Source organism: Ostrea edulis, chromosome 8 (genome assembly GCF_947568905.1).
Source record: "Ostrea edulis chromosome 8, xbOstEdul1.1, whole genome shotgun sequence".
Taxonomy (NCBI): Eukaryota; Metazoa; Mollusca; class Bivalvia; order Ostreida; family Ostreidae; genus Ostrea; species Ostrea edulis.
The window spans coordinates 41,501,587-41,624,654 of NC_079171.1; the positions used below are offsets into that span (position 1 = coordinate 41,501,587).

At 35.1% G+C, this 123,068-nt stretch overlaps 2 protein-coding genes and 3 long non-coding RNA genes across 7 annotated transcripts; 3 read left to right on the plus strand and 2 right to left on the minus strand.

Moving 5' to 3' along the window:
• The first annotated feature begins 855 nt into the window (after window positions 1–855).
• On the plus strand, window positions 856–51,560 carry LOC125663233 (receptor-type tyrosine-protein phosphatase epsilon-like). Its single transcript, XM_056146118.1, has 24 exons — window positions 856–987; window positions 1,395–1,523; window positions 1,677–1,814; window positions 2,011–2,154; window positions 21,205–21,342; window positions 21,464–21,570; window positions 21,955–22,070; window positions 23,712–23,758; window positions 24,614–24,903; window positions 25,914–26,001; window positions 26,875–26,936; window positions 29,142–29,178; window positions 29,401–29,498; window positions 32,475–32,603; window positions 40,875–41,023; window positions 41,440–41,575; window positions 42,410–42,556; window positions 44,146–44,239; window positions 45,153–45,226; window positions 46,039–46,173; window positions 46,452–46,565; window positions 48,370–48,518; window positions 49,406–49,541; window positions 49,748–51,560. The coding sequence occupies exons 1-24, from the start codon at window positions 882–884 to the stop codon at window positions 49,823–49,825; spliced, it is 2,841 nt and encodes a 946-aa protein (XP_056002093.1). The 5' UTR covers window positions 856–881; the 3' UTR covers window positions 49,826–51,560.
• A 9,826-nt stretch (window positions 51,561–61,386) lies between these two features.
• LOC125661697 (multiple epidermal growth factor-like domains protein 11) lies at window positions 61,387–117,272 on the plus strand. Of its 3 annotated transcripts, XM_056146131.1 has the most exons (12): window positions 61,387–61,481; window positions 67,629–67,862; window positions 107,833–108,087; window positions 110,215–110,346; window positions 110,445–110,582; window positions 112,581–112,709; window positions 112,856–112,993; window positions 113,705–113,845; window positions 114,618–114,755; window positions 114,846–114,986; window positions 115,070–115,196; window positions 115,282–117,272. In XM_056146131.1, the coding sequence occupies exons 1-12, from the start codon at window positions 61,430–61,432 to the stop codon at window positions 115,445–115,447; spliced, it is 1,791 nt and encodes a 596-aa protein (XP_056002106.1). In that variant the 5' UTR covers window positions 61,387–61,429; the 3' UTR covers window positions 115,448–117,272. The 3 variants fall into 3 exon arrangements, with proteins under 3 accessions (XP_056002106.1, XP_056002107.1, XP_048749764.2); XM_056146132.1 differs by lacking the exon at window positions 114,846–114,986; XM_048893807.2 differs by lacking the exons at window positions 112,581–112,709; window positions 112,856–112,993.
• LOC130049077 (uncharacterized) lies at window positions 74,423–81,354 on the minus strand. Its single transcript, XR_008797602.1, has 2 exons — window positions 75,904–81,354; window positions 74,423–74,872 (listed from the first exon to the last, which is right to left on the minus strand). It is a non-coding gene; the product is annotated as an uncharacterized LOC130049077 (long non-coding RNA).
• On the minus strand, window positions 87,381–99,274 carry LOC130049073 (uncharacterized). The gene is made up of 4 exons (XR_008797590.1): window positions 99,200–99,274; window positions 92,414–92,609; window positions 89,813–89,929; window positions 87,381–89,273 (listed from the first exon to the last, which is right to left on the minus strand). It is a non-coding gene; the product is annotated as an uncharacterized LOC130049073 (long non-coding RNA).
• On the plus strand, window positions 89,268–100,760 carry LOC125661779 (uncharacterized). The gene is made up of 2 exons (XR_008797592.1): window positions 89,268–90,196; window positions 99,067–100,760. It is a non-coding gene; the product is annotated as an uncharacterized LOC125661779 (long non-coding RNA).
• Window positions 117,273–123,068: the final 5,796 nt, after the last annotated feature.

Here is a 123,068-nt window from a genome sequence, read left to right on the forward strand (position 1 = left end):
GATCAAGAATGATATTTTTCCATACGCCTGAGTAATATAAAAACAAAGAAAATCAAACAAAGTTTGAAAAATAAAATCTAATTTAATTACTAGGGTGTCTGCAGATTTGTTTAATTGTTTTCGCATATTCAAAGTCAGTAACTCAAAAATACATTTCTAGCGTTATAGAATTTGATCACTTGACCAACTTCATGTCATATCCCAATTACATTCAAAAATGATATCTTATTTCTTAAATAATTTCAATTCGAGTGATATACATTTATTGTTAGTGGATTTGAACATAGGGCACTCTGCTAACAGAAAAAAGTACATTATCCACCGTGACTTGTTGATACATGTGTATACATTATATGTATTTGTTTGTTAAGCTACAAGGTAGACAAGGTAAACCAACCTGATCATTGTTTGGATGATTACAAATATTGCACAAAATCTTAACCAGGTATTATATAATGCAATATGTAATCACCTTTATCTCATCCATTCGATTCTCCAGTTCAGTTTAAAAAAAAATATATTTCAAGGTTTATTCAAACAGTTTACAATGTTCGTGTTTTTTTCTAAATCTACCCTGTACGTTGTTTGGTTGCGTATTATATACTTGCTTCCTAATTCTGCTAAGGTTGTCCTGCACCCGGTAACTACGGACCTGACTGTTCTCTACCGTGCCCTGATACCAACTGTCGATACTGTCATATAGAGAATGGAGCCTGCCAGGGATGTAAACCTGGATACCAGGGACATCAGTGTGAACTACGTATGTCTGTTTCAGTGATACGTCCATGGTACTTGCATCTTTATATAGGTTTATTTTATGTTGTTCAGGATGGTTCCTTTTATTTGTAGCTTGCAGTCATCAGTACTATGGAGAACTATGTATGGAGACCTGTGGTAACTGTAGTGACGGGGTGACATGTAACAATGTGAATGGATCGTGTACAAACGGATGTAACGTTGGTGTCTACGGAGACAAATGTAAAATGCGTATGTGTTGGCAATGTTGCATGTAGATATATTAGTAGATATTGTTTATACATGATGTGTCGCAATCATTAACTGTACAATATTTCGGAAAATACAATTCTAAATCATGATAGGTCTTATCGAAATACATCGCTATTCAATAAGCAGGACTACAAAAGATGTGTCATACAGATTTCAGTTGTCAAAGTCCATTGATATTTGCATGAGGCGTACATGTATATGATGGAAATTGTAAAACACAAATATCACATGCATTTTGAACATTGTATACAAGTCTAGATCCAAGTACTTTTAGAGAGAATATATCGTTGTGTCACTATCAAATCGAACACTGGATGGTACTTCAGAAATGAATCAAAGAAAATATATCATCAATGGCCTGTGATTCATGTATTCCTTTTTTTAAGCGTGTCCTAGTAGTCGACATGGGAAGAACTGTTCTCGAACGTGCACTAATTGTGACACGTGTGACAGATTTACAGGACAGTGTACACCCCCCTGTTATTCGGGATGGAAGGGAACACATTGTACTGATAGTAAGTTGATTAACTGTATTTGTGATTCTCATTGACGAAATTCTACGATATAATTCCTGAATATTTGCACTATCTTTATTATTTTTGGTACTAGCCAGGTAATATTAGAATTACCTTGAAAAATTGTCTTATTTCTTGCACTATGATTGATAGAATGTGACGGACTAAAATACGGGAATGGCTGTAATAAAGACTGTGGAACCTGCCTAGATTATACACAATGCCACCATATAAACGGGACATGCTTTGATGGATGTGATTCTGGATATGAAGGAGAACTCTGTAAAACTGGTAACGTCTAATATTGAAAGAGTATTATTTTAAAGGAAAGGAAAACACTAAACTATTAATGGTGAACATATAAGTATTAATACATTATATACAAATTTAAACATGTTTTAGGGTTGCAAGGTGCAAAACTACCCAAAGAACCCAAGCATATGATAATAGTTTTGAATTCTAATTTTGTTTTCGCATTTACTTTCAGCCTGTTCCCGTGGGACATTTGGAAAGAATTGTGATCAAATATGTTCTGAGAATTGTGATGAAAATCCCACAACATGTAACGGAAGAACGGGAGAGTGCACCGGTGGATGTCGCCCGGGCTGGGAAGGACTGCAATGTGACATGGGTAAATAAATAGTGCACTATGTTAAGTGCAGTGCGGCGTACATATCACGCGAAATCATTTATTGGGTAAGTTCCATAGTTGATTGATAGGGTTTAGCGCCGTTTTGGCAATGTTTCAGCTATTTTATGGCGGTTAAATTTATGAAATATGTTCGATATTGAAAGATTTTGAAGTTTCGCAGTAAGCCAACTCTTTTTCGAAAATCAGAAATTTTCTTTTACGTGTGAATGGGCTTATGATCCTTGATGCGGGCAACTCTTCAACATCTCATTCGACAGACATGAATAAGTCCACTTTTGAGAAATGAAATCAAATTCAATATGCATAGTCAGCATGTCAATTATATTAAACGGAGTTGGTGATTTGGATGCATTCCGTTCTGTTTCGGTTATATAATCAACTGTTTAAATAGTTACACATGACTCAAGTTTACAAGTTTTAAAATACATGGTGTCTAGAGACGCTGAAATTTTAGACATCCAAATCTTTTATCAAAACTTATAAAGCATGATAGAAATAAACACTAATTGTGCCATTATATTTTGTCCTAAAGATATTGCATGTATTAATTAATAAAATATTTAGCAATTGGTGAATGGCTGAGAGATTTCCACAAATAATGTGTTTTCAGTGATGTTCAAGCCGACATTTTGAAAATTCGAAATAGCAATAACCTTGTCAGAGTTAAAAGGAAAAACTGAGTGCCAAAGACTGTAGCCAAATTCTTCTAAGGATCAGAGCTATGCATGAGGGAGATAATCATTGGTTTTGAAATTAATTTCTAAATCTTATAACAGCAATTAAATATACATCCGTATTTCCAAGCTAGTAACGAAGTGCTTAGCTACTGGACTGTAGGTACACTCTATAGGACTAACAGTCCACCACCAGAGGCCACGACCCAGGGGTCGTATTGTAAAACTGATATGGTACCAATTTCGATGCACCAGATGCGCATTTTGACAAAAAATGTCTCTTTAGTGATGCTCAAGCCGAAAATCTAAATCTAATCATTATACTACGCAGCTTACTGCCAAGCTATCGTTTCGAGTGTCGAAATATGACATAGTACGTTATATTCTATGTATAGATAGCATGCAAATTAAATGTCGTGACATCGCCCACACCAGTTTCAATGACCTTTTGATTTCAGTTTCATTATCAATTGCTGTGCCGTATCAAATCGTTTGGCCAAACGGATGAAATAAGAAGTGATATTCAATGTGTTTTTTCTTGTCCCCCCCCCCTTTTTATGCCTTCTACCCCTCCTGGGACATAGTCAGCCGACAAGAGATCTCCAAGCGTCTCTATTCTAGCCATTTTACTTAATCTGTCTCCAGTTTCATTCCATTTTCTTGATGTCTTTGTCTTTCCTTGAGAATTCCAGGTCAGCACTCGCCTCTTGATATTTGACGCTGGTTTACGGAGTGTGTAGCTTATTCACTTACAGCGTCGTCCCAGAATCTCGTCTTCTGTTGGGAGTTGATTGGTTACCTGCCAAAGGTCTTTATTTGTTGGGCCATATTAAAAATGGAAATACTATAGGCGTGGGTACGTTAAAGAAATCCCACTGCTGTGGCAGTAAACGCCATATAGAAGTCAGTTTCACCTAAACTATGTTGAGTTCTTTACACAAGTGGCAAATGCTCAAATGGGACCTTGGAAAGCTCAAATGGGACTTCAAAAATGCATACAACAAATGCAAGAACGTAAACTCCAAATTTACTCACAAAATGGAACGGGATAGCATTTCTGTTTTAATAATTTGTTCCTACAATGAAAAGTAAGTAATAAAAACATTTTACGGACATATTTTGAAAGAAAAGATGTTCGAGCCTAAAATTCGCCATGCTCAGCGAAATAAAAGGCAAGTTTAAAGTCGGGGAATTCCGGACAAGCATCGCGTAAATCCGAACACCAGTGGTGTGACATGTAAAAATACTTCTCTCTTACCTTAAAAGCCTGAAGATGAAGGTGTCGGATGGTTAAAACCCTTTTTTTCTAATCATTTATGAACTATTATTTCTAATTTCCTATGTGATGGGTTACCGGTCCTGTCATCCTCTTGTATAACATCAGTTATGCAATTATCATTGGAATTGGACTTAACTTTATTAAGCTGTTATCATTATAGTTCTTTTTCCTGAAAATGATTTATTCTTTTATCTTTTCTACAGGATTAATCAAGAGCTAAGTCGAAATTGATTTTTGTCCGCGTTTTGACAGTTTCTATTTTAAATATGCATGTGTATGTTGAATTAATACGTATGTGGATGAATAGCTTGACGTACAATTAATATAGTGTTTACATTTTTGAGATGCATTTCAGCTGACATTTTAGAACTCTCAGCCGAAAATGTAAATAATGCCTAAAGCACAGTGCATAGTGGCGTAAAAGACAACTTGGCATCGATTCAAATCACAATCTAGCCAGACTTGTGATGTTATTTTTAAAACGATTTTATAGCGATCAAGTTCCCATCTTGCGACTGTTGATAACAGTTTTTATTAGTACAAGTACCCCTTGTTATTAAAACTTTGAAATAAGATAAGATAAAATTGATTTGAAAACAGAAAAAAATGATTGTATTGATATATGTAAATACAAATCAGATGGAAAAGCATTCTTTACTTTTACACGTATTTGTTAAATCTTATTAAGAAAGTATCAATTTTATTAGGCCTATGTAGAATTTTAGTAGCATACATGTGTACATGTATGCTATATTAGCGAGCGAAGCTCCCGTCGCGAAGCGACGCGACGAGCTCACTCCAATGATTACGCAATTGAGTCACTTGGTTTGCTCTTCATCAGCTGAAAAATGATGGGGACTACCCATAATGCCTCCGGAAAAATGTCGTTGTCACTGCGGTATACTTCATTGACAACCCCGAAGATAAAACAAATAAATAGTTTGGAAAGTACCACAAATGATTTTAAATTCCAAACAAGATTTCCCATACTTTCGTACGTTCTGTTGTGGATTGGTTTGAAAGAAAAAAAATATATCGCAGCTAATGATGACGTCACAATGCACTGTTTACATCAACCGCGTTATATTTCCCACGTTAAATGAACTGCCTAAAGTCGTGTTGTAAGAGGTCATGGGTCTTTGCTCGTCTCAATGATTACACTGTATACATATTACAGTTTTGAATATTTTAAGATGTATATAAGTTTGAAAGATAGGGATTGTTTTTTTTTAAATTTATTACAGTACGATATGTGTATACCTTTTCCCAGTATATATCCCCTTCCGTAACGTAAACGATCATGTGGTCATATAAACATTAGTATGAAAATACACCAAAACAATGCTGCTCATATTAATTTATTAAACTTCATTTTAGGATTATCTATTGAAATATGATCGATTTCTATTGGTTCCAATTAAGTCCTTTACTCGATTCATCCCAGCCTGTCTAGGACCGCAATCGATTGAACTGCCATTCCACACACTGTATATGTCATTGAGACTGTTTACTTTTACGTGTTATTGATATGAATATAACCTTTGTTGGTCGAGAATTATTATCCTTGTCGTATCACAAACAATTTCAAATTTCATGTAACAAACGATAATTTTTACAGCCGACTATGTCACTACCGTTTTAGATAAAAACACCGAATGAAATTGAAAATCCGTATTACATGTATAATGAGCACATAAATTAATTAAAAAAAATGTCATTATATTTCTTTATATCATATCTGCACTACACAGAGAGGAAACACACACCTTAATAGAACATTTTCGAGTTACTGCCGGAACACCGTTTTACCCGAATTTTACACTCGCCATCAGATTTGGTTAGCCCTAGGCATGTCCGGTTTTAAAACGTCAAGTTTCAAAATGATAGAGATAACTTTTTAAATCGATTTCTTAATGGAAAGTGACAGATCGTAGGCTCTTGTTTTTAGGATCGAGGGGTATCTTGTTTCTTTTGTAGAAAAATTAATTTAGTTAGTTCAGAGTTGTGCGAGATTGCAGTGGAACTGAGAGGTAATACCACTTGAACATTGTCGTGAGTAAAATTATATTAAATACAGTGTTTTACTTTGTCTGTAGAATTTCGGTCTTGTAAAATATAATCGGTCGAGTAATATTGAACAATTGTCCAGTCAGTACCAGAAGAATTTTTGATGCACTGGGCCAGTGGCGGATTTAGAGGGGGGGGGGGGGTCCAACACTCCTCCCACCTTTCGCCAGAAATTCAAAAATAATGCAAGTAAAAACTCACGATTTCTCACCCAAAATAACTGAGTATTTTAGCTTAAACTTTACTTTCAACCCACCCACCCCCCCGGTCGAAAATCCTAAATCCGTCTCATGATTTAACATCGAAGAAAACGCGAACGGGATTAATTAAAGTCATTTCATCACATGAAACAAGTGTCTGAATTTTCAGCCAATTTCAGACATTCAAACTTGCGATATTTTACAACATCCACACAGAGTTCTGTGTACAATCTTACAAGAACGAAAATGGGTTCAGATTAATCACTTCAAACCATATTGAAAGTGTACAAATGTCAAAAATGCTCAGAACAGTTGCCATTAAATCGGACTGCATTCCAGTAACGAGGCAGACGTCAAATCCTTACAATGTTTGGGTGCTGGTGCACCAGTCAGGACAAATTGTGTCTGGGGGTTGTATCTGTGTTGCGCAAGTTTTTGTGTTGTTTCAACTTTTGTCATATATTAGAAATAGATTATATTACTGCTAAGCAAAAATATATGGTAAAAGTATCACACCATGTCGGATACCATTCCCATTGTGGTATCATGGCATTCAATTATCAACATATATTTGATTTTTCCTGTTTTTGTATATCGTAATTTCTCATTTCCCAACAGCTGTTTAGTTCCTTTCGTTTTTGTAGTAACTGTTGTTGATCATTTTTGCAAATTGTCTTGATATTTCAAGGCTAGCATTTTTGTACTCTGATTGGTGGCTATGTTTTATTATCATCATGAACATTTGAACATCACCACTGTCATTTTTATGTTACGAATTGATCATGGATTGGTAATACTATCCAAGCAACTGATATTAAAGTATTCCAAGAGGTTAAATATAATCACTCTAAGAAATATTCAAAACAAATTAGAAGATAGATAATAAAGTTTATTTGAAATTACAGTAGCACTAGTCTGCATTTGAAACTTGAAACACGTTCAATTTTTCAGTGCATAACGGTTCATTAGAACATAAATGACAACATTCTATCATTAAATTATAATACACTTTATAAAAAATGCTGCCACAGTTTCATGAATATTCTCTAATCGTTTGTAGCGATCTAGAATATATTGTTGCGATAATGGAAAGTGCAAATATTCAATGACACTCCAGTATACTGTTTCACGCTCCCGTCATTGGATGTACACGCGACTCTCTGGACAAACAACATCAGGGTTCTAGGATTTCGACTTCAAATCCAGGAGCTCTGTCATTTCTTCCATTTTTATATCTGTCTGTACTTCCATTTCAGCTGTTTCGAGGTGACGAGAAACCAATATAATTGCGATTAGTGGACTAATTATCATCACTAAAACAAAGTTTCCGATATCTGGAAAAAGAATAATGAAAATAATTTTTGTGGCTGTACTGCATATTTTCAAACATAATGCCAGTATTTTAATGTGCAACCAAAGGGGGCGGCACCTCGACACTGCATTTGTCTCTACTTCAATTGAAAAAAAGGGGGGGGGGTTCCGATTTCAAAAACGTTTTTATACCAAACGAAACATTACTGAAGGATATAGGTTAAATAAAGCTTTAAATGAAAGCAGTTATATTACACTCAATTAGGTTGCTACCCAAATATAATATCTAATGAGTCTATTTCCCGCATATAAAATTGAGACCCCCCCCCCTCCTAGCATCACCAACACTGTTTTTCGAAGTGTTCCACTATGTCCAATGCAATTTTTTTTATAATATGTTGACAAACTTTATATATATTATCAGAAGGTATGTATATATATATATATATATATATATATATATATATATGACAACCCAATTCATGCTACTGAGAGATGGATGGCTCGACGTCCGGCCTGTCGAAAGAACTCGTACTTTTCAACTTCAAAAGCTGTTTATAGTTGTTGTTGGCAAACAGTCAGGTAGGGGTTTTCCTTTGTAGTCGTTCAATCTACGAAGTGTTTGGAGTATAGTCTATAACTAGTACGAGTCCATGATGTTTCCAAGGGTCGTAATCTATTTGTTTCATCAACTTTAATCACGCATTTCGGATATTTTGTCTGTGCCAGAAAGGGGTAGAATGTAATGTTCTTCGTCTAACCATACTTTCCCATCTTCCACGAGTCGTCACCCTGAGCAGTAGTCTCTTGCTTTTGATATCTTCGTTTCTTCCCAACAAATGTCATTTTACCGGAAGTATCAAAGGCTAACCAAATCTTGAAATCATGTGATCACATTATATAAAATCTAGAATAAACAAGCGTTCCGGCACTAACTCGAAAATGTGCTATTTTCGATTTGTCGCCCATATATGTAATCTTATTATCATTTTTTTTTCCGGAAATGTCAGATTTTATAATATCACCATGACCACAGGGAAGGCTATCAATGAAAGACTCTTATTATTAGCTCACCTGAACCGAAGGTTCAAGTGAGCTTTTCTGATCACATTTTGTCCGTCGTCCGTCCGTCTGTCCGTCTGTCCATCTGTCCGTCTGTCTGTCTGTAAACTTTTAACACTTTCGACTTCTCCAGAACCATGGGGCCAATTTAAATTAAACTTGGCCAAACGCATTCTTGGGTGATGGGCTTTCAAGTTTGTTCAAATAAAGGGCCTTGTCCTTTCAAAGGGGAGATACTCACAAAAATGCAAAAATAGAATGGGATCATTTAAAAATCTTCTTCTCAAGAACCACTGGACCAGAAGAGTTGAAATTTACCTGAAAGCTTCCTGACATATTGCAGATTCAAGTTTGTTCAAAAAATGGCCACCTGGGGTAGGATGGTACCACAAGGGGGTCAAATATATAGGAAAACACTTTAAAAATCTTCTTCTCAAGAAACATTGAGCCAGAAAAGCTGATTTTCACATGAAAACTTTCTGACATAGTGCAGATTCGAGGTTGCTCAAATCATGGCCCACGGGTGTAGGATGGGGCCACAAGGGGGATCAAAGTTTTACATACAAATATATAGGGAAAAACTTTAAAAATCTTCTTATCAAGAATCACTTAGCCAGAAAAGCTGATATTTACATGAAAGCTTCCTCACATAATACAGATTTAAGTTTGTTCAAATTATGGGCCCCGGGGGTTGGATGGGGCCACAATAGGGGATCAAAATTTAACAAATATATAGAAAATATCTTTAAAAATCTTCTTCTCAAGCATCACGGAGCCAGAAAACCTGATTTTTACATGAAAACTTTCTGACATAATGCAGATTCAAGTTTCTTCAAATCATGGCCCCCGGGGGTAGGATGGGGTCAAAAGGGAGGGGGGGGGACAAAGCTTTAACTACAAATATACCGGGAAAATCTTCTTCTCAAGAACCACTGATCCAGAAAAGCTGAGATTTACATGAAAGCGTCCTCACATAATGCAGATTCAAGTTTGTTCAAATCATGGCCAACGGGGGTTGAATGAGTCCACAATAGCGGATCAAAATTTCACGTACAAATATATAGGAAAAATCTTTTAAAATCTTCTTCTCAAGAACCACGGAGCCAAAAAAGCTGAAATTTAGATGAAAACTTTCTGACATAGTGCAGATTCAAGTTTGTTCAAATCATGGCCCCCGGGAGAAGGATAGGACCACAACGGGGGTCAATGTTTAACATACGAATATATAGGGAAAATTATTAAAAATCTTCTTCTCAAGATCCACTAAGCCACAAAAGCTGAGATTTACATGAAAGCTTCCTGATATAATCCAGATTTAAGTTTGTTCAAATCATGTGCCCCGGGGTTGAATGGGGCCACAATAGGGAATCAAAGTTTTACATACAAATACATAGGAAATATCTTCTAAAATCTTCGTCTTCAGAACCACTGAGCCAGAAAAGCTGGATTTTACATGAAACTTTTTTGACATGGTGCAGATTCAAGTTTGTTCAAAGCCAAAAAAGCCCAGATTTACATGAAAGCTTCCTGACATAATGCAGTTTTAAGTTTGCTCAAACTATGGGCCCCAGGGGTTGGATGGGGCCACAAGAGGGGATCAAAATGTTACATACAAATATATATAGGAATGATTTTTAAAAATCTTCTTCTCAAGCACCACGGAGAAAGAAGACCTGATTTTTACATGAAAATTTTCTGACACAATGCAGATTCAAGTTTGTTCAAATCATGGCCCCCGGGGGTAGGATGGGGTCACAAGGGGGGTCAAAGTTTTACATACAAATATACATGGAAAATCTTCTTCTCAAGAACCACTGAGCCAGAAAAGCTAAGATTTACATGATAGCTTCCTGACATAATGCAGATTCAAGTTTGTTCAAATCTTGGGCAACAAGGGGTTGGATGAGTCCACAATAGCGGATCCAAATTTCACATACAAATACATAGGAAAAATCTTTAAAAATCTTCTTCTCAAGAACCACGGAGCCAGAAATGTTAAAATTTAGATGAAAACATTCTGACATATTGCAGATTCAAGTTTGTTCAAATCATGGCCATCGGGAGTAGGATAGGGCCACAAGGGGGGTCAAAGTTTTACATTAGAATATATAGGGACAATTATTAAAAATCTTCTTCTCAAGAACCACTAAGCCACAAAAGCTGAGAATTACAAGAAAGCTTCCTGATATAATCCAGATTTAAGTTTGTTCAAATCATGTGACCCGGGGTTGGATGGGGCACAATAGGGGATCAAAGCTTTACATACACATAAATAGGACATATCTTTAAAAATCTTCGTCTTAAGAACCACTGAGCCAGAAAAGCTGGATTTTACATGAAAACTTTCTGACAAGGTACAGATTCAAGTTTGTTCAAATCTTGGGCAACAAGAGTTTGGATGAGTCCACAATAGCGGATCAAAATTTCACATACAAATATATAGGAAAAATCTTTAAAAATCTTCTCAAGAACCATGGAGCCAGAAATGTTAAAATTTAGATGAAAACTTTCTGACATGGTGCAGATTCAAGTTTGTTCAAATCATGGCCCCCGGGTGTAGGATAGGGCCACACATGGGTCAAAGTTCTAAATTCTAATATATAGGGACACTTATTAAAAATATTCTTCTCAAGAACCACTAAGCCACAAAAGTTGAGATTTACATGAAAGCTTCCTGATATAATCCTAATTTAAGTTTGTTCAAATCATGTGTCCCGGGGTTGAATGGCGCACAATAGGGGATCAAAGTTTTACATACAAATGAATAGGAAATGTCTTCAAAATCTTCGTCTTAAGAACTACTGAGCCAGAAAAGCTGGATTTTACATGAAAACTTTCTGACATAGTGCAAATTCTAGTTTGTTCAAATCATGACCCCCTGGAGTAATATAGGGCCACACGGGGGGTCAAAGTTTTACATTCGAATATATAGGGAAAATTATTAAAAATATTCTTCTCAAGAACCACTAAGCCACAAAAGTTGAGATTTACATGAAAGCTTCCTGATATAATCCTAATTTAAGTTTGTTCAAATCATGTGTCCCGGGGTTGAATGGCGCACAATAGGGGATCAAAGTTTTACATACAAATGAATAGGAAATGTCTTCAAAATCTTCGTCTTAAGAACTACTGAGCCAGAAAAGCTGGATTTTACATGAAAACTTTCTGACATAGTGCAGATTCTAGTTTGTTCAAATCATGACCCCCTGGAGTAATATAGGGCCACAAGGGGGGTCAAAGTTTTACATTCGAATATATAGGGGAAATTATTAAAAATATTCTTCCCAAGAACCACTAAGCCAAAAAAAAAGAGATTTACAAGAAAGCTTTCTGATATAATGCAGATTTAAGTTTGTTCAAATCATGTGATCCGGGGTTGAATGGGGCCACAATAAGGGATCAAAGTTTTACACACAAATAAATAGGAAATATCTCTAAAAATCTTCGTTTTAAGAACCACTGAGCCAGAAAAGCTGGATTTTACATCAAAACTTTCTGACATAGTGCAGATTCAAGTTTGTTGAAATCATGTCCACCGGGGATAGGATAGGGCCACAAGGGGGATCAAAGTTCTACATACAAATATATAGGGAAAATTATTAAAAATCTTCTTCTGAAGAACCACTAAGCCACACAAGCTGATATTTACATGAAAGCTTCCTGATATAATCCACATTTAAGTTTGTTCAAATCATGTGCCCCGGAGTTGAATGGTGCAAAGTAGGGGATCAAAGTTTTACATACAAATGAATAGGAAATGTCTTTAAAGATCTTCGTCTTAAGAACCACTGAGCCAGAAATGCTGGATTTTACATAAAAACTTTCTGACATAGTGCAGATTCAAGTTTGTTTAAATCATGGCCACCGAGGGTAGGATGGGGTCACAAGGGGGGGGGGGGGATGGATCAAAGTTTTACATACAAATATACATGGAAAATCTTTTTCTCAAGAACCACTGAGACAGAAAAGCTGAGATTTATATGATAGCTTCCTGACATAATGCAGATTCAAGTTTGTTCAAATCATGGGCAACGGGGGTTGGATGAGTCCACAATAGCGGATCAAAATTTCACATACAAATATATAGGAAATACCTTTAAAAATCTCTTCTCAAGAACCACGGAGCCAGAAATGTTAAAATTTAGATGAAAACTTTCTGACATAGTGCAGATTCAAGTTTGTTCAAATAATGACCCCCGGGTGTAGGATATGGCCACAAAGGGGGTTCAAAGTTTTACATTCGAATATATTGGGAAAATTATTAAAAATATCCTTCTCAAAAACCACTTAGCCAGAAAAGCTGATATTTACAAGAAAGCTTCCTGATATAATCCAGATTTAAGTTTGTTCAAATCATGTGCCCCGGAGTTGGATGGGGCACAATAGGGGATCAAAGTATTACATACAAATAACTAGGAAATATCGTTAAAAATATTCTTCTCAAGAACCACTAAGCCAGAAAAGCTGAGATTTACATGAAAGCTTCCTGATATAATCCAGATTTAAGTTTGTTCAAATCATGTGCCCCGGGGTTGAATGGGACACACTAGGGTATCAACGTTTTACATACAAATGAATAGGAAATGTCTTCAAAATCTTCGTCTTAAGAACCACTGAGCCAGAAAGGCTGGATTTTACATGAAAACTTTCTGACATGGTGCAGATTCAAGTTTGTTCAAATCATGGCCCCCGGGGATAGGATAGGGGCCACAACAGGTATCAAATTTATAGATACAAATATATAGGGAAAAACTTTAAAAATCTTCTTCTCATGAACCACTAAGCCAGAAAAGCTGAGATTTGCATGAAAGCTTCCTGATATAATCCAGATTTAAGTTTGTTCAAATCATGTGCCCGGAGTTGAATGGGGCACAGTAGGGGATCAAAGTTTTACATACAAATGAATAGGAAATGTCTTTAAAGATCTTCGTCTTAAGAACCACGGAGCCAGAAATGCTGGATTTTACATCAAAACTTTCTGACATAGTGCAGATTCAAGTTTGTTCAAATCATGACCCCGGGGGTAGGATGGGGTCACGAAGTGGGGGTCAAAGTTTTACATACAAATATACAAGGAAAAGCTTCTTCTCAAGAACCATTAAGCCACAAAAGCTGAGATTTACATGAAAGCTTCCTGACATAATGCAGATTCAAAAATTTTTAAATCATGGGTAACGGGTGTTGGATGAGTCCACGATAACGGATCAAAATTTCACATACAAATATATAGGAAAAATCGTTAAAAATCTTCTTCTCAAGAACTACGGAGCCAGAAATGTTAAAATTTAGATGAAAACTTTCTGACATAGTGCAGATTCAAGTTTGTTCAAATCATGACCCCCGGATGTAGGATAGGGCCACAAGGGGGGTTCAATGTTTTACATTCGAATATATAGGGAAAATTATTAAAAATATTCTTCTCAAAAACCACTTAGCCAGAAAAGCTGATATTTACAAGAAAGCTTCCTGATATAATCCAGATTTAAGTTTGTTCAAATCATGTGCCCCGGGGTTGAATGGGACACACTAGGGTATCAAAGTTTTACATACAAATGAATAAGAAATGTCTTCAAAATCTTCGTCTTAAGAACCACTGAGCCAGAAAGGCTGGATTTTACATGAAAACTTTCTGACATGGTGCAGATTCAAGTTTGTTCAAATCATGGCCCCCGGGGATAGGTTTGGGGCCACAACAGGTATCAAATTTATAGATACAAATATATAGGGAAAAACTTTAAAAATCTTCTTCTCATGAACCACTAAGCCAGAAAAGCTGAGATTTGCATGAAAGCTTCCTGATATAATCCAGATTTAAGTTTGTTCAAATCATGTGACCCGGGGTTGAATTGGGCCACAATAGAGAATCAAAGTTTTACATACAAATAAATAGGAAATATCTCTAAAACTCTTCGTCTTAACAACCACTGAGCCAGAAAAGCTGGATTTTACATGAAAACTTTCTGACATGGTGTAGATTCAAGTTTGTTCAAATCATGGCCCCCTGGTAGAGGATAGGGCCACAGGGGGGTCAAAGTTTTGCATACAAATATATCGGGAAAAACTTTAAAAATCTTCTTCTCAAGAACCACTAAGCCAGAAAAGCTAAGATTTACATGAAAGCTTCCTGTCATAATGCAGATTTAAGTTTGTTCAAATCATGGACCCGGGGGTTAGATGGGGCCACAATAGGGGATCAAAATTTACATACAAATATATAGGGACACACTTTAAAAATCTTCTTCTCAAGCACCACGGAGCCAGAAAAGCTGATTTTTACATGAAAACTTTCTGACATAATGCAGATTCAAGTTTGTTCAAATCATGGCCCCCGGGGGTAGGATGGGGTCACAAAGGGGGGGGGGATGGGTCAAAGTTTTACATACAAATATACATGGAAAATCTTCTTCTCAAGAACCACTGAGACAGAAAAGCTGAGATTTACATGATAGCTTGATCTTTAAAAATCTTCTTCTCAAGAACCATGGAGCCAGAAATGTTAAAATTTAGATGAAAACTTTCTGACATGGTGCAGATTCAAGTTTGTTCAAATCATGGCCCCCGGGGATAGGATAGGGTCACAAGGGGGATCAAAGTTTTACATACAAATATATTGGGAAAACTTTTAAAATCTTCTTCGCAAGAACCACAAAGCCACAAAAGCTGGATTTTACATGAAAACTTTCTGACATAGTGCAGATTCAAGTTTGTTCAAATCATGGCCAACGGGGGTTGGATGAGTCCACAATAGCGGATCAAAATTTCACATACAAATATATAGGAAAAATCTTTAAAAATCTTCTTCTCAAGAACCACGGAACCAGAAATGTTAAAATTTACATGAACACTTTCTGACAAAGTGCAGATTCAAGTTTGTTCAAATCATGGCACACGAGTGTAGTATAGAGCCACAAAGGGGGTTCAAATTTTACATTCGAATATATAGGGATAATTATTAAAAAATCTTCTTCTCAAGAACCACAGAGCCAGAAAAGCTGATATTTACAAGATAGCTTCCTGATATAATCCAGTTTTAAGTTTGTTCAAATCATGTGCACAATAGGGGATCAAAGTATTACATACAACTCAATAGGAAATATCTTTAAAAATCTTCTTCTCAAGAACCACTAAGACACAAAACCTGTGATTTACATGAAAGCTTCCTGATATAATCCAGATTTAAGTTTGTTCAAATCATGTGCCCCGGGGTTGAATGGGGCACAATAGGGGACCAAAGTTTTACATACAAATGAGTACGAAATATCTTCAAAATCTTCGTCTTAAGAACCATTGAGCCAGAAAAGCTGATATTTACAAGAAAGCTTCCTGATATAATCCAGATTTAAGTTTGTTCAAATCATGTGCCCTGGAGTTCGATGGGGCACAATAAGGGATCAAATAACTAGGAAATATCGTTAAAAATCTTCTTCTCAAGAACCACTTAGCCAGAAAAGCTGAGATTTACATGAAAGCTTCCTGATATAATCCAGATTTAAGTTTGTTGAAATCATGTGCCCCGGGGTTGAATGGGACACACTAGGGTATCAACGTTTTACATACAAATGAATAGGAAATGTCTTCAAAATCTTCGTCTTAAGAACCACTGAGCCAGAAAGGCTGGATTTTACATGAAAACTTTCTGACATGGTGCAGATTCAAGTTTGTTCAAATCATGGCCCCCGGGGATAGGTTTGGGGCCACAACAGGTATCAAATTTATAGATACAAATATATAGGGAAAAACTTTAAAAATCTTCTTCTCATGAACCACTAAGCCAGAAAAGCTGAGATTTGCATGAAAGCTTCCTGATATAATCCAGATTTAAGTTTGTTCAAATCATGTGACCCGGGGTTGAATTGGGCCACAATAGAGGATCAAAGTTTTACATACAAATAAATAGGAAATATCTCTAAAACTCTTCGTCTTAACAACCACTGAGGCAGAAAAGCTGGATTTTACATGAAAACTTTCTGACATGGTGTAGATTCAAGTTTGTTCAAATCATGGCCCCCTGGTAGAGGAGGGGGCCACAAGGGGGTCAAAGTTTTGCATACAAATATATCGAGAAAAACTTTAAAAATCTTCTTCTCAAGAACCACTAAGCCAGAAAAGCTAAGATTTACATGAAAGCTTCCTGTCATAATGCAGATTTAAGTTTGTTCAAATCATGGACCCGGGGGTTAGATGGGGCCACAATAGGGGATCAAAACTTTACATACAAATATATAGGGACCCACTTTAAAAATCTTCTTCTCAAGCACCACGGAGCCAGAAAAGCTTATTTTAACATGAAAACTTTCTGACATAATGCAGATTCAAGTTTGTTCAAATCATGGCCCCCGGGGGTAGGATGGGGTCACAAAGGGGGGGGGGGTGGGTCAAAGTTTTACATACAAATATACATGGAAAATCTTCTTCTCAAGAACCACTGAGACAGAAAAGCTGAGATTTGCATGATAGCTTGATCTTTAAAAATCTTCTTCTCAAGAACCATGGAGCCAGAAATGTTAAAATTTAGATGAAAACTTTCTGACATGGTGCAGATTCAAGTTTGTTCAAATCATGGCCCCCGGGGATAGGATAGGGTCACAAGGGGGATCAAAGTTTTACATACAAATATATTGGGAAAACTTTTAAAATCTTCTTCGCAAGAACCACTAAGCCACAAAAGCTGGATTTTACATGAAAACTTTCTGACATAGTGCAGATTCAAGTTTGTTCAAATCATGGCCAACGGGGGTTGGATGAGTCCACAATAGCGGATCAAAATTTCACATACAAATATATAGGAAAAATCTTTAAAAATCTTCTTCTCAAGAACCACGGAACCAGAAATGTTAAAATTTACATGAACACTTTCTGACAAAGTGCAGATTCAAGTTTGTTCAAATCATGGCACACGGGTGTAGAATAGGGCCACAAAGGGGGTTCAAATTTTACATTCGAATATATAGGGATAATTATTAAAAAATCTTCTTCTCAAGAACCACAGAGCCAGAAAAGCTGATATTTACAAGATAGCTTCCTGATATAATCCAGTTTTAAGTTTGTTCAAATCATGTGCACAATAGGGGATCAAAGTATTACATACAACTCAATAGGAAATATCTTTAAAAATCTTCTTCTCAAGAACCACTAAGACACAAAACCTGTGATTTACATGAAAGCTTTCTGATATAATCCAGATTTAAGTTTGTTCAAATCATGTGCCCCGGGGTTGAATGGGGCACAATAGGGGACCAAAGTTTTACATACAAATGAGTACGAAATGTCTTCAAAATCTTCGTCTTAAGAACCACTGAGCCAGAAAAGCTGGATTTTATATGAAAACTTTATGACATGGTGCAGATTCAAGTTTGTTCAAATCATGCCCCCCGGGGATAGGATGGGGCCAGAACAAGTATCAAGGTTATAGAGACAAATATATAGGGAAACACATTAAAAATCTTTTTCTCATGAACCACTAAGCCAGAAAAGCTGATATTTACAAGAAAGCTTCCTGATATAATCCAGATTTAAGTTTGTTCAAATCATGTGCCCCGTGGTTGGATGGGGCGCAATAGGGGATCAAAGTTTTACATACAGATAAATTGGAAATATCTTTAAAAATCTTTGTCTTAAGAACCACCGAGCCAGAAAAGCTGGATTTTACATGAAAACTTTCAGATATGGTGCTGATTCAAGTTTGTTCAAATCATGGACACCGGGAATAGGATGGGGCCACAAGGGGATGAAAGTTTCGGGACACACTTTAAAAATCTTCTCAAGAACCACTTAGTCAGAAAAGCTGAGATTTACGTGAAACCTTCCTAAGATAATTCAGATTCAAGTTTTTTCAAATTATGGGCCCCGGTGGTCGGATTGGGCCAAAATAGGGGAGTTTTACATACAGACAAATAGGAAAAATCTTTTAAAGTATTTTTCTCAAGATCCAGGGAGCCAGAAAAGCTGATTTTGAAAAGAAATCTTTCTGTTATAGTGCAGATTCAAGTTTGTGGAAACCATGGTCCCTGAGGATAAGATGGGGACACAAAGGTGGATCAAAATTTTACATGCAAATATATTGGGGGAAACTTTAAAAATATTCTTCTCAAGAACCACTAGGCTAGAAATGCTGAGATTTACATGAAAGCTTCCTGACATAACGTAGATTTAAGTTTGTACACATCATGGGCCCCAGGGCTTGTTTGGGACCACAATACGGGTTCAAATTTTACATACAAAAACATAGGAACAATCTGGAAAAATCTTCTTTTCAAGAACCACTGAGCCAGAAAAGCTGATTTTTACACGAAAACTCTCTGATATAGTGCAGATTCAAGTTTGTTCAAATCATGGCGCCTGGGGTAAGGACGGGGTCACAAGGGTTGATCAAAGCTTCACAAGCAAATACATAGGAAAAAAATTTAAAAATCTTCTTCTCAAGAACCACTAAGCCAGAAAAGTTGAGATTTACATGAAAGCTCCCTGACATAATGCAGATTCAAGTTTGTTGAAATCCTGGACCCCGGGGTTAGGATAGGGCCATAATATGGGATCAAAATTTTACATACAGACATACACGAAAAAATCTTTAAAAATCTTCTCAAGAACCACTGAGCCAGAAAAGCTGATTATTACATGAAAACTTTCTGACATAGTGCAGATTCAAGGTTGTTCAAACTATGGCCCCCAGGGGTAGGATGGGGCCACAAGGGGGGGAGGCAAAGTTTTACATACAAATATATAGGGGAACACTTTAAAAATCTTCTTCTCAAGAATCACTAAGCCAGAAAAGCTGAGATTTACATGAAAACTTCCTGACATAATGCAGATTCAAGTTTATTTAAATCATGGGCCCCGGGGGATGGATGGGGCACAATAGGGGATCAAAGTTTTACATATAAATATATAGAAAAAATATTCTTCTCAAGAACCACAAGATAGAACAGCTGAGATTTACATAAAAGCTTCCTGACATAATTCTTATTCAAGTTTGTTCAAATCATTGGGCCCTGGGGGTAGGATGGGGCCTCAATGGGGATCAAAACTTAACATTTAACTTTATCTGAAAAATGCTTTAAAATCTTCTTCTCAAGAACCGCTGTGCCAGAAAAGCTGATTTTTACAAGAGAACCCTCTGACATAGTGCAGATTCAAGTTTGTTCAAATCATGGCCCCCAGGGGTATGATGGAGTCACAAGGGGGATAACAGTTTTACATACAAATATATAGGGGAAAACTTTAAAAAAAATCTTCTTCTCAAGAACCACTCAGCCAGAAAAGCTGAGGTTTACATGAAAGCTTCCTGACATAATGCAGATTCAAGTTTGTGTTAATCATGGCCCCCAGGGGTCGTATGGGGCCAAAAGGGGATCAAAGTTTTACATAAAAATATATAGTTAAAATATTCTTCTCAATAACTACTGAGTCAGAAAAGCTGATATTTACAAGAAAAGTTTCTGACAAAGTGCAGATTCAAGTTTGTTCAAATTATGGCTCCCGGGGGATAGGATGGGGCCACAAGTGGGAGGGGGGTCAACGTTTTACATACAAATATAGGGAAAATCTTTAAAAATATTGTTCTCAAGAACCATTGAGCCAAAAATGCTGACATTTACATGGTAGCTTTCTGATGCAGAGTGTATTCAAGTTTGCAAAACTCGTGGCCTCCAGGGCTAAGTGGGGTCATAATAGGGTCTAAGGTTTTAAATGCAAATATATATGGAACGTCTTCAGATATGGGGCAAGGTGACTAAGGTGAGTGATGTGGCCCATGGGCCTCTTGTCATTAATCGAAGTATTTCGTTTAACACACGCATATATCGTCCATCGCCTTGAATGTACTCATATCAAAATATTAACAAATGTAAATAAAGTTTTGGCTAATAAATAGCGATCCAGGTAAATTCGGGAGCGTATTATTCTACTATGCAACGATCTGGCGCCATTTCGTTTGTATATTTGAAGAGAGGGTGTTACCCCCAAATGACTTTGATAGGTAAAAGTGTGGCATATTCTACTATATTATTTTTTTTATTTTACTAGGCCACATATGCTAAGCGCACCTTCTCCGTTAAAAAGGTATCCCAGTATTAGTTTCTAGAAAATGTCTTTTCGGAGTACTTATTTTACTCTTAATTGTCAATGATTTATCTAGCGGGTTATCAGAAAGAAATTGGCGATTTATAGGTTACGTGCTGTGGTCACCCTTCAATTCCATACGGGTGAATATTATCGAGAGGGACATTAAACAATATATACTTCCTTAATCTCTGTCACCAGCCAATTATTAATATCCCTTTCATTGTCACTCGAACAATAGTTACATTACGGAATGATACTGCCAGACGCTAAATAATCAATATGCAGAGTTCCAATAATCAATTCGCTGACACGAGATTGCATTTTTATATTGATATGTATTGTGTAATAATTTGCTTTTACCGTTGATTTATAGTATGCTCCGGGAACAAGTATGGTGAAAATTGCATCCAGACATGTGGTAATTGTTACAACAATGAGATATGTGATCACGTGAATGGCACTTGCTTCAAAGGATGTGACGAAGGGTTTAAAGAACAATTATGCCAAGAAGGTAAAACAAAGTGATGAACATTCATCACTATATCTTGCAAAATGGAAAGTGTTATTCTCTTAGAAATGTGGTACGTCTTTTTATAAATCAGATATTAAAACAATGTTACAAAATATTTCAGAATGTGAACCACAGTACTATGGATATAACTGCGAGAAGAACTGCAGTACAGAATGTGTCAATCAAACCTGCAATTCCTTTAACGGAGAGTGTTTTGAAAAGCAGACGGTGAGAAATTGCGAGTAATATCAAAACATCAAATAAACGAGACAATGGCGATAAAATCAAAATTTACATTTGAAAACGTTTGTTAATCCTGCTAGATATTCGTGACATTTACCAAATCTCAAAATGCGATTCAAATGATAAATTGAAAGTTGTTCTAAGAATTGACACTGCCTCTAATCCTGTTATGAACCTTTTAGCTGTTCAACTAATATTCTGACTGGTAATCTGTGTATAAACTGATCAATTTTGGATTGGAGCAAAAATAAACTGTTGAAAACGTAATTCAGTCCCGGGATCAATGTCATTATTCATAATTCTAAATATATTGAAAATAGTATTGTTTTTTGTTGAGAGTATGTTCAACATTTAAGATTTGTTTTTCAGACGCAAGAACAGAAAGGTACACATGAAGATAACAATCTAGGGCCTATCATAGGTGGTGTTGTCGGCGTGCTATCAGCTTGTCTACTGGTTGTTATTATATTTTGGGTGCTGAGAAGGTAATCACTGTTCCTCGTGTCTACATTACAGCTGGTGTATAAAACAATATACAAATTTTGCTGCAAGTAGAATATATGTATACAATAGAGAGATGTATCTTTAGAAATGGTAAGCATTCTGTTGAAAATCCAATATTCCTTAGCAGATAGATAATATCCACTCGTAATAATAAGAGTATCAAACTTTTTATCATGGTAAATCAATATATCAAGTTTTCTACTGTAGTAAAATGATGTATCAAATATTTCATAGTATTACTTTCATAGTAATTATTTAATTTTTACCAATGTAGTAAATGAATATATCAAAGTTTTTATCGTAGGATATTAATGTATCGGAATTTCTGCCATACATAGGCAAGGTATAAAAACTTCCTTGACCTACATGTATCTTTGAAATGCAATAAATTAAAACATATGTTAAACAAAGAGTACCATAATGCAAAATATATCCCAAAACCCCGTATCATATTACCCCTCCCCCATTGATTTTAATATGCTATACAATGGGGCGGTCATTCGGATGAGATTGTTAAAACCGAGGCCATGTGTACCACAGCAGGTGTTGCACGATAAAGAACACCCAATCTGCTTAAAGGTCGTAAGCGCTAGCATAGGCCTATGTTTTGTAGCTCTTCATCGGCAATGGTGACGTATCCATATGAGTGCAAATATTATCGATAGGGACAATATACAATTGATAAATCATGTCTAGTTTTCAAACAACCCTCAATTTCTTGCGAGGTTATCCTTGGTTGTATTTTATACGTCATGTGGCCTGCGGTTTCAGGGTGCATGGAATATAGCCCGTGGTAAATCCCTCTACATCCTCATTTTAGGATTCGGCTAGGTGCATCTCACGGGGGATCCGGGTAAAATAGGACCTCAGTTGTTTGTCGTAAGAGACGACTAAATGGGGTGGTCCTTCGGATGATACCGCAGAATACGAGGTCCCGTATCACATTAGGTTCAAAGGCCGTAAGCGCTGAACAAAAGCCTACACTTTACAACCCTTCATTGGCAATGATTTCCTTTCGTATGAATGAAATATTAAGCAAATCAAGCAATCATATATATGCGAAACAGTTTATAAAATATTGTAAACTGATCTAATTTACTCTATATGGTATACAATGCGTGTTGCTTTCATACAGTTTAAATTTACTTAGTAAATTGAGTTTGATATTTTCTGAAGAATATAGGATTTCACATGTCGCTAGCCCAAGGAAAGATATGTAAACAGAACAGTTTATCGTATTATGGCGCCCTTCCTAGGTCGTCATAAAGCGGAACTGAACTGTAACTTTGTTTATATCGTATAAAGAACGTTGGTAATGACAAAAGGACCAATGAAAGGAGAAACAAGACTCTGAACATGATATCTGAAATTATTGCAATATGAGGAAATTCGAATCAAGCGGTTTACTTTTTCATATAATGTCAATTGTGAGTGTAATCATTTACTCATTCCACTTCCCATGAAATATGGATACAAATATATTTAAAACTTAATGTGTCTTCTACTAAAGGAATGGGGTATCATATAGATCATGCATGATGGGAATGTTAAATATTTCATAGACACCTACAGTTATTAAATTCCTATCTTCAGTTATATCCTCTTCGTTCGTATTATTTCAGATATAGATCACGGGAACAAGGAAGGAAGACACAAAGCGCCGCACAGTGTAAGTGAAAAACTGATACTGTCAATCGTTTTTAGGTTATCTGTAAAAGCTGGTTGGCTGTATATTGTTTAACGTCCCACTTGAGAATATTTCATTCCTATTAAGACGTCAGCACTGCCGGTGGAAAGCCGAAAAATTAGGCCTGTGTTTGGCACTTACAGCCTTTGGGCAAAGATTTATCTTTATCGTGCCTCACTTGCTGTAACACGGGGCCTCGGCTTTTGCGATCTCATCCAAAGGACCACCCCATTTGTTCGTCTCTTACGACAAGCAAGTAGTACTGAAAACCTATTCTAACACGGATCCACACGAGAAAAAGACCCTTCGATTTCTTAACACTGCTAAAGATATATCCTGCTAGTATTTGTGATTGTGTAATGATGCATGTTTGGTATCTTATGCTCCACATGTTGGAGAAGTCTAACAATTTTGGCCCATACATGGCTTTGAAGGTGATAGCAATGGTGGTTCTTTATCCCACCAATGCTAACAAAACACAAAGATATCCGATTTTGAAAAGTCATGCTGAGATATCTGTGACTTTCACTTCCACTCTCGAACGCTTGGCGAGGGGAATTCATATCCTTGCTAAACATCTTAGAATGTAACCATTGACATCCCAGTTGAGAATTCACAAACCTGACCACTAGGCATTTATATTTATACTTAGTTATTAAAAAAGTACAGGGATGTAAATGATAGGAATAATTATATGTGCAACTTGAAAAAAATGTTTTTTTCTACACACTTTAAACCGGAATTGTTTTCAAGATATCCTTTTTAGAGTAAATAATGTACAAAACATTATATTAAAACATACAAAAAATGAACACGACTTTTTATTTGTAATTGCAGCCAAGAAAGATAACTTCCGAGAAGACTTTAGTAGTCTTGACGAAAAACGTCCATCTTCGAAAGACCGAGAAATCGTATATATGAATTCAGAGAACAAGAAACCACTCATTGGTCCAAAGAAAAGCTACGAGGCTGAGGTTGATGAGGACGAGTTGATTCACTCAGAAAATCCTTACGGAGACGCGTATTTAAATGAGATGATCATACCAGATATACCCTTGGATCAACTGGAGTCAAAAATTGCTGAGAAAAGAAAGAACAATGATGATGGATTTCAACGAGAGTACGCAGTAAGTCTACAAAAGAATTTCAAGATTTTGAAGATGATGTAACATGAGATTTTTGCTATTACAAATTCAAATCGAAAAAGTATCCCTCTGAAATATTTCAAAACATATATTTCAAAAGAAATTATACCTATCACATATTTGGATGATTTTGATTTAACTATTTTGAACCGACGCTTATTTTTTCACCCCTGCAAGGTTAATCGATATATGTATGATAATGGTATTCGCTTTGTGAGAAACGTAACAATGATATAGTTTAGCAAGACAAAATATAATTGGTTAAAGTGCTGTCTGACGTGTTTCATACCGTAGTTGGACCGTTCTTGACACACTGATTTGACTACGGATTACTCCGTTTACCTTATCAAGACATAGGGCTCTCGATGGGTGTGAACGGTCGGCAGGGGATACTTACGCCTCCTAAGCACATGCTCCAACCTCTTCTATGTAAAGAGGTCCGTGTTTTTCCCAATTTTATTTTCTATTCGTTCACTATATAAGGTCAACATAACGAACTGCGATCAATCTCATAACTCCTAATACAAAATAAATAGTTGGGCAAACACAGACCCCTTGGACACAACAGTGGTGTGAGCAGGTGTCTAGTAGGAGTACGCATCCCCTGTCGACCGGTCACATACGCCAAGAACCCTATATTCTGATCAGGTAAACTGATTTATCCATAGTAAAAATCAGTGTGCCAAGAACGATCTAACAATCGGCATGAAACACGTCAGACCCAAATGATAGGTTGTATTTGCGAACTAGATCGTTACAATGATCATAAAATATGAGAAATGCTGACTTTAATTGAGACTGTTGAAACCCCTATGCCATCAAGTTGTTTGTCACTAGTTTGTCTTGATAAATATGTCCCATCAGAGATGGTACTTCATGGTAATGGTTGAAATATGAATAAGCTTTCCTGTATAAGCGCCTAGACACGCTAAGATATGGACCTTGCTAAGATATCAATAACGTTGCGGTAAACGCTTTTTTTTTTTTTACAGACTTTACCCTATGGAGAGCAGTATCCATGTGAAGCTGGAAAGAAGGGAGAGAATATCGTTAAGAACAGGTTTAAAACGACCTTTCCATGTAAGTGATGGGTTTCGATACCTTCTAGTCACCTGTCATTTCTGTCCAGCAATCGTGATTTTTAATCTCTCATATTTTGTACATAACCTGGACGCAGTTGCAAGAGGGTTAGTCAACTTTAACTGACGCCTAACTAGCCTTCAGCTTAAACATTCATATAGCATTCACTTGAATGTAACTGTCACTTAAACTTGACAAACGTTTGAGCAACTAACCCTTGCTCATTAAATGTAGCTTTAATAATAAAGCGCTCATTGTTTGAAGCTTATGTAATGGAAGCTGTTTCGTTTTGGACTGTGTCTATGTAAGGTGAAGATAACGAACAGTGATCAATATCACATTATATAGTTACTAGATTTTGTAAATCATTCCTGCGCCACCAATGTAACTTCATCACTCACCCGTACAAAATCAATGACGGTATATGAAACAAACCTGTTCCATTTCATCTCTACAACGTGCGCGCAAAATCTGACTCGGTTACCCACTAAAATAGATCAATTGCAGTATTTAATACACGTCAGATGTTATGCATAATTTCATTCATAATATTTCTATCATAGTATTTGCATGTAGAAATAATCCAGGAACAGCATGATTGTTTTAAACCAAACACTAGCTAAATTTCATGGTTGTTCAATCTTTAAACCCTATGGGGATTGTAGAATAATTACATGGTTTTACTCTTCTTTTATGGAACCTACTTTATGGAACCTACCTGAAGTCACTTTCATCAGGTTCATGGTGTTGATAGGGGTTAAACTTTCTTGTAGTTATTTTTTTTTCCAGCTCAGTGCAGCTCTTGTATGGTAACGTTAACACTCTTTTGATAATACATATATGTCTATAACGAAGTGTTGTTACTGATAACAGATGACCATTCAAGGATAATTCTGAAAACGAGAGCGGATTACATTAATGCCAATTACATTGAGGTAAGAAAACGGGATCACAAGTTGAGTTATCTGTTTGTATCTCTGTATGTGATGATAAATAACTATTGAAATGTTGCTGATTTTAACGAACGATTGTACTACATTTTGAATCATGAGCAGGGGTACATCTATTACATGTAGTGTACATATTTGAAAGAAAAAATATAACAAAATACTAACTTTCGGTAGTCGAACAATAAATCCGAACCGAATCTGCACACACAAGAATAGGCTAGTAATTCCAAAATCCTAGTTCCCAGTATAACAAAAATTCACAAGCATATAATTTTGTCTGACCAAATATTTTTTTCTAAATATAAGAAATTCAGTGCATTTATAATAGGAATGAATTTCCTAATATAATCTTGAAAAACAATGATGCAACCATTGCGGCATTTTTCTGCTGAAATGATATAAGGTTTAGAACAATCAAGATCACATGTATCTCAATCATTTACACAAAGGTATCTAAAACAATATAGGTCAATTTAGTGCAAATATGCTACTCAAAATTTGATAAGGATCATAGATATTTTTCTGTTTAAAAAATTAATAACTGCATAACTGGCAATATTGTGTCCAAGTGAAATCAAAAACGTCTTCAACAAACTTGCATGTGCATTTCATGCCATGGGAAAGGCGTTTCTCATCACAGTTTATGCTTTTACTACCATTGCACGATTTTCACTCAGGCATCGGTGTCCGATTCTTTCTAAAATTTCAAACTCACTTGAGTGTTTACACTACGTTTATCAACACAATGCCTCCTCAACGTGTAAGGCGTCGCCTGACGACAGAACAACTGGGCAGATGTATTGGAATGCTTGACGCTGGCTATTCACAATGTGACGTTGCAAATGCACTAAACATCAGCCAGAGCGTTGTAAACAGGGCCTGAAACCGTCAACACACTTTTGGTACAGCAGCACACTGACATGGGGTGGTCGTCAGAGGTCGACAACCCAACGTCAAGACCATTTTGTTGCTCTTCAGGCATGACGCTATCCCTTCGGGACAGAAACCAGCCTACGTAACGACCTCATGAAGGCCTCGAGGGTGAATGTTTCCACTCAGACGATACGGAATCGGCTTCACAATGCAGGTCTCAATTGGAGAAGGGCATGTGTTCGAGTCCCTGTGACTTTTCGACACCGATGGGAGCGATTGGACTGGGCTGAAGGTCATGTCACTTGGACACAGAACGATTGGATTCAAGTTCTGTTCACCGATGAGTCCAGATATTGTTTGGACTTTACAGACAGGAGGCACCGAGTGTGGCGACGACAACGTAAACGTTTCCATGATGCCAACATCAGTGAACATGACCGTTATGGTGGTGGTTCCATCATGGTCTGGGGTGGAATCAGCAGGGATGGAAGAACATATCTTCATGTCCTGGAGAGAGGAACAATGACGGGGGTGCCGGGATGAGATCCTCGATGTTTACGTCAGACCCTACGCTGGTGCTGTTGGCCCTGAGTTCATACTGATGGATGATAACGCCCGTCCTCATCGCGCTAGGGTGGTGGAGCAGTACTTTCAGCAGGAGACAATTGTCCGTACGGACTGGCCAGCGCGCTTGCCGGACTTGAACCCGATTGAGCATGTATGGAACATGCTGCAGGTGCCCTTTCACGCCGTGGAGCACAACCCATGTCTTTGGCAGAGCTCGGAAACGCCATCGTGGAAGAGTGGAACAACCTTCCCATTGGAAACTTCCAGGTGCTTATTGACAGGGTGGCTCGACATTGTCAAGCCGTCATTGATGGAAGGGGAGGCTATACCCGGTATTGACACTTCATCGACTAAGTGTAATGATGGACTATCCCCAAAAGCTGTGTAATTCTTTCTCTGGTTTGCTGTTAACTTTTTGTAATGAAATGCCTTTTGGTGTTGTTATCAGATTTCAAGCATTCCGTATTGACAAAAGTTTATGCCGTTCATGAATTTTCATTCATAACCTGAGTAAACACGTTTCTGAGTCAAATTTATGTCTTTTGTTATGTTAGTGGTAAATTATACACATATAACCTAGTGACCCTTATCAAATCTTGAGTAGTACATAAGCAGTAAAAAACTAAGTAATATACACAACACATTGCATTGAAATTCATTTCACTTCAGTCTCATAAATGATGTGAATATACAAATGTCGGTTTTATGAATTTGGATCTAAATCAATTATCGTGAAATCTTACACTTTAGGGAGCTGAAAGAAATAAAGAATATATCGCAGCTCAAGGTAAATCATAACTACATGTAGATCTTTGTGAAAAATATATCAAATCTCATAAATATCTAGAGGTGTACCATCCCTCAACTACAATTTCTTTTATTTAAAAAAATGTTACTATTCTATATCGAAAGTTGCTATCTGGTTGGTTTATGTACATGTACGTATAAATCATAATGAATATTTAAGAAGTGATTATTTTCCTATAACGATTATATTCTTGTTTTCTAGGACCTAAAGAACACACCATCGGTGATTTCTGGACCATGGTTTGGCAGGAAAATGTCTCTGTTATTGTAATGGTAACAAATCTTAAGGAAGGAAATAAGGTGCACAACATATAAATAAGTTTCGATTAATAAACTTTAGAAAGCCTCAGTAAGTTTTCCAGTGGGAGGTATCTGCAGTGCTTCAATGAGCTTTATTTCTCGATAAAACATTTTCTCTTGTCATACAACCCCCTTTTTATCAATGCCTATGTTCTTTGCATTATGATACACATAAAAACACCTGCTACCTCCACAACACATGTATTCTCGACACTTTCATCTCTCCTGAAGTTTAACAATGAGATGCTTCATTGTAACGATGCCAACACATCTAAAACTTCATAGTTATTTCGGATTTCAAACATTTCGGTTGAGCATCACTGAAGAGACATTATTTGTCAAAATGCGCATCTGGTGCATCAAAATTGGTGCCGTATAAGTTTTACATCTTCTTAAAACGAATAATTTGGACACATATGAGAACAATGTCGAAGTCAAAGGACATCGTGTGGTCAGTTTAGTTTATCTCTTCGAACGCCAATTTCCACTTCTACATTCATCAAGGTTTTGTTTGCCTCAGACGTTTGACTACGTCCTTGAACATACCGTAACATACACAAAAGCAGGTATGACACTCAACTTACCTACTCTCACAAGGTTTAACTAATTTCAACCGAGAAAATTCTACAGAATAATAATTGTCCTTGACAGTCTCTGTAGACCCATTTCGTTTAGATAGATTGTAAAAAATTAAACACCAAATTAGGGAAATCTATCATGTTTCTCACAAAGGGTAATTTGCATACTGAATCTATCATCAGATTTAATACTCGACTCTGACAGTGAGTGTCAAAGTTTTACCTGTAATGTGATCCCCTCCGATTTCGGTTACCTCATTTTGATTGGGTTTTTCTTTGTATATAAGACATCTGTGTCGTCAGTAGACGGGGACATAGCTGCTCGTCATGTTTTACCAACGACTTTGGGATTGCCAGGAAATTACGTTTAATTGAGGAATCATTGGTGGCATCATCTTTGTGTCTCTTTGGAGACGACTATTATTTTTTTTCAACAGCGAATGACTGCACATACTATTTTAAACGAACCTTCTGTTGCAATGATAATGTACCTCATATTGTTTGTTGGGTGTATATGGAAAATACGAAGATTGCACTTCGGATAATATTTTGGTTTGGTGATAAATTTGATATTCTTCCAATGTTCCAAATTCTGATGCTTTGAAAAGACGCCGATGTTTTCCCAATGCCTTCCTTAGAAGCAGTTAAATCCTGAGGAAACATTACACAGACTTACATAGACAACTGCTCGCCACTTTGCTGAAGCTCAATCGTTAAGGCTGAATCATCCGATAAGGCTGAATGATAAAGTATTTTTTTTAGTACAGCCGCATCTCCTGTCTGAACATGACTTGTTGCCAACTTGACGACGAAGTCTGGTTGGAGCTGATTTGGAATATAACTTTTTGTCGGCTGGGGATATTTGTTCAGCTTATTGCTTCCACGTCTGGGCACATTATTCAACCCATGACGCATTCTGAGGTTCCTGTTTGCCTAACTTTTAGATTTATATACTTTGTAGGAGTTATAAAATTGATCATTGTTCGTTATCCTCGGGTGTTACAATTTTACCAAGATCAAATCATTGTCAGAAGATTTTTCATCTTTATATGTATTGTGTTGTCTTTTTTAATTCATTATCACCCGACTGACTACCTGTCTTTTCATTCCGCAAATTCATCGGAATCTCAGTAAATAAAACTTATTGACTTTTAATGGACATACTCCTTTTTTTTTTTTTATCAAATTGAGAAGATGAAATAAAGAAAGAAACCACACAATTATTGGGTATCAAATTGTTTAGATTGCTGTTTTGAGTGTGTGATCACGTGGACACATTTGCATCTTGATGTGGTTTTATATCTTATTAGAGAACGTTTTCGTTCACAGCAACTTTTTGTATTGTTGTGTTAATGCAATGTATTGGATAGTTCAGTACATTTCTTGCTGAACAAAAAGTAACAACAAACAACATTCCCCAGAAGCTCATTCTGAACCGACGTAAGAAATCCCTGGTACAAGTGAGCTCTCCGACATTGATGACCCCACAACATTATGTATAATTGTGGGATGGTAACACATATTGCCTTAAACTGGCTGTGATGTATTATTTTACAAATTCTGGTAGTCATGACGCGAGGTTCAATATATCTAAAATGTTTAGCAGAGCCATGTAGAGGCACTTTCTATCTCCATACACTTTTTAATATATCAAACTGTATGCACTCAGATAAATATAGTCTCTTGGAACTCACGTACCTTAACAATACATCGAACAGTAAAGCTTGCCAGACTTTCGTCTGCTGCTTTCATTAAGGACACATATATGAGATGATTTTACCCGTGATACATATTGCATATATCACAAATGTTAAACAGGCAAGGAAATCGGATTACAATGAGCGAAAATCCCTTAATACTTACTTTAAAATGATAAATAAAGACAGGGCAGCCGTAAGTATAAATTCCACTAATGGCAATGACAATGGAGTAGCATAATGATAACGTTATAAAGTACTTCACTAGTGATATGATATTAGACAAATCGTTCCAGTATATATTGAGTTGAAACCCCTTCAATATAATATATTTCGTTATAGTGTTATGGTTTGGTTCTGCTCTTATCCCTATGCCAGTGCAAAACTGTAAACTCATTGATTGTCATCAATTGTCATTTTTGTGATGTTCTACCTGTATATTGTGCAAATTCAAGGGGGATCCTGACCCTCTCTGATCCGCTCATACAAATATCTGGCGTTTGCGTCGATAACTTTTATTATTTATTTAATAAATCAAATCACCGTAGTACCGATGAATTTGATTTATACGCGAAATAACTTTGTAAGATAAATACAATCTTATCAAAACGAGCAGATGATCTTCCGAATTTCGTCTACACATGAACATGAAATGCCATACAGAATGAAAGAAAGAACTAAGATACTTTTTTTATTTGCAGAATAAATGTGCAAAGTACTGGCCAGACACAGACAAACACATTGGATATGGAACTGTTTCCGTAAAAATGGTTGACGAAAAACATTATGCATTCTACACTGTACGTAAACTGACCGTGATTCACAGAGAGGTGAGTTATTTAAATTTTATATGTGATAAATTTGAAAACTTAAATCTTATTGAAACAATTTATCTTACAATGATTGCCTACTCTTTAGTTTTGATATTCTTCCCAATCATTTCATTGTTCTTCATAGATGAAGACTAGGACAAATCTCATATCTCGCGAATGTTGATGTCTGCACTATCTATGTATCTACCTATTTATCAATATATATCTATTTATCTATCTACATCTTTCTATTTATCTGTCTATCTACATCTATTTATCTATATCTATATATCTATCAATCTACAGACATCTATCTATTAACATGAATCTACCTATCTACATGTATTCATATATTTATCTACATATATATATCATTTATCTATCTATGTGTATCTGTGTATGCTTCGAAAGTCTATAACGGGAAACGTAAAGTAAGCACATCGCGCTGGTGAATGAGAGCGTCGCTTTCTAAACGTAGGTAAATATATTTAGAGATAAAAAGAAATTTTTACTTTTTTCTTCGACAAAAAAGAGAATTCTTGTCAAATGATAACATTGGGATATCGACACGATTGCGTAAAACACACCACTGTAATACCGCAACATAGAACAGGATAATTCAAACATTACTGATAACTCCTAATCTTGAAAGGATCTCATTCACATGCCGTAGAATGTAATAGTTTCTTTACTTTTAATGGATGGTACATGCGTTAATGAGCCCTCTATCTAGAAATGAACCATAATATTGAGTATCATTAACGGTTCTGACAATAACGAAACATTTAAACAAAAATAGATTAGAGGTTGTGTTTCAAAAGGGGATATCATGTATTTGAGGGTTGGTAAACATTATAAGGGAAAATAATGATCTGATGAATTACTGTAAAGGAGGTTAACATGAAAATGTGACAAAGGATTTTAGTTTGTCAATTTCATGTATATAATGAATTCTGAAAATCATCAAGATTTAGTTTTGTTCAATATGGAGATATATCATAACGATTAACTAATCTTTCCTATCCTTGGTAACTGCCATATTGAGGAAAACAATCATTACCTCCCGGCTGGTTTATCTATTAGCATCTAAAAGATGGCAACACTAATGTTGACGTCAGTATGACACTCTATTAGCATCCGATAGACGGTAGCACTAATGCTGACGTCAGTAGGACACATTGTGCGTTAAATTGTCATCGACAAAAAGTGAATTAAAAGTGGGATATCAGTTTGAACCTGACGTTACAGATGAAGAAATTGTTTCTCATAATAATACTTCTTCATTAGCAGTTGCTTTTAACGAGAGAATAGTTTCCCTTGTTTGGTGTGCTTTTGAAAATTGTACTTATGTACATTCAAGGAGGGTCTTTGTTAAAGAGTTTGAACATTCTGTATCAGATTACATAGATGTAAACTTAGAGTGCATTCTCTAAACCCATATTTTGCGTACGTCCTAATATAATCGATAAAGCTTACATCTATCCCCTTAGTTTATGTATCCAGAGAGGAAGAGCCTCAGAGGACTTCAATGGCACTTGTTAAACAAGAAAGAAAACATGAAAATGAAATATACTCTCTGTATTCACATGTATTAACATCCAAACATAACATGACATGTGTGTGTAAACATTTCCAATTAAACACACATGTGATAGAATACAGCAACAATTCTGTTGCAGACTTTCTATAAAGATTTATGTCCTACAGACAGTTCAACATCTAGGTCAGACGCGGTCAGCACCATGGGGAAAATTAGAGCAGGTTTAACCTCATTTGCTGTGACATAAATTAAGGGAGCATTTCTTAAAGAACTTTGCGATTATGAAGGGTTTCTTGAAACCGCAGACTGTGATACAGATTCTGAAAAAGGGTCTTTTAAAAAAAAAAATGTTAATATATATTATAATTGTAAATAGCATCTCCGAAATATATATGTTGTCCATGTACATCAATTAATATAGAATATATAAATTATATGCGCATATGTCAGTACTTTTATATGATACATCACCTTAATTATCTCCAAATAGTTTAAGATCTAATAATATTAATTGATTTGGAATCTAGAAATTTACAGTTCTTCTAAGTAAGTTCAGAAGTTGGAGGAGCTGGAGAAATTTTGTGGGAGTGTTTTCGTCTTTTTCTTACTTGCATTATAATCTCCCCTTCAAAGAAGAGGTGCATATTGCATTGCACCTGTCCGTCGATCGCTTGGTATGTCTGTCGGTCGGTAAACTACATGTGCGCTCTTTAGAACCATTCACTTGATCGAATGGTATTTTATATGTGGGTTGGTTATGAGTAGAAAAGGACCCCTATTGTTTTTCAGGTCAAAGTGTACATAGGAAGACACTGTCCACTCAATATTTTTAGAACCGTTTGCTTGACAGACATCAAACTTGTTACATCTGCAGTAGAAGATGACCCCGGTTGATTTTGAAGCTACATAGTCAAAGGCCAGGAAACAAACTGGACATACGAATATACATCTGTTCAATATCTTGAGAACCCTTTGCTTGACAGACATCAAACTTGGTACACTCGTACATATTCAAGAACAGATGACCCATATTGATTTTGAGGTCACATGGTCAAGGATCAAACTGAACATAGAAATATACTCTCCGCTCAATATCTTGAGAACCATTTCCTTGACAGACATTAAACTTGGTGCACTGGTACATCTTTAAGAAAATATGACCCCTATTCGTTTGAGGTCACATGGTCAAAGATCAAGGGTTAAACCTACCTACCTACCTATCCTCTTCGTGCCCGGTGTCACATAAGGTTTATACCAGATCCCTCCATTTGTTTCTATCCATAACCATCTTTTCTACTTCCTTCGAGGTTTTTCCCATCTTCTTTATATCACTTTCTATAGTCCTTCTCCATGTCTCTCTAGGTCTTCCTCTGCTTCTCTTTCCTTCTGCTGGAGTCCATTTAAGTGCTGTTTTTGTGATGGATTCGTTTCCTTTTCTGATGACATGGCCAATCCATCTAAACTGTCTTTGTTTAATCATTGTGATTAGATCTTTCTGCCCTGTTCTTTTATATAGATCTTTATTTGATATTTTCCTGGGCCAGTAGATCTTGCATATTTTCCTTAGACATTTTGTGTGGAATCCGAACAGCCTTTTATTATCTTTTTGCGTTAGTCTCCAACATTTTGCACCATACAGCAAGACTGATAGGACATTGCTCTGGTATAGTCTGATCTTTGTCTTTTCGCTGATGTTACCAGTCCTCCATATTTTATTAAGTTGGTGAAAGGAAGCTTTTGCCTTCTGTAATCTGCTGGTGATGTCTTTTTCTGTTGCGTTGTTTTTCCTAATTGTGCTTCCAAGGTATGTAAACTCATTTACTTCTTCCAAGTTCTCATTTTCTAATTTTATTTGTGGTGGTGCAGGAACAAACTGCATGGTCTTTGTTTTCTTCTTGTTTATTTTAAGGCCGATCTTGTTAGCATTTATATTCAATTCGTTTGTTTTCTTTTGAAGATGGTTAGCAGTAGATGATATTAATGCGATGTCGTCAGCAAAATCTATGTCTTCTAGCATAGATGTCAGTGTCCATCTAATTCCTCTGCGTTTGTTCCCAACAGTTCTTCTCATAACCCAATCGATTGCAATTAAGAAAAGCATAGGTGACATAATGCATCCCTGGCGTACTCCACTTGTTATGTTAAACCAGTTTGTCAGTGTGTTGTTATGTATGACACTGCATGAAAAGTTGTTGTAAAAACTTTTGATGATGTTAATGAATTTTTCTGGGCATCCATACGTTTTGAGTATCTTCCAAAGGCTCTCTCTGTGTATGCTGTCAAAAGCCTTTTCAAAGTCAATGAAATGTATGTGTACTTTGCTGTTCCACTCAATACACTGTTCTATGATATTTCTTAATGTAAATATATGGTCGATACAGCCTACACCTTGTCGAAATCCAGCCTGTTCTTTCCTGATGATATCATTTATGGCATCACTGAGTCTCATATAGATGATTTTGCAGAATATTTTGCTTGGCACAGACAACAGGGTAACACCACGCCAGTTTGTACATTCCGTTTTATCCCCTTTCTTTGGAAGCTTTACAATAAGACCCGTTAACCAGTCCGCAGGTAGTACTTCGTTGGCCCATATCTTATTAAAAAGTTCGTAAAGTTTATCAGCTATTGGTTTCGGATTTGCTTTTAGCATTTCTGCGCTGATGTTGTCGATACCTGATGCCTTGTTGTTCTTCAGACTTTTTATTGCTTTTAATATTTCATCTTTGGTTGGTGGTTCAAGATTTGCTTCGAATGTTTCGAATGGTTCGAATATTTCTAATGTATCACCAATAGCTTCGTCTGGGAAGGCTGAGGGCATTGGTCTATTGAGAACCTCGCTAAAATGTTCTGCCCATCTCTCTAGTTGTTTTTCATCTAAGGTTATCTTATTTCCATTTTTATCTTTTATGATGGAGCTTCCGCTGTTATATTTCCCAGACAATTCTCTTGTGATTTTGAAAATTTCTCCTTGTTGACCTTTTTTTGCTGCCTCTTCTGCCTCGCTTGCTTTTGCTTCAAAATATTCCCTTTTATCTTTCCTTAACTTTCTTTTGGTCTCTTTATTGCATTCAGAGTATTCTTTACTGTATTTAGCTGTTACTCGTTCTGATCTTACATTCTGCTTTTTCTGTTTAAGAAGTCTTCTCTTGTCAATCAGCTTCCATGCATCCAGTTGTATCCAGTCTTTGTCTGATCTTGTCTTAGTGCCAAGCACATCTGCACTGGTCCGTATGATACTGTCTCGAAACGCATTCCAGTTGTTTTCCAAACCCTCTCCTATATCTCCAAGTGCCTGAAATCTATTTCTCAGTGTCAAAGAGAACTTTTTCTGTATACCTGGATCTCTCAGTCTTGTTGTATGGTACTTTATTCTTGTTGTCTCTGATCTTTTCACGGTTTTTCTCAGGTGGATTCTGATTTTTGCTAACAATAAGTGATGGTCACTGCCTACATCTGCACCCCGTCGAACGATGGCATTTTCTAACGAGTGCCTCCATTTTCCGTTTATTATGATGTGGTCAATTTGGTTACTGTCCCTACCATTTGGAGATATCCATGTTTTCTTATGTATTTCTTTGTGTGGGAATATAGTGCCACCTATCACACAGTTGTTCAACTCACAGATATCAACCAATCTTTCACCATTGTCGTTTATAGTCCCACATCCATGTTTTCCCATTGATTTCTCACGTCCTTCGTTTGAACTTCCAACTTTGGCATTCAGGTCTCCGATTATCAGGAGTACGACATGTGTTGGTACTTTATCTATTGCCTTCTGTAGTTGTTGGTAGAAGGTGTCTTTCTGTTCTTCATCTGCATCATTTGTTGGAGCATAGCAGACTATAATTGATGTTTTGACGTAATTACCATTAAATCTTGCTGTCATTAACCGTTCATTAATTGGTTCCCATTCTATCATGCTTTTCTTTGCTGTTGGTGTCATGATGATGGCTACCCCTTCTCTGTGGTTCTTATCCTCTCTTCCTGAGTATATGATGGTATTACGAGAGTTAGTTGTTATTATTCCGTTTCCTGTCCATCTGCTTTCACTAACTCCCAGAATTTGAATGTTATATCTATTCATCTCTCTTTCTATCTGTGCAGCTTTGCCCGTCTCGTACATTGTCCGCACGTTCCATGCCCCAATGTAACAAGATTGCTTTGGATGCAATAATGATGGTCTAGTCGTGCTGTGAGCATTCATTTGTCCAGTCTGGTTTCCAGATGGGAGGTCACCATTATTGTCCTGATGTTGAGTTTGGTTTTGGTTCTGGTTTTCAGTTTCCGTAACAAGAACGTTTTTACAGGGTGGAGCAGTTAACACCACGCCAAACCTCCGCACTGTTGGACCGGGTTTACTTTAAGGGTTGTCCTTCCCATAGACGATTGCAGTTCCCACTACTTTCGAGCTCTATCTACCCGGATTTTCTGTCTGGATTTACTTCCATAGCCTTTGACTTTCCCAAGCCACCTACAAGGCAGTTGGGCTATTTTACCCATAGCTGGGGCAAGGTTGGTGAGTGCTAGGGCATATCCATACGCCGGTGGGCCTACACACTGCACCTCTAGGGTCCTTGCTACTCCGAGATCCTTTACAATTTAGCCTAGGATGCTAGACCCTAGTGTACCGTGTGCTGCCGCTTGGAGGCACTGTAAAAGTCTTGGACTGGTAGAGGCTTTGTACTGGCAAGAAAGACTGACGCACTCGGCTTTCCTTTCACCTACAAGTAGGTTAGCCAGCGGCAGAAGCAGAGTCTTCGACTCCCCCTGTACTAGACGCATATCCAGCCCCTGTGGCATTTGCAGTATCCTTGTATATATGTATTACATGTCTACCACTACCACTAGCACACAAGGGTTAAACAGGAGATAGTAATATATTACCTCATATGTTTTAAGAATCATTTGCTTGAATGACACCAGATTTGGTACACTGCTACAGCTAAAGGAGTAGATTACTCTTATTGAATTCTAGCTCACATGGTCAATCCACTCTTGATATAGGAAGATCATGTCTGCTTAATATTTTGAGTTGGTGATACTAATATCAATTAAATGATGAATGTGTTAAACCCTTTTCAATTTTGCACCCCCCCCCCGGGGGGGGGGGGGCTACATGTATCACAAACATATCCTGTTAGATATTTGATTTCAATTCATTTTGGTCCAACACCTTATCCATCAATTCTAATATGAACCCACAGATTCCTGTTGTATACCAGTATATCTCATCTATGTTAGACCAAAGATGCGTGCTGAGAAATAATGGATGACCTCTATAAACCTTTGACTTGAGTGTTTAATTGATCAATTCGCATAATAGAAACACGCAAACTCGACTCAGGTCAAACTATTTGGTTACTTTTAAATTTATTATGCAACAATAATTGCTTCATGTTCAAGTCATTTAAGCTGGAATGATATCACAATAACTTTAGGAATTATGCCTTTGTTCAACTATTTATCCTCAATACACATTTGTAAGAAATCCGATGTTCAACGTAAAACGATTTGTTTGAAAATACACAGGGTGAAATAAGGCATGTCTCGTTTGAAATTTCTGCTTTTCAATTTGCGTTTGTGAGATATTTGATGAAATAAATCAAAATCATTGCTACGTTCAAATCATTACGATTATTCTCCAAGATGTTTTAGGCTTGCTTTTAATAACTTTTTATTCATATATGCAGATTAACTGTTTTAATGACTCTCTATAAACAATTAGAAATTACATTTTTGGGCTACCAGGGCAATATATCATTCAAAGTCGTTTACAAATGTTTCGCCAATATCGTATTAACAAATGTTGCAGGTAAAATTTTCTAAAATTTCGATTACATTGTTGGAAAAACGTGCTTCTGAAAATTCCATTTTCCGAGCAGCAAACTGTACTCACCAACAGTGTATGACATGACAAGGTGATATCAGCATTAACAACAATTAGCAAATAAATGTTACATCGAAAATTTCTCTTTTAAATAAAGGCTCTCTCTTATTCTGCATACACTTTATATACAGGACCTGACTGAGTAACTAATTGAACACGAAACAATATGTGCTAGATATTGGAAACTGTCGAGCCCAGAGACTGCCAATCACTGCTAAATTAACCTTTTGATTACACTGCTAATGTCTGGATTTTTCATGGCCAATAATTCTTACCTCCATCCCCTGGGACTCAGGCGATAACCGTCGGTTACAATAAAATACACACATCACTGTCGTCTGCAAATACAACACTACTACATAATTAGGATAATATAAACCTATTATTAACTATTATTATTATTATTATTATTACTATTATTATTATTATTATTATCATTATTATTATTTAGTGTGAGATTAATAGAAATTCTTTTGCTTATTTCTCGCTTTATTATAATACATTGTGTGTAAACATTCATATCAATTTATTTCGGAATAGAAATATCCACAATAATTATCCATGCAAACAACTTCACACACACTTTCACTTTACAATGCTATTCAAGGACACATCACTTTAGGTACATAAACTACACAAACGATGTTTCATCTACTAAGTTCATGGCGCTCTTCTGCATCTTTTGATGTCCTACGAATGAATACGTACATTTAACTGTCTTAATATCTAGTAAATTTCAGTAAAGTGCGATAATTTATAAATGCTCTTGATATTTAACTCATCAATGTGTAAAAGTTCTTTCAGTTATGTAAATCTAGCACATGCATACTGATAAAAATCCCATAAAACGCCTTTACAGACGAAGAAGACGCGCTTGCTGACGCAATACCAATATACGGCCTGGCCTGATCATGGAACTCCCGATCCCCTTTGTCTCGTGGTATTCCATAATCACGTGACCAGATTAAAGACCAATCAGATTAACTCTCCAGTCGTCGTACACTGCAGGTAGATTTTCAGTTTTGTGGCAAGAAAGTATATGCTATACTATTGCAATAAATGCGATCCCAAAACGTAGTGATAGCGTTGCCTGCATAATTCAGATTGTCTAATCATAACTCCTTTTTGTTCTTGTTAAATAACCCCTCCTCAGAAAACAAAGAACAAAGATTGCAACCTGTTATATCAGGCAGGCAGATTATCAGATACACAAACCTTTGCTGTACTTTTGTTTTCGTTTTTGCTAGTCTTAATTGCATTGAAAGCTCTGGTAAACATTGAATAAAATGAGAGAATGTTAAATCTGACATTGACAAATTTCCTGTAGATTTTCATTTGCGCTTTTTATCAACTGAGTATGCTCCGCCCAGTGAATTGCAAAACTAGTCACATTTAATATTATCATCATTATATGAATATTACAGCGCCGGCATAGGCCGAACTGGAACATACATTGCGTTAGACATCCTGGATAGGTTGGGAAGAAAGAGGGGGAAGGTGAACGTCGCGGAATGTGTCAAAAGGATGAGAGAAAACAGAATGAATATGGTCCAAACCTACGTATGTATCTCAAAGGAATGATAACTCTAACAATGAAGAATTACTATATGATCATTGCCTATTCTAAGTGAAAAACTACGATGGTTTTAGAGTTATTTACTTAGGATATCTCACTGAATCCTTTCTCTTATATTTCTCTTACAATTGACATTGCGTTCTTCATTGACAATGGATTCATGTTTGCTGCAAACTAGATATATTCGGTTCTAGTACCATTTTCCCGCATAATCATTACTAGATATGGAGCGTCGTTAAGGTCAACAGTTGCAATGACTGTTCCAATTAAAGTATAGATATGTCGAAAAAAACCATAGTTTTCTAACAGATATGAGGTATATACTTATATTAAATAATAAATTATTTTAGCATGAAAGGACTCAAATGATAATTCGCCGTCTATGTATTACATATCAACATTAAAAAAAACAACCAAATAACATGTGAATGATAAAAACAGTTAGCATAGACATCCTTATTTTTTCTGGTGTGCTTTGGTTGATTGGATGTATATTGTTTAACGGGCTCGGGAGTCTTTTTATTTTACTCATAAGAAGACATTACAGTTGGCAGTAAAGGACTAGAACATTTAGGCCTTTGCCAGCCGCTTATATCCTTTAAGCAAGGAAGAGTCTTTAGTTTTTCACAGCTGCTGTGGCACGTAATGGGGTGCCATCCGATAAAAAAAAAATCCTGAATATAAACTAACTGTTTAAATTACATAACTATCGTTTTTACATAGCATGAAAACAAAGTTCAATAATCTAAAACATGTTTCACCGTTCAATCTGAATACAATGCGTTCTTGTTTAAGTAATAATCATTGTTGTTTTTCAGGAGCAGTACATTACAATATTCCTTGCGTTAACTGAAATATTCAAATCTCCAATTGAAATCAGCACAGTGGCGGAGTTCACTACTCGGGCCCAAACATTGACTACTGATAAACCGGCCAATCAGAGTTTGCTACGTAAGGAATTTCAGGTAAGTAAACGACAGAGTGTTATCTGAGTTTAGTTTATTCAAATCTTGAGAAACATCTAATTGGTATGGTACAGTTATATAACAATCTAGTTACAATATATGCTAGTGAGTATAATTATGTGAAAAGAATCATTGACCAAATATGGAGGATGGTAACATAGGTTGTAAGGTGGTAGTACAATTTTCTGTGTCTCAAAGTCAAATCAAATATTTCGGAATTCGTTGCTTTCCCACAATATATAAAAGCAGTCTGTCCAATTCGGATAATGCAATAAACTTTCGTGTACTTTTTAATATTCTTAATTTTCTTACAAAATTCTAAAAGTATTTTTAAACACCCTTGTCAATACAAAAACACCAGTCTTCCCTGCAGTAATTCACAACACAACTTACATATGTATTAAATCCATGTAATTCACTTTCGATATTCAGTTTATGTTCATTGCATATTTTTATCATACTAAATAGATGGTTTTCCTTTCCTGTAATTATAAAATGTTTTAGTTCTAAAAATTATTCCATTATAAAAAAGATTAACTCCCAAATAACTAAAACGACCCACTATATCAATTTGAATGTCATTATAAGACCATCGATGCTATGTGCTTGTTAAAATTGTTTCTAAACACTACAAATTTTCGTTGTCTCTATATTATCAAGCATGGTCACTTTGTTCCTATGCCCATGTAATTCATCCAGCATATTCTGCAATATGTTTCTACTTCCAGCAAACATCACAGTATCTTCAGCAAAGAGGAACAAATATAATGATAATTCTTTGAAGTCTATGGTTTCTAATGTGTTATGTGTTTTCAATCAAATATTTAAAAAAATAATTTGTGTGTAGAGAATGAAAATGAAGACCATTTTACACATCAAAGAAATGTAAAATATCACAATTATACTTTGCATATGTTTTGTATTAGTATAAATATATTTGATCACTGAATACACTTTGAATTTATTTAAGAAATGACTTTGTCAAAAGGCTTCCGATAATCTACAAAGCAGCAATATGAGTTTTTATCACTGATTGTTTTTTAATCATGTCATGCAAATAAAATATTCGTGCCATAACCTGGTTGAAAACCGAGTCAAACATCGAGTGTAAATTCTGTAAATGGGTGTTTTTGAGGTACGTTTCTTATTTGCATGGACAATGTAAGTGCGTGATTGCCGTATTGATTGCGTGAGTGATTGAATGCGGGAGTCAGTTAATAGGTGCCACTTTTTTATTGTGTTATGGAGTGAGGTATTATATACATGAGTAAATTTGTGAATAAATGGGCGAGTGAGCTAGAATGCATGTAAGTGTGTGAGCTATTGGGTTGTGTTGTGAGATATGCTGTGCATGTAAGTGCCGATCCTTCGGGGAGTAAATTAGTAAATAAAACTCAGGAACTATAAGACTTGCCGGGGGGGGGGGGTATTCTTTGTAAACGTAGTTGAAATTGTAAATACAAGTGCACATCTTTATTACTAGAATAATGTCCATGGAATTATATCACAACATTGTTGATTGTTGATTATGCATACACGTGTGTATGAAGGTCGCCACCAATTTGAGTTGATTTATATTCTTTATGTAGCGTTTACAGAAAATTCGACCTAAATACACCCCCCTTGACTACAAACTAGCCAGAGAAAGCCGAGGAGACATCTCCATCCATGACATTCTTCCATGTGAGTAAACAATGATACGGTTTTGGGTAGAGCTTAAAACAACGCAATGCAATTCATTTTACATCAATTCTCGGTATTTGACAGCAATACATGTTCTGAACTACAAAATGTCCATATCCTTGAGATAATCTTTAAATGAAAGCAAAGGAATCTTTTACTTTAACATCGTTTAAATCAACTCATATTATAATGAATGACAAAAACTGTATTTTCATATAGTTACATTTCAACATGATATTATTTCTGTTTGCATATAACACATCTCTGGACGTTAGACAAACACATTATGAAATAAAATCGTCGCTGTTCTTTTTTACTAAATGTTTGAAAATTTGCAATCTCTAACAAAGACTTGAGGACGGACATAATGGAATAAACCGAACAGTTATTTGTATCGTGGTATATGAATTAGTAGTAAGTATTTCATTTTGCGATGTGGGACGATATACATTGGCACCCCTATGATATCCACAGCTTCAATCAGTCAAAATGCAGTTCATGAAGTAGTTTCTGACAACGTTTGTATAAAGAATAATTACGATTCAGAGCAATTCTTTACGGGATTTACCATTACAATCACAATTTAGTAATATATATAACCCTGAGTTATTACGGCCAAAGACGATAATTGAATATTGCTTTCTATTTTAGATTCACTTAACGATAGTATTGATGCTATGGGGTAATGAATATAGATCCCACTTTTGAATTCGCCCAAGTAGGATATGGACGAATTGGACGAAAATAAAATAGTACAGACAATTTATCTACATTAAATCATCACTTCAGCAAATGTTGATTTGTTTATCAAATGATTACTTTGGTAAATGTCCATTGATTGATAGATATAATTTGTAATTCAATTCATTGATTTGATTGCCATATTTGCAAATGGATTTTTTTTCAAAAACAGTGGATAGATACAGCGTTTTTCTCTCGTCTGCTGTACCCCACCGTGGAAGTTTCATCAACGCCATTTCTGTACCAGTAAGTGACGTTCTATACATTTTTGTAGCGTAGTAAATGTTTCAATTATAAGTTATACAGTTACTGACATTTTGAGGTCAGCACGATGTTTTACATTGTATCTACATGAAAGGTACACTATTCACCGATGTCTGGAAAGGAGATGAATTCTTGAGATGAATTGAGGGAAGCTAATATGTCTTTTTTGACTGTGGGGATATATGCATTGCTTTATTGTGATTGAATAATATAGAACATTGAAACTGGTATTTAGAGCTTTCGAAACAAGACTTGATTGTAAATATCTATGTAAAGTTAGATTTTAAAACTTAAGTGGAAAGGATTAGAGATCGGGTTTTCATTGTGCAACCAAATGGTATGATAATTGATATCAATTTTTAAGTTTGTATTTTATATTGGTTTGGTATTGGAAAACAATGACATGGTACACTTACCTTGAAGAAATATGGAAGTACATATATTGTTCTTCAAGTCTGTTGAGTCTCAGCATGTACTGATACAAGTTTATGATTATTCGACTGTGGCATGTGCAAAGCAAAAAAAAGGGGGGGGGTAAATGTCACTTACCACCACTTCCTGTCATCTCACATGGGAGATCATTCAATTCATTAGGTGGTTAAAATCCAGTTTGGATATTTATTTGTGTTTAGGAGACAGAGTAACTACATTTTATTATTACAAATTACATTCAATATCACCTTTATTATCTAAGTATCCTTTTGTCAATTTGATTTTGGCCAAGTGCGGCAATGATTTCATAGGAAATTTGGCGGTAAATAATTAATGAAAACACATTGTTTTATTTGCTACAGTCGTATACAAACAGTAAAGCGTTCATAGTGACGGAGTTCCCGCAGACAGAGGATGCTGTGGACTTCCTGCGTCTCCTGGTAGACCACGAATCGGACACTGTAATATGTATGAATATACTGAAAGACGTTGGATCGGTAAGTTGTAATCTAGTAATGGATTTATATGAGACGAAATTCAGCATACCTTATTGGACTTTACAATACTGAGAAGAAAAAAAATATGTTGACAACCTCAAATTTTCTTTTGTTTATAACTAAACATCCCTTCATGTATCATAATGTTAGTTGGTGTGTAGATATTTCCTCACTATTCATGTAATACATGCAATATCTCCAGTATATCAAAACCATTTAAACTATGTCTGTATTCTGATAAACATTGAATGAATTGTTTAAACTTAATTGCTTTTCAGACTACCGCTTGGTTACCACGCCCCTCCTCTTCAAAGTCCCTCTCCCTGTACACGGTTCACTATAAATCGAAGTCCCAATCTGACGTTATCAACACTTCCATCGACATCCTTCATGTATGTAAATATTTTTAGTTTATAATGGCACCTCGCTCCCTATATGTTACTCACAAACATATGACACAGTTGATAATAAAGGTTGCACTAGTCAATCTTTTTAAAATTCCACCTTGTTTTGTCTGGTCGATTGTTATCAACTCTACTCTAACACAATTAGCCCTAGTAGCATCCGGTGCTTTAAAAGATTAACATACCAATGGTTATTATCTCATTAGAAATGTCATGTTTTTTCCTTCATGAAAAATGATCCGCATCATTCAATTAAAAACCGAAAGACAGGGAGAAGCGCCCTACATACATGTATTTGCCGTCATAAAACATCAAGCATTTGGAGCGAGGTATCGTTTTCTTTGTGTAAACTACCACACATGTAAACATATGCCTAGCGCTCAGGGCCCTAATAGAAAAGTTATCTTGCTTTCTGAAAGACCAGATATTCTTACTCCCAAATGCTGCGAGTTCGACGAGGGAGATATCTTTGTGTTTACATCTTCGGTTTGAACCGGCCATGCCACGAACGACGTATGGTATCACGGTATACCACTTAGATACAAGAATCGAGGAAGCAATTTTGGAAATTTGGGAGAAGATAGGCTCTTGAAATGTCAATTTCAGTAGAATGTGCAGTGTATAAAATACATTTTATTGATTTCAAGATGAATTTTTGTATATCATATAGAATTTATTCAAAAACTTCCACGTGACAAGAAAAAATCTCTCGCTGTGACCTTCAATTCGACTTTTAGATATATCGATGACGTTTTGTCTATTAACAATGATAGCTTTCATTCATATGTCGATTTGATATATCCCTGTGAGCTCGAAAAAAAAGGACACCACAGAGTCGTCCACTTCTGCTTCATACTTAGATATTTTATTGAAAGTAGACATTAACGGCAAACTTACAACTCAACTGTATGACAAACGGGATGATTTCAGCTTCTCCATTGTCAACTTTCCACATTTATGTAGCAATATTCCATTATCACCTGCATATGGTGTTTATATATCTCAACTGATTCGATATGCAAGAGCTTGTTCTGGGTATAGTCAGTTTTTAAATCGAGGTAAGCTACTGACAAACAAGTTGATGGTACAGGGATTTCAACAGTCTCGATTGATGTCAGCATTTCGCAAATTCTATGGTCGTTTTAACGATCTAGTTCGTCAATACAACCTCGCATCGGGTCAAATGCTGTCTGACGTGTTTCATACCGATTGTTAAGCCGTTCTTGGCACACTGATTTGACTGCGGATAACTCCGTTTACCTGATCAGGATATGGGGATCACGGCGGGTGTGACCGGTCAACAGGGATGCTTACTCCTCCTAGGCACCTGATCCCAACTCTAGTGTGTCCAGGGCTCCGTGTTTGCCCAACTATCTATTTTGTATTGCTTGTAGGAGCTATGAGATTGATCACTGTTCATTATCTTCACCTTTCATGATATATATAGTAAAATGTAGAGAGCATTATATAGTAGGAAGTTTTTGTCATATAACTGCTACTTTCTTTTTTCGCTGTAAGATAACTCATAGAATTATTGCTGCTGTAAACAAAAAACACAAAATCACGGCTTGTACATTACATTGAACAAATCTCATGGGAAAGTAGAAAGAACAGAATAAAAAATACCATTTAGCCAACGTGAACCTAATCGGGGTAATTGTCAAGAATTATCCAGCTCATCTATCATTGTTATTTGTAATTCATATCGGTTAAATATTTGTCCAGACGGACGCCAAGATAAACGGAAAGTCGTAAATTTTCTCTAGAAATTAAACTGAAATATGTTTTTTAGAGTGAAGATGAGGTTCACGAAGTTACAATAATCGAACCTAAGATCCAAATCAAGACACCCAGCTCTTCTACAGATACATCCCAACTCCGCAGTCTGGTGACCGCTGCTCTGGGTGCGAATACACAGCATCCTATCACGATCGTTAGCAGGTGTCTAATTCAATCATTCTTGTTTATTTTGCTATGCGTTCATATTGTATCTATCGATAATTTTAGTAATCTGTTGAAGAGTAGGTGAATAGTAGATATACGATTTAAATTCGAATATTTGTTTCCTCCATTTCTGCTTCTTTTTTGGTGTTTCTGTCATGTAGTGTTTAGTACCTTAGTTGAAAATCTAACTGATTCTATCGTTGTTAGCTGTGTGTTAGTTAGATTGAGTACATATTTCTCTACAAACTCTGCATTAAAACCATTTCAAGGATAGGGGTTATTCCGTTTTGGTCAAATAGGGGATTTGTGTCACTGAAATGGAAATAAGTTGGAAATACAACAATATTTTTTTATGTAAATATAAGGAACCTTAACACAACAGTAAATGATTTCTTGAACATATTCTTGAATTATCAACCAAAATCATATTCCTCGATGCACAGATTGAACATAGGGCTACAGTATATGTCTGCATGAATGACTATGCAACACTATACGATGTATTACACATTGCTAGAGTAATGGATGATCATTTACAAGTATCATTCATGAATTATTTTTAAAAATGCATCAATTGGTTTGTTAGTTTAGGTCTTTGAATTCGAAGGATACAAAAGATAATTTGATGTCCTCATGTTTTGACGCTGGACGATACGTTTGTCAATTCAACTGGGTCACTATATCAAATATATAATATTTCCCCATGAACGATACAGCTGAATATACAAATTCAATTCAGATTCATTCGTCCTTTCTCTAGTCTGGAATCCATCATAAATCACATTGCGATATGTTGGACGAAAGTCACACAGAACTATCATTTCCTTCCTTTTTAAAGCAGTAATGATTCTTCAATTTATTTTCATCGTTTTCTTTCGCTGCAGCGATGGCGCTTCCATGTGCGGAGTTTTCTGCGCCGTCCACAACGTGATTCAGCAGATCACCCTGGATGATACTGTCGATGTGTTTACAGCCGTACGTCAGCTTCACACCCGAAGGCCACAGTTTTGTGCAAACCTCGTAAGTCCGTTGTTATCTATTGCTTTTTTTATTATTATTTCTGCCATCGTGTGACACAACATCACTAACAAATGCATTGGGAAATATAAATACTTGTGTAAAATGTTTTCCTTTAAAATGCCAGTTTACTTACACCTTTTCGAAATCTATTTTACTTTTTATATTCCAAAATAGGATACATAACCACGTACATTGTATTCTTTCAGGATGAGTACAGCTTGGTCGTGAAAGCAGTTTCTGATCACATTCAAAGCTCCACCGAAAACATATACTTTAATCAGTAGACCGTTAATCATTAGTGACAGGTGTGCTTTAAAGCCGAGTGGATTACGAAATTGTCAAATTTGCGATAAACCGAAATTTACTTCATTAGAAACGCTTGTGCATATTCGATTTTGTCGTTGTATAATATCAATATTTTCGTACATTTTACAGTTCAATATTGTACAATTATGGACTGTTTAGCAGGGAGACATCACAAATGATCAGGTCTTAGTAGGGTTATCACCCGAAGGTGTCTATGCAGTCGACGTTAGTTTTATTATCCTGAAGAATCTGGATGTTAAAAAAAATATCACACATTTTTTTGACTTGTACCATGTAGCTTTTTGTTTTATTTAAAACATCAACACATTCGTAATAACTTTCTCTGCAGAAAATTCTGATAACTTTTCAATAGTTTTCGAAGGGTGAAATCAATGTTACCCTCAACTGCATACATTATTTTGTTTTACACTCAATGTCATACAGTTATTAGATATTCATATGTTAACCAAAACAAATCATTGAGGTTTGAGAAAGTTAAACGAGAGAAAGCTTTCAATTGTGATGCCACAGTAGAATGACGCAAAAACATATCGTCAAACATAAATATTTCGTAACGCATTTCATGACAAAAACCGTAAACATAAAGTGAAATGCGAAATTGCATTAGAATGGAAATATTTTTCTGATGGATTATTATTTGTGACAGCTAATGTTCACGCTGAAGTTTATGATTAACAATCCCGCATATTTTCAATTATTTTTTTAATAGAGCTCCCTTGCTTGTGCCACCAGAGGTTATCCTCTAAAGGAAGACAACACAGTTGTCACCCTGCGTGTGAGGGATACATCACGAATTGTCTCCTTCCATGTGACCAGTCCTCTACCAGTGAAATTGACTGTATTATTCTGAAAGATAATAATAGATTTTGTCTGCGAGTCAAGCAGTCACCATTGTACAAATACCATAGACGATAATAAACGTAATCAAAGTAAAGAAAAGCAATCCGCTTAATAACATTATAATATTCCTTATTATATACTTTCAATTTCATCTCTTCTTTTTTCTTTAAAAGTTTGCGGGCATATATCACTCGATATATGCCCGGAAACATTCCGGACCGCAAACATTACGTAACAATTAAAATTTCTACGCCGTAAACTTTGAAATGTTTCATGTTTTTCATCTTTTACTCAGTTGAACCGATAAAGTTATTGTTAAAAATAAAAGTATTGTTAGTTTCTAAATGAAATTTAATCGCAATCTCGGTCCGTCTACGCGCCAAAAAACTCGGTCGTCATATTTTCCCATACAAAGTCTATAACCTATAAATATTTAAACTAGCATTGTCACAAAATTATTTTTGTATTTTGAAATATATACCAAAGATGTATATTGCTACTACAAATCCACCATTTGTATACGCATAGACCGTGTGCCTGTTGCCATCATTTTATCTTTTGTATTTCAGGTTTTTGGCAGTGCTTTTTGTGTTTAATTTATGATTTTGAAATATTATCTTGCCTTATATACATGTGCATATCGAAGGATTTTGTTTTTGCTGTTTAGTAATTTGGTTGTGGATCTTTAACATACTACTGCTTTATTTGTTTTACATGTTTATTCAAGGAACTGATGTGTATGGTATATTTACATTTTACGCTTACTTGTTTAAAAACAATATACAAAACGGCCATTTTATTATCTTGTGTTTTATATATCATATTTGTAATAAAAGACGATAAACGGTGAAACATTTTGTTTTCAAAAATGTGAGAATATTACATGAACATTTCGTATGATGCATAAAAAAGGTGCGCCAGCCAGTTAAATCATAAATAAGATTTCCATATTTATGATAGCAGAACCTTTATTTACAGACTATGTTGGCGACCTAGTAAAGTTTGACATTCATCATTAATACACTATGAAATAAGACATATAAAGCAATAAGTCTCATCACAGGGTAATATATACATTGTTAGTAGACTGTCTCCATTTAAAACAAAAAACGCATCGTACGCAGAAAATGTTCATGCGTATTGAATCAGTTGAGAGACAATTAAACTCCTGAGTTAAACTATCATGTTTATACTACTGCATACGTTCTAAATGTAGATTCTGTCGTAAACTGCAGTGGATTATTGAAGTCAATAAACCAAAATACCATAACAATAATGCCTAACACAATGTGTCGTACGTATATATGATATCACAAGGCGTACATAAGATATGATTTTTGAAATACATGCGAATGGACAGTTTACATCAGTCACGACACTGACTAGGACATTTTGTTTGTTAAAGAATTATATACTCTTATTGAGGATTCCATCATCCAATAAAAAATTAACACATGCTTAATATGAGAAAATGGATAGAATATGAACATTTCGTAATGCTGTATTTTTATTCTAATAAGTATTTACAGAGCAGGGTACATGCCCTGCACCTTTAGTATTAGCTATACATCATCATAATCGACTAAAAGAAAAAAGAGAATGACCACACAGTCTCACAGTCAAACTCTAAATCTTTCCACAAATTTGTTGCTTAACGTTTGTTGAGCAATTATTCTGTGCTTAATGTGCCTTAAAAATAGGAAATGCGATGTATTGTGGCTACTTGAAGGCACTTGCTACAGAAAATCGTACTTCAATTTTTTCCCAAAAATATCCTTAAAAAATGTAAATAGCTGTACAAAACATGAAAAAATATAGTAACACTACAAACTGAAGTAAGTAAAGTTGACTGCATGATATTTGCTGTTATAGTTTTCTTACATAGAGATACTATGTTGCCTACTCTCTCTTCACACATTGGTGCTCTAGGTGTATCGTGTTAGTTGATGAATATGAATAAATATTCTACAAAACAAATGCCTAGATTTTGTCGAAAACTGTAGAAATGTAAAACTTGGAACTCTTGAAACTGAGGTATATTTATTTTTCATTGAGGACATCTGCAAAAAAATGCAATGCATACGTTACATCTGATGACTCCTTTCAGAATACAAAATTCAGAGTAGGGTAAATACGGACCTCTTTACATATCAGGTGTGGGATTAGGTTCCTAGAGTAAGTATCCCCTATCCCGTCGTAATTCCAGTATTTCTTTGCGTACAAATATCAAATTTCTAAATTCAAGGAACTTGCAAATTTTCTTCTTTTTATAAGTTTACGATTTGTTTATTCACTGTATTGCCCAACTATCTATTTTGTATTGCTTGTAGGAGTTATGAGATTGATCACTGTTCGTTATCTTCACCTTGCATTAGAAATAATTGAGATATAAAACACTAAAATAAGATCCCATTTGGTGAAATATATTTATTTTACTTTTACTAAACGTATATTTAGTGTCCATATTTGAAAACAAAATAGTTTGTATCAAACAGTGTTTCCACACACACAAGTACTCTGAAGTTGAAATAAAAAATACGATGCAGTTCTTCATCTTCGTAGTCTTTACTGATCATGCCTTCCAACAGTCTAGGAATTTCCATGGCCACAACTGTGCTCCTTTGTTAGCTGACCTTTTTTATTCTTATGAAGGATGATATTATTTAAAAAAACTGTTACGTTAAACGAAAAAAAAATATCTTACTATGGCCTTCAATGCGATATTTAGATATATCGACGACGCTTTATCTAATAGCAATACTAATTTTCATCCACATGTCGATTCGATACATCCATGTGAACTCAAAATAAAAGACACCACTGGGTCGTGTACTTCTGCGTCGTACTTGAATATTTTATTGGAAGTAGACCTTAACAGCAAACCGACAACTCGGTTGTATGACAAACGGGACCGAATCTCCATGGGATCACACACTTGAAATTCACATGCAAGGCAGTAGGATGGTCGACACCCCCGTACTCACCACGCATGCGCTACATTTGACAGTCGGGTTTCACATATTTGTCTGATTCATAACAGCCATACCATACCCTGACTAAGCTACATGTACTGTTACGGTTGAGCCTGTTGCAGGTTTTATTACTCAAAATGCGGGTTTGTTGGTTTGATGAGGCGTACAGATACTTTATCCTGAAAGCATGGATCATTTATCATTTGTGTAATGCTTTTTACAAATGTCTCATAGAAACTGTAAATCAAATTGAAAGATCATTTTCCCCGGAAGTTCTGTTCATCCACTTCATTTTAATATCATACGGTAATTTGGTAACAACAGAATTTACTCCAATGGAAGTCTCGAAATGCGAGAGTAATGAAGCATACGTGGGGTTATCCTTTATGGGTGCTATTTCAGGTAATACGTTTGAAAGTTCACATAGCTTTATGTGATCTTTACTAGATAATCTGGTAAAATTCTCAAATATTTAATTTACAGCAGTTTCTGTCAAGTATAAGTCTCCATATATTTCATCTAGACACCCCCATAATACTCTTGTCAAGACTTCTGCTGGGTCAATTGCATTTGCAATCTTTATACTATGTGCATTCGTAGAAGATCCTGACCCTAACTATTTTATTATCGAATCTAATTCTTCACGTGGGCTGATACCATGGCCCTGTGAAATGTTCACAAGTGATGCTCTCCAGACATGAAAGGATTCAGTTTGGTCGTTAAACACAGTGAAACGAGAGAGAAGTAAATCCTTTTTCATACAAAATCGTGTCAGTTTGTCACAACTTGGTTGTTGTTATCGTTACTTATTGGTGTGTTTATGGTAGTCTTCGCAAAGAATAACTCTCCTTTGGAATTTAAAATTGATACCGGAAGTAGGGACTCATGTGGACTATAGTCCAGAATCTGAATTGGGAAGGTGTATCGTAGGTGCACATCTTAATGAAGGTATGACCCATAAACCAGTTATAGATGTTCATCTGAACATACTGACGATAAATCGTGAATGTCTATAATGTTCGATTAAAGCTCTTCTTTCGTGTGTGTACTACAGGATATATGTTGTTCCACATATTGTTTGACACATCATTTTTTCTGAGACTTCTCCTGGTGTATTGCGACTCTAAAGATTCACTGTACTCGCTCGTTAATTTAAGATCAACTTCTAGTTCACTGTTCTGACGTTCCGCCTTTGCTAACTGCACCTTTCGTGTTTTGTGATGATAGCGTGTTGCTTCCTTATCAAGTAAACGTCAGCTTCATACGTTAAACCACTTCATGAGCACGCTTCCGAGCTAATAGTACCGATATTGATACATATATGTCAGCAGAATTCATCGAAGTTGTTTCCTGTTTCACAACTGTGTCAGAGTTGTAGATTTTACCTAGCCCCATAATACACAACCCTGGATATTTAACTGTACTTCCAACATACGGTCAGGGTAAACCACCTATTTAAGTACGGTTAAACTTTATTGTACACTGTATAGTACGTTGCGTAATTGTCATGGTAACAAACTCAAACAATACAGAAGACCCGTTTTACAATATAATTAACTATGATGTACGTGTGATCGGTCAACAGGGGATGTTTACTCCTTCAAGTCACCTGATCCCACCTCCGGTGTGTCCAGGGGTCCGTGCTTGCCCAACTATCTATTTTGTATTGCTTATAGGAGTTATGAGATTGATCACCGTTCGCTATCGTCACCTTGTATACACCCAACATAAATACAATCAAATATACTTGAGGTCATTTCGAAATAATGAGGTTCAAACTATAAAAAAAAATATACAAAACAGATTGTATGATTACATAAACTGCATATGACTTGCATGAATTGTCGAGAAAATTCGAATGAACGTGGAATTGATGATTTGCTTTCAAACAAGTAGCGATTATCTAATGAATTGTCTAGAATAACCACAAATTGGGTATATGTTTCCATGAGATTAATAGTGATTTACATGTCAGTACTTACCCTGTGACTGGATGTACGAAGTTAGCAAATTGGAACTACAGCATGGCTGACGAACGTACTACATATTTAGTCTAAATATCAGAAAGCGGATAATTGACATCGCATAGCATGTCACTAGAAATTAGTCAGCGTATGCTATGAAGTCCTGCGAAGAAACATTTCAAGGGACGAAGACAAATTAGTTTGTTGGTTTTTTTTTTTTTTTCATTTAGAGTTTGTTGAAAAACTTGCTTTTATCCCGTTTTGTTAGTTTAAATTTTGCCGTCATTTGTTCGTTGTGGAACATTGGATAAAGTTTCTCAGTAAAATATATGTGTTGCAGTCATTAATTAATATTGTACATTGATAAAGCATCAATAATGGGTTATATCTATATACTTTTATTATAGTTTACATACAATTATCGACACAATAAATTCGTTATGTCGACACTTAGACGGGTAATGCGGAAATATATGGCTCCTTGAGAAAAGAAACGAATTGAGAAAGGCAAAAACTCCATTTGCTTTTAAAAAAGCATATATTTCCGCATTATTACCTATCCACTTTTGACCAAAATATTGACATAAGACAATGTTTTTAGAATTATCAATAATTTATGTTTCAATATCCCTACTCATGTGGTACAGTTCATTCATGCACACTTTTTTTGCGGACGTAAACAACAAAAAATGAACTTGATATAATCTTCCAATTTTTAAACGAAATGCTTTTGAAGGATTTTAAAAACCCCATACAATACCTTTAGATTTTGAAAAAGACTATTGTTCCTACATATAGTTGATTTGAATTTCATCTTGGGTATCAAGCGGTCTTGGTATAATTAGCATCAATTCCATACATTAGATGCATTTGATATCTGCCAACAAATATCTTTCATGGTATTGCAATGTTACTATTGAAATGATCTTGCCATTCATAGAAATGAATCCAAGCTATCGGTAGATAGAAAGATAGATAGATAGATACAGCAAATGAATATAAAGTATTTGAGCAGAAGCGGACTTTTCTTCATTGTGATGAATTAAATAATTATCGAATCTCTTCCATAACCTTTTACTGTGTAATGTCTGCCTAAAATATGTTTGCATAATACTTCCCGTATCATGGTTCTTCACAGTGTGAAAGGGGTGTAGATTTTAGAGTTACACTTTTCCTTTCGTGTCTTATTATTGAAGATATCTGTATCACATCCTTTGTTTCACTAGCCTAGATCACATATGATTGTCTACATAGATATCAAAATAGAAAGTACAAAACTGACATAACATGATCCTTCCTTAGACAAAACAGTAATTTTGCCTGTAGTAGAAAACGAATTACTATATAAAGGGCATGTACCAAAACAACTCGACATTCCAATCCTTTAGATTATATTAAAGATTTGAAAAAGAGACAGTAAACTGGTAATATTAGAACAAATATTTAAATTAAAGTCCACTGCGAGTGAAGCGACACGACGAGTTCGCTCCAATCATTGCACATTTGAATCACCTGCTTTGTCATTCGTCAGCTGAAAAGTGATGTCGGGATTACCCAGTGCTCTCTAAATTAACCCAGCCGTCATTGGAGCGCTTTATCAAAATCAAAAATCCCGTAAATGAATAGTTTGTGAAGCACCAACTTTCCTTTCATCATATATATCTTTGTTTTGTTGTCGTCAGTGATTGATGGGTTTCAAACAAGAAGAAAAACATCTAAGTAATTAAAAATCAACCGTGTTAAAAGCCTTATCATACATATGCTTTAAGCAATATGTTTTCATATTTAAATAGAATGTAAATGTATCATTGCTTTAAAATCCATTTTATTCCTGTAAAACAATGCTGGAAACATTCAGGTTGTGGTTACTATAGCTATGCATGTAATTACTTTTGTGGAAATAATTGGGTATGATTCATACATTCATTTCATCTGAACATTGAATATTTCTAAAATCACTTACTTTTTACAAAATTCACTCTACAGACACAGTATGTAATATATCAGTTTGATAATTTTCATAGCAACCATAATGCCTTAATTAAATCCTAATACATCTGTTATATTTACTTTCATAATCTACACCCTGTACGTCATACAAATGGATTTCTATTATTAGATCGACGCTGCTTAAGCGCATACTTTATTGTTGTTTATTCTTTCAAATAGAGTGAAGCTAGACTGGTGATATCGAGACAGTTTACAATGCCGATCTGAATGTCACTTATTTCCAGAGTTACGCCATCTTCGATTATTTCAGGCGATCGACAAAATCAAAATAGATCATTAAAAATTGGGAATACTAAAATATTGTATTAAACACATAAAAACAAAAATGTGTAAGACATATCTTTCTATGTTTTATAAACCAGAACTGATGAATTGATTAGATATAGATTAGAAATGCATCAATTCCCGCCGACAAAGTTTGTGATACTAAACTCTCCATGTGTAAGGTTCTCATGGTTATGTCTTACACTGATACGGTGTAAAATTTCAGAATTAGTAATTCTACTTATACTCCATTTGTTTTTCTTTCAAAACACAACAAATCCCATCATATCTCTCTCTCTCTCTCTCTCTCTCTCTCTCTCTCTCTCTCATGTAAAATAATCCATAGAAATATTACTGTTGTAAACAAAGAAGAAATATTCACGGCTTGTACATTATATTGAACAAAACCCATGAGAAAGTTGAGCGAAGAGAAAACAAAATACCATTTGGTCAACGTGAACCTAATCAAGGAATGCAAATAACTCCCAGGATATCTATCCTTGTTATTTCTAATTCATAACAGCTAAATATTTGTCCAGAAGGACGCCAGGATAAACATGTAATGGTAAAATGATACAACATATCACAGTGTTTAAAGCGGTACGAAAGCTTCCCATCAGAAGACCGGAAGTTTGTACAAACCTCGTAAGTCCGTTCTTTTTATTGTAAACTAACTTCGCGGGGATTCATTGATGTCGTCTTACGACACAACCTTGCAGATAATCTATAGAGAAATATAAATACCTGTGTAAATGTTTTCAATTGAAATACTAGTTTACTTACTACTTTTCTACATACGTGTATATTGCAAAATTGTACTGTTCTGATTTCCTGAATTCGATTTCCATCTACTACATGTACATTCCATGATATTGAAATAAATTAGAAATGTACATTATATTCTTTCAGGATGAGTACAGCCTGGTCATTAAAGCAGTGTCTGATCGCATGCAAAGCTCCACCGAAAAAAATACTACAATCAGTAGACCGTTGATCGGTAGTGGCGGGTGTGCTTTTAAGCCGAGTGGACTATGGACTTGTCGAATTTGCAATTGGCCGAAATGTGCTTTAATAGAAACGCTTGTGTATATTTGATTTTGTCTTTGTGTCATACTAATATTTGCGTACATTTTACTTTTCAAAATTATATATTGATTGCCAGCCAAGCAGTCACCATTATACAACTACCAAAGACGATACATAATCAAAGTAAAGACAGCATACCGCTTAATAACATTAAACAGATGTACATTACATGCACTAATATTTTATATACAAACTAGCATTATAAAATATTCATTTTTTAACATTTCGAAATTTAAAATATGTTTATTGCATCTACTAATCCAAAATTTGTATACGCACGTACCGCATGACTGTTGCTATCATTTTATTTTTTGTTTTTCAGGTTTTTTGGCAGTGCTTTTTGTGTTCAATTTATCATTTTGAAATGTTGCATTGCCTTATATGTGTGTATGCTGTTCCTTTTTTTAGCATTTACATTCGAACATATTGAGTATAGCAGGATTTTGTTTTCAATATTTGGTCATTTGTTTATGGCTCTTCAACGTACCTATCTAAACAAATGTACGACTATGCCATACTGTCTTTTATATTGTAATAAAAGACGATAAACGTTGAACAATTGATTTTTAAAAAAGGCGAACATTACATATTATGCATAACAGAGATGTACCAGTTCGTTATATCACAAACTATTCACATACATAGCTAGCAGTGCTTTTATTTATAGACTAACTTCAAGACCTAGTAAAGTGTGATCCGTAACATTGTTACACATAGAAATAGGACAACGTGTTAACATCCACAGTAATGAGTCCCATCACAGTATACGGTGACCAATCTCAGTAGACTGTCTCCATCAAAAACGTATCGTGCACAGAACATGCATGTGTGTATCGAATCAGTTGAAAGACAGTTGAACCAAAGCAATGAGTTCAATGACAGCTGACTATGAAAATCAAACTTCAGGAAAAAATCATCGCAGTAAAAATAACCTGTGTTCAACTACAATGCTTATACCACTGCAAACTTTTTAAATGTAGATATTGTTATATACTACAGCAGGATAATGAAGCAAATACACCATAAATAGATACTATAAATGTACTCTTACATATAACACAGTGTGTCGTCTGTATGCTATTATAAGTCGTCCTATGATATGATTTTTTAATTGCATGGGAATGGAGAGTGTACATACTGATTAGGGAATCTGAATCATTAGTTTTATACATTTTATATATCTATTGAAGATACCATTATCCAAACCAAAAATGAACATAAGCAAACTATGACAAAATAAATATAATTTGAAAGTTTCATCATGCTATATTTTTATTCTAATGGTTAAAGTATTTACAGGGCGGGGTACAGGATATGCACTTTCAGTATCAGATTTATCAGAATCAGCTCAAAGGAAAAGAATGACCACACAGTCTCACTGTCAAACTAAATCTTTCTACGGATTTGTTGTTTAATGTTTGTTGTGCAATTGTTTAGTGTTAAATTTGCTTTACAAAAAAATAATACAATGGCTTGTGGCTACTTGAGGGCATTTGCAAAAAACAAATCGGAATCGCACTTGTCCGCTTTCAATTATCTCCATAAGATATGTGAATAGGTATACAAAACAAGAAAAAAATAATAACAACAATACAAACTGAATTAAGTCAAATTTATCTAAGAGTTGGTGTTTACTGCAGGGTATTTGCTTTTATGATTTTCTAGAATAGATACACTGTATTGCTCTCTTTTCACACATTGATGTACGATGTTCCTAAATATGAAAATATATTCTACAAATCACATATACCAATTTACCCATATTCTGTTAAAACGTAAAATGTGATACTCTTCAAAAGGTGGTATAACAAACTTACGTACATGCATTGGATATAAATAGATGAAGATAACGGACAATGGGTGATAAATGTCATAACAATCAAGAATACAAAATTAAGGGTAGAGCAAACACAGACCTCTGGACATACCAAAGTTAGGATGAGGTACCTAAAGTAAGCATATCTAGTCAATCGATCACATCCGCCGTAATTCCTGTATTTCTTTGCATATTTTGTACAAATATCAAATTTCTATAATTCAAGGAACTCAAGGAATTCATTTTAACATTATTGTGAAGTGACTGCATTACATGAAAATTTACTTAGCATAATAAACCAATTATTTTCTAACATACTTCACATTTCCCCATATGTACCATATTACAAAGGTAATTGTCCATACAAACATGTTATTTGAAACTCCTCTTGCATGACAACTTGCCATGATGCAAGTAACATCTATATCATACAAAAAATGCATTTCAAATCTCCCAACAGATATGTTTCATAGTACTGCATGGTTAGCATTTAAACCCCTCTTACCATTCAATGAAATCCACCAAACCTATTGGGTTACTATAAATTCTTTTTTTAGACTTGAATATTTCAATTTTACTTCCTGGTTTAGATTTTAGCGCATCGCCATCATGTTGCAGACGTGTTTGATTTTATTGGCTTTACGACTGTCCACAGCCTATGGTATGACCTTCTCATATAATTCACATATTTTTTTAATGTATGTCATATCTTTTCAGTTTATTTCTAATGAAGAATTTAATTTAAATCGTGGGTGTAGAACTTGTAAACACTGTTAAATACACATTTACATTAACTGCAATTGCATACATATGTTTTCAGCCTCTTCCACTGTACTTGCTTGAATAATTATCATCACCTTTTTGTCTAAAACTATTTACAGTTTAATGTACCCTGCCTTCATCTAAACGCATAACGATAACGAACAATATTTGTGTAATAATTCCCATGCGCTCTGAGGTATCACGTTTCATTACCGAGTTAACACGCAGTAGGTTTTAAAGTTAGCTTTACGTTTTATGTCTTTTTATTTGAAGTGTTCCAATAACACCCTTTGATTCAATAGACACGATCATACTTCATTGTGTGTATATATGTTAAAATACAAACCTGAAATTATACGGCACTTTCGTAGACAGAGCAGTTGTTTGTTGTTGTGTTTTTTTTTTATTTGGTTGGTTTTTTGCCTATAGAAGATACTATATTAATGTCTTAATGATGTGTACCAAACGAAATATATATTTAAACCTTCTTAATTATGTCAAAGAATTCAACAATTCAATTCAATTTGCGACTAAACAGTGAATTGGGTAGTGGCAAACGGCACATCTAAATTTGAATTACTCGATTTCGTTCCAATGATTACAAATGTGAGTGACATGGTTATCTATCCATCAGCTGGAAAAATGACGGGGATTACCCAGTGTTCTTAAACTCCAGACAAAAATTCTCATACATTAGTTCATTTTGTAATTGTCGTTGATTGATTGCTTTGAAAGAAGAAAATAAAATATCTAGCTAAATATAACGCCACAATGCATTACTTACATAGACTGTGTTTAAATTATTTAAAGCATAACAAATTACGATTGGCATGAACCGTTTCTCATATCAAAAGGAAATGTAAATGTATCATGACTTTACAAATCGTCCAATGCCAAAAATTACATTCATTTTCATTGTAAAGCAATGTTAGAAACAAGCGGTGCTTTGTTTACTAATACTATACAATCTATTTTGTGTAAGCAAAAGGGTATACATCATAAATGCTTAAGACCTTTCACAATTTTACTTTTCAAAATCCATCCTACACACACAATAAATATTATACTAATGAAAGGCGATTGCAACGAACACTGATCATTCTCATAACCCCTATAAGCAATATAAAATATATTTGGGCAAACATGGACCCTTGGTATACCAGATGTGGGATCAGGTGCCTAGGAAAAGTAAACATCCTATGTAGATCGGTCACAAGCTCTTTCGCATCGAATCAGTTGAGAGATATAAACACCATATGCAGGTGATAATGGAATTTTCCTCCATAAATATGGGAAGTTAACGATGGAGAAGTTGAAATCATCCCGTTTGTCATAAAATGGATACCTACTTTCAATAGAATATCTAAGTATGAAGCAGAAGTGGACGACTCTATGGTGTCTTTTATTTCGAGTTCACTGGGATATGTCAACATATGAATGAAAATTATCATTGTCAATAGATACCTGCATATGGTGTTTTTATCTCTCATCCTGTTCGATAGGCAAGAGCTTGTTCTGAGTATGGTCAGTTTTCTTAAATCGAAAAGGCTACTGACAAACAAGTTGATGGTGCATGGGGATCCAACATTATCGTTTAGAATTAGCATTCCGCAAGTTCGTTTGTCGTTATAACGATCTAGTTTGCCAATTCAATCTATCATTGGGTCAAATGCTGTCTGACGTGTTTCATGCCAATTCTTAGGCCGTTCTTGGCACACTGTTTCACTACGGATAACCCCGTATGTCTCATCAAGAGATACAGCTGCGGCGGGTGTCACCGGTTGAGAGGGGATGCTTACTCTTCCTAGGGACCTGATACCACCTCCGGTGTGTCAAGGGGTCCATGTTTGCGCAACTATCTATTTTGTATTGCTTAAGGGATTTATGAGATTGATCACTGTTTGTTAAACTCACCTTTCTCAACTGAATCGATATGCAAGAACTTGTTCTGTTTATGGTCTGCTTTTAATCGAGGCAGGCTACTTACAAACACGTTGATAGTGCAGGGGTTTCAACAGTCTCGGTTAAATTCTTTGGTCGCTAAACGATTTAGTTTGCCAATATAACGTACCATTTAGTCAAATGCTTTTTGACTTGTTTCATACCGATTGGTATGCTGTTCTTGGCACAATGATTTTGACCACGGGTAACTCCGCTTACCTGATCAAGATATCGCGCTCACGGCGGGTGTGGCCGATGGACAGGGGGTGCTTACTCCTCCAAGCCACCTGATCCCGCCTCCGGTATATCCAGGGGTTCGTGTTTGCTTAACTCTATTTTGTATTGCTGATATAGAAAATAATCACTGTTCGCCATTGTCACCTTTCATCACAAACAGTTGTTCCTTCAACAAAAATGTATAAAGGAATTATCCCTTTCTTGTGATTAGTGATCCAACACAATGCTTTGTTAATTTCCACTCTCGTTACACGCAGAAGTACTCTGAAGTTGAAATAACAATATGCTGAAATTCCTTATTGACAATATCTTCGTGGTCTTAGGTGATTATGTCTTCCAACAATTTTTTGAAATCATCATGGGCATGAAATATTCTCCTTTGTTAGCTGACCAGTTTTTATAATCCTATGAAGCAGTATTTATCCAAAACTTCTACATTACAAGAATGTATCTTGCTGTGGCCTTCTACTCGACATTCAGATATATCGACGACATATTCTATTTTAACAATGATAATATTCATTCGTATGTCGATTCGATATATCCCAGTGAACTTGAAATAAAAGTCACCATAGAGTCATTCACTCCTACTAGACTTTTGATAGTAAACGTTTACTACTGTATTAAGCTTTTGGACAGTCTACCTATACTGATGTATTTACCTCTGGTTCTAAAGTTCTTGTAAGTGATGTTATCCTCCCTGAAGTCCAAATGCATATATTTAAATATGCTTGCACCCATAACAAAAAGTCATAATGGCATATTCAGTAGAACAGAGAAATAACGTCACAAAGAGTTGACGTTACGTAGCGCCGCGCTGTAAATATTCGTGCACCAATAATTCAGAGATCCACGTGTTAAAATTAGTAATGTATGTATGCATATACTATAACTACACTTTAAACCAACCGAGAAATAGCATTTGAAAAAAATATATTTGAATGAAACAGTTATATATTTAATTATTCTTATGATAAACATATTCTTTCGGTTATTTTTAAAGTCGGAATGTTCCGTGTCGGTTTCTTTTTCTACACATGCAGCATACCGAAATAAACGTTTAGCAAATAGGTTTAACAACTCCACGAAGATTCATCAAAGATTATGTCATTTCTTTGAACAACTAATCATGGATGAGTTTGAGGTAAAACCAATTGATAAGTATCAATATACAAATGTTGAACCCACCTTCTAAATATGCACGATCCGTCTCGTTATTTGCAATGTTTACAGTTGTCAACGGGATCGACGCAACATCAAACAGACGATTGCTGTACACCCTTATATATTATTAAAAGTCATTATATAGTGGACATAAAATTTACAAGGTAGGAAAAAGTCATGAAATAATTGGATATATTTGGGGTTAGTAGAGATCTACACTTTGTATAAAAAGTATGTGTGTCTGGTAGTCCTATTTATAAATCCAACAGAGATAACTCTTTGACAATAACTTAATTTTTGGGGTACACCAAAAGAAAATTTTATGTGTGAATTTAACCAAATTACGAGTTCATGCATAGTCGATAGACATTAATATACTGGTGTTGATAAACCGGAGAAACTTTAAAAAAAATATCTTCATGACAAAAAATTATTTAATAAAACTTTATCCTCCTCATTAACAAAATATATAGTATATAGGCTAAATGATGTAAAACAATATTTTGACATTCGAAAATTCTCCCGAGAAATAACTTGGATAGTATACATGTAAGTGCAGCGGCGTAGCTTGGGAAGATAAATATGGAAGCATACAGGGCAGGGGGTTTGGAGGACGCCCTATGGTCCTAAATGGGTCCAGGTAAAAGCCCTGTTGGGACCAAGGGGGCGAAGCCCAACGAAAGCTGGTGCATTTTAGACAATTAAAATGTATTGTCAAAGTCTCCAATACACATTTTCTTTAATTTCAAACACAAGCACATGGGGTAAGGACATCGTAACTGCCTTCAATTTTGAAAAAAAAGATTATCCATTCATTCAATCTCTGAGCACTGTGGAACTCTAGAGATTATCAGCTCCTGTTGATCGCATTCCGAACCTTCATCCTCACTACATCTAAATGCGATAAGCAAGAGCTGATAATGTGTAGAGTTCCACAGTGCTCAGAGATTGAGATTAGTATTGTACATGACAGTAATGACAAAATGCTGAAGTGGAAGATGAATTGATGTGCAATTGTTCTAGTAACTGCTTGGATATTTTTTTTTTAAATCAGAAATTACAGAATACATTTACAGATTGAGGGAAATTATAAGAGAAGAAAAAGAAATGTATATTATGGATTCGATACAAAGAGTTGGAAACAAGAAAGTAACATCAAAACGAAAGGAACGCAAATGTGCTAGATATGAGTATAGTTTTGAAAGTCAAACATTATGTAGAAAAGCATTTCTGATCGTATATGATACAACAGAAACAGTTTTCAAAAATATTGCAAAACATCTTGATGATCATAGAGCTGTTCCACGAGAGCACGGAGATAAAGGAAACAGCAGGCCCATGCTCTACAATTCGAGGAAATACAACGTGTCATAATGTTTATAACTAATTATGCTGCTGAAGTGGGGCCGTCACGACCAGAAGCCCCCAGAGGAAGTGACGGCATTCCTTCTATTTATCTACCCTCTTCTGACACCCAAAAAAGCCATTTACCACCGATACAGCACTTCGTGTCAAGAGACAGGAGTTCGTGCTCTGCGAATATCATCTTTCGAGGATGCATGGTTGAAATGTGTTCCACACATAAAGGAGCGTGTAGACTCTCAAGAGAAAATGGTTTTCTTGAAAAAGAATGGATCACCTTCATTTGATGCTGCAGCTCTACCAGAAATTTTCCTTACTGTCGGACTGACGAGAGAAAGGCAGCAATATTTATACAGAAATGTACGGCCTTATGTACGACCTGCATACCAAGATAGTCTGTGCACTACATCGTCGAAAAAATAGTCACTTGAAACATGATCTGCATCAATCGGCAGTCATATTGTATTTTTATTTGAAATTGACTGTCTTATGTTCGACTAAAAATGTGAAAATCTAATGTTCCCTTAATTTAAGCCATGAATATAAAATTTAAGTGATTTAATTTATTTGTATTGAAAAACAAATTAACTGCCTAACATGTGAGTGTCTTTTTTTCTCTCAAATAATACACACACAAGTATTTAAAGAAATGAAATTAAACATAAAAGCTATATCCAGCACATTGTCACTTTCAGATTAATTAAATTGTTGTTCTCCTGAATGACACCAATAACGTCATGACGTTGTGCTGATGTTATAGAATATATCAGTGCATCAAACGCAAAAAAAATACGTCTTATAAGTGAAGGACGACCATAAAATGACGTATTTTTAATCATCTACCTATTATCTATCTAAATCTGCTAAAAAGTGAAAATGGGTAAAAATTGCCATAAGGGCCCTTTTGTCATGGGCACAGTCATATATGTGTTTTAGTTAAAGTGTTAGCATTCGTTATGGGAAACCAAAACAATTACAGTTTTACTTCAACAAATTATTAATATTTTCATTTCATTTATAACACATTCGTATCATTTACAGGGTGTCAAAGAGTGTTAAAGTTTGTTGAAATTAAGAATAAAATAAAACGTTAATTACAAAGTGCTGGGGACAACGCATTTTGATTCCCTATACACGTTCCTCTATCTTGGTCGATAAGTTTATAATGTATATTTAAACTATAAGATATAAATAATTATTTCGCTCTTAGTGTGAATCATTGTAAGGGTGTTCTATATAACCGTATTTACTGTAGCGTGACTAAAAGGAAATCGAATATCTGCAGAATAAATGTATGCTTTTGCACGTTTGATAATTGTATATTTGTTTTAATTTTCTACAGAAAATATTGCCTTCAACAAACCGGCATGGCAAGGTAGTCAATACAACTCAGGTAACGATATATTCGATGCAAGTAATGCAGTGGATGGACTCAAATCTAACCTCAGCGCCTGGGGAGGACAGTGTGTTCAATCAAATGTTAATCAACAGACAGCCACATGGAGAGTGGATCTAGAGGACATCCTCAGTATACATCACATCTCCATTTATTACAGGACGGAAAATGCTGTATGGGGTAAATTATTTAAAAATAAGCTTTTAGGTTTTAATAACATGTTACTGTTTTGCTTATGTACACGCATCAACAAATTGATTAATACAATTTTATTTGGAAGTTTTTTTTTATAAGTATATACCTCTTTGATAGATATTTTTTCTTAATTTAAATTCAGAATGGTGTCCATTGACATTACTATGATTGCAAAGTTTCAACTAGCTTTTATATTCACATCAGATGATTCAATTGTCTAATTTAGGTATTTAAGTGTATGTAAACCGACAGGTTGCACTCCTTATTCATTTAAGTTCACTTTAGTTCGGCTTGGCAAGATATGTGTTTTCACGTTCACTAATTCAAAGTCGGGTTTCTCCATTTATGCTTGAGAGATCTGGCCGCTGGTATCGAAATATAGGTTTACGCTTGTTGTATTTGGGATAATTAGAGTACTGCAAAGGCTACACCATACGTTCCTCGGATAGTGATGACAAAAGTTTAGTGCAATAGCTGTATGCATAATGGGAAAATTGCAGGAAATTAGTTGACCTAATTCTAACCCTAACTATCTGTATCCGCAATGGAAGAAGTCCGAAAAGTGTTTGACCTACTTTTAAATAGGTCGTGGAGCACCAATCCAGCTGAAATGCAAATTCACTCTTACGCTTCTTAAGGGATAAATTGTGGTCAGTGTGCTATGCATGCATCTGTTATTGAAAATTATTTGGAAAGCATTACATCTGGTGGACAGACGGACGGATAGCGTCATAACACATACACACACACACACACACACACACACACACACACACACACACACATACATGTAACGCGTGTCAAATGAACACCTTAACTTCCCACCTGCAACTGAACACTTCTACAGTTATTGGTATTTTAGTACGAAAATTTACTATTTGGTACTAAAAACAACATAGAAGACATTGCTGCGGTCGAAATTTGTGAAATATCGTTTTATTCACTCCTTGAATTTTTGCTTATCAAGTGAACACTTTCCTTTACACACGGTCAATTGAACACTTTCCTTTACACACGGGCAATTGAACACTTTCCTTTACACACGGGCAATTGAACACTTTCCTTTACACACAGGCAATTGAACACTTTCCTTTACACACGGTCAATTGAACACTTTCCTTTACACACAGGCAATTGAACACTCTGACACACACGGGCAAATGAACACTCTGACACACACGTGTAATTGAACAATCTGACGCACATGGCCAATTAAATACTCTGATACACGCAGCCAGTTAAACACTCTGATACACACAGGCAATCAAACACTCTGAAACATCCAAACAATCATTCTCACCACGCTAAATAAATAAGGCAAAATCTCTAAAGCTTACAAAAAAGCGTGAAACGATGATATAAATCGAAATTGGGATGGGATAGACAGGGAATCCACACATTTCGTTGAAATTATCGCCGCAAGAAAATTAAAAAAAAGGGGGGGGGGGTAGTATTGATTGGATGATTGATTATATATTTTACGTCCCGTCGAGAATATTTTATTCATATTGAGACGTAACCAGCTTTAAGCGGAGTACCACGAATTTAGACCTATCCAATGTATCCATAGGGTTCAGGGTCGTAGCAGTGAGGGTTCTTTGAAATATCGTGCCAACACCTACTACATGTACGACAAGGGATATACGTTTATAAGGTCACATCCAAAAGATCCGTGATTCTCACTTCTAAACGTCGAGCGTTTGGCGAAGGAGCAATTAACACTAGGTTTGACGCATGAACGATGCTTGAACTCACGACCTCCCGGTTACGAAGCGAACGCTCTACCATTGAGCTACCGCGACCGGTCGGGGGGAGGGGTAGTAGTGTCCATAATGATGACTTTTAATGTAATAATAACTTATGATAATCATCATTATTATAAATATATATATACTTCTATGATTATAGACTCCCTCGTTTGCCAATGCATGCTGTACGGGCCAGACTCTGTAGTAATTCGACCAAAAAGTATGATAAATAAAATCAAAATTCTGTAATACAGTGCCTAAAGGATCTAAAACAAGTATTCATAATTATATACATTTTTTGTATCACTTTAAGTTTTTTGTTGACTTTTGACATGAATAAAAATTAGATATATCTTTGTAAAGAAATGTTACGCGATATCTTAATTCCACTCTAAAAGGGAACATTTTCATGAACATTCTGTTTAAATATGTAACTACATAGATGTGACCTTACAGAAAACTTTAATCAAACGTTGCAAAAACCATAAATTCTTTGAAAATCCGGTTTATAACACCAGTTCATATAACATAACTTCAGAATCAGGATTTGTTCCCGGTTCCTTTATATACTGTTACAAAAATATCTACATGTTTATGATATGTACATGCACATTATGTCAATTTTGACTATCATCTCACCTTGAAATATGAGGACAAAATTGTAATAGAGAACCCCCAAAAATCACGATTTTGATTCATCTTAGATATTTTTGTTTAGAGATTTCGTGCCTTTGGCACTCATTACGCCCTTCTCTAAACGTGTTACGTGTTGGACACCACCACCCCCCCACCCCCCCCCCCCTCATTAACTACGTCTGAAACACACCGACAATTGAACCTGGTACATTGCGCATAAATTGAACTATTATAACGAAAGGTAAAATTCAAGTTACATATTTGTAAGTTTTATTGATGAACTTAGTCCAGTCTCGAAAGGCAAGTAGAGATTTAAAACATTTCCTGAACATCGGCAATTCGCGCCTTCGAATGAGAAATAATCTCCCTCATAAAAGTGATTTGGACCCCCACTCCTTTCCCTGCCGATCTGAGGACAGAGATGACCAATTGCAAATTCAAGGGAATATATTACCTTCTGTTTTTGTTCAAAAACTGGACGTGTCCTCTCATGACCTTTATAATACAAATTCACCAGGTTGATTTTTAAAATCTTTTTAATGTTTTACATAAGCTCAAATTAAAGTCCAATAATATACGCACATCAAATCAATTATCGCTCTCATTAATTCAATTGATGCGCACATCCATGGGGTGGAAATATTGCTCGCAAAAATTAATTTAGAGCTCTGTATGAATGACTTGATTATCTCTTTTAATTCAATGGAGGATCTTTTTAATTATATATATAAGGCTATTTCATAAGCAATTAATGCGCGCATCATTTTTTTTTAAAAGAGCAACAATTCAATTAAAGAAATCATTCAATTGTGGATATCTTGAATTGAAGATTATATCTCAATTAGATAATCTCTCTAAAATAATTATTCCACGCATCAATTTAATTAATGATATCATTAATTCAATAGAAGAGAGCAATAATTCAATTATTGTGCACATTAAGTGATGTTAGCATTAATGAATTATTGCTCTCTTCAATTGAATTGTAGCCTGCATTAATTCTATTGTTGGTATCATTAAATTATAATTCATTTGAGGAGAGCAACAATTAAATTATTGCCTGCATCAATTCAGCAGAATAAATAATGTTATCAATAATTCAATTCATGCTCGCAATATATATATAATGCAGAATTGAAGATATTAATTATTTGAAGAGATCTTTGATTGCAATGTTGGTGCATGAAATGAATTGATAATATCTTCAAATAATTAAAGATATCTTCAAATATTTGAGTTTGTTAATTTGGCGCTCCATAGATCTAAAACTATTCCTAGTGGATTCTGGTGCTTTCTGACTCAGACATCATAACAGCTCTTGCCACAAATGAATCTCACCATACAAGTGATAAAAACACACTTGAATATGTTGCAGAAAAATAAAGATCAGGTGGGTCGCATATACCTATAGCCACCTCTCTCTTAATTTCTTCATAGGATTCATATACTTAAAGGGATTTTTCTCCTTGAAAAGGTGATATTTAAAAATATGTCACTTTTCAAGGAATTTTATAATCCCCCAATAGTATGTACCGGGGTAATTTCTAAACTGTTTGGTGAAAATGTTGACAATTAAGAATCAGTCACTGGTTATCCATGTGGAATTTAGCTATCTCATATGAATAAACTTTTGATTATTTTACTACAATGTACCATATTAACCAATTTCGGAAATAATTCCTTATTTGTCTTAAATTTTGATTTGATATAAAGAGCAAACTGAAATGATAAACCAAAGTTCACATTCAACACCAGTGAGGCAATTGTATACAAATATCAAATTCATATATTACAGAATTCATTAAGATATTTGAATTATTCTAATCTTTTAATGTTCCATGGTAGCAATGAAAACAGCAGGTCTTTTATTCTCAGTCATATATTTTATTATATTACAGGAGATGTTATATGTACAATTAGTATATATATATATATACATTATATATGTAATTGCATGTGCCAAAAAAATGTATACATACATGAGTAATTCAACCACAGACATATCAATAAATTTGCATTTAATACATTGAATGTAGTCCTTTGATTAAATAATCAACACAGATGGATCCATATGATAATACATGTATTTGTAAAAGAAAAAAAAAAAGAGTTCCATTTCTCATACAAATGATATCTGTACAAATATCAAAATCAACAAGAGGCCCAGGGGCCACATCGCTCACCTGAGTCACCTTGGCCCTGCTGTTTTGATTTTTAAATGCTATTTTATCAATCTTTATTCTCATGAATAATGTGACCCAAACCTACCTCTAAAGAACACAACATTACTAAAATGAAATCATATAACACAAAGATATGACAAGCATGATATTGCTGTTCTGGATAAGACCAAGGTATGAAGTCATAGGTATTGGTATGATATGAAAGACTTTGCCATAAGTAATCTATATACAATACATGAAAGCCCTATCTAAAATAGTCCTGGATATACTTAATAAGTTATACTTTCTTAAAAGTAGGTCAAACTCAGAGTTCAGGGTCACAAGGTCAAAGAACATAATATGATTGATTGTTTTAGCTGTTTTCCGCCACACTCAACAATTTTTCAGTTATCTGGTGGTGCCCAGTTTTTATTGGTGGAAGAGAGAACCCAGATACAATGTACCTGGGAAGAGACCACTGACCTTCCGAGAGTAAACTGGGAAACTTTCTCACTTACCGGTGCAAGCAAGATTCGAACCCACGCCAACCACTGAAGAGACATTATTTGTCGAAATGCGCATCTGGTGCATCAAAATTGGTACCATATAAGTTTTACCTTAAACACAATGTAGTTCAGGACACACTGAATAGGTCAGATTTGTTTTGCCATAAAAATTGTATATACAAGATATGAAAGCTCTAGCTTAAATAGTTCAAGAGATATCTTTAAAGATTTTGCCTTTAAATATACATGTATCAGCATATAAAACTTTGATCCCCTATTGTTACCACACCATACCTCCCGGGAAATGATTTTAACAAACTTGAATATGCACTATGTCAGGAAGGTTTAATGTAAATTTGTGTGCTTCATACTAAATTTGAAAAGAATTCTGTTATTCGAATCGTAGATTGATCGCTGTTCGTTATCTTCACCTTTCAGTTATAGAATTTAGTTAAAAATATTCAATTGTTAACATCGACGGACTACAACGGACGCAGACCAATAGCAATATGTCATCTGAGTTTACTCAAGTGACCTAAAATTGTATAATTTTTCTAAAGCTTTTGAAAATTGATAATGCTATTAAAGCCTAGTCTGATCCCTTACACTCCATTTCAATAGTTAAGCGTAAAAACAGATTGGAGTGGATGGGGACCAAACTTAAGAAAGCTGTGAGATTAGTTCAATATTCAAACCTACAGTTTTTGAATAATAAGTATTTAACCCAACTAGGATGATTTCATCCAAAATATTTCACTAAAAATATTTGTGGGGATATTAGTTCACACAGACATTATGTTTCAAAATGAGTACGAGTATGGAAATGAACTGGGGTTCAAATTGACTGGCTACGTATACCTAACATGGCTACATCAACAAAGAAAATCACTTGAAGCTGTGAGTTTTTAGGTTATATGTGGGTTTAAGGAATATTTGAAAGTATGCTTGGAAACAAGTATAGTGGGAAAATATGTTAGGAATTATTTAATATTAAATTCATGAGACAGCGATGCAGGAATGCAGTGATAGAGGGACTTAACCATGCACTTTTTTTCTGTGCCGTAAATTGAAGATTTTTAATAAGGGGCTCATCTGAAGCTCTAGCACTCTGACTTGCCCCAATATCTTCTGAAAGAGCTACAATTTTGGGTTTAGTTCTGCATCTAGTTTTTTAGGAGAAGATTTTAAAAGATTTTCCTTGTATATATTTCACATATAAAACTTAGATCCCCTATTGTGACCCCACTCTACCCCTGTGAGCCAAGACCTTTAACAAACTTGAATCTGTACTATATATGAATGTAAAACTTTGATCCTCGATTGTGACCTCACCCTACCCCCGGATACCATGATTTGCACAAAACAGGAACCTTTTATGTGAATTCAACTTTCCTGGTCCAGTGGTTCTTGAAAAGGTTTTTTAAATGACCCCACCCTATTTTTGTATACCCCTTATCTATTGATGATGCATACCAAGTTTGATTGAAACTGGCCCAGTGGTTCACTCTGGAGAAGAAAATGAAAATGTGAAAAGTTTACAGAGAGACAGACGACAGGCAAAGGTGATCAGAAAAGCTCATTTGAGCCTTTGGCTCAGGTGAGCTAAAAAAGTATATAAACATGTTCAATGTTAAACCTGTTTGTTGTATTGCTTAACAGCTCCATTGCCAGCATCTACCCTTACTGAGCTTACAGTGTCAGACCTTGATATCATCATCATCACTCATTTTGACTATCCAGGCCAAATTAATAGTTTTGCAAGGGTGAGGCCTGGCTGTCCTGTCGAGGTTGAAGTTTGTACTTCTACACTTGGCGACCCAGTGGATTGATCCTATCCAATCCTCTAAACTCTAGGTCTCGTTTTAGGATCTCATCCCATGTCAGCTTTGGTCTACCTGTGAAGTTCTTTTCTGTTGATCATGATGCATAACATTCTGACAAATCTGCAAAAATATTTAGAGAAGTGATTAGTAAAAGGTCTTCGTAAAAGGTAGCAAGAAATGTACAATTAGATAAAATCATAATTTCTATTTCTACAAAGTAAGTGTTTATCAAATGATCAGCTGTAAATATTAATTCACACATCAATTATCATTTTTAAAGATTCAAAGTGATACAGATATCATAAACATTTTATGACAAATATATCATAACTTCAGATTGTTTATATGAAAAACAAATGTATCCCCAGCTCCCCAAATTGGAAGTGCTCCAAATGAAACCTCCAACCCCTTAATGTACTGCATAGTATGGAAGATAAAGCATGAGCAGGAACAGATACATTATGAACTCCAATAATTAAGCCACATAGGAGAAGGGTTCACAAACTATTTTACACCCTCCACCCCTACAATCCACTATATTAGGGACAACATTTGGATCTTTGATCTGTCCCTGCAATATGCACATCGCAAATGGCATTGAAGTATTCTACAAAATTTCAAGTCTATCGGATAAGCCGTATAGGAGAAGTATTCACAAGCTATTTTAACATCCTCGACACCTCTTAGATCTACTATTAACTTTTAGAAAAATAATTGGACCCTCCTGTCCCGACAATATGCACATCTACAAATGGCAATGAAGCATTGTACAAAGTTTCAAGTCTATCCAATAAGCCATATAGGAGGAGAAGTGTTAACAAGGTATTTTACATCCTCCACCCCTCTTAGATCTACTATTAACTTTTAGGAAAATAATTGGATCCTTCCATCCCACCAATATACACATCTACAAATGGCAATGAAGCATTGTACAAAGTTTCAAGTCTATCTGATAAGCCATATAGGAGAAGTGTTCACAAGATTTTGTGGCAGACGGACAGAAAGTACAAAAACAATATGTCTCCCCTGAAAGAGGGGAGACATAATTACAGTACTTCAGCAATATTTTCACTGTATTTCAGTTGGAGGCTGTCAAAATACGAATTATCAATATACTCTTAAGGTGCAAATCAAAACTTGTATATATATACCTTTTCTCAATACATTTTAATGTGTTTTATTTCATCTCTAGTGGACTCTCTTTAGGACTGGCTCATTTTGCTGGGAATATGGGCATCTAGCTATCCTGGTGCCATGCTCTTTTTAATGAATATTGTATTTTCTAGGTTATGTCAAAGCCACTTTTTCTCTTTGATGCAAAATTATGTTTGACTGAAATTAAAGTGAAGGTTATTTAACAAGAAATCTAGTAGACACATTCAAGCAATACCTGTTCCCTACCACTACTAACTATATATGTATTCAACATATGTTCAAATTCAATGGAACCATTGGACTTCATATACTATTTTGTCAAAATGCACAGTATTAATGAAGAGGGTGTTACAACTTACATATACCAGATAAGACGTATCATCAATGTTCTACCTATTAATATCTGCTCTAGAACCTGATTTTCATGCACCCATGTTATGATGGACTGTATTATGGTATTTATCAAGCTCTTTCATCTGTCTGTTAGCTTTTATAAAAATTCAAAATCTTAGTTTATCAATCCTTATACCCACTCAGGTGATCTAATCAGTAATTAAAAAAACTGATTAATCTTTTTGAACATCATATCTAGCAAAGATACTTACGTACATATGTAACTTTAAAATGATACTTATGCCTTGTTCAAACAGCGGTTTTAATGCATATTTTGAATTAAAATTTTCAAACTTTAATGCGCATCAAATATACTTCGTAGAATAGATATAGGCCCCTGCATAATGACAAATTTGAGTCACATGCATCATACCCCTGGTTAGCTATAGATTTATATTTATGCTAATTTTGACTGAAAAACTAATTTTAAAAAACTTAATTGATCGCTAAAAATAGTGAACATTAAGTAATTAGAAAATGCCAGATGTAGATCTGTGCTCTGCAGAGACATACTGGGTCATATATGCATAAAGAAGAAAAAAACTATAAAACAATTCTCTTTGATCCACTGTAAATTGTAGGAAAATATTCGATCCCTGGGTCAGAAGAACGTGAACAACATTAAATGATAATGAAGTATTGTACACAATGGCCTTCATTTTTGCAGTTACTGCCATTACACCAGAAGTAGGGGGCGTGCTTACTGATGGGGTCCCCCCCCCCAATTGTGGCCCCATCCTACCCCCGGGGGCCATGATTTGAACAAACTTGAATCTGCACTATGTCAGAAAGTTTTCATGTAAAAATCAGTTTTTCTGGCTCAGTGGTTCTTGAGAAGAAGATATTTAAAGATTTTTCATATATATTTGTATGTAAAACTTTGATCCCCTATTGTGGCCCCATCCAACCCCCGGGGCCCATGATTTGAACAAACTTGAATCTGCATTATGTCAGGTAGCTTTCATGTAAATCTCAGGCCATCATTAAAAATATTTTTGTTTGATATACTCTGACTCACATTTTTCAAGGTGGGTCGGTAGGTAGGTTTTTTTTTTTTGGGGGGGGGGGTTTAACGTCATGAAAATTTGTAATATTTTCTTTTAGAATAAGGAGAATTTTCTATTTTTCAAGGGACCCCCCCCCCCAAAAAAAAGTTTTAAATTGCTGGAAAAAATGGTCGGGTAGGAGCAAATTTGATTGGTCGGTCGGAGTACATCAAACAAATCAATGTTTATTTTTGACCTCAGCTTTTCTGGCTTAGTGGTTCTTGAGAAGAAGATTTTTAAAGTTTTTCCCTATATATTTGTATGTAAAACTTTGATCCCCCCTTGTGGCCCCATCCTACCCCCGGGGGTCATGATTTGAACAAACTTGAATCTGCAATATGTCAGGAAGCTTTCAGGTAAATTTCAGCTCTTCTGGCCCAGTGGTTCTTGAGAAGAAGATTTTTAAATGACCCCAACCTATTTTTGTGATTATCTCCCCCTTGAAAGGGACATGGCCCTTCATTTGAACAAACTTGAAAGCCCTTCACCCAAGGATGTTTTTGGCCAAGTTTGGTTGAAATTGGCCCAGTGGTTCTGGAGAAGAAGTCGAAAATGTGAAAAGTTTACAGACGGACAGACAGACGACAGACAAAATGTGATCAGAAAAGCTCACTTGAACGTTTGGTTCAGGTGAGCTAAAAATAAATTAAAATATGCAAATTCATTTTTGTGTTGAATGTATTAATTGTTACACAAATTTACTACATGTATATGTATCTATAGTTTACAAATCATTACATTTTGCTAAATGATATAATTATTCTACACATATCATCTAAGATTTTAATTATACAAAATAAGATCATATAAAATCTGTAAATAAATTATGGATCAACAAAATTGTTAAATACTAAGATCTGCTTTCATATTTACTGTACTTAAGGCCACATAGAATTTCATAGTTACAGATTATCATCCACGCCCACCCCTCTCAAAATTATCCACCCCATTGTTTTTTATTCTACCTTTTTTTTTAAAAAAAGAAGTTGAGAACAAATATTTGGCTTGTATATCAAACATTTAGAGCATTTCAATGACTGACCCTAACATTTTGGCTTGTTGTGGTTATATTTGACATGTTTCTATTATAAGGGTACCCAAAGATGTGGTAGTTGTGAAGGACTGTTGCAGTGTGATATGCATTTGGTCAAGTGACTGCACATGTATGCCTTGTTAAAATTGATTAATGGAGATGCTATTGAATGTGAAAGTATGCGATACCATGCCATTTCCCAATTCTGTGTTTGGAACTTTTATTATTGAGTGTGCGTGTCTTAGACTAGAAGAAGATGATGGCAAACTGAATTGAATAATGTTAAGCAAAAGAACTACAGTACAGTGACTGTTGCTTTGTGGTACAATGATGGTAATTATGACTCATTAATTAGCGGATACGGCAATGGCATATCCTGATCCTGCATAAACTGTATATTCAAACAAGAGGCCCATGGGCCACATCGCTCACCTGATTCACCTTGGCCCATATTTAAAGATTTGTTCTACATATTCGCTTCTAAAACTTTGATCCCTATTTAAGTATTGTGGCCCAACCTACTCACGGGGCCATGATTTCTCCTACCTAAAATCTAACTCCAAAAAACCCCACACAAACATAGCTTGTAAAGGGGATAGGAGGACGTGCCTGGTGTTTAATAATTCAATGTGTACAGGCATTAGAAAAATGTGTATATGCAAAAACATACTTTAAATTGTATGCAAACAGTCTATACGAAAGTTTTTTGGACCACACAGGACATTCGGTCCTGTGTAATCAATGAACACACCGGACCGAACCAAATTTTGTCAGACCGAAAAACCTAATGTAAAAAAGAGAAACATGTGAAAATGTAAAACCAAGGAAATCTTATTTATTATACTAGTAATACTATACCAGGGATCCCTCCCGCATAATACTTTAGACGGTCCATGCGGTTTAATCACATTCATTTACGTATTTGGATTTGTGTGATATTTTTTACTTACAACAAACATTTAATTGACTCCGCGTCAAAATAATAAAGCTTAAAACCGAATACTGAGACATCGGACATTCCGGTCCGGTGTAAAAAATGACACATCGGACCTGAGGCACTGCACATCGGTCAGGTCCGACGGTCCGATGTCTTTCGCATAGACTGTGCAAAATGATACCCATGTCTAGTCCTATTATAACATTGGAATGAAAATTTGATCTGGCCACCATTGCTACACGACATTTTAAGTTACGAAAAATAAAAAATTTACATATGAACACCTAGGCTGTGTCAAGCTGAGTGAGCAAGTTTGTGCAGAACGAACAAAAATTACACCAAACACAGCGACACCTTTTCGAAATTTTATTTTTACAAACTTGAATCTGCACTACAGAGCTGTATGTCAGGAAGCTTTCATGTAAATTATGTAAACTGCTCTGGCCTAATGGTTCTTGAGAAGAAGATTTTTATGGCCCCATTCTACCCCAGGGGGTCATGATTTTAACAAACCTGAATCTGCACTATGTCAGGAAGTTTTTATGTAAATTTGTACTTTCCTAGCCCAGTGTTTCTTGAGAAGATGATTTTTAAAGATTTTACCTTTATATTTGTATGTAAAATATTTGATCCCCTATTGTGGCCCCATCCTACCTATGGGGGTCATGATTTGAACAAACTTCAATCTACACTATGTCAGGAAGCTTTCATGTAAATTTCAGCTCTTCTGGCCCAGTGGTTCTTTAGGGGAAAATTTTTAAATGACCCAACCCTATTTTTGCAATTTTGTAATTCTATATTCCCTTTGAAAGGGGGTGTGGCCCTTTATTTGAACAAACTTGAAAGCCCTTCACAAAGGATGCTTTTTGTCAAGTTTGGTTGAAATTGGCCCAGTGGTTCTTGAGAAGAAGTCAGAAATGTGAAAGTTTACAGACAGACGGACAACAGGGGATTGGAAAAGCTCATTTAAACTTTCAGCTCAGGTGAGCTAAAAATTACTATTATTCAAAAAAAGCGCAAAAGAATGTTCAACTTCAGTGTTACATGAAAATGTACTTCAAAATCACTTAAAAACAATTATAATATTGCTGTATGAAAATTTTCTGTCCAAAGAAAACAATGTAAAAAAATATATGAAGTAATCTACACTCTTCAGCAACATGCGAGTATAATGAACGGGAAATATATATTCTGAAAAATAAAAAATACACCACCTGCCCCATTTTTTTCCAAGCAAGGATGGAAATCTAAAAAATAATTTTATGACTATGTGGCCTAAAATATTTTGTATACTTACTAATTTCAAAAGTCGAAAAGGAAATGTTATCCATGTGAAGCACTCTGTTCATCCTCTGGGGAAGACAATCTTTGATTTGCAGTTTGTGTCATGACTACACCATGATATCTTCTAATCTCGTCATACTATCAGAAAGTAGTTTTGGCAGTTGGCAAGTGTATCAATGGTGTAACTTCTTCATGATCAGATCTTCTATACTGTGTCATATTCAGCATAAAGTAACAAGGGCTATCATCTAGTTCTGATGTACTGAGGAAGGGCTGTTTTTCTCAACACAGCCTTTCTTCTGGTATTCTTATGGATACTTTATTCATCTTTTAATTACATTTCCTTCTTAGAGATTAAAAGTTGAAGACCACTGAAAGAAAAAGAAGTGATTTAATGAGTTCCATGTACAACTGTAGTTTATCGAATGTGCTGACCAGAATATTATCTAACTGTAGCCCCCCTCCCCGATCAAGCATGCAATGTCATACATGTATCTGAAATCAATACTTATAAAAATTAATTAAAATTAAAATGTTCAAATCTACAATCTTGTTACACATCTCCTATATTTTTTACTTATCATAACTTTGAATTTTTAATAAGTGTGTCCTTTTGTCCACAAACTTTAACAACCCCTCATAAACAATTTACAAATATGATATCAGAAATAATAATCTAAAAACATTATCCTGTTGTTCATAGATACCATCAACACTAAGAGTATAACAAATAACAAAAGCTCTCCTGACATTGTCCCATTCTGAAAGCCCAAAGGCAGGGGGTTACCCAGAATTGTGTCTAAAGAGAGGAATAATATTTATGGAATTAACCAAAAAATTAGTTATAAATTTTTAAAATTTTTAGCTATGAATTCATGTTAAAAAATTGGTAGCTCAGTGGTAACAGAGCATTTGCTTCATGATGAAGAAATCATGGTTTCGAACCATGCTAATGTACTTTATTTAGGGTGTAAAAGGTAGTGAGGTGAATGCTCCATCGTCATATTTAGCATTCAAAAGAGAAAGTTGCTGGTCTTTCAGATGAGACCTTCAAACACCACATGCATGCGTCTAAATGTGTCGCACTTCATATTACTGAAATATTCTCTACAGGTATTATACTAAAATCAAACAAACACATATAATCATATACATGTTAAAAATCTTAATTTTAGAAATTTCTTCTTCTGACAAAATGATGCGCAAGCATATAAATGGAAGCTATGCCACTATATGTCATGACACTGTACAGCTTGATCAGTTTATACATCACATAAACAATCACAGATGTAAACAATCAAGAAAAACTCAGTACACAACATCATCCCTTAATTTTGTATTGTAGCTGAAGATCATTCTTCCAAGATCGAAATGCAGCTTGGAAATGATTAGCGAGGGTTGAATTATTCTTAAAAAGTAGATTGAAAGCAAAGGGTAACTGCCAAAGTTACCAGGAGACAATAATCCATACATCGTTCGAATTTCCTCCACTGCCACCTAAAGTGCACGTGTAAACCACGCGTGTGACACCACAGCCCGACAGGCTACATTGTAAACAAGTAAAATGCATTCAGAGTAATAGTTTTACATATCATATTCTGTTTGGTTTATAGTCTTAGTAGTTACATACCTATGCGGTACGCCTGTACCATGTACGTACTGCAAACAGTGCGGCGTAATGTACATTTGCATCCTCAGGGATTTCAACCCGGACAAAGTGGAACATGCCAATCCGAATACATATACATCTTTCTTTTTTATTTTTGCATTTTTATTTATTTATCTATTTATTATTTATGTCATGGCGTTGGAAAAAACTTCAAAGTAGGGAGACAGATGTAAAGGGGTATACGTTCCAATCATCCAAAAAATGTGCCGTGTGGGGGGTGGGGTAGGGGGGTTGATTCCTAAGGACCTGGCGCATTTCTTTTTGTGAAATTCTATCCAAAATCAATATGAATTCTTAGTATACAGAGTACATTAACTGCAAAGATTATATTTCAAAAAGAAAAGAAAAACCAAACAGTTCACGCAGATTTATCACTTTTATCATCGAAATTTTCAGTAACTCGGGTACTCTGTCGCTTGTACATAACACGATCGGTATGAAACACCATTTAATCAGTCTATGTAATAAAAAACCCATTGATAACATGCAAAAAAATTCTTTCAACCGTGTTTACTTACCTCAGATGGGCCAACTTCTTTCCCTGGAAAACTCCATTATGATGATATCACAAATGACGTCATTTAAAACAGAGCATGCGCACTTCGAAAGTGTGTAAGCCATGCTCGCAAGGAAAAAAGATGGACGAGTGCTAAATCTTTACACACCTGTTACACACATCTCATAAATCCTGTTAAGTAAACACTTCAGGATTTTGATGGTAGGTGACCTATTTAATGATTTTATGCTGATTTTTATAAAAATCCAACTGAACACCACCATTTCCGTGTTCCTTTGGCCGACCCCGTGTTGATTTACACGTGTGCCTTCTTATTCACTGGTTCAATTGACAGGGCTTACAAACACACACACACACACACACACACACACACACACACACACACACACACACACACACACACACACACACATACGTGTATCGAGTCCGATCTGGGGACCCTGTCATAAGATCTTAAAATGGGGACTCAGAGATTTCATGACATATTTGGTATTGTTCAACTCATTTTACTCTGTAGGTATCCTGATTTAAGTAAACAGAGTGAGTCTTTGAGCTGGGCTGATATTTCCATGAATTTAGAAAACGGGGACCCGGAAGTGCCAATCTGGGGACTTCTGTGTAAAGTTAGGGGACCCAATTCCTCATAAGCAAACAGAATTGAGGACCTAACCTCAGTTGTTCATACACAGAGACAAATGGGGACCTATTCATGAATTAAAAATTTTGGGGTAGCATGGACATATGGATCATACATGTCATTAATTTTATTGACTGGGTTCTAGGGCAACATGTGGTTTGTCGGACCCATGAACCAAACTGTTTGCTTGGGGTCGTTAAGCCGAAGGCAAACAGTTTTGTTCGAAGGACAAAACACGTTTTGTCCGAGAACATAGTCAAACAATGTGTTGTCATACCTTTTTACTTTTTATTTTATCATATCTTGTGATGGTTTCCATGTTTGCGATCGTTGATTAGATAATAACTTATCCCGCCTACAGTGTGTCGGGGAAAAAGTCACAGCTCTCCAATATCTCATCGACTGAGGTACAATATCTCAATGAGCTGTTCAACAATTACGATTTCATCAGAAATGTTAGACTATTTTAGTTCAGATTTATTTGAGAAATAATTTTTATAGGTATGACAAAAGATTTTGCTAGGGGTCCGATGAATTTAACATCAAAAACAAAAATGGCGAGACTCCTGATCATGACTTGGATGTGTATATATGGTAGCCAAAGCCGAATCTGTTTAAAACTCCGAGAAGCTTCCATTTGGTTTTGACGTTGAGATTCGAAAACAGACTGAGAGTAAAAAAAAGAAGCAGCTAAACAAGTTTGCCATTTTGCTTATTCAGAACAGCTACACTTTTAGTTGTACTTCATCGTACACAGGTACATGGTCTGTGCATGGCGATCTAGGTCTTTTTCTTCTCTATGTGTATTGTAAATTGATTTCATTCAGGGCAAAGCTTTTTTATGTCCACGAAACGAAATCGTAAATTTATGCTACAAACATGTTTAAACTGTATTATGATGAAAAATTAACAAGCCAATGGTCAGATTGTATACAGAAAATCTGACTATAAATGTGGATCCAGCAGGAATTTACGTTGGAACGGTGGGAGGGGGTAGAAGTGGCACTGCTATATGTCACAGTTCCTGAGAATCAGCGATGATTTTATTTTGACACAAAAAATGACAGTTGACAGTTAAAACTGAATGTTTCAAGAATAATGAACCCTGATTTTTATTTTAAATGAATACTCTGTGTATTCCTAGAAATGTCGTCAGTTAAAAAAAGGGTCACATAAAAGTAAAACAAAATTTCTATTATGTACCAAATTGTGCGATACTATTCATACACACACTGTTTTCTGACGTATTCCCTTTAAATAATTATAAGACTGTGATATTGTTACGTTTTTTTTTCAATCAGACTTATCCATGCAAAATAGTTAGGTATGGCTCTATTTTTCCGGTATAAGACCTGCTTCAAACATTTAACAATTTCACTCATCACAAAATTATGGGTACCGTACAGAATCAGAAGCATGGTCTGGTATTTTTATCCCATGAAACATCAGCCATGCAACTGAGTTTGATTCAGGTAGGGCCTATACAATTATATATTGGGAATGAGACACACATGTAATCCCGGAACTTTAATCTGCTCATACATTTAGAAAATATTTTGACACTTGACTGGTACAGTTAAACCCGAGAGGTATCATCCATGCATCTAGGGCAGAGAGTTACTTGGAAATAAACTGTTTAAAAATCTTTAACCTGCGAGATACAGACGATACATAAGCTGTCCCCACTTCGTTGAGGTGAGCTAAACATGTCCTTGATTTCACTCAGCCATTATGAGTACCATAATTTTTGAAGGGTCAAAATGTTAAAATAGTATTAGAAAGCAGGTAGCTTAATAGTGTATATATATCACAGGGCATTCGCATGATCGTTGAAAAATAAATAAACATTCAAGTCAAATATTTCATGTAAATATTAAACAAAACCTTCATATATTATCAAAACATATTTGACAGGCCCGTAGGAAGCAGGTGGGGATTTTTTTTTTGGGGGGGGGGGGGGGGGGGGCAACCAAATATTTTTAGAAACTACCAAGCAAAAATTTCTTGACGAGAAACATCGAAAAGAAAAAAGGTAATCAGACACTATTATTGTGGGGGCACAAGCATCAAGGAGCTAATTTTTTCTCTAGTATACTATATATCGGCAAAATTATGGGGGCACGGCCCCTTGGGTTTCTACGGCCATGTTTGTAGCACCCGGTACCGTAATTAATGTTGTGTACTTGAATAAGAAAAACGTACTTTAACCTGAGGACCTTATACACATTGTACACTTACACAAAATAAGAGGCTCAGAAACTTGGACCTTCTACACGCGGCTAAAGTTTAAGAGAAATTACACAAGATAAAGATATAGAAACTGAAGAATATATATAGCCAATGAAAGTTTGAAGACTTACACAAGACAAGGGTATATATAGAAAACTGAGGACCTTTTACACAAGGTAAAAGTTTGGGGACTTACACATGATAAGGGTACCTACAGAAACTGAGGACTTTATACACAAGGTAAAAATTTGGGGACTTACACATGGTAAGGGTACCTACAGAAACTGAGGACTTTATACACAAGGTAAAAGTTTGGGGACATACACATGATAAGGGTACCTACAGAAACTGAGGACTTTATACACAAGGTAAAAGTTTGGGGACTTACACAAGAGAAGGGAGATAGAAACGGGGGACCTTATACGCACGGTAAACGTTTGGGGACTTACATATTGTAAGGGTACCTACAGAAACTGAGGACTTTATACACAAATAAAAGTTTGGGGACTTACACAAAATAAGGGTATAGAAACTGAGGACCTTATACAAACGGTAAAAGTTTGGGGACTTACACAAGATAAAAATAAAAATAGAAATTGAGGACTTACACAAGATAAGGGTATATGTAGAAACTGAGGACCTTATACACATGGTAAAAGTTTGGGGACTTACACATGGTAAGGGTGCCTACATAAACTGAGGACTTCATACACAAAGTAAAAGTTTGGGGACCTACACAAGGGTAGAGAAACTGAGGACCTTATACACACGGTAAAAGTTTGAGGACTTACACAAGATAAGGGTATAAATAGAAATTGAGGACTTACACAAGATAAGGGTATATTTAAAAAAAAATGAGGACCTTATACACATGGTAAAAGTTTGGGGACTTACACAAGATAAGGGTATAAATAGAAATTGATGACTTACACAAGATAAGGGTATATTTAGAAAATGAGGACCTTATACACACGGTAAAAGTTTGGGGACTTACACAAGATAAGGGTTTATATAGAAACTGAGGACCTTATACAGGATACAAGTTTGGGGACTTGCATCAAATAATATGGTTTAAACAGAAACCGCGGACCTTATTTACAATGAAAAATTTGGGTACTTGAAGATAATAAACTTATATTCAATTTAGGACATATTACAGTACATGCACTTGATAAAAGTACAGTAACATGAGGATCTCATACAAGGGTATGGCTATTAATTAAAATTGGAGACTTAATCAAACTTAATTGCACCTTTTTTACTTTAAGAAAAGTATGTGATACTTTGGAATTTTTTCATGTAAAATCAAATCATAGTAAAACTTCCTACAACACCTTCAATGTTTGCTACACACGTCATGCAAGGCTTGTGAAGCACTGTTCAATCATGCGAGTTCCTTCTATGCAAAGTATGTATTTACATAGTGATAGATCTGCTGCAAAAACTTCACCCTGGGACAGTGCTAACTATGACTCAAATACAGACCGTATATCATATTTATTCCTCCTTTAGATCAATGAGCTACAAATTGACTGCATGTCCCTTATTCACACCAGACACCATTCTCCTGGACCTGCTCACATACTGAGGTATTAAATTATTGACTGACAAAAAAGTACTGAACCATTCAGTCAATACAAACAGTTTACGTAAAATGGCCTATGGGTATCATGTTTAAATCTTCTGATTTAAATGTTGTCTGATCTACTAAGCAACAAAATGTTTAAATTTAGGTAAAAAATCAAAATTTATTATCAAATTAATTTCACAAATTCAATTGATAAAATTCTATTACAGTTTCAGTTGTAAATACATAATCTAATGCTTCTGATGTTCATTCAAATCAGTTGTGTTCATAGATACTTGACCTTCAACATAGCATGAAAACAAACATTTATTACAATACTATAAAAAGTAAATTTCCAAAATACCTCCAGACAATTTTTTTCTTGAAAATACATGTGTTAAAGAATCTGACTTTAAACTCATCATCATTCATACAATTGTCATCATTTCATTTCAGATATAAAATTATATCACATGACCAACTGATCAATATTACATGTACCTGTAATATGCAAATTAACATATTCTCTGCATTTTGATTAAACAATGTTAACAATGTGCCCATGGGACAAAATGCTCACCTGAGTAACTATGACCATTCTTGTTTTTAATCAGATTTTTTTCCCTACACATTCCTATGAAAAACTTTTATTTGATTACCCATTGAAGCCCAGGAGGTAGTGGGGGGGGATTAATGACTAGAGCAATCTTGAATCTATGCTTACCATAGGATGCTTCTATATACATATGACTAATCATTACTTTTTTATTCATGGGGGAAATAGTTTTAGAGAATTTTGCTATGTATTCCTGTGTAAAAATTTGACCGCCCATAGTTGTCCCACCCTACCTCAGGGCCGCAATTGGACCAAACTTGATTCTACACTACCTGAGGATACCTCCATATAAAATGAATTATCATAGCTATGCTGTTCTTGAGAAATAGATTTTAAGGATTTTTCCTATGTATTCCTATGTAAAGCTTTGATTGCCCATAATGGCTCCACCAGTACCCCGGGGGTCATGATTTGAATAAATTGAATTTACAATTTGTCAGAAAGCTTTCATTTAAGTTTCATCTTTACTGACTCAAAGGTTCTTGAGAAGAAGATTTTTGAATGACAACACCCACTTTTACTTTTTCTTAATTATTTTCCCTTGAAAGACGGTGTGGCCCTTCATATGCACAAACTTGAATTCCTAATTTGTTCCAAGTTTGGTTGAAACTGGTCCAGTGGTTCTGGAGAAGATTATATTGTAAAAAGTTGACAATGATTGATTGATAGATTGATTGTATGTTGTTTTACATCCCGTTTGAGATTTTTCAGTCATATAGAGACCTCACCATATACCAGTGAAGGGCTTCAAATTTAGACCTTTACTCGGAACTTAGGGCCATCAAGCAGTGAGGGATCTTTATCATGCCAACACCTACCATGACACGGAACCTCAGTTTTTAAGGTCTCATCTGAAAGACCTGAAACTTTTATTTCAATGTGCTGAGCGCTTGGCCATGGAACAGTTGCTACCTATTTCTTATTGACTCAGGTCAAGTCGCAGCAGGGATTCGAACATCCGACCTTCCGGTCACAACAACGACAGACAACAGACAAATTTTGATCAGAAAGGGTCACTAAAAAGCTGAAATTTGTCAAAATCTATTTTGATAATGATTCAACAAATTCTATTATGTACAATTTATGTAAATTGTAAGAACTGTAAACAAAAATATCATTTTTCATACAGATACCATCAATTGTAGTGAACAATCAAAGTAGTATCGAAATCAACATTTTCTCTGTTTTTTAATTAGATTGTAGACTTGGTCTCTTACATTTCTCCAAGTTCTTTTTGAAAGGTTTTTATCTTTTTTCAAAACATTTGTTACATCATTTTTCCCAGGTACCTTCAAAATGATAATAAAGTGTGAAAAATGTTTGTGAATGGAGTTCATTTCAGATGAAGTCCATGGCTTTTTCTGTAACTTCTGTCGCTTGGATGAAGACTCATCCATTTCTCTGGAACATCCGCTATCAGATACTGCCTCCCTCTTCCCTAAAATCAAGTTTTCAGATTATAATTTTGGTTGGTAGTATGGTATGTGTATAGATAATGCAAATTGCTCAGAAAGTGGTACATCATGACTGGCTAAATATTTTGAGAAGAGTGAAGTGATTTTTATCATGTGAATGCGATTTAGGAGAGTGGTTGTTTACATATTGATGTGTACTGGTAATAAATACTTTCATTAATTGAATGGTCTGTGTACTTCAGTGGTTAACTATGCACAAAATTATATACTTTGTTCTACTAGGAATTTAATCTCAGCTCCCCCATCTCCATTCAGAAGACTTTTGTGTGAAGTACAATGTCTTTCATACTGGCAAAGTTCACTCAATGTAAATAAATTGTGTCCTGAACTAAACCTTGCTCTATTCTCGAGTATAATCATCCTGATTGCCATTCATAAATTCCATTTCAAGTCTTGAGAACTACACATTTCAATGCATGTAGTCCATGTTGGGCTTATGCTTACAATACCAAGTAAAGAAACTTGATGCTCAACATTGTTTCATGCAGTGTGTATACAGTACCTGGAGTCACAGTTTGGAAATTCTGGTTGTCTTGACTGTCATCTATTTCCTCCTCACTCTGATCCTCATCATCCACACAAGAAACACAAGTACTGGCATCAATATCCTTTACTTCCTCTGGAAAAAAATGAAACTTGATTTTAAAAACACAAATATTTAAACCAGAATAGAAAGTGCCATTTTATGATATACACACATGTTCATAGGTCAAAACCTTTGTAATGTGAGGTATGAGCCTCCACCTTTTTGTTTTAAGTTTTGCACAATTATCATTGGCCTTGGATCCCTGATTTTATGGCATTAGTAATGAAAAATGATATTAATTCTTACAGTTACTGCCAAGATAAAAGAAATGCTGTGGTCATAATTCTACATTAAAACACTGTAAGTATAGAAAGTATACATATCAAACTTCCACAGGGTGAATAAATATATGTACAGTAAAACATCCCTATAGCAAAATACTAAGGACTGACCATTTTGCTCTCATAGATGTAATTTATATTGTTAAGTTGCCAACATGGTTTACAACAAAACGGAATGAAAATAACTTTGCTTTAACATGTTTAACGACCCTCTCTACACTGAACACTAATTTCAGGGTACTTTTGTGTAGTTAGACCGATCCACCACTTGATATAAAATAGAATAATTTGCAATCTGCATTCTATTACATAATTTATAAAGATTAATTCAAGCATTCTAAACACTATATTAGTCCATGATAGAGTTATTAAAAACTTAATTTGCATGTATTTTTCCCATTTGAGTTAGCAAAATTTGCCATTTCAGCAAGTTTGTTTACATATGCAGTCATGGTTTAGGAATTTTTTTTTCAGTAAATATTGTTGTTGATAAAAAAAACTTTTTGCTGGGTAGCTCAGAAAATGAAATGATCAATTTGATTAATTATTATTTAAAGTACTTTGTGTATGGTTGCAAATGTAGAGGCAATCCGCCTTTGTTAAATAACTTTATTATCACTTGGACAAATGTGTACAAAGTAGAAAGGCAGTTAGCATGTAAAAATGATTATGTAGATGTTTTTGAGAAGAAATGGAATACATTTCATAAATTAAAAGATTTATAGATTTTAGATCATCCAGAATATATAATATGTAATTGTATATATTAATTAGCCTATGTATATCATCGGAAGTTATTATCAATGTCATAACAGTACATTTGTTATACATTTAAAACCTTTAGTTTGTGACAACCTATTAGATTAATATTATTTTGTATAGTGTACATATGATAAGCCAGAGTAATTTCATTCCTTTCTAATTCTCTTCCTTTTTTCCTATCTTTGAATGAATGCCTATTAGAGTGGATGTGTGAGTAAATGGTAGATAAAATACCCTGTACCCCCTATTCAGGTGGGTTTGTAAGGGCATGATGTTAAAACCCTGACTGTCATAATGTGAATAAATGTTGTATGAACCTAAAAAAAAAAAAAAAAAAAAAAAAGTTTGTTTACATATGCTAAATTCATAACCTAACGTAGCAAGAAATGAGGTATTTCATTGGATGACAAGAATGAACCAATTACATCACTTTGGAATGTAATGGTTTGGACCATGGATATTTGCCTGGATAGGTCAGTTGGTAGAGCACCTGCACTAGTGATGCAGGAGTCTCAGTTCGATACCTGGTCCAGACATACATTTTCTCCTTTCTTAGTACGGGAAATTCCCAATCTATTTTTAGTCTGAAGTAGAAAAACTATGTGAAACCCACTTTTTGTTTAACACAAGGTAGTAAACAATAGATTGTCCATCTAACCAACAGTTCTGACACACTGTAGAGCACCAAATTTTTTTGATACCTTATTTTTGCAAGAAAGTCATATGGTATTTATTAGCAAGACAAAATTTTTATAGAAATCTGTATATTGTTGAAAATAATCCTTAACATTAAAAATACATGTAAGCAGACAGTCTCAAGTCATTACATAAAATAAAGTTCTAAAGAAAAAGAAGTGATTTGCAGCAGTAGTGAAACAGTGAAAATTTCATACCAGCATAAAATATATTCTAATGAAAGCTATTAAGTTAGGGTTTGTTTGGGTAACCATAAACAAATATAATAATACACTTTTCGTTATAGGTCCAGCAAATTTGCTGTATGTATAAACACTGTACATTTACCATTTCACAACTTCTGAGCTTATGTATTCATTCAAGTTTCATATAAGTTAGAGAAAGATGATCTCTAAGATGAAATTCGGTAAATTGCTTCAAAACTGTTGTACTCGGGTTGTAACCATAGTCTTAAGTTAGCATATTGAAGATAGATAACTTATAAATTTGATTTTCTCTGAGTGTTAAGTTCAATAAAAATTCTGGTGATAATTTTCAACAAAACAAGAACATAATGCACAAAAATAAGACCTTTCCATGGATTTGTATTTTTTGCACTTCTTTTGGACATCTACAGATAAAAGAGTCATGCAATCGATATCTTATTTTTGATTCAGCTAACATGAAATATGGCATTGCAAATGAGCTGAAATTAGATTGAATATTTACATGTGTATATTCATCCGCCTCAAATCACACATACACACACACAAAAAGCATGCAAATATGGCTTCATTACCTTTCTTCTCCAAGGATACATGTTACCAGGCCCATAATCATACAACAGTTCTGTATCTGGAGGTATTGGTTTTAGAGAGTAAAAGCAAATAACTGGCTTCTCATCTATCTCAATGACTTTTGGCTTACAATTTGGATGAAGATGATCATCGTTTAACAGGCGTCCAAACGAACCGTCTTCTTCTGAAGTATCAACCCTTAATGAAAAAAAAATTAGCACGATAAAATTCAGCCTAGCTTACATGACTATGATTTTATCACTGGAAAATGCTGATGCTGCTAAATAACATTATAAAAGCAGGATTTCTGGAGCTACAAATTCACTTGTACATGTTGTGTGAACTACATGTAAATTATAAATACATTTGTATTTGAAATGACTTGAAAACAGGATGCAACTTGGAAAAAATCTTGCAGATTATTTTGCACAAATACTACAAATAAAAATATGGTATTCAAACCTGTCTTTGCCCTGAGTAACCGAACGTAGCAAACTTGTGATGAGATCAACAGTTTTAGACATAGTCTGACATTCCTATGTAATCATCAATATTTCATATAAAATTTTGAAAATCTTTTTTAATACTGTACAATAAAAATAAGACTTTTCTCGTTGTTTTTTTTTTAAAGATAAATTTCAATAATTCTAAGGATCATTAGCTTTTGTATCGTACGTATGGTTCATAAGCTGATGTTCAAGGTGTCGCATTCCAAACACCAACTACCTACATATAACTTGTATGCAATTTTTTTCTCTAAAAGAACTTTAATTCTACAGTCTTCACGAAAACTCAGTGGTCCGAAGACCGAGGCCAGTGAATTTTACGGTCAGGTCAGTGAAAATTCAAAATCAGGAAGTCCGATGGGCTTGTAGACTTTTTGTAAGTCACATTAAACAGAATGTTGGATTTAAATATTCTAAATGTTGTATTTGCTTAAATTTACCATCAAAATAAAAATTAGTTTAAAAAATAGCACATAAAGTAAGTGTTTGGACATTGTAGTCTGTTTATTTCGTAAAGAACGATAACTATACTTGTAATTGTCAAGATAACTTATACATTGATCACGTGAATATTAAACGACCAACTTGTAGAAACAACAAATTAAAATGGTCGCGTTATGTATCGCACCGCACACCGGTAATTGCTGCTTTATTGCATTGTCCAATTAAAATGAACTTCAACAATTGCAGTTATCTCTGATTTTATGCAATTTCTATAGTTTATAGAAATAATCATTTACATTTGATGTTAGTAGAGAAAACTACTTCCTAAGGTGCACTCAGGCTGTTTTCATGTTTGTGAAAAATACGTGAATTTGTAGTCTTGTTGTTTGTGGGCGAAGAGAGAGAAAATACTGTGTACGGTGTTGTTTTTCTGGTATCGACAGAAAGGATGTCTTAGGGTGGATATGGATACGAGTAATAACCATAGTTTCAGTAAAATAATTGTACAATTTTACAATGCATTCCATAATGTATGTGATAAACATATTAAAATTTAAGGGACCAGTAAATTTCACTGTGGCCCAGTAAATTCAGACAGTTCACTGGTCCAAATGGCCAGCAAGTTTTAAATGTTTTCGTGAAGACTGATTCTATGAGGAAACCCTACTTGTATACATAATATTGCTTGACTACCTCAGTGTGCGAAATTAACCATGGACCGATAGACAATGTATATAGAAAATCGAGTCGGTCTATAACGATCAAAATAGTTATAGACCGACTTGTCTATATGAATTCTGAGTAAAAAACTGGTTCCCCGCCGCTTATTAAACATATATGAGTAGTGGGACCAGTTTATATGTAGTATGCTGATATTTCTGTTCACCCCTTAGCTGTAATAAAATGTTCCACAATGTAATTACAAATCATTCGAATCAGATTATTCCATTTTCAACAGGGGGGGGGTCAATATGATATTTACTTCAATGGACGCCATTTTTTGTGCAAATTCGGAATGTCCTTTTTGAACAGTTTTAAAAATATATGGAAGGTGCACGCACTTAAGTCAAACGGAAAGCGGTCAGTACAACAAGTTCCAGCAAGGCTAAAGTCGCAGAAAATCATGAGAAAATGAAACGTAAATGTGACTTAGATGAAGAATCAGGCAGTGAAACTGAGCTGGAACAAAATGAAAAAGAAAACGAAATTCTAATTGAAAAGCTTGACCTGCATGAAATTGAAAAAGAATATAATTAAACTATGAACAGATTACCAAACCGAATATGTGTCTATTATTTATTTTTAAATAACAATGAATATTGCATGATAAATTTCGGTCCATAGGAATTTGTTGTGGTCTATAGGAAATAAAATGACTATATATGGACCGAAAGTCTATAGGACTTTAAAGTTAGTTTCACACACTGCTACCTTATGAATTTCACCTCAGTATAAGACCAATAGGATTAGTTTATTGGACATGAAACGTGTGAAGTTGATATCAAATAGATATAAATTAGGATGTAAAACTTCAAGTTTTTGACCTGCTTAAGGTAATTAGGTTTGCGAAAGTTTGATAAGTGGCCAATAAAGTCATGTTGCATATCAGTATGTTCAGTAGGAATTTATCTTTTAAAAATTGACTTTTTAAAAAAAATCGCCCGTGTCGTTTTTTAACCAGATGGGCTTATTTTTGTGATGTTTTACATTTTCGGGATCTTTGTTCAAAAGGGAATACTAGTGGTATAAAAACTACAAGAGGCAAACTTATGGGGTAAAAAGCTGGTGGAATTATTGAAAAGAGTATTATATCTATAAGATTATCCTAATTGGTAGAAAAATGTTATTTTAAAACTAAAAAAAATAGCACTTTTTATATCCTGAATGAAATTTAAATTGCTTGTCATGGCAACAAAAAATGTATATTGAGCAGCTTTATAAGGTCTACGTCAGAAAAAATTACTTTAAACAATATTTGGACCATAAATATTTAAGAAAGCATATAGAATTACTACCCACCAGGCTTTCTTTCCATGGTAACAGATTAAAAAGAATTATTTCATTTATTCGATTTGTCACTTTGTTTTATAATTGTACAACTTTTGAAGAGTGCATTGAGCATTTTCATGAATAAGATACAATTCCAGCCCAAAAATGATATTTTAATATATTTATTTGTCAAGTATTGTAGTATCACATTTATTAGAAATTAAGATGTTGTGTTGTTTTTTTCTAAATTCAATACAATACAATATTTTCAATATCCCGGCGGGTTTTCGACGGTCCTGCTTCGTCATAAATTCTGCGTTACATTAGCCCGAACCTGTCTTATACTCTACATCTTTGAAATAATATCCATCCCCTTGTTCCATTGCTTGATATTTGTTTACACCTGTAACCTTTGCGACAATATAAAGTATAGAGCCCGGTCAATGGTGGATCTAGAGGGGGGGGGGGGGTAACGTAAAGTTAGTAAAAATGGCACTAATAAAATCTGTTTTATGTCGACGTTATGCAGATATTCCTCAGAAAAAATTAAGACTATTTTAAGATGTACTAGAGAACACCCTTTTCTTATTTTTATATGATCAGATCAGTCGCGTTTTCTGTATTTCAAAGTTCATGCGATAAATTGATCTATCAGCGCAAGTAGATGTCATAGCATTGAAATATATATAGTGCAAGTGCATATGTAATTAGAGAGCATTGTCAGATTTATTTTAAGAAATGCATGTAAATGTCATAAAAATTCCTAGCTTCGTTAATGTCGAACCTTGGCTTTGAGGATACTATTCACAAACAATGATCGATTATAACAGCATCAAATTAAATCCTGCTTTCCCTACTGAGCAAGATTCGCAGAGATTACATGGTCACAACATAATTTTAATGGTTCAAATCAACCGTAGCGCATACTACATATATATATATATATATATATATATATATATATATATATATATATATATATAAATTGTAGACTTTTATAATATCAAGGAAAATAATTCATAAATGATCATTTGAGAAACATTATTATTATTTTGTAATAGAGGGTTACACATACGCCGCTTGACACAAGTTTGACAACGTTAGCAGATCATATAACAAGTAAATATTATGACATTTTCCCTCGAATCAACTATGACGTGACGCATTTTTCATTATGACGTCATAAAACGCGAAGTGCACTGAGGTATATCCAGAGTTATATCCCTGTTGTTGCAAACCTTACCTTAAATTAAAAGTAATTTATGGAAAGAGGTGGTAAAAGTTTTTAACCTGTGTAAATTCAAAGTAATTTACATTTCATAAAATACAATGTAATTGTTTAACTTAAACATTAGGGACCCAAACTCTTTAATGAAATTGTGCAATATAAATAATAACCAGCAAAAAATTCTTACTAAAACACCTTCTCCTTTAAATGTTAATTCATAAATGATTATGTATGTATCATCTGCTAATTTGGGTCCCACTGTCCCTAATTCCCATATTTGTTTTCCATTCTCTCACCAGAGGGCGCGCTACGCAAGCTTCACTTTCACCTCTGTTATCGTCTGATAAATAGTTCGGCTAACCATATGATCTCGCACGGACAAAATGACGTCTTTGACTCCAGCAGAAGGCACGTTTCTGATCTTTGTGCAATGTCAGATTTTCATCATTATAATCTCGCTAGTTTTTTTTTTTAATGTAGAGTCCATAGTTACTAAGTGAAAGTGAAATAATACATTTGACAAGACAAAATAGTTCCATAAATATGGAGGTTGCACTAACGTAATTCAGCGTTTCGATACCTACCAATGTGTTTTTAACTCATAAATGTATGTTTTATTTATGAAAATGATGCAGATTTATTTTATTTTCAAAGACGCTCTGTTTTACAAAATTCTTGTAAATTAGACGATAACAGAGGTGTTGTGGAGCGTAGCGTAACGCCCTCTGGTGAGAGATTGATTTGTTTTCCTGTACATTTTGTTTTTTTAATTGCATTCATGGAGGCAAGCAATTATCATATAATGTGATTACAAACACACATAAGACACTACCCCAAAATTTAGTTAAATTTGACTTAAATTGTGTTTACTTGAACTTGTTTAAGTTAAACAATTACATTGTATTTTATGAAATGTAAATTACTTTGCTTTGCAAGCGGCACGTTGCGCCTTGCTACGCTTGCTATATAGGGCTGTGCGGTGCACCGAAAATTTCGGTGCACCGCGATTCATACCATTCGATTCGATGCACCGATTACAAATTCCGGATTTCGGTTCGGTTCGGTTTAGATTTTACTTACACCAAAACAACAAATATGGCGTCCGAGTGATGTTGAAAACATGTGGTTTTTTATGCAACGGAGATTTAAATCACTACTGTGTTAAGAGTTAGCATTTTCACCACTCAGATACCAACAGAATATGGTCCGTAAGATCATTGCAGTTTATCTTTACATGACATATAGCATTTCTGTCAGTGGTGGAGTGAAATCAACATCGTAGGTAATGACACAGATTTGACAGTTAACATGAGAGAAGTAAATCAATAAAGGAGAGATTTTCAAAAACTCTCAATTGATAGAATTGTTGAATTTTTGCATATCAATGAAAACAATATCATATACATTTTAGATTCACTATAGATTTGTGTAATAATCCAAAACTTATGCAGCACATTAATATAACAAATTTTGATAGACTGTCAGTGTTTTATTTTTTCTATCAAAGTTATAAAATGCCATTATGAATAGATATGATGTTTACAAATGACAACATATAGTTATATAACTTGAATTAAATCAAATCAAATATGCTACTCATTAAAATTGTTAATTTTTGTGGTGTCATTAGATAAATTGGACCTAACATGAACCGAATCGAAAATAACCGAACCGTGCTGTTCTGAATCGAAACCGAACCGAATCGAGCTAACCCTGAATCGTCCCAGCCCTATTGCTATTATTATATGTTCATGTTTTTTACAGTGAATAAAGCTCATGTTATGTTTATATTATTTTCATATCAACAATTGTGACATCACATGGGTTTTAATGTAAACAATGTAATTGGTAAAGTCACACGAAGTGGATTCGAATATCTAACAGTATAAAAACACAAACTAAAACACTGTGTAAATATGGGATAGCTGAATAATGAATTTTACCCTGAAAGTAATCCAGATAAAGACGAAAATTCAGCTCATTTTCTCCCTTCAAATTTACACACCATGCTGACATTAGAAACTCTCGGGATTGTTCATAGTGAATTCACTGATTTTGAGTAACGCCCGTGTTTATCTTGCTACATTGGCAATACATGGAAACGAATTCTTTTGTTAAACTGGGTCCGTAGGACAATATCATTTTAATGATAGAATGTTCCATCTATCTTCTTGCATGCCCTCAAGGGCCTAAATTTGGTATCAATAAATCTTATCTTATTGTACCAGGACAATGCATTTCATGTATGCCTGATTAATTGTTTTCATTGAAAAATACTCTTATATTTGTTATTCATAATATATTTATACATACAATATGGCGTAATATGGGCACAGCATTAATTGCATCTTATTGCTGAAAATGGACACTAACATAGACATGACCTAATCTGTGAATTTTAAAATATGCCTTCATTCACATGATATAAGATTTATACTGCTTTGTCTTAAATGATTATTTTATAATTTTTATTTCCTCCATTGTACAGATTTTTGCTGACCTCATCAATGGGTGCAGATTTATCTATTATGCCCGAATAAAAGTCGTAGTAGAAGTCAATTTAAGTGGAAATATATCTTACTACATAACTTCACCAATTTATCACAAGAAATTACCCGTACCATCACGTAGCTGTCTAGCCTGTCAGTTGTCAAGGATAATACGCGGGTATTAAAATGAAAGTTGAATGGGGAGGTGAATACCGATCCCGACCAGAATCAAGACGAAGAAAATCAGAAATTTTACAATAATAGGGGAAAAATCCAGGCGGGCGGGGATGAAAATCTATAAAAAATGTTATTATGGTCTAACACATCTATGGCGATTGACAAGAAATTGCACGGATGTAAGAGAGAATAAACAAGATTACAGCACTGGCAGAATGACAAGAAATCAAACACTCGATGCGCATTTTCAACACCCATAATGTGCCTTACTTCAATCAGCTGTTTACAGTGGTTTACACAGGAACTTGGACCTACGTTAGATACCACCACACAAAAAGAAATCCAGAGAAAATTTAAATTTTTAGGACTTATGAAGTATTGTTTTAACATTAGTTTGAAAATAGTTAATCTAGAGCATTTTTAATATAATATTATAAGTATAATCTAACATTATACAGTTATTGACTGGGTTCGAGGACAACAGCTGTTTTGTTTGACCCAAGAACGGGTATGTTGCCCGAAGCCGTAGGCTGAGGGCAACCGATCCGTTCGAGGGTCAAACAAAACAGCTGTTGTCCGAGGACCCAGTTAATAACTGTTTTGTTATACACCTTCAGTTTATAGGTTGTTTTTACTAGATGAACATGGTTTGTTGACTTTAAACGGATCGACAGTGTGATTGCGTACATTTATCACCGATTCCACTAGTTTAAAAGAAAACATACCCAATACCCTAATTGATAATTATATTTTTCGTGAATCTGCTCTGCTTTTCATCTTATAAATTCCATATTTCATCATCAGTCAAATCAGTGAACCTCGCCATTACGTAAACAAATCAGCAGACCAAGAATCATGTGACTTGCGTATAACCGCTTTAACACGAATAAAATAAAAATAAGTAAACTTCATCTTAATATACAATTGATTCTAGAAAATGATGAAGAGATATTTTTTGATGTTCTTGCTGTCCCTACTTTGAACATTTAATTGAACTTCATCTTCCGTTGCTGTCGCAAAATGGTCACCCGTCATTTCTCTTTATCCAAACGGCACGAAAAAATAACTCGAGTTAGCGCCATATGACGTCATCGGTCAACAGTCATTTATAACAGTCGATTTTAACAGTTCCCGGTCCAACAGTCGCCAGAACAGTCGAAATGTTGGACTTATATTTGTAAGGAGTTATATAGGAACTGTTTAATAGGGGTATAACAATAATAAATGTATGTTACCATCTAATATGCATCATGCAGCTTATCATAATCATCCTGACCGTGTGGTCCCAAGAATAATTATGAGAAAAAAATATATATATGTCAGAACGTGGAATTTTTTCCGGTTTGAGAGAGTTTGTTAAAATATTAGCGTTTTGTTAATAATCAAAGAATACAATGTTATGAAATGGCAGACAATTAATATTAACACACAGCTTTAGGCTAGTGTGACCACAATGAGATAGTATTCATTTATTAATCTTAGGAATTGTGTAGAATAAAAGGAAAAAAAGAAAAACAAATGGTTGTAGCTATATTATTTATAATTTATATCAGTGATTTGATCACTTTTTAAATCATTGCATGCATTGCTGCAGCACTAGCATCCCTAGTATAAACAACCTGAACACATTTATTACAATTAGTTTAGTCTTAAACAATAGAAAACAAGTGCGTTATCAATTGAGTAACAATGAAGTACGTTGATGTTTTATTAAGTAAATCCCTTTTGGATTTTCTTATTTTAGAGCTCTGTGTTGTCTGAAACAAAATGTGCTGAAAATTAATGAAAATTTGCGGCATAAAAATCAGAAAAAAATCAAAAAAAAAAAAAATTAAAAAAAATCGGATATTGGCATAATATTTTGTGACCTTATGTGACCTTTGTATATGATATCCCATAACTTAAAATCAATATTCATTTCATAACAGGGATGGCAACAGGTTTCTAATGATGAATTATTGCATCATTCTTAGGAACACCACAAACAAAGAGCAAAGAGGGGTCTGATCCTATCTTGTCCTTTTGTTTGGTAGTGCCCCCTTCCCCCAGGAAAAAGACCCCCCCCCCTCCCCCACTGAAATTGCTTTCTAAGGTCCTGATAAGGTCTACAAATTTTAGACACAAGTTAAAATGACATACATGTTCTATTTTAAGCATGCGTAACAATAAGTGAGAGGAAGGACCATATATAGTAATAGGTAGATGAATTAGAGAAGACTCCGATCTCAAGTTTGGCTTCAAAAACCTACATTACGTGTACTATTTTCCCGTATCTCCAATTAACGGGGACCAAATTCACTTATTATAAAACTTACAAAATCTCATGTTGTTATGACACATATGTGTGCACATTCAAATCGTTTATTAGTTGAATTCTAAAATATTGTGAAATGAATACAGCTTCCCGGAGTTTGAAATGCGTTCAAAACATACATTGGATTGCGAGTTCGGTTTTTGGTTTTCACTTGTAATTTATATGCTTTTTTAAAAATACAGATAATTTATATAGAAGGTTCTCTCGGCTATATATTAGAATATCTATTATGATATCACATGACTTCGTTGATCATCTGACGGTCATTTATAATTGTTTGAAGTGTTTCACGATTTCCGTAAAAGATCTCAAATGAATCCTTATAAATTGCCTGCGCTAGACTCTTTTATAAACACATCATAAATCTACCTCTTACCACTTGTATAAATCAGAGTATATTTCAAAAGTATATTTTTCGAAAGCAGTTTAAACACGCTGAATTTCAATCAAGGGTAATGAAACAAACTATTTTAAAATATTCGCACATATAAGATATTAAAATACAATTCAGACACGTGAATTTTGCAATAGCGTTCTGACATCTTATAGGCAGTTTGAAATAAGGTCTAAAGTTTTTGATATTCTCCCCGTCATAACAGCTCAAGTTTGCAGTGACTTGACGTCATTTTCCATTATGACGTCATATATTGGTAGTTCGGAGAAGTAAAGGCATAAAGTGCACTGTGATATTCTATAAGGGAATCCTTAACCTACCCGCGTAGTATACATTGTGTACTATTTGAAGGGAAAATATTAACCAATATGTCTGTCTTTTCATTTCAATTGAATTTCTAATATGCAGCAATCGTCAATGACCCCCCCCCCCCCACTTGCACTTTAAAATAAGATGTAAGATTCTTCACATCATATTTCATCAAACAAGTAACAAAACATACCCTTTTCCAGCGTTTCTTTGATATAGAAAGAATCCTTATTGAAAGAATCCAGAATTTCCTGCCCAGCCTTTCTGTGTCTTTTTTTGTCATGTTTGTTGACTCCCGACTCAAAACATTTATACTTCCGTTCTCTTTACACATGCGCATGCGCATATTACATGTGTGTATCGTCAGAGGTGCGTAAACGAAGATGGCAACTTCAATCCACACAGTATCTGTGTAATCATGTGTTTGATGAAACCCCGAAAGTGGGACACGTTATTTTTTTTATTTTTCTAGAAAGTAGACATGTTATTTATTTGTTTTGAACGATAAAAAAGATTGGGGACCTAAGTCAAGTCCCCAAACTTTTTGAGGCCCCCATTTTAAGACTTGCGTATCTGTAGCAGGTCCCCAATATGGCAGAATCACACACGCACACACACACACACACACATATATATATATATATATATATATATATATATATATATATACAGTATAATCTGTCTAAACCGGCTATATGTGGTTCCAAAGAAATTGGCCGGTTTGCACAGAGTCCGGAGTGCAGAATGTTGACAAGAATGAGAGTTGCTTCTCTTGTATTCACTATCAATGCATACGTGTGTAATGATTGCTAACGTTTTAATATATCACAAACGAATTCAAAATGTAAAAATATGTTTTATTGTCGTGCTCATTTGAAAAAGTTTCAATTTTTATTAAACAGTTTAAAATCTGGGAATTATTCGCGCAATTTTCTGTTGGTAAATTGTCGATTTCGTCTACATCATCGCCGTTACCAAGTGCTACATTATGTACGTTCGTCAAGTTTGTGTTGTGTTCGTTTAAAATTTGTCATTCCCAGCTTTCATTGTAAATGTATCGCTTTCAACTGTCTCAATTTGTGAAACGGAAACTAATGTAATGCCGAGTGATCGACCGGACATGGCAAGTTGTACTAACTAACTGCATATCATCACTGTCTGACTCGCCGGAGAGCTCCGAGAAGTCCACGAGGGGAAACCCTGCTTTTGGAAAACATAACAGGATTGTTGCCGATTTTGTTTCATTCCAAGAATGTATCGAATTCATCGATTAATTGAACTTTGTCTTCTAATGTCAGTTCTCGTCTCTGTCGTTAGGGGTAGGGCGCCATTACCTCGTGCGTTGTGCTGTCATAATTGAAAAGTGCACCCCCTAAAAATCAGGTTTTATTTTAAACTGATCGCGACTCATCGCCAGTTGAACTCTTTTACTTACCTGTGGCTTCCCTTGAGACACCCTTTGTGTACTCTGCGTGTGATCGACCGAATACCGAGAGGTTGGTCATCGTGGGGTGGCTGGTTTAAATGCGATAATTAGAGCTAATTACGAGCAGTTGGGACCTTGTGTACACCAAATACAATCGACCGCACCAATAAGGGTGGTGTATCATCGAGGGGCCGGTTTACACAGGATAATTAAAGTTAATTGATAGCAGTTGGGACTGTGTAAGCCGGCCGATATACAGAATACGCAGTATCCGGAGTAGAGGGAATTATTAATAAAGGATTTGTTAAAGAAATGTTAGGGACTATATTTTGTGGCCGGAATTGACAGAGCGCCGGAGTACTCAGAGGCCGGTTTGGACAAATTATACTGTATATATATATTTATATATTACGTCACGTCAGACGGGCGTACCAAAATAAAAGAAAAAAATAAGTGTTGGATATGTAAGTGATCACAACGAGTAACAGCGAATATACAATGTTTTTTCATCAAATATACAAATTAGACTATTGTGAAAGGTGAAGATAACGAACAGTGATCAATCTCATATCCCCCTATAAGCAATACAAAAAAGGAGTTGAGCAAACACGGACCCCTGGATATACCAGAGGTGGGATCAGTTGTCTAGGAGGAGTATAGTATCCCTTGTCGACCGGTTACACCCGCCGTATATAATATTTTGCAATAATTTTTAATTAAATATCCACACAGAAAATTATTACTGATAGAGTCAAAGTCGTAAATATATATCAAAACATTAAACAGATCAATACATCTGTTTTGATGTTGGACTAAATGCATATGACATATAGTAGCTGATTGATGATTATACCGTTTGTTGAATGATAATCGATACGCTTACATTACATTTGTGTAAATTCAGGAGAAAATAAAACTCTTGAAAAAAGATTTGAATCTTCTTGAATTAAAAATAGTAGTGTCGCCAGCTGTGATGTTTTAGTAATATTTAGAGTATATATCGCGTTAACGCCTGTCGTGACACAAAAGCTCTTTTATCAAGGTTTCAGTCAAAAGACTCGTTACTTATGTAAATTCGGGTGATGTATTGACTAATTTACCTGCGTCTCACAACTGCGACCCAAGATCAATCAGCATGATCGGCAGTGGCTGTATGTTCTCATCCATTTCTACAACTGCTTTCCTTCTGGCACTTCTCTTTCCTCTGACATCAATTATCCGTTCGCGCTAATATCCGAACAGATGAAGATTATTGATGTAAGTTGTATAACTTGGCTGTTAACCGTTGTTGAATAAAATTTTAAAGACCGACAAGCACGTGGAGAATGAAAAATTATTGAATATTGTTTACGACTTTAGTTTGAGTAGGATTCGAACCAACAAATTCTGTGCATCGACATTAACACATTAACTACTGGGGAACGGTCACTTGAGGAGTTCCCAAGATGCAACTGCATTAAGTACATAGGAAACTGTGAGTTGGAAATCAAGTTATTTCATATTCTGCAGTCAATGAAATCACCTTTGTCCACAATTAATCAGTGTAAAATTTGTCTCAGAGCATATGTCTGGCCTCATGATTTACAGCGTCACTTTTTGAAACTTAAAAACCCTGTCAAGGAGAAGAGATCCATGGCATGTTCCGAACAGCAGCAAACATGATCTACAAAGAATAACAGTCCCAAAAGAAAAAAAAATGATGATTCCCCTACAAAGAAACCACGAATCAAAAGATAATGAGACGGATTCTAAAGCAGATTTTACTGAAACTTCAACAGAAGATGAATACATTAGGAGGATGAGAAAACTGTCCAAACAACGAAGAGTCTTGGTCACAAAAAGTTGAAAAATATCAAAACGATAAGCAGAATATAAAGCTGATTTCAACAGTCTCGATTGAAGTCAGCATTTCGCAAATTCTATGGTCGTTATAACGATCTAGTTCGTCAATACAACCTTGCATTGGGTCAAATGCTGTCTGACGTGTTTCATACCGTTTGTTAAGCCGTTCTTGGCACACTGATTTTGACTGCGAATAACTCCGTTTACCTGATCAGGATATGGGGCTGACGGGGGGTGTGACCGGTCAACAGGGGATGCTTAATCCTTCTAGGCACCTGATCCCATCTCTGGTGTGTCCAGGGGTCCGTGTTTGCCCAACTATCTATTTTGTATTGCTTGTAGGAGTTATGAGATTGATCACTGTTCGTTATCTTCACCTTGCGTGAAATGAAAGAAATCGATTTCATCACGTTTTTAGATTTATATGGCCAAACTATTCTAGATGTATTGGAAATATACATGAGGAAGTCATGAAAAGTATTGAAAAGTTCCAAACAAAGGTTTTTAAAAATGCCGGCTATCCCAATGACTCTCAGAAAATACAGGCATATACTTGAGCAAATTAAGTTGAAAACGGATGGGGAGAAAACAATTGATGAAGACGGTAATGAAGATGAGAGCTACATTAAATTTGATGATGAACCGGAAAATGATGAAACTGAATGAGAATTTTCTTCATAAATGTAAATGATATGCTGCTGTACAATCGTTCTATTGTTGTAATTTGAAGAAACATGTCATAGGAGGATTGTTTACATGCATTTTATTACGACCACTAAAATTCTGGAAGCTTTTCAGTACCGGATAAATAGTTCTGACATGTGAGAGACAATGGTACATGTTTGATTAGCAAATAAAAAACATAAGGAAGTGGCTATAAAACCAAGAGGCTTACAGTTAACAAAGATCACTACGAAGACATTTTCAAGGAAACAAAATAATAGTAACCGGCATTGATAATCAATGGTCACCTGATCGCATGGATATGGTCAAGTTAGCGGAGTATAACAAAGGATATCAATACACGTTAAATGTCATCGATGTTCTGTCAAAGTACCTTTGTATGCGGCCGTTGAAATAATAAAAGAGGGATTTTCGTTTCCAGGGCTTTAGGAGAAATTTTCAGTGAGAGTAGAGTATCTAGAAGCTTACGAACAGATAACAGATTTTGAGCCAGAGATGTTCAGACGATCTTGAAAAATTATGTCATAAAAAAATCTCTATGCTCAGAATGAAACTAAGGATGCTGTTACTGAGCACGTCTTCAAAGCTATGGAGTCCAATATGTATCGTTTCATGACTTACCAACAGTCCCATGAATACAAAGACAGTCCTCAAACATTTACTGGGAGCTACAATAATACCATCACATAACGATTGGTATGTTGCCTAAAAATGTCAATAGTCGGAATGAAATCGCAGTTTGGCTGAGAATGCATTGATCAAAGGCTAACACAATCATCAAAATGACAAAGACAATAAGAAAACCTTTTAAATCTAAAATTGGTAATAATGTCTAACTCAGTCATCTGAGGAATCCATTTTCCTGCAAATATGATGAAAACGGACGGGTTAAATATTCATAAGTTTCATAAGTTTTGCAAATAATCAAAAAATACCTTCTTGTCTTGGAAGCTGACGCAGACATGAAAAATAGTTTTGAAAAAAAACCATCATACGTAAACGACAAAGCCATTCGGTTAAATTTATACTTTTTATTAAAGAAATTCCTATCAGCACGAAATGCAATAAACAAATATTCTTACCTACCCGTACATATTACAACGGTAGATTTTTTTCTTTTAAAACACGAAGTAAATTACAATCAACGTCAACAACATCTGTAAGTTCCAAACTTGTTTTTTGTAAATGTGGTGAGAATTACATCGGTCAGACATGATACACTTTAAGACACTGAATGAATGTTCACCCTAAACAGATCAGAGAACCTAAATACACATCCGATAAATATCCATTTGCCTTCTGTAGATAGCTACTAACATTCACTTGTCTCCTATACCGACTGAAAACATGTATTGAACGAGAAAAAGACTGAGACAAAATCTTATCATTACCGATTTTTCTGCCGAACAGCCGAGATATTCTATTTTTCAGCCTTAGAATCCCAAATACAAACATTTTAGAACAATGGAAAACTCTTGCATTTTCCTCCTTTGATTTTAGTTTTCGATAAGTTTTTACTAATATATATGTGGACTGAAAGATGGTGAGTAACAGTTCTGATTATTCTGTTATCAATATTTCATCATTTTGATTTACGTTGTTTGTTTTTGATGTATCAGGTTCAACAAACGGTTTGTCTGGTAGATTTTTGGGATTTTCGTTATACGTATCAAACGCAACCGACAGAACAAACGGTAAATTGTGTTTACACGACACAGACTACACCAGGGACACCATACCCGCCGTCCTTAACGTCACCTGTCCAGTTCACGGACAATACGTCATCTACTACAACGAAAGACTACAAGGAGTGACCTACCCTACTGGTTATAGTGATTACGCATTTAATGAACTCTGTGAGGTAGAGGTTTACGGTATGTTTTAATGTTCTATTATCTCATTAAGATATAACTAATACATTGTTCATTTGTATACAACAGTACTACACTTTTAGTACAAAGACAAATACAAAACATACATTACTATAGTTAAGGGTATTTTTCTAAATCTATTGCAATGTTCTTCAGATTGATGGATTTAGCGATATCGTTATAAGTTGTCCATGTGACGCAAAATTACGGAAATATCATTGACTGATCTTATTGAGTTCCATTTCATTAAAACGTTTATTACGATTTTACATAGGGATTATTTATTGCAGTGTTTCTGCTTTTGTCACTATACCGCATCTTTTACAATTAATATCATCAAAATCGAACTAGTATGAAACTATGACTGAGACGTTATCAAAAAACCAACTGCATGACATGCTATGACGCATCAGCAAGGTACTTACAATAAAAATAACCAACACTCACATGTAATCACATTTCCGCGATGGTATCCATCATACCCTCACCTCGAGGGTATGATGACACGGTGCTAACATGTCGATAACACGTTGGTATGGTGGTGATGACACGATTGCGATGCTACGAAACAATATGCTATCATGGTTATCGTACAATCGTGTCAATGTCTTCTTTAATATTTGTATATGCATGCATAAACAGGCGGAAGTGTGAACAGATCAATGTTTAACATAAATATTACAGCCCATTTATCCTATTGAAATTAAATTAAGATTCATCTTTAATCAGAATGTGCCCTCAAAAATATATCAATTTCTTATTAAATAACACCAATTCAGCAGATATACTCACTATGTAAATATATGCGTGGTGATAAAGTTGACAATGTACAGATTTGTAATAGTTTTTATAGGTACATGTACCTATAAAACCATCGAATTCAACTCATTTTGGCTTAACAACAATAATAACCGAACTTTATTTTAACATCAGGATTACAACAATTACATGAAGTGTGGGTAATACATATTCGATTTTATGAATATATAGAATATATCCGTAGATATAATTTCTGGAGGAATCGGGTTTCATGGTATTTTATTTTCGTAAAAACCAAAACTATATGATATTTTCAAAGTTTGGTGACAACTGACAATATTAATGTACAGCATAAATACATCTTTGATATCAATATTCAGAAGAATACAACTTAACACACCGAAATGAACACTGATTTTGACTACGGATAACTCAGTTTACCTGATCAGGATATAGGACTCACAATGGGTGTGACTGGTGGACAGGGGATGCTTACTCCTCCTAGGCACCTGATCCCACTTTTGGTGTGTCAAGGGGTCCGTGTTTGCCCAACTATCTATTTTATATTGCTTGTGGGAGTTATGGGATTGATTACTGTTCGTTATCTTCACCTTTTATTGAGTATGATTGGTTTTTTTTTTATATATCTCTTTCAAAATAACAAATTCTTACATTAAAGTTTTTGTGTGAGGTAGGATCGTAGCAGCAAATAAAGTCACAGAGGTAGTTTTACTGTATTTTCATATGCATGGGAGGGGGCACTTCGCTGGTAAATTTATTTCCTTATTGCAAAAATGGGAAGGAAATACCTCTCACCATTGATACTACGACCTGCATTTATTTTCTAAATCATAGCGAAGTGAGGAAATGCTTATTAAAACATTTATTGAAACATCATATTTGCCTTTTTTTTTTCGTTCATAATGCCTCCCATGAACGCAAGCGTATTTAATCCTCCATTGCCATCATATATTGTAATATAACCGCAGATCATTTCACTCAAAACATTTTCTGTTACTACTTGTTTTAGAGCGACCCATTATGAACATACTCAATCTTCTTCACCTAATATGACCAGTTGTTTTATGGTAGGAATTGTAAAATTATCAACACTAGGCGTATATCACAAGTAATTGTAAGAATGTAAGATGAAGATAACGAACGGTGATCAATCTCACAACTCCAGACGAAAATGAAATCAACTTCTCCGGATTGCTCATTTCCTTGACAAAAAATATAGCTATTTTTTTTTCTGATACTACCGTGTATGGGAATTTAGATCATTATTCTTTTTTTTTCTAAGTCTGCCTTGCAATTTGTTTCTAAGGGTATGGTTGGGTTTAATAAGACCCGTTTCCTAATTCAACAAAGGTTGTCCAGTACCCGGTTACTACGGATCTGACTGTTCGACCCCTTGTTATGATACCTGTCGATACTGTCACATAGAGACTGGAGCCTGTCAGGGATGTAAACCTGGATACCAGGGACATCAGTGTGAACTACGTATGTCTGTTTCAGTGGTACTTCAGTGGTACTTGATATGAATTTATTTTTATGTTCTGGATTTCCTCTTTTTATTCCATGATGCATTTCATTTGTAGCATGCAGTCCTCACTATTATGGGGAAGTATGCAATGAGACATGTGGTAACTGTAGTGACGGAATCACATGTAACAATATAGATGGAACGTGTAGCAGCGGATGTGACGTCGGTGTCTACGGAGACAAATGCAAAACATGTATGTCTTGACGATATAAGCTATACTAGTACACACTTTTAGTTCATAAGTTATATGCATTACTTCCTGTGAATATGTTTCGACCATATTGATACCTCACTAGCTGTCGGTGAATTACCATATATTTGCACTTGTGCTTATATTTAAAGTAATAGCTATGGTAGTTTTTAAACTTGTCAATGCCTGTCGCGACACGATCCTTCTGTTTTTATTCATCAGTATTGGAGTATAAATAGCAGCCAATGAAAACCTTCGTGATATGTTTTATTTTAGGGCTATATTCAAACTTCAGAAATCATGTTTAGCACCAGAATTTTGTCAGACTTTTTCTTCTTCTCCGTGTACATCTACTGTAAACATTTTTCAATGAAACGTGTGAAGCAAGACATTTATTGTCATTTGAAATTTCAAAATTCAAATTTGACAGCCAGTAGATGTGATTCAGTTTGTTATTGTTTACACCGGATGTCACCTACATATAACTCAGGAATGGTGGCATGCAGAGTGTAGCTATCTTTGACTTATTTAATATCAGCCTCCGAAAGATAAATCCAAAATAAGATTTTAGTTTAATTTAAGATGTATCAATTATGAAATCCTCACGCTGTGTAATTACTTGTATATGTCGCTGAATATTTAAAGTCATTACAACAACAATAAAACACAAATCAATTACATGTATGAAATAAAATAGTATTCCTCTAAAATGTTTCAAACATGATCAATACATTGTGTATCTTTGTAATTTGGTGGTCATGTTCTCAAGCAATTAACTACACATGTACATACGTACAGTGTTATGTCAGTGCAATTACTGTCTTGGCTGAAAACAATGAAGTTTTTTTCCTCAGCATAGTGTGGGTCATTCCATCTCTATGATGGAAAAGCACTGTCCAACGTCTGTCATATCGTTCGTCCGTAGTTTTGAATTCCGGAATGAGGTGGTATGAATTGTGTCATTTCATACCATAATTGCCAATCGTTTTTATCTGCGATGCGTGATTTGCAGAGGCTGAATGAGCATCTTTCTTGGTTACTCAGGATCTTTAAGTCTGCATCTCTTTCATCAATCATTGTGATGGTATACATGTTTCCCTGGTTAAATCGCCAACATGGGGGGTGACAACCCTAATACTTATGCAAGAGGTAATGTTTTATAACCACTATTTGCATTTCACTAACATCCGAAATTTATTTCTGCATTTTCCCATTACTTTTGCATATTCTCTAAATGATTGGGTGTTATTGCATATACATTTGATGTTGATGGATGAAGTATAGTTTACCTCTGACATGATAACATGGGTATATGTATTAACATACATTACTTCATACGCAATTTAGCTTTAAAGCCAAAATAAGGAGAATTGTGTTTGTATTACTTTTTAAATGTTATTTCACGGGAGTATATCAAGCTCAGTATTTAAGGTTGTTCCCGAAATCCTAGTGATTCCCATTTCTAAATCTCGAGCGTTTGACGGAGGAACAATCTCTACGCGCTCATGGCAAGAACAGAGCTCGAACTCACGACCTCCCAGTGACCACACGAACACTTTACCACTGAGTCACCAAACCGGCCCATTGGTGCATGCGGTGATACAGTAATCAAAGAGAGAATACTGTGAAAAATGTATTCTAAGTTACAATTATTATCAATAAAACTCGTTATTTAATATTAACCTCTTCCAAATGCGCACCACATATACATGTACTATTTGTCCACAAGATACAACTGTTTAAAGTGAAGATATGAGTTCACGTAAAACGGTCAGACAATGGTAGATTTCCATATATCACAGTCGTTAAAATCCCTCCATATCAATTAAAGTGTATGCAACGTACATGATGAGAGACACAAACATATTTTGAATATTACATGCAAGTTTAAGTCCAAATAATTTAAACAAACATTGAATTCATAAAGTTTTAACTCAAAAAAAAATCTCAGAAAATGTAACACTGGTTACTGGCACTTATTTTGTAATACTGATTTTATAGCTTGCCCTATTGATTTGCATGGGAAAAACTGCTCACTGCCGTGCGGAAGCTGTGACACGTGTGACAGATTTACAGGACAATGTACATCTCCTTGTTACCCGGGTTGGAAAGGACAACACTGTACTGATGGTAAATTTTTGGCTATATGGATTGGGTGCAGCATTTTTTGAAACACTCCATTAAACGTATTTTCTTTCTTAAAAAGAGTATTGACGAATATCAATATATTATATGGCTTAAAGATACCGTGATAACTGATATTTGTCAATTTATAGAATGTGACCAGAGGAGATATGGACTCGGTTGTTTATATGAATGTGGAGCTTGTCTAGAATACACACAATGTCACCACATAAATGGATCATGCCTCCAGGGATGTTATTTCGGTTTTCAAGGAGAATTGTGTAAAACTGGTAGGACCTAATATTATTCGAGAATGTAAAAGCTGGTATCAAATAACAAAACGCATCATACTTGTGTTTGTTTTTTTTCTGAATGCAAGGTGAAGATAACAAACAGTAAATGCAGTATGTTCCTTTCAAAGATATGCATCTAATTCCCATGGGAATTCCAACAGATTGTTGGAAGACCTAATCACCAAATGTATTGTCAATAAGGAACTCTAGGGTATTCTTATTTACCGTTAAACTTTTTTGCGTTAATCCGATTTACGCTTTCTTTGCAAGTATATATCGGAAACAAATCAATTTGAATAAAAATTACACTGATTGTGTATCATATCTTACAAGACTGTGGAAGATATTTTGTTCAGGAACATGTGTATTTGTAAGATGCAGGTATGTTAAACACAATTTGCAATTAAGTTCTAAGGACAGTTTACATCATATACAATGCATTTAACAATAATGCTCATTAACAAAAATCATGAAAAGTTTAACACGTTGTTTCATTATTGGTGTTATTAGACCTTCATGCATCATGTGAGTATTCATAACTTCACATACATATTTTTTTTCACAAAACATAACTTTCATTTTCAAAGCAACATTGAAAATATAACATTAATTGGACTCCAGAGCTCATTTAACTACTTCTAAAATGAATCACAGCATTTTGTTATTGCAAGTGTTTAGATTCTCAATTAGTAACTTTTGTAATTCTAGCATGTCCAGTTGGTTTTTATGGAACGAATTGCTTAGAAAGATGCAGCAGAAACTGTGTAGTTCCAGAACGGTGTAACAAAACATCCGGGGAATGTGAGGGAGGCTGTCAACCAGGATGGATAGGGATTCTGTGTGATACAAGTAATTGCTGTTTGAATTACTTTCGATTAACATTTTCTTGGAATGTCGCATCTTCTTACATGGACCACTACCCAATTATCCACACACCAATATCGTTATCTAAAGGTGAACAGGTGAAGAAAGCGAGCAGTGATCAATCCCATCATTCCTTTAATGAATACAAAATAGAGAACAAATGAACAAACCCGGATACCTTAATGTACTAGAGATATGATCAGGTGTCTAGAAAGAAAAAGTATTCCCTGTCGACCGGTATAAGGTAAACAGCGTCCCCCGTAGTCAAAATCATTGTGAATGTATGTCCATGTATCAAGTATACAGTTTCGAGAAGATAACTTTTTAACGCATTTTCTCGATTTAACAAGTTAAAAAGGAAAGCTAAACATCTTATCTTATAAATACCACGGCATGTGAAACAATGATTACAACCTCAACAATTTTAATCAGAACTTCGATATATCAAATAGTTAGAAGGAGAGGCAACTCACCCTTATATATATGTAATTCTCCATAAATATTTAGCACAACTGGTAATTGGTTTTATTTTGGATTTATCATAACATTTCATATCTATAATTTGAAACAAAGGCGACGAAACATATATACAGTGTGATTTTAACCTTCCAGTAAGATAATACAAGTCATGTCACATTACGTGCGCAATACTTTTTAACATACTATTCGCGTATTTAGTCTTATCCTCAGTACAAATAGATCATTGATTAACAAAACTGAGACCTACACTGCATCTTTATACAAATCCTTACAATAGAATGTGTTGATAACCAATACGGACAAGACTGTAATCAGACGTGCGGAAAATGTCGAGAGGCCAAGCAGTGTCATCACGTCAGCGGTTCCTGTAATGATGGCTGTGAACCTGGATACCAGGGCAACAAATGCGATGAGGGTAATGTTTATGTGTGCTGAAGTACGAGATCCACATATAAAGTAACCATAGATTGCTATTTCATTCACTTATTATTTGTAAATTTTCTAGTCTGCGAGTTTGGCCATTTTGGTGCTAGTTGTAAAGAGGAATGCAGCGTATTCTGTGGGAAATCACGTGATTGTCATCATGTGACAGGCTATTGCAGATCGGGCTGCAAAACTGGATGGCGTGGAAATGATTGCTTAGAAGGTCGGTATGCAGGTACGTGCACATCAATGCATTTTTAAAGGTGTTAGACAAACCATACCCCACCGTATCAATTCATTTTTCAGTCGATACTCAACAACAGGGCACAGAATGCGACAGAAACTGCGAGACCAGATTCTATGGTGTCTTATGTGCCTTTTGTGTTATAGTGGTTCTAAATGGGGTGTATGGTCTCTACAAAATCATGAAATGGTAAGCAGCTTCTCTCAAAAAGTCATCACATACGACATTATCATGAAAAGTCTTGATTCAAATGTGGAATGAAATCAATTTACAGGAAGAAGAAGAAGAGATCAGACAAAAATAAGAAATATCGTGCGAGTGACTCCACCATTTCCACTAAAGACACAGTCTTACAAGTCCGTAAAGATGAAAATGTCAACAGTGCATATCAAGAGCTTGGAGAATTGAGTCCCTCTTCAACCTATGACACCATTCGTTAGAGAGATACAGTGTTTGCATATGATTTTGCTACGACATAGCTATCAACATCTTTTGCATCACGATACCATAAGGTTTGCAGTGTTGAACACCTGCGATATAGCAATTTTCTAAACACACACTCTTCTAAATTAAAAAAAATAAATAAAAAGTACGAGTAAATAGTTCTTACCATGGTCTGCCCGCTTTTCTGTCCGTCTGTTTGTTATAAGTTCTTTGTCTTCCAAATTCTTTTATTTTAAGTAGTAACCAAATTTGTTTAGATATGATAGGTTATTCCTTATATATGTGCAAGAAGATTTTGATCCTTTTATTTTCACCATAGGGGCCAAATGGAGTTTGAAAATTTACGAAAACAAGGTTCCCAAAATTACATTTTACGGAGTAGGCAAATTATCCTTCGAAAGATGGTTGGTTGATTGATTGATTGCGGTTTTTATGCGGCTATGGACACTATTTCAGCCATTTAATGAGAGTATAAAGATAATTGGTGATGTTCTGTAGATTTCTAAAAATCGTTTTAAATATTATATTTTGTTCTGGAAGCCAAATGGAGGTAAGACAAAATGATTTTGCTTTCGACAATAAAAGCCCTGGATCCCAGAATTACTCTTACATTTTTCGTAGTAACAAAACCATCATGTTGGAAGGTAGTCCGTTGTGTCCTATATATGCCCATTGATGTTTCAGAATGTTCATTATCACACGGACATGGGGATAATTGGGGACTAAAGAGCACATTTTTTTTTTAGAGATAAACCTGATTTCCAAAACTCCTCTTACAATTTATGCAGTAACCGAATCACCGTTTGGGAGATGATTGATATTGCCCTTTAAAAATGCAGTACGATTTCTAAATCTAGGGACAAATGAGGTGGAAAACAACGATAACAATCTGGTGCTCAGTGAATTGTGCCTCATGGAACACGAATATACATGCATTTGCTCTATGGGTGAAACTGTTAATCATTTTAAAGGTATCTGAACAATTTCAACAGTACAGGGGTTGGAGTGACCCACGGGCACCTGCTCGTATCAGGATTCTCAGAGCATCTTGATAAAAACATGTATATATAGTTTAAAAGTCATCATGTAAAAGTTATACGGTACCAATTTTAATGCACCAGATGCGCATTTCGACAAATAATGTATCTTCAGTGATGCTCATGCCGAAATTTTGTAAATTCGAAATGACAAAAAACTTGTAAGACCTAAAAGGAAAACTAGAGTGCCAAAAAAAAACCCCAAAAAACTGGAAACAAATTCGTCCAAGGATCAGAGCTATGCATGAGGGAGATACCATCCTTAATTTTGAAATGAATTTCTAAATTTTAACACTGCAATTAAATATACATCCGTATTTTCAAGCTAGTAACGAAGTGCTTAGCTACTGGGCTGTAGAGACCATCGGGGACTAACAGTCCACCAGCAGAGGCCTCGACCCAGTGGTCATAATGTAAAACTTATACGGTACCAATTTTGATGCACCAGATGCACATTTCAACAAATTATGTCTTTTCATTGATCTTCAAGCCGAAATCGTCTCACGTTTTAAATACAATTCAACTATTATCAGATAGGATTTGGAATGACCCCAGTTCTTATTGCATCTTGACATATGGAGCACGTATTTTTATGGTATAGGGTGCACTTACTTGCGTGAGGTTATTACTGTCTTTTGATGACATTCTATTCTTTTATTTAAGTTTTTAACGTTCTTTTTGATTTATCACTCATTGTGTATCTTTAAAAATCGATGTGAATTCAGTAGCCTGCCTCGATTTTCAATAAAAAGAGAAAACATTTTTCAGACCAGAAATCGCCAAATACTTCATTTTAACATGCCCTTGTGTTTTGTATGAAGTGCATTTTAGATATGAAAATATGAGTTATACGATTGATTGCTTTTCATTATTTTCACCTTTCAATTACACATTGTAAAATTGATATTATGTATTATGGTATTCATTTCCAATAGCATGAAAGGTGAAGATAACGAACATCGATCAATATCATTTCTCCTATAAGCAATGCAAAATAGAGGGTTGAGCTAACACGGACCCCTGGATATACCAGAGGTGGGATCAGGTGCCTAGGAGGAGTAAGCATCCCATGTCGACCGTTCACACCCACCGTGAGCCTTATATCTCACCCACGTGAACGAAGTTATCAGTAGTCAAAATCAGTGTGCCAAGAACAGCCCAACAAGTATGAAACATTTGACCAAATGATAGGTTGTATTAGCAAACTAGATTGTTATAACGATTCTAGAATTTGTTAAATACTGACTTTAAACGAGACCGTTGAAACACCCCCCCCCCCCATCAGCTTGTTTGTCAATAGCCTGGCTCGATTTAAAAACTGACCATACGCAGAACAATCTCTTGCGTATCAGTTGATAGATAAAAACACCATATGCAGGTGATAATGGAATATTGCTATATAAATATGGAAAGGTGACGATGGAGAAGCTGAAATCATTCCCTCTACCATAAAGTTGAGTTGTTAGTTTGCTGTTGATATCTATTTGCAATATGATATCTAAGTATGAAGCAGAAGTGGACGAGTCTGTGGTATCTTTTATTTCGAGTTCACGGGGGTATATCGAATCGATATATAGGTGAAAATCATTACTGTTTATAAATAATATGTTGTCGATATATCTAAATGTAGAATTGGAGCCACAGCAACATACTTTTTTTTATTCAATCCTGCTCCATCAAAATGTCAAAACAGATCACCTAACAAAAGATCACAATTCGTCCCCATAGATATTTCAACAGACTGTTGGAAAATCTGATCACCAAAGACCACGAAGATACTGTCAATGAGGAACTCTAGCATATTTTTCATTTCAACTTCAGAGTACTTGTGCGTGGAATCAGAGTGTTGTTTGATAAAATATTATTTTTGGATGACTGATCAGTATATATGAATACTTCCGTTTTCCATTATTTCTATTGTTGCAGAAGCAACTGTCTATGATGTCAAGAAGTTTAGTCTTTGATTTATCGTAAGGAATGATCGTATGAATTGTTGAAACGTCATATGTTTTGATGTTACTAAAAGTAATCCATATACATTACGGGTGCATAGTACATCGACAATTGTCTTCCTTTTTATTGTTCAATATTTTATCATATTTGAGACTTTTTCCACATTCCTAAAATGGACAATTGAATTCAAAATCTCACCTTATCATAATTGCAAAATCCTTGTGAAAGGTGAAGATAACGAACAGTGATCAATCTCGACTCTTATAAACAATCATAACTAGAGATTTGGACAAACACGGACCCCTGAATATCAAGGCATGTGTACTTGGCTTTAGACTATTTCAATGGCATTGTGTCAATTACAGATATCAAATAGGCTACAGCAGACATCCTAAACAGCACTGAGTCGCAGGATTAGACAGTTTTGCGTGGTATACCTTTTCTGGAACTGGTACCAATTAATTGCATTGGCGTTTATGGGTCAAGATCAAGGTCAAATTCTAACATTGCTGACGAAATGAAAACGGCACAATCAAATGTTGGATTTACTTTGTTAGATACGGCCATAGGGAAATTTCTTGTTTTAGGCCTTTGACAAACGTAATCTATGTATCGGATAATGATATTTTCTCATTTACAAAATGGACAATGTGTCGTTATAAAACATTCAAAAATGGTAGATTTTAACAAAGGAAAATGATACATATATCCATAATATATTGAAAAGTTGTTTTGTACATTTATGACCGAGAAATCAAATATAAATTCGAGATGACCATCGTCGAAAATACTAGATAACAATAATCAACAACGTCAATGCTTAGACATTGTTTGCCTTTGCTTACAAGCTAAGTTTGTCTGGCATGTTAAAAATGAAAAAAAAAATCAAAAGATTTCATACCAATTAGCTTGTACTTTTTCTTTCATTTTCTCTCTTTTTTAACTCTCACACGTCCCATTACCATAGATGCTCATTGACTTCAACGGACAATAACTCGACAAACATCACTGGCAATTTGTATCCCGGTGATTTTAAAGATTGATACGATGTGTAGCCTTCTTTGGAGGAATTTGTAAAGTAAGCAGGAAAGGTGAAGATAACGAACAGCGATCAATTTCCTAACTCCGATAAGCAATGAAAAATAGCGAAAAGGGCAAATACGGATCCTTGGACACACCGGATGTGGAACAAGGTGCCCAGAAGAAGTGAGCATCCCCTGTCGACCGGTCACACCCGTCGTGATCCCTATATCTATATATTTTTCATATTCAACTACCTATCCTTACCATAAAAATCCTTTGTCAGCTTAGTTACGATTACTATTTAGACTAATAAACATTTTGTTTTACTGGACTTAACGCAAGTTAACGTCTACAACCATTACCACAATATAATATCGGCCTAGTGTCAGTGTCAATAGTGTGGAGGGGGTAAGAAAAGAACTACAGCATCATTTATTTTCAAGTATTCAAAATTTCATAACATGTAAATGTTTTATATGCGCAGAAAATGATATCACCACTGTCAATAAAGATATAACAGGAAATTCGCAATGTATCCTTAATCTTCAAAATCACAAGATTCTGTAACATCGTGAATTATTCTGCCATAACGTAAAAAAGAACAAACGATTAAATAGATAGCAAAATATTATGAACGCGAACCCGTGACATTAAAATTACGATCAAAATCGAACATTATCTTTTTGATTAAATGAGTTTACTATGATGTTTAATGTAACGAAATCAGAAGTGACCTTAATAAATTACCATAATAAATCACGTGTCTGCTGTTTTATTGTTTCATTACTCCCAATAATTGATACAAACATGCATTTTATCTGAACATAGTCAAAGCCTCCGCTTCACAAATAATCACTATGAGTTATCTAGTCACGTAATACGTCATGACGTCATGCGTATCAATATGCTGCAGTAGCTATGTATATGTGTGTAAATATATTCTATTGGAAGTTATAAATTATACAGAATGAATGATAAATGTTCCGACATTTACGATTTTTTTATTATCTAAGATTCAGTCACACGTGGTTAAAACTGTCGCTATGCCAAATCTAAGACAAAATCCTGTCATCAAACATTAATATTACAATGACATTGACAAAAACGGTGAAACGTTTTGGTAAATATCTATCTAATCATAAAATGACACATTTCGTATGCAAAAATTTTGTTTTCCCTTGTAGAGATCATGTATTTCAAACCTGTTAGAGGTATGTACATGTAGAGTGTAACATACATTATGTAAATTAGCCAATTTAATCAAAATGAGATAACCCCAGTTACACTGGAGAAGGTAGAGAAGATCCGAATCTAACTAGAGTGAAGTATTACTCTACAACGTGTCGAAGGAAGCAGCCGATTCACCGATACCGCTTTATTTTTTTAATTTACTTATTTACAGCATCATTTTTCAAAGCGGCGGGGGTGGGGGTGTACCGGATTTTGAAATTATTGATAACTAAACCACATCTATCGACTTCTTAAAATGTATAGTGAATGTTTGTACATGAGGTAAATAATGACAACGTATAGCTTATAATCGTCCCACTCACTTCTATAAAAATAGAGGGGCGGCAGTCACCCATTATGTAGTTGCATTTTTGATGCATTACCACGCACCAGCATCGTATTTCAAAATTCTTGATAACTATTAACAAGGTTTTTTCCACTTTTTTAAATCGGTGGGGGGGGGGGTAGTCATTCCATATACATGGTCTCAATATTCAAAACTCCAAGCATAGGAGTAGACAGGAGCAGTAAACCAATATATACAATTGTAATGGTATGTGAGATCTAAGGTGCATATACCGGGTATATAAAAAGTGAACGCTGCACAGAAATCTCTGTGATTGGCCATGCCCGGGGCGATTTTGAATCTCATATCTCCTACAAGCAATACAAAATCGATAGTTGGGCAAACAATGGACCCTGGACACACCAGAGGAGGGATCAGGTGCCTAGGAAGAGTAAGCATCCCCTGTTGATCGGTCACACCCGTCGTGAGCCCATATCTGAAGGACAATGAGCTTATCAATGAGTAATCTGTCGTTGTAAGAAAATATCAATTCACATTCACCGATAAAACACAATCTGTCAAATTAACATGTAACACATCACTTGTAAGGGAAAATGTCGATATATGTATAATGAATTAAGTGGGTTAGATAGGATACAATATGAAGGTGGCTTTCTCTGACTTGCCTCGTTGATAAAACTGTAACGAAACTCTTGTTGTACTGATTATTACAGTTATACAGTGTAACACAGTATAACGGGAATTCTAAATGGTAAGATTTAGAATACCACGTTTTCATATTCATTTACACGTACAAGCAATAAGAATCGTAGTAGAAATCTTTTAAAATGTCACATATTTTGTTATCAAAACAATAGCAATTTTACATTGTATTTATCTATACTCGTGTATTAATTTGAAGTAAGTGATAAATAAAAGATAATGACTTTAAACTTACTTTCCTTAAAAAGCTGCATCGCATTGTCTGTTCAATCGACATTTAGTTGGTTTCAGAAAACAAACCTACTGTAAATATCACAGGCACCTGACGTATGGATCCTACAACTCCTCCCATCCGGCTGGGTTTTTTTTTTTGGGGGGGGGGGGTGGTGGGTGTTTTGTTTTGTGTTTTTAGGCTACAAATAATTCAGCAGTATCTAATATTTTAATGAGTTTGTTTCGGTGTGTACGATTGATTGTGGTGAAAGAACCTTGAACGTCCCTCAGGAGAATTTTCCACTCATATGGAGACGTCAACAAGACCGGTGAAGGGCTGCAAAATTTAGGCCTATACTCGGCGCTTACGACCATTGAGCAGTGAGAGTTCTTTAGCGTACCACATCTACTGCGAAACGGGACATCCGTTTTTAAGGTCATCTCCCAGGATCCGTGACATTCACACCTGATGTAATGGAACTGTCCTTGCCTGTTTTTTACAACTTAGGTTTGTCGCGGCCGGGATTCGAACCCAGACCTCCTGCATTCGGGTGAACGCCCTACCTCTAGACCACCACGGTGGTACATAATGTACGAGATTAGGTGATTGATTTAATGAATCTGACAGTAGACGTGAGTTTAGCAGGGATTTGGGGGTTGTGAACACCCCTCTACCTTTGAATTGAACATTTTAAAGAAAAATCGTTATTTGGAATGGGGTGGTAGCTGATTTACACCCCAAGCTATCGGCAGAAAAGGGTAAGTATATGAGTCACAACCTATTTTGTGTCCACTCCTGATTATTACAAAGGCTGTACATTTCAGTATGTATTTCTGATACAATACTAAACACTGAGCTTAATTATGAGAAACCGTTATAACATGTTATACCAATAAAACAATCGTAGAAATACGTACAATGTAAGGATAGCTTAACGATATCATACACCGTGTAAACCATACAAATACAAGTATTGTTGTGGAATAAATACAGGACATATAATATTATTTTGTTTATAAACATGTTTAAGACAATTTGAATTTACCTTTTGTACAATGTAGAAGTATTTCAGCATTTTATTTGAATATTTATTAGAAATCCGTGTAGATCATGTTACATCCTGTCTGCCGACGGAACGTTATACAAAGGCA

Bases quoted from the DNA above. Each gene is read 5' to 3' on its own strand.
- LOC125663233 (XM_056146118.1), top strand. From the start codon at position 882: ATGGAGACCTGTGGTAACTGTAGTGACGGGGTGACATGTAACAATGTG. The intron at 26,937-29,141 runs GTAAGAAAACGG...CTTACACTTTAG, and splicing joins TTAATGCCAATTACATTGAG to GGAGCTGAAAGAAATAAAGA. The intron at 41,576-42,409 runs GTATGTATCTCA...GTTGTTTTTCAG, and splicing joins TGAATATGGTCCAAACCTAC to GAGCAGTACATTACAATATT.
- LOC125661697 (XM_056146131.1), top strand. From the start codon at position 61,430: ATGTTGCAGACGTGTTTGATTTTATTGGCTTTACGACTGTCCACAGCC. The intron at 108,088-110,214 runs GTATGTTTTAAT...AATTCAACAAAG, and splicing joins CTGTGAGGTAGAGGTTTACG to GTTGTCCAGTACCCGGTTAC. The intron at 114,987-115,069 runs GTCGGTATGCAG...TTCATTTTTCAG, and splicing joins TGGAAATGATTGCTTAGAAG to TCGATACTCAACAACAGGGC.